At 49.0% G+C, this 137589-nt stretch overlaps 8 protein-coding genes and 2 non-coding genes across 16 annotated transcripts; 7 read left to right on the forward strand and 3 right to left on the reverse strand.

Moving 5' to 3' along the window:
• Positions 1-3133: 3133 nt before the first annotated feature.
• On the forward strand, positions 3134-11340 carry LRRC23 (leucine rich repeat containing 23). Its single transcript, XM_045466345.1, has 8 exons — positions 3134-5341; positions 5828-6003; positions 6089-6198; positions 6642-6895; positions 7559-7689; positions 8323-8459; positions 10086-10386; positions 10981-11340. The coding sequence occupies exons 2-7, from the start codon at positions 5878-5880 to the stop codon at positions 10357-10359; spliced, it is 1032 nt and encodes a 343-aa protein (XP_045322301.1). The 5' UTR covers positions 3134-5341; positions 5828-5877; the 3' UTR covers positions 10360-10386; positions 10981-11340.
• A 285-nt stretch (positions 11341-11625) lies between these two features.
• On the forward strand, positions 11626-19601 carry ENO2 (enolase 2). 3 transcript variants are annotated; one of them, XM_045466341.1, is made up of 12 exons: positions 11626-11770; positions 12953-13042; positions 13513-13608; positions 13753-13811; positions 14089-14158; positions 14641-14774; positions 15008-15230; positions 16255-16452; positions 17308-17509; positions 18046-18154; positions 18315-18373; positions 18662-19601. In XM_045466341.1, the coding sequence occupies exons 2-12, from the start codon at positions 12958-12960 to the stop codon at positions 18729-18731; spliced, it is 1305 nt and encodes a 434-aa protein (XP_045322297.1). In that variant the 5' UTR covers positions 11626-11770; positions 12953-12957; the 3' UTR covers positions 18732-19601. The 3 variants fall into 3 exon arrangements, with proteins under 3 accessions (XP_045322297.1, XP_045322300.1, XP_045322298.1); XM_045466342.1 differs by lacking the exon at positions 11626-11770 and adding an exon at positions 11926-11944; XM_045466344.1 differs by lacking the exon at positions 12953-13042 and having other exon boundaries at positions 11663-11770.
• A 3587-nt stretch (positions 19602-23188) lies between these two features.
• Positions 23189-35564, forward strand: ATN1 (atrophin 1). Of its 3 annotated transcripts, none has more exons than XM_045466339.1 (10): positions 23189-23894; positions 28199-28393; positions 28601-28738; positions 28888-29001; positions 29717-31734; positions 31970-32192; positions 32598-33294; positions 34148-34291; positions 34618-34798; positions 34997-35564. In XM_045466339.1, exons 2-10 carry the CDS (start codon positions 28367-28369, stop codon positions 35028-35030), a joined length of 3576 nt encoding a protein of 1191 aa, XP_045322295.1. In that variant the 5' UTR covers positions 23189-23894; positions 28199-28366; the 3' UTR covers positions 35031-35564. The 3 variants fall into 3 exon arrangements, with proteins under 3 accessions (XP_045322295.1, XP_045322294.1, XP_045322296.1); XM_045466338.1 differs by having other exon boundaries at positions 23190-23894; positions 29714-31734; XM_045466340.1 differs by lacking the exon at positions 28888-29001 and having other exon boundaries at positions 23736-23894; positions 29714-31734.
• Positions 35565-35693: 129 nt separating this feature from the next.
• Positions 35694-38306, forward strand: CB4H12orf57 (chromosome B4 C12orf57 homolog). Its single transcript, XM_045466346.1, has 3 exons — positions 35694-36835; positions 37120-37296; positions 38075-38306. The coding sequence occupies exons 1-3, from the start codon at positions 36784-36786 to the stop codon at positions 38224-38226; spliced, it is 381 nt and encodes a 126-aa protein (XP_045322302.1). The 5' UTR covers positions 35694-36783; the 3' UTR covers positions 38227-38306.
• Positions 36437-36498, forward strand: LOC123592315. The gene has a single exon (XR_006709704.1). It is a non-coding gene; the product is annotated as a U7 small nuclear RNA (small nuclear RNA).
• Positions 38307-38750: 444 nt separating the features above from the next.
• Positions 38751-53695, forward strand: PTPN6 (protein tyrosine phosphatase non-receptor type 6). 2 transcript variants are annotated; one of them, XM_045466266.1, is made up of 16 exons: positions 38751-39005; positions 43674-43796; positions 44009-44203; positions 46796-46985; positions 47145-47261; positions 47348-47461; positions 47585-47681; positions 48072-48151; positions 48318-48467; positions 49837-49968; positions 50094-50248; positions 52287-52354; positions 52456-52607; positions 52706-52797; positions 53191-53311; positions 53502-53695. In XM_045466266.1, exons 1-15 carry the CDS (start codon positions 38992-38994, stop codon positions 53303-53305), a joined length of 1794 nt encoding a protein of 597 aa, XP_045322222.1. In that variant the 5' UTR covers positions 38751-38991; the 3' UTR covers positions 53306-53311; positions 53502-53695. The 2 variants fall into 2 exon arrangements, with proteins under 2 accessions (XP_045322222.1, XP_045322223.1); XM_045466267.1 differs by lacking the exon at positions 38751-39005 and adding an exon at positions 43427-43583.
• Positions 53696-58099: 4404 nt separating this feature from the next.
• PHB2 (prohibitin 2) lies at positions 58100-63087 on the reverse strand. The gene is made up of 10 exons (XM_045466270.1): positions 62797-63087; positions 62543-62627; positions 62153-62232; positions 60809-60993; positions 60249-60378; positions 60047-60150; positions 59549-59626; positions 59121-59197; positions 58655-58660; positions 58100-58466 (listed from the first exon to the last, which is right to left on the reverse strand). Exons 1-10 carry the CDS (start codon positions 62921-62923, stop codon positions 58439-58441), a joined length of 900 nt encoding a protein of 299 aa, XP_045322226.1. The 5' UTR covers positions 62924-63087; the 3' UTR covers positions 58100-58438.
• Positions 59717-59978, reverse strand: LOC123592345. Its single transcript, XR_006709733.1, has one exon. It is a non-coding gene; the product is annotated as a small nucleolar RNA U89 (small nucleolar RNA).
• A 184-nt stretch (positions 63088-63271) lies between the features above and the next one.
• EMG1 (EMG1 N1-specific pseudouridine methyltransferase) lies at positions 63272-69139 on the forward strand. 2 transcript variants are annotated; one of them, XM_045466271.1, is made up of 6 exons: positions 63273-63471; positions 67175-67276; positions 67386-67527; positions 67894-67952; positions 68040-68189; positions 68854-69139. In XM_045466271.1, exons 1-6 carry the CDS (start codon positions 63304-63306, stop codon positions 68965-68967), a joined length of 735 nt encoding a protein of 244 aa, XP_045322227.1. In that variant the 5' UTR covers positions 63273-63303; the 3' UTR covers positions 68968-69139. The 2 variants fall into 2 exon arrangements, with proteins under 2 accessions (XP_045322228.1, XP_045322227.1); XM_045466272.1 differs by lacking the exon at positions 68040-68189 and having other exon boundaries at positions 63272-63471.
• A 250-nt stretch (positions 69140-69389) lies between these two features.
• Positions 69390-109438, reverse strand: LPCAT3 (lysophosphatidylcholine acyltransferase 3). Its single transcript, XM_045466269.1, has 13 exons — positions 109043-109438; positions 75906-76013; positions 75265-75371; positions 74385-74478; positions 74174-74211; positions 73561-73739; positions 72610-72718; positions 71776-71862; positions 71510-71676; positions 70540-70687; positions 70306-70464; positions 70086-70214; positions 69390-69799 (listed from the first exon to the last, which is right to left on the reverse strand). Exons 1-12 carry the CDS (start codon positions 109191-109193, stop codon positions 70098-70100), a joined length of 1464 nt encoding a protein of 487 aa, XP_045322225.1. The 5' UTR covers positions 109194-109438; the 3' UTR covers positions 69390-69799; positions 70086-70097.
• Positions 109439-137589: the final 28151 nt, after the last annotated feature.

Raw genomic sequence — 137589 nt, forward strand, 5'->3', positions numbered from 1 at the left:
AGTTAAAAAATAAACAGTCTGAATAGACAGTTCTCCAAAGAAGATATACAGATGGCTAAAAAACACATTAAAAAAATGCTCAACATCTTTACCATCCGGGAAATGAAAATCAAAGCCACAATAAAATACTACTTCACATCTGCTAGGATGGCTATAATCAAAACCACAGATAATAACAAATGTTGGCCACAATGTGTCAAAATTAGAACTCTCATATGCTGCTGGCGGAAATGTAAAATAGTGCAGCCATTTTGGAAAACAGTTTGGCAGTTCCTTAAAAGCTTAGAGTTACCATAGGATCTGGCGATTCCACTCCTTACAGTTCCACTGGTTAGGAAAAAATTGCCAATAAACTAAGTTGAAATGTCTGAGGTCAGGTTGTATTTGTAATAGATTTTTTCAAATGAAAATTGTTTCCTTCTGGGAATTTGCATATAATGTTTTATTAGGGGGATTGTATTAGGCTCTTAGTAAATGTTTAGTACATAGCAAGCACTCGATATATGTAGCTGAATAAATGAATGACTAGGTTGATACTGTAAGTATTTTAGAATGAAATCTCCATGTGGCAAAGAATAATGTCCTCCTTTGGAATCCATTCACTGTAATATAGAATTCAGTATTTTGATATGAAAAGTATTACTTTTGTATTGATATTAATTAATTTTGTATTGATATTAAAAGAGAAATGAAAACATATGGCCACACAAAAATATGTACATGACTGTTCTTAGTAGCATTATTCGTAATAGCCAAAGAATGGAAACAACCCAAATATCCATCAAGTGATGAATGAAAAAATAAAATGTGGTATAAACCATACAATGGAATATTGCTCAAGTGTCAAAAGGGACAAAGTACTGATGCATGCTACAACATATGAACCTTGAAAACATGATGCTAAGGTGAAAGAAGGTAGTCACAAAGGCCCACGTGTTATAGGATTTCATTTATATAAAATGTGCAAAATAGGCAAATCTAGAGACAGAAAGTAAGTTAGTGTTTGCCAGCAGCAGAGGTGGATAGGGGGAGGGTAGGGACATGAGAGCTAAGGGGCACAGGGTTTCCTTCAGGGATAATGAAAATATTCTAAAAATGATTGTGGTAATGGTTGCACAACTCTGAATATACTAAAAGCCACTGAACTGTACATTTCAAATGGGTGAATTTTATGTTATGTGAATTATATATATGTATAAATGTTTTATTTATTTTTGAGAGAGACAGACAGAGTGCGAGCAGGGGAGGGGCAGAGAGAGAAGGAGACACAGAATCCAAAGCGGGCTCCAGGCTCTGAGCTGTCAGCACAGAGCCCTATACGGAGCTTCAACTCATGAACCCCAAGAACATGACCTAAGCCAAAGTCGGTCGCTCTACCAACTGAGCCAGCCAGGTGCCCCAAATTATGTATTAATAAAGCTGTTTAGGAGCACCTGGCTGGCTCAGTCAATAGAGCGTGCAACTCATGCAAACTCATGTTTGAGTCCCATGTTCAGTATAGAGATCACTTTTTAAAAAATCTTTAAAAAATGAAATAAAATAAAGCTGTTTAAAAACAGTTCTGTTAGAGGCGCCTGGGTGGCTCAGTCAATTAAGCATCCGATTTCGTCTCAGGTCACCATCTCTCTCAGTTTGTGAGTTTGAACCATTGCCCCCCGCCCCACCCCCCCAGCCCCTCGCCTGTGGCTCTGTGCTGACAGCTCAGAGAGCCTGGAGCTTGCTGTGGATTCTATGTCTCTCTCTCCCTCTGCCCCTCCTCTGCTTATGCTCTCTCTCTCTCTCAAGAACAAATAAACATTAAAAAAATTTTTGTTAAAGACTTGGCAGGAACAGGAAAAACAATTTGAAAAGCCTTTTTTTTTTTTTTTTTCCAACGTAAACTCTACACCCAGCATGGGGCTCAAACTCATGACCCCAAGATCAAGAGTTGCATGTTCTACCAACTGAGCCAGCCAGGCACCCCAATGTTGACATTTTTTTAAAGTTAAAATCCATCAGTGGGGGGGTACCTGCGTGGTTCAGTCAGTTGAGCCAGATAGTCAGTTGAGTCAGACTTTGGCTCAGGTCTGATCTCACTGTTTGTGGGTTCAAGCCCTGCATTGGGCTCTGTGCTGACAGCTCAGAGCCTGGAACCTGCTTTGGATGCTGTGTCTGCCTCTCTCTCTGACCCTCCCCAGCTTGCATTCTGTGTCTCTCTCTCAAAAATAAATAAACATTACAAAAATAATAATAAAAATAAAATCCATCAATAGGAAAGTTAAAAATTACCATATATCCATATAATGGAAGAGACTAGACAACTATAAAAAAGAAAGAGGTAGATGTATGTTTAGTGATAATTAAAGATGTCCAAGACATATTATTAAATGAAAATAATGCAGTTGATGAATAGTATGTATGAGTGATACCATTTTTTTTTTTTTAATTTTTTTTTTCAACGTTTATTTATTTTTGGGACAGAGAGAGACAGAGCATGAACGGGGGAGGGGCAGAGAGAGAGGGAGACACAGAATCGGAAACAGGCTCCAGGCTCTGAGCCATCAGCCCAGAGCCTGACGCGGGGCTCGAACTCACGGACCGCGAGATCGTGACCTGGCTGAAGTCGGACGCTTAACCGACTGCGCCACCCAGGCGCCCCACCATTTTTGTTTTTTAAAAGTCTGTATCTTTGGGGTGCCTGGATAGCTCAGTCAGTTAAGCATCCAACTTCGGCTCAGGTCACGATCTCACAGTCTGTGGGTTTGAGCCCCATGTCTGGCTCTGTGCTGACAGCTCAGATTTGGATTCTGTGTGTCCCTCTCTCTTTGCCCCTCCCTAGCTTGCACTCTGTCTCTTTCTCTCTCTCTCTCAAAAATAAATGAACATTAAGAAAATTTAACAAAAAATAAAAATCTATATCTTTTCTAATAAAGGAGAGTCATGCTGAGGGAGATCATGGACTTGTATGTTCCTCTTTATATGCTTCTCTATTATTTGCATTTTGTTTGTTTGTTTGTTTGTTTGTTTATTGAGAGAGAGTGTGAGTGGGGGAGGGACAGAGGGAGAGGAAGAGAGAGAATCTTAAGGAGACTCTCTGCCCAGTATGACCATGAGATCATGACCTGAGCCAAGATCAAGAGTCAGTCACTTACCCAACTGAGCTACTCGGGCACCTGTATTATTTGCATTTTAATGTTAGTTAAATATTACTTTTACAACTCAAGGAGATTCTATTCAGACCATTCTAGGGGGAAGGATGTCATCAAAGAGGACACAGAGTATCTAGCTTTCATTACACAGGTATTGGCTGGGCTCTTTCTCCTCCAGGCCTTACCAAAGGTGCTTCCTCTGTCTGGAATCACTGCCCTGAGTATATGATATTATGTATACACTTGTACAATAAAATTTTCCACTGGTGCTTAGTAAAAGCTCAGGTATCATTATAACATCTGTCTCATTATATGGAATTACTCATTTACTTAACCCTGTCAGTGGGTTGTAAGGTTCCAGATGACAGGGACTGTTTTACTGTCCATGAGGGCCTAGTACCTATAGCCTGGCACAGAGTAAGTGCTTAACAAAAATATGCTCAGCGATACCTCCCTAATCCTTCTGTCACGTCTTTTCTTCCCACCTAATATGTCTTCTTTCTTCAGGGCCAAGGAAAATCATATCCTTTCCCTTCAGCTACATCAAGCCACATGGACTTTTCCTTTCCCCACCCCAACAAGACACTACCGTTCAATTGCCTAGCATTTCCAACCTTCCTGAGTGTTTCCATATTTACTTTCTTATTCCTCATGACAACCCCAGGACTGAGGAAACAGGCAAGAGGTGGGGAGGGGGCACAGAATTGCTTACTGAGGGCCAACTAAGTGCAAGGCCATTTACCCACATCATCTCTTTTAAACTTCTAACAATCCTTTTGGAAGTGGACATTTTTATCTCCATTTCACAAATGTGAAAATTAAACCTCAGTAAAATTATATAACATGCTGAGGAACACACAGTTATTAAACGGTAGAGTGGGTTTTGAACCTGGTGTCTCTGACTTTAAAGCCCCTGCTATTTCCGTGACATCAAGTGAACAGATTTGTCTATTAACTATATTACCCAAGCTAGACAGAGTAGGAGGTAACATGTCCTGATTTCCAGCCCACTGCATCTTCCACAGATCACTTTGCATGTTATATAAAGTCTGTAGCACACAATTTAACAAATACATGATATCTTACCTTGTTGCCCAATTGTTTTTATTTATATTAGATTCCACAGATTGGTACTATCTCCTTTTCCCCTGGCAGGAATTGTGTCATAAATAGTAACCTCCTTGAGCCTTAGTTTCCTCTTCTTTCAAATATCTATCTCACAGGACTGGTGTGAAGATTAAGTTATCACTTGTGAAGGCATCTCACACAGCCCACAATCTCTCCAGAAATATTTCTTGAATCTCAACTTCTTTTTCATCTCCTTCAACAAGTCACACAGGCCTGAGTACCTGGGTACACTTGTATCAGGTCTTGTTATTTATATAACAGCATTCGATGAGGAGTAGTTCAGTGGGCACTTGTTGGATTTTCTCCCTTACTAGCCCCCAAAGGTTTGCATCAAACCAGTCCAAGATATGAGGAAAAGTGAAATGCTCCCAAACTGGGTTTAGCAATCTACAGTGTGTTAGCATAGATTACACTCATACTAGAACCCCGTCAGTTAGTATAGCTAAGCCTATTTTACAGATGAGAAAATAGTCTTAGGTAAATTGCTAGAAAACTGCAGATCTGCCAAGACTCCTCAACACAGGCCTTAAGATACATTGGGCCTGGGCTCCTTCCACTCCACCAAGCCACCTTCCAAAGGTCAACTAAGTGCAAGGCTGGGGTGGGGGTAGAAACCAGACCACCACGTACTTTGGTATTTCTTGCTCCTCCTTCCCCTTTAGCTCCCGAGGATGTTTCATTGCAATTCACAGTACTTTTGCTTTGAGGATGTGCGGTCCCTTTAACGCCTTGAGTGACGTACGAGTAGCCCCGCCCATCTCCCCTCCCCACAGCTCTGTTCCAAGCCCCACCCACTGCTTTTGCCCTGCGCCAATTAACGCACTTCTGCGGGTGGGGAAGCTGGCCCCTCCTTACCTGGCAACTGGTCCACTTGCTCCCTGGCAGATTTTCCGTTCAGTTCGTCGTGCTCCCCTCACGGCCCTCTAAGCAGTTGCCCCGCGGAAGTAGCCAAGTGTTCCGCCCCCTGGTTGCCATAACAGCAGTACGCGACGCCTCCTTGCGCCTTTCTCGTCTTTCAAAGCAGTCCTTCCTGGTCGGGGCCAAGACCCTCTCCGGAACCTCATCTTTAGTCGAGCAGAACCAGGGTCTGCGCCCTTTGCGAGCGAAGGATTGGGTGGGAGGGTTGGAGACGGCGTCAGTCTGGTGCCCCAGAGAGGACAGAGAAATGGGGCTAGACGGGGTGGGAAAATTCAAAGAAATGAGTGGATCAGGTGTTAGGGATGGAAGGGAAGGGAGGGGTGTAGGAGGCTGGTAGGAGAACGTGGCTTAAGGGGGAGATGGGAAGAACTGGGTAGAGGACAGTCAGGGAGAAGGGAGGCGGAGCTACTAGGAGACAGTTGGGGCCACTGTGAAGGGTAGGAAAAGCCTGGGAAGGCATCCTGAAGGGAGACAGGTCCTTGGTGGGAAGTCGGAAGCGGAGGTTGGGAGTCCAAATGAGACGCTCACAGGGATGAGGAAGGAAGCACGGTTGGGAGGAGGTCAGAGGTCAAGGGTGATGGGGAAGGGGTACCTTGTCAATGGAGGCGAGGGAGCTGAGGGCTGGTCAAAGCTGAGGAGACTTTCTTTCTCAGGAGGAGCACTGAGCTTGATTTGACTCCGGAGCCTTCAGCCAGGAAGAAAGATGTCAGATGAAGACGATCTGGAAGACTTCGATGCAGACCAGGATGATCTGGAAAAGGAAGAGGATGAGAGGGAGACAGAGGAGTGGGAGGACTACAGGAAGGAGGGAGAAGACCTCTCTGAGGAAGTGCGAGCATGGGAGCAGAGGGGTCCTAGGGCAAAGGGATCCAGTTGGGCTGGAAAGGGATGCCTGACTCCACTTCTTCTTGCAGTGGTTGCCCACCCCCCTCACGGAAGACATGATGAAGGAAGGGCTTTCTTTGCTCTGCAAGACGGGCAGTGGACTGGCTCATGCTTATGTCAAGCTGGAGGTTAAAGAGAGGTGCCTTTTGGGGGACCAGAAGAGGCCTTGAGGTTGTAGGGCCCAATTTCCTTTCTCACCCTCTTTCTTGGGTGCCTCAGCTGGGAATTTGGATCTCTCTTACCTTGGCCAGTGGAAGGGAAGGGTAGAATTTACTTTTCTGGAGCCCTGTGACTCCATCAGAGCTGGCCTGGGGAATTGGAGGCTGTGAGGGTGTGTCAGGGGATTCCTCCTGGACTCCTTCACTTGTCCTTCACAGTGTTGGTTCTTGACTCTCCACCAAAAAAAGGTCCCTGCTCACTGTTAAGAACCCACCTACCTTCTGTCCCGCTTCCTTACCACTCCCATCTGTCACTCAATCTTCTCTCCATTAATAGGCCATCTCCCTATTGCCCCCTGCTTTAGCACCTCTGTCAGTCCTTGCTGGATTCTTAACCCTAACTCTGGCCTTTGCCATCTCCTAGGGATCTGACAGATATCTACTTGTTGCGTTCCTACATCCATCTGCGCTATGTGGATGTTTCTGAGAACCACCTGACAGATTTGTCCCCGCTCAATTTCCTTACACACCTGCTCTGGCTCAAGGCTGATGGCAACCATCTGTGGAGTGCCCAGCTGAATGAACTGCCCTACCTGCAGGTTGCCAGTTTTGCCTATAACCAGATCACTAACACAGAGGGCATCTCTCACCCTCGTCTGGGCAGCCTGGATCTCAAAGGTGGGTCCTTAGGTTGGGCTACACGAGATTCTTTCTTTCCTCGCGTGTGGCCAACAGAAATGGGCAGCGAGGTCTTTGGTTGTGCCACAGAGCACTTTTCACTCATTCATTTATTCATTCCGACCTCCACTATGATTTGTTGTGACATTTCTATGTGCTGGAGATGTAGCTGTAAACAAAACAAAATCCTTACTTGCATGTAGCTTCCATTCTGGTCAGGGGAGACAGACAACTATCAATGAACATAGTACATAAGCAAATTTATATAGTACGTTAAGAGGCAATATGTGCTGTTGAAAAGTAAATTAGGGTAAAGGGAATGAATAGAGGCACAAGTGCAACTTCAAACAGGTTGGTAAGGACAAGTGTCATTGAGAAGCTTGATATTGAGCAAATATTTGAAGGAGGAGAAGGAGTTAGCCATGGGGATTGCTGGGGATTCTTCAGTCACTCCTCAAAGGCTTGGGTGAACATGTCCATTTGGCCCTTGTACTACCATACCACTTGCCCCAGGGCCCCAGGGGTGTTAACTCTGGAGCTGTCCCTCCTCATATCCACCAGACATGAGACAGAGAGGAGGATGCAGAGGCTCCCAACATTCAGGGTCTCCTGCTGAATATCTGGAGTGGCCCTCTGAGCTCCTAATACCCTCCTGCTCCTTAGGTAACCGCATCCGCATGGTGACAGGTCTGGACCCCCAAAAGCTGATCAGCCTGCACACCTTGGAGCTTCGGGGGAACCAGATAGAAACCACCCTGGGAATCAACCTTCCTAAACTGAAGAACCTCTTCTTGGTAGCTCACTGGGTTAGAGGGTGGTTGGTGCAGGAAGGTGGGCACTGTTCTGGGGGCCAGGATGCCTGGTGTCTAGGAGGCTCAGCTACTAGCTTCATCATCATCGTGATAATTTGGTATCATTTCTTGAGCCCTTAGTTGGTGCCAGATGCTATGGGGACGCCAAGTTAAAGCAGACAAGGTACTTATCACCTAGCAGGGCTGATAATACATAATGCATAGGAATAAAGACAATTTGCTTCGATACAGGCAGTAGCATAATTTGCTCTAACTGAGGCACAGATACCAGGCTAAGGCAGCCACTTAAATGTCATGTTTTTGACTCTTGAGCTTCTTCATTCTAGGATAGTGCATTTCTCCTCAGTGGAGCCGTGGGGACTCTTGGGCCTGGGGGTGGGTTGAAGCATCTCTCCTTAATCAAGAGGTGGCTTTGGTGGGATGAGCAGTAGGGGGTTACTGCTGACCTTTCTCTGGACTGGAAGCATCTCCTAGTCTTCTTTACTCTCTACACAACCTCTACCCACCTCCACTCCCCTCCTGCACTCCTTTGTCTCCACTCTTAGGTTGCCTCTGACTGCTCTTCCCTGTCCCTGCTACTTTCTCCCAATCTATGCACTGTATCCTGGGGTCTAGGCTCAGAACATGCTGAAGAAGGTGGAGGGCTTGGAGAACCTAAGCAATCTCACTACCTTGCATCTTCGAGACAACCAGATTGAGACTCTGAGTGGCTTCTCCAAGGAAATGACATCGTTACAGTATCTCAACCTGAGGTATGTACCCCCTCCAGGCCCCACCTTGCCCCTACCCTGGACCAGGAGCAGCTTTTGACCCCATATTCCTCCCTGGCCCCAAAGTCCCAATCCTAGTCCACTCCCAGATTCTCACCTCAACCTTCATCCTGATCTTTACCCCTCCTTTCCTTACTGTCTTCTGCATTCAGTCCTAATTGCAACACTGAGACCTTTATAGCCTGAGACTCCCGAATCTTTATTCACTCCATCCACAGTTCTTGAGAACATGCTATATGCCAGGGCTTTGTGCTGTGTTTTGGCAACATTTAAAGGAATCAGAGACGGTCCCTGTCCTCAAGGGACTCAGAGTCTGGCTCCAATTCTCTTTTCTCGGTCCTATTCCATGTAAATTTCTGCTGCCCTTCTCCCATCTCCGGGACCCTTATTCCCCATCCCATTTCCTGCCTCTCTTCTCCTGAGCCCCACCTGTAAGGGATGGCTCCCTTACCGATATAAAACACAAGATGTGCTCAGATTTGAGGAGAGAAGAGTATTTGAAAGAAATTCTCTAGATAGAAAGGCACTAGGGATCAGGGGGTGATTTTCTTTCAGCAACCCTTGTCTGATGGAGGATTTCATGTGTGTTTCTTTAAGCAAGATGTAAGAACACTGCCTCCTTAGTCAACATGGCCAAATTCTTAAAGCTGGCAAAGGAAAGAGAATCTCCAAGTAAAGAGATGTGATTGCACCTTGAAGCTCCAATTCCTGCCATGGCTTTTGGAGCAATCTCTTGCTAATTAGTTCTGCCATATTGGTCAGGCAGGGCTGGGGCGGCGGGGTGGCGGGGGTGGGCAGTGGGCTCCTTTCCTTTAATGGTCTAGCCTGAGATAATGGACCCTCCTCAATGGCTGTTAATTGGGGTTGTTTGGAAGTTCAGTGTAGTGGGGAAGAGGTAGCTCAATGACTGGGCAATGGAATGCACAGGACAGCCCAGCACGAAGTGCAGTGGGAGTAGGGCTCCCAGTGAGAAACACCCTGTGAGGTGTAGTCACCTCCGTTGAGGTTAAGGCTGAAACAACAATTAAACCTGATTTCCTAGAGGCATGAGACAAGAATATGAAAATAAACATATTTTATGTTTAATGAGGCGCATTAGGAGATGAAGCTTGTTCTTCAGGCCAGGAGGCCCCAGACCGTCTCTAGCTCTAGGCTCCTTTCTGAACGCAGCACCCACATTGCACCACTCACCTCCGTGAACTTAAAGCCCAGCTCCTTGTCCACTGGCCTGCCTCCTACTTTCTAACCTTTGACTACGTAGGATTGATAACAGAAGAAGTTTGGCTTTGCAAGGGAGATGTCCCCCCTCCCCTCCTAACTACAAGACAGGGCTGGGACCTAGCTTTGCTGCTCCAAAAGGACAAATACGACTGGCACATTACAGAACAGACCATGGTGCTCCCAGGTTCCTGGAAGGGCAGAGGCAGGACTGGAGCAGATTGGACAGACAGCCCCTCTGCTGCACAGCTCGCAATGCTGAGCACGCCAGTCCGCAGAGGCAGGTTCTAGGGAACCCGGTGGGAGATTCCCTCAGAGGCCCCATTCCTGGGAGCTGGCCCCCAAAGCCCATTCTGCCCCAAGGTGAATCCCTCCTGACCACTCCGGCAGGGGCAACATGGTGACCCACCTGGGAGAGCTGGCCAAGCTTCGGGACCTGCCCAAGCTGCGAGCCTTGGTGCTGTTGGACAACCCGTGTACAGATGAGAGTGACTATCGCCAGGAGGCCCTGGTGCAGATAGCACACCTCGAACGCCTGGATAAAGATTTCTACGAGGAGGAGGAGCGGGCTGAGGCTGATGAGATCCGTCAGAGGATGAAGGAGACCCAGGAGCAGGAGGCTGAGCCTGAGCACAGCTTCGAACTGGAGCAGTCTTCCATGTAGCAGCAGCTCTTTTAACCTCCAAGAATAGTAAGGAAGCAGACAGAGAGGCAGGAAGAGGAGACCAGGGGTCTGGCAGCCAGGGGAAGAGAAGCTGCTACGGGAGGAGGTGGCTGAGGCAGGGACATGGCAGGAGAACCCTTGGAAAGACCAGAGTTAGGAGTCAAGGGGTGTCTCAGAGTGAGTAGAGAGGACCAGGAGGGCTTGGGAGGAGCTGAGGAAAGGCTTAGGAGAATACATTAGGGGAGGAAAAGTAACCAAAGAGAATCTGGGAGGCTGGCAGAGATGCTGGTGGGGGGCTGGTGGCCACGTGCGACACACAGTGGAGATCAGCTGGAAAGGATAGGTCTGGGGTGTGGTGAGGGGTAGGGGGAAGGGGTGGAGGTGGTGGTTGAGGATGGAAGCTGGGGGGAGGCAGGGGAGGAAGATCTTGCACTAAAAATCTGAAGCTAAAAATAACAGGAAACAGGGGTTCTGGGAAGAAAGGAGGGAAAATGAGGCAGAAAGAGACTGGGGAGGTGAGCCCAGGGAGGTGTGGCCCCTGGGCACCGGTGATGGGGTCACAGGCAGCACGGGGAATGCAGTAAAAGGCCCAGAGGCTTTACTTCTGTCCTCTTCCTCCAGGAGATCAAAGACACTGGCCCTAAGACCGGAGAAGACTCCCAGTTAGGGGGGCTGCCACGTTCACCCCCCTCATCCTGAGACAGAGCATGCCCTCTCTTGCCTCACACCTGGGCATTCATCACAGCTTGCTGTCCAGGCTCTGGGTGGGCACCTGGGCAGCGTCCGGGTGGGCCTGAGCCCTGCCTGGAACGTGTGTGTGTGAGTGTGTGTGTGTTTGGGTGTGGCAGCCCTCGGGCAGGTATGGGGAAATCAGGCCTGGATGGCCCCAGGGGATGCTCCTAGAGTTGGCTGCAGAGGAGCTGCGGAGGCGGCTGGGTGTGTTACAACAGTTCGGTTTTCAAATAAAGAGACATTTTGATACTCTTGTGTCTGACTGGGGTTGTGAGACACCAAGTCTGTCATGGGCTTCACTGGTGTGAGGCTGTGCCTGTTACCTTCGAGGGGGGCAGAGCGTGGGTGTGAGCACGCGTGGGTGCTGGGGGCCAGGTCCTGGGTCGCCCCTAGCCCCTCCCCCATAGCTCTCCCCCGCTCCCTCCCCCACCCCGCCCCCCACAGGCCCCCCACCCGCACTCCTACGTGCGCCTCCGCCGGAGGCTCCTGACTCATCGGGGGCTCCGGGTCACATGCGCCCGCCCGGCCCTATCGGCGCCTCCCCCCGCCCGCCCCCCGCCCGCCGCCCGGGAGCCGCAGCCGCCGCCGCCGCTGCCACCACTCCCGCTCTCTCCGCGCCGCCGCCGCCGCCGCCGCCGCCGCCACCGCCATCGCCACAGGCTGAGTCTGCAGCCCCGAGGTGAAGCCCCAGCGGGCCCCTGCACCCCTCCGGCCCCCTCCCCTCGCCGCCGCGCCCCCCGCCCTTTCCCCTGGCCTGCGCGCATCCCTCGCCCCGTGGCGCTGCGCACCTGCTCAGTCATCTGCACCTCCCCAGGCACCCTCCCTCCCAGGCCTTCTAGGACCGCTCCTCTCGGTTAGTGGCGGTCGCCCCCTCCTCATCTGGGCGTCAGGTCTCTCCGCACCTGTTTCTAACTGCGCCTTTCTCCACCCTTGCCTGCCCCTCTCCCTCGGCCCCTCTCCGCCTCCGGTTCTGTCGCTGTTAAGTTCGGGGTCTCCCTGGGCTGTGCATTTTTATCCTGGCACGTCCCTTGGCTTTGCATCTGGAGAAACGTCTTCTCTTCCCGTTCTTCAGCATCCCTAGACTTCTGAACTCCCCTCTCTCTCCCCCTCCTCCCCCATACTGCCCCTCTCCTTTTACATTGCTTCTCGCCGCTGGATGGGGGAGGGATGGGAGGAGGGGAGAATTTGTCTAGGGGCTGGCGTGGCTGGCGTGGGGTGGGGGGGAAGGATGTGCCCAGCGTTGCCTCTCCCCCCAGATCTCTTTTCCCTCCCCGCCCCCGCTGCAACCCCCAGGGTCTGAGGGCTTCTCCAGGACCCTCTCCCCAGACTTCTCTACTGTCCATCTCTTGGGAAGAGGAGGGACGTATGTTTAGGAGAGAGACTGGGATCTTGGAGTGGGGTTGGGGGTGTTAGGTTGCGGGGGAGGAGGGTTCTGGAGGAGAGGCCCCAGACAGCCCATCCTCTTTTGTCAACAAGGAGAAATGCAAGTCTGGCAGCCATTACACTCTGAGATCTGGGGGAACCCCACCACGAATCCGCTGCTGGAGCTACTGAGGGGGGCGAGGGAACCTCTGCTAGTGCCCCTCCCTCCTCACTGCGGTGTCCTCCCTTCTCACCCGTTTGATCCTACCCCGCCCCCCACTGCAGTGACCTCCCCTTCCTCACTGCATTGACCTTCTCTCCCCGTGGGGTGGGGGGGATCCCTTCTAAAGCCGGGACTGCAGCCAGCTCCTCCCCACCCCCCACCCACTGCAGTAACCTCTTTCCCATGGCTCCCAGTCTCTGGCCCCTCCCACTGATCAGGCTCCACCTCTCTAAACCTCTTATCTTTCTCCTTCTTTCCTTCCACCCAATAACTCAGCCATCATGTCGATAGAGAAGATCTGGGCGCGGGAGATCCTGGACTCCCGTGGGAATCCCACGGTGGAGGTGGATCTCTACACCGCCAAAGGTAGTGGGCAGGGCATGGGCCTTCCCACAGCCCTCAGGCTGGGTTTCCCCTGGCTAGGGAGGGGAAGCTGCCTTGATTCCCAGTGGGGATGGGATGCTGGGCCAGGTTCACCAGCCTGGACTGTGGGGGTTGGATACTTCTTGTCCAGCGGAGCCCAGATAGGCTCATCTCTGTGTTCTATTTTATGTATGGGATATATCCTGCCTGCGCAGGCCTGTGTGTGTACCTGTGTGCGTGTGTGCATATGTGTGCTGCCTGCATAGCTTCATATCTGTGGGTTCCTACTTGTACTTGTGGGACCTCAACTGGGCAGATGAGGCCCCTGCTTATGCTTGTGTGTGTGTGTGTGTGTGTGTGTGTGTGTGTGTATGTTAGCAGTGTGGGGATAGGTTAGAGCTAGAAAGCTGAAGGAATCCCTGGTCCCTGTAGTGTCCTTCTCTGTCCCTCCTTATTTCGTGTCCCTCTCTCAGGTCTCTTCCGGGCTGCAGTGCCCAGTGGAGCCTCCACTGGTATCTATGAGGCCCTGGAGCTGCGGGATGGGGACAAACAGCGTTACTTGGGCAAAGGTGAGGCCTTTTCTCTTTTCCAGACTCTCCCATCCCTCAGCTTTATACTCCTACCTCACACCAGTCCACAGCCCCCTTCTTGCCTGCGCCCCACTTCTGGCCCTTCCCAGCCTGACCCAGTCTGGCCTCTCTGCCTCTCCCCAGGTGTCCTGAAGGCAGTGGACCACATCAACACCACCATTGCTCCAGCCCTCATCAGCTCAGTGAGGCCTGCTCTTTGCTGGGGGCGGTGGTGGGCAGGACCAGGGTCCTGGAAGCAATCCTGGATGAGGGGAGGAGGGAGAGAAGGGAGATTCCTCTTGGGAATCATACTTCTCGAGGAGAGTGTGGGGAGACTCCTTCCCCACCCCTGCTCCCAATCCAGACAGGCTGCTTTCACAGAAACCTGGTTGGCTGCTGGCCAGCTGTGAGCCTATGTGGGAATGGGGTGGGGCCCTCTGCCTCCATCCTGGCCTGGGGTGATGGTGGCTCTGTCTACAGGGTCTGTCGGTGGTGGAGCAGGAGAAGCTTGACAACCTGATGTTGGAGCTGGATGGGACCGAGAACAAATGTAAGCCAGGGCTGGGAGAAAGTGAGGAGGTGTGAGCAGGGCGGGTGTGTGGAGCAGACAGGGCACTGAAGGGGCCAGTGCTGTGGGGACTTCCTTCGGAAGGCTGTCCGGACTAGCCCACCTTCCATTCTCCTCTCAAAGCCAGAGCAAGAGAAGAAGAATTTAACCACAGTAGGAGGGAGTGACATTAGACAGAACTTTGCAGCGTGAAGGGGGGGAGCAGGCAAGGGACAGTCTGGCCTCAAGATGTTTAGAAATAGGTGGAGCTGTCTGCCCTTTCCCATTACATCGAGTGTGTGTGTGTGTGTATGTGTGTGTGTGTGTGTCCTGCTATTTTCAGGAGAGGACTGATGAGGTGTCGCAGGAGTGGAGAGGGGAGAAGGGATCTCTTTTACTGGCTCCTTTTGGGGTATATAAGTGGAGTCAAGGGCTCGGAAATTTAGGGGACATTTTGCTCAGTGCCTTCCTCTGTAATCTCCCAGCCAAGTTTGGGGCCAATGCCATCCTGGGTGTGTCCCTGGCTGTGTGTAAGGCAGGGGCGGCCGAGCGGGAATTGCCCCTATACCGCCACATTGCTCAGCTGGCCGGGAACTCAGACCTCATCCTGCCTGTGCCGGTGAGCACTGCGCCACGCCTGTGCCTGTCCCAGGGGTGGGTGGGGGAAGAGCATGAAACCTTGTGAAGAATGATGGGGGTGGGGGGGGGAGTGCATTGAGGCACCTAAAGAGAAAGGAGGGAGACTTGAGACTTTGAGTCTGGGAAGCTGGAGCAGGTGTGGGATCTTGGGTTAACAACCCAGGGGCAGAGGAGGGAAGTGCTCTGTGACTTTTCTGTCCTGTGGCCCCCCAGGCCTTCAACGTGATCAATGGTGGCTCTCATGCTGGGAATAAGCTGGCCATGCAGGAGTTTATGATCCTTCCGGTGGGCGCTGAGAGTTTTCGCGATGCCATGCGACTTGGGGCGGAGGTCTACCACACACTCAAGGGGGTCATCAAGGACAAATATGGCAAGGATGCCACCAATGTGGGAGATGAAGGTGGCTTTGCCCCCAACATCCTGGAGAACAGTGAAGGTGAGGCCAGGAGCCCTACTCCCTGCTTTAAGTCTTGCTCTGTCCTTGGACATCAGGAAGGGCCACACAGCTCCCCAGATCCTGAGGAGTGTGGGTGGGAGGCCCTTGAGCCAGCTCAAAGAGGAACCCATACCGGGAGTGGGTCCCAGAGGGCCTGCCACATTTACAGGCAGGCCTAAGAGGACAGTCTTCACCTGTCCAGCCAGATCTGTTAGCAACTGTAAGTTCTTACTGGAGCCCCTGGGAATGCTGGGAGGTGGTCTAAGTGACTTGGAGGATCCATCCTGGACTTGAACTTTGTAGGATTCTCAGTTTGATGAGATATACTGTACTGTAGGGATTCAATTCTGAGTCTATCCCATTTCTACCCCCAACCTCTCAGGTCTCTAAGATCCCTAATTTTTCTCTGCTGTGGGAGGAGCTATATAGTGAATAGAAACAATAACAGGAAGGGGCGCCTGGGTGGCCAGTTGAGTGTCTGACTCTTGATTTCAGCTCGGGTTATGATCTCAGAGCTGTGGGATTGAGCCCTGCTTTGGGCTCTGTGCTGAGTGTGGAGCCTGCTTAAGATTTGCTCTCTCTTTCTCTCTGCCCTCCCCACTCTCAACTTAAAAAAAAAAAAAAAACAATAACAGGAAGTGGCTAAGAGTTCAGGTTCTGGGGTCAAATTGCCTGGATTTGAACCTTGACTTAAGAGTTACTGGCTAGTGATCTTTCTTACTCAACTCTGTGCTTGTCTTTCTTGCCTGTAAAATGGGAACAACAACAGTATCTCCCTCTTAGCACCATTGTACTTAGGTGACATAGCCCATAATAAATGATAGCTATTGACAAAAAAACCTGTTACGAACAGAATTCCATTCCTCTGTCCTCTTAGAAGAGGTCTGCTCTTCCCAGACCTGGGATGACCCTAACAACAATTGTAGCCAGGCTTCTTCCCAGCACCAGTCCTATGCCTCGGCTCTGAATTTCTTTCTTTTTCACATTCCTCTTTGCCCACCCTTCTTGCTGGTGATCCCACCAGCCTTGGAGTTGGTGAAGGAAGCCATCGACAAGGCTGGCTACACAGAAAAGATTGTCATTGGCATGGACGTCGCTGCCTCGGAGTTTCATCGCGATGGCAAATATGACTTGGACTTTAAGTCTCCTGCTGATCCCTCCCGATACATCACTGGGGACCAGCTGGGGGCCCTCTACCAGGATTTTGTCAGGGACTATCCTGGTGAGAACAAGGGCTATGGGAGGGAGGGCAGCGCAAGGGTCAAGGGGCAGGCGGGGATGTGTGGGGCAGCCTGGGAACTTGTGGGGCACTGACTTAGGTGCCAGGTGGAGGTGTCCTAAGCAGAGCCAGAGAACCAGGACAGGGGCCAAAGAGCCTTCTGCAGGGGCTGGCTTTGTACGTAATGTAAATGTGCAGGTACCTATGGTGAATCTGTTTCATCTGCTTCCGGTCCTAATTAAAGTCGTGTGTCCCGCAGCGGCTGGGATCACGGGGAGGGCTTCGGAAGGAACCAGTCATGGTGAGAGGGTGACTGGGCCCAGCAGGGAGCTTGTACCTATCAGTGTTTTTGACTGATGAAGTTGTGGATGCTGAGTGGAGCTGGAAGCGCTGTGGGGGTAGGATGGGAAGGCTGAGGAGGAGCTGAACTACTCTCTCCAAACCCACTAAAGGCTGTGACCCCTGCAGGGAGGAGGCTGGTTTCTGTTTCCCTGAGACAGAGCAAGACATAAATGCAAAATGAGGGATTTAGAATAGCACAGAGGGAAAGCTTCCTGGTAATGAAGGTGGGAAAATGCAAAGGCGGTTACGAGAAAGATCCCAAACGCTTGTTTTTTGGAAGGTGTTCGGAAGGTGTCGGGCGTGATCGCATAGTGGTTAGTGCTCCTCGTTGTGTGGAAGGTTTTCAGAAAGAATCTAGGTAAGTGTCAGGGCAGGCTTATTTCGGAGGCAGGGAAGCAAGGATGAGCAGGCTAAATTAGCCAGGGGATGTATCCATTTCAGGGAATCACAGGGTGGGTGTTCCTGCCTGATGCAAGCCCCAGGGAGGGTCAGCGGCCCCTCCTGCTCTCCCTGCAGTGGTCTCCATCGAGGACCCCTTTGACCAGGACGATTGGGCCGCCTGGTCAAAGTTCACAGCCAATGTAGGGATCCAGATCGTGGGCGATGACCTGACAGTGACCAACCCAAAGCGTATCGAGCGGGCAGTGGAGGAAAAGGCCTGCAACTGTCTGCTGCTCAAGGTCAACCAGATCGGCTCAGTCACGGAGGCCATCCAAGCGTGAGTGTCCCCTGGCTGTCCCCTACCCAGCCCCTGTTTCTACAGGATGCCTCTGGCAAGTGCTCCCAGCCTCGTCCTGGCATAGATGCTGAAGAGAGCAGGGAACCTGCAGTCACCTTCCCAGCTCTTTGGGCTCTGCCCCCTCCACCCCATGCCCTGTGCCCCTCCCAGAGAGCTTCCTGCCAGGTGTTTTTTGTTGTTTTTTTTTTAGTTTATTTATTTATTTTTGAGTGAACAGAGACAGCGTGAGTCATGGGGGAGGGGGGTGGGAGCGCGGGGAGGGGTGCAGAGACAGAGAGAGAGAGAGAGGGAGAGAGAATCCCAAGGAGTGCCCTGCCAGCACAGTGCCCCATGTGGGGCTCGATTTCTCGAAACTGTGAGATCATGACTTGAGCTGAAACCAAGAGTCAGACGCTTAACTGACTGAGCCACCCAGGCGCCCCTGGCCAGGTGTTTCTCCACATGACCAATGTTGGGGCTGGGAAGAGAGTGCCCAGTGTGAGGGGCTGGAGGTCAGTGCTGATGTATGGCTGCAGGTGCAAGCTGGCTCAGGAGAATGGCTGGGGTGTCATGGTGAGTCATCGCTCAGGAGAGACTGAGGACACGTTCATCGCGGATCTGGTGGTGGGGCTGTGCACAGGCCAGGTGAGTGCAAGGGCGATCTTTGTGAAATTGGTGGGTTCTGTCGGGTCGGTCTCTCTTTCCAGGTGTTTGCGAGTGTCGGGAGAATGTCAAGGGAGTGTAAGTTTCCTTTCAGGAAGTGAAGGGGCAGCCACTGAGCTGCATATGTTTGGGGATGTTTCAGATCAAGACTGGCGCCCCATGCCGTTCTGAGCGTCTGGCTAAGTACAACCAGCTCATGAGGTGAGGAAACCTGGGGGATGGGAGCCCGGGGCCCAGAGGGTTAAAAGCTCCAATACCCAGGACCTGGAGAACAGTAGATATCCAGAAAATACTTGTTTTCGAATGATGGGTTTACCCATGGCCTGATTGATGGCTCCCACAGGTCATGTGGAGAAGCCAGGGGATGCCCCTGCTTGGGCCGGACATAGGGACAGGTGGTATGACAGGCTTGGAGAGGATAGGGGCCTCCTGGAAAGAGAAGTGGAATCCTCCTGCGTCCTTATTTCTTTTCTGGCTCATCCCTTCCAGAATTGAAGAAGAGCTGGGGGACGAAGCTCGCTTTGCTGGACATAATTTCCGCAATCCCAGCGTGCTGTGATCCCTCTACTTGCCTGGAGACCTGGAACCCCTCTCCCATCCTCCTGGATCCTCTCTCTTCCTGTCTTGCTCTGTGATATTTCACCCCGGACACCCCGGCTGACCTGTTGCTCTGTTCCTTGGCTTGTCCAGCCCCTGCTCTGTGCTCTCCCCACTCTGGGCTCTACACTCTCCACTTCTCTTTCCTTTCTATTCTCTCTCCTCAAAAACTGGCCACGGGACTGAGGATGATAAGGGAGTCCCCATGGAAGAACAGTCAGGGTCTGTGTACAGGTGCATCAGGGCTGGCTGGGGACGTGTTGAGAGAGGGGCCGTGTGTCACTGTGCTTTCTGCCGCTTCCACACGTTTGTCCATGTGGCATCTGAGCCAGGGAGTGTGCAGTGCCGAGGGGGAGGGGAGCGCTGGCCGCGTGATCATGCCTGGCCGAAGACTTCAGTGAATTATTTATTTGTTTATTTATTGTTCACTCGTCTTGTTCATTAATTCAGCGTTTCTCCACAACTCCAGGGCCAAACCCTGGCCTGACCAGAGGAGATCGCGTGTGTGTGCGTGGGTACTTCATGTGGCCGTAGATTCCGAGATGGCCTGGGGTGGGAGGTCTTGCTGAAAATGGAGCGGGAAGGGTAACAGAAAAGGGACCTGTCATCAGTTCCTTCGTGTCTCCCAGCCCTTAACCTAAGCCGGCTCAGTCCAGAGGTGGGGCTGTGTGCCCGGGGACTCTTCCCCCATAGCTCTCCCCCAGCCCCGGCTTCCCTGTTCTTCCTCCAGCTGCACCCGAGCAATGTCTCACTCCCCTGTGCCACGCTCCACAGTTGCCACCACCTCTGTGGCGTTGAAATGAGCACCACCATTAAAGTCTGAATCACAGTGCATTGTTGTGTCTGAAGAGTCTTTCGTCCGTATGAGGGGAGAGAAGACGGAGCACCCAGAAGTTGGTGAAACTGGATAGCAGAGCTGGGGAGGACACAGAAAGATGAAGAAACCCAACCAGTATGGCTAAGACAATGGCCCTGCCTACCCCTCCCCGGCTGGGTGGGGACCACCTTGGCCCTGCCTTCTCATCAGCAAGCCTGGCCCCAGGACCCAGGTCAATGAAGGGTTCTTAACCTGGAGTCCAAGAATCCCTAGAAGTGTCAAAAATTGTGTGGGTGTGCATTTTTGGGAAAAGGGGTCCAAAGCATTCTGGATTCCTATAGGGCCTTGACCAAAGAAGGGATAAAGCTATGGACTGGAGCAGTTCCCCCACTGGGCCTCTCCCCAACACATTCCTGGCCACTGTGGGCCACAGCAGCGCTGTGTGGGCATCACCCCCTGCAAGATGGGGAACTGGGGAGGGAAGGATGGTACCAGAGGATCTGGAGGTGGGCCTGAGAAAGTGTTCCTGGAAACCTGAGAGTCGGGACCGCAAGGGCTGGTTTGGCCCCAGTGTGTGGCTGGAGACCCACTATAAACCTTCAGCTCCAGTGGAGCACTGACTTTGAGATGGGGACCCAGGAACCACCTAGGGGGAGAAACCCTCTCATAGGGCTGGGACACAGAGCAGAGCCCAGCAGGTAGGTGTTCCACACGGGGTGCTGTGGCCACTAGAGGGAGGCAAGGTTCTGTGGGACACCAGGCTCCCCCTGAGCTAGGGGTGGGATGGGAGGAATTTCAAGGCTGTCCCCTCTATGGGCCTCCTACTCTGTTTCTACTCTGAGTTCTGGTCCTGGGCGCCCTGCCATCCTGCCCAACTCCAGAACTAGAAGAGGATTTTAGTCCTGTATGGGCAGGACCCATTTCACTGCTCTTCTTCCTGTGTCCCTGACATACTCAGCCATTTTCAGTTCTTGCCCCTGCTCCTCCAAGCCTCTTAGTAGGGGCATCTCATCTTTCCCTTCTCTCCTGTCTCCTGGCGCCCTTTCTGTTCCCCTTGGGGCACACTGTACTTTGTTCTGTGCCTCTCAGTTTTCTCTGGGGTTCCCAGGATCTATCTTCTCCAACTCCTGGGCTGACCAAGACCATTTTGGTTGGAACCACATTTCCTAACCTCTGTCCTTTCCTCCCTCCTTGCTAGGTGGGCTTCTCTGGCAGCCATCCCCCCCCCCCCCCCCCAAAGGTTCTGGGTTGGATTGGGTTACAGCTGGCTCTGTCTGGGCCTCCCAGGCCCCTCTCTCCACTTTCCCTTTGTGCTGTTGCCTGGAGACCAGTGGGTTGTGGGGGGCTGGGGTGAGGGGTGGTGGTGGTGGTGTGGTGGTGTGTGTGTGTGTGTGTGTGTGTGTGTGTGATGCACCCCAAAGCTGAACGGTGAGCCTGGTCTTAAGATAGGGGAGGAATTGGAGGGGGTAGGCCCTGGCTTCTCTGACTCTACCTGTCTTCTGTTCCTACGTAGGCCTACATTTTTCTTTTAGGCTCAGGTATGTCACCATCTTAGCCCAGCCCTTAGTGGTTAAAAAACTAGAGAGAGCAGCTCCGCCTAGAAGGGAGCTGGGAAGGGCCTGGGCCTGGGCCCAGTGGGAGACTTGAACTGAGAAGTGCAGAAAGAGAGGAAATGCAATGGGGAGCGAGTAGGAGGAGCCTTGGAACAAAGTTGGGGGGTGGGGAGAAGGAGCAGGGGCCATTCTAGGGCTTAGAGGAAGGGAGGGCAGGGATCACCAGGGAGAGGGGGACAGGGAGCTGGCCTGGTCTGTGGAAGGCCCTGAGGAATACAGAAGGTGAGCGTGCAGTAGAAAAGTGAGTGGCAAACCAAAAAGCTAAAGAGTGGTGATTCATCCCCAGGCCAAGGAAGCCTTGCCCAGGTTCCCTAGTGCTTTAGAATCTGTTTAAAGCTTCGGGTATTCCCAGAATTTGGCCGAGCCTGGCCCAAGGAAATATGAGGCTAATTCCACTGAGTTGCTACAGAGCCAGCCTCCATCCTTCCCAGAAGGCTAGTGGGATCCTGCCATGCAGGGCCTATCTTTGGCCTCTAGCTGGCTTGGCCCCACACATACCCTACTCCCACCCCAAATCTGGAGAGCTATTAAGGGCTCCCAATCCAGGCTCCAGCTCCAGCTCTTCCAGTTTCCCAGGCTGCCTCCCTCCCATTCTCTGGCCTTCCCAATCTCTGCTGCCAAAAATCACCCAGTGTCTTGGTGTCCTTTGTCCTGGGAGATGTTGCTGCTTGGTATGGGGCCAGGGAGACAGCCTAGAAGACATTGGTGGTGGACGGGCGGAAGTGTTGGCTTTAGGCTGGAGACTGGAAATGGCTGCCTGGAGAGCTGGGAGGGTTGAAGGAAGACCCTGTGGTCTGCGGGTGGGGTGGGGATTGTCTCCATAGTAGAATGATTAGGATTGGGGAACCAAGGCCCCTAGGGATTTCGCTCCACGGTGAGCCTAATCCCCACCTGACCCCTTCCCTGTGGCCAAGAGTACTGTCTGTGATGACTTCAGACAGGTTTGGGGAGGAAAATGGAGACACCACCAGACAGAAGGGCCTGAAGAGGATGGTGTCCCATTCCCATAAATTAATCCCTTACCTACACTGGGGCTTGCTTCCCCCATTTCTATCATTTCTTTCTACTGCTTTCCCTTTCCATCTCCACTCGTCTTCCTCACCTCTGGCCTTCCCTCCTCCATACTGCCACCAAAGGCCTTGTTTATCTTACATTTCCTTCTAATCTTCTTTACCCATTCCCCCCCCCCCCCCCATTCTATCCACCTTTGTCTTGCCAACAGAAACCCTCCTCAGCTCTCTTGGAAACCCCCCACCCCCAGAATCCAGCCATCCCTGTGTCTTACCCCCTCCTTTGCCACCCAGTACCCTAGTCCCTCTAGAATATGCATCCGGCCCCACCTCTTTCAAACCTTCCTAAGGTTCTTCACCTTTCCACTTCTCTCCATGCTGACATCTCTGAACTCGACTCTCTCCAGCTTTCCATCATCACCCCTAAATTCTTACATTTATTATATTCCTAATACGAACCACCTCCAAATTACTCTCATCCAGAAAACCCATATTCCTATATATCAATGTCTCCATCTTTTCAATTTCTTCCCCTCCCCATGACCCCAAACTTCCATCCCATTCTCCCTCATAATCACCCCCCCCCCCACCTCTCCAGCTACATGTCTGCCAGAGACGCTGTCACCCCAAGATTTAGTCATCCCTCCTTGTCACATACCTCACTGCCCTCGGAGCCCCCATGTAGCTCCATTTTCCCAGCATAACCCCATTAGACCAATCTCTGCCACACACCCACAACCTCCCACTTCCCCTCTGCCACAGACCCCTTGGTCCCCAAACTTCTCCAGTCTCCCCTTATCGGCCCTGACAACCAACAGCCCCTCCCACCTAGTCGTCTGGTTCCCCACAATCAGCCTCGGCGAACCCCTCCCCGCGCCCCAGCCCCCTGGGCCGGCCTCGGCCAACTCGCACAGCGCCTCCCCCTCTCCGGATCCCCCTCTCTCCCCCCTCGCAGCTTGCCTCGCGCTCCCTCCCTCGCGTCTCCCTCCTGGCCCCTCTCTCCTCCGTTCCTCCGCGCTCCCTCCTTCTCCCTCTTCCTCCCTTCTCCCATCCCCCTCTCCCAAGCTCCCTCCCTTCGCCGTCCGCTTTCCTGTGCGAGTCGCCGGACGCGCCGCCCAGCCCGCCCGCAGCCCCGCGTCGGGCCGGGGCCTCGGGCCGGGACCCATTTAGGGGGGACCGCTGGCCTCGAGGAGGGGCTAGGAGGGGGCGAGGGGGACAAACGCCTGGGAAGGGGCGGGGGCCGCGGGCGGAGGCCGCCTAGGGGGCCGGGGATCGCGCGAGTGCGGGCTGCGCGGGGCGGGCGCGGGAGGCGGGCGGGAGGCGGCGGGTCAGAGCAGCTCGGAGCGCCGGCCGGGCCGCGGGGGCGAGCGGCGCGGCGGGGGCGGGCGGCGCGGCCCGGGCATTCCGGGCGGCCGGGGGGAGGTGGCGGGCCTGGGGAGGGGCTGAACGAGAGCGGGGATCGGGGTCTGCTCCGGGGGGCAGGCGGGCGATCGGGGCCAGGTGGGTGAAAAGGGGGGATGGGGGCCGCCCTCCGGGGGGGTCGGGGCCGGCGCCGCCGCCGTCGCGGCGGCGACTGAAGCCGGGAAGAGGAGAGGGGGGCGGGGGAGCGGCCGCCGCCGCCCCCCGGAGGCGCCGGAGCCCCGGATCCCGTTCGGAGCCAGCCAGCCGTCCCGAGCTACGACCAGGTAAGATCTGCTGCCACCCGGGCCTCGGGCCCGCCCGGGTTTTGGCCCGCGGCTCCCCACCCCCACCCCTCCCAGTTTCCCCCTCCCGCCGCCGCCGCCGCCGCCGCCGCCGCCGCCTCCATTTGTTATTTTCCCGATCCGGTACCCCCACTGCGGGCCCTGCCCGGCCTGAGGCCGGGGGACTCAGGGGGTGGGGCCGGCCCCCAAGGAGGGATGGGGGCCAGGGCACCCGGAGAATCGGGTGGATGGAGGGAGGTGGGAGGGTCTCAGGAGGAGGGCTGATGGGGCAGCGAGGGTAGCCAGGACCCCGGGACCAAAAGAGGAGCACCGAGGTGGAGGGTGGCTAGAGGAAAAAGGGGGATGCCGGCGAGGGGGCTTCGGGCGAAGGCAAAAAGGGACTGGAGATATGGCAGCGAGGTGGGGCATTAGGGCTCCAGGAAAAGGCCCAAAACCCGGGTTTCAGAACTCAGGGTTGGGGGTGCTAGGTGTAGAAGGGAAGTAGGAAATGGGGAAGGGGTGTGGTAGGTGGAAAGAGAAGGGTCGTAGCTGATGAAGGAGAATGGAACCTGGGGAAACGGAGGCTCTGAAGGGACCAAGGAGAGGTCCACGTTTGAGAAGCAGAACCTGAGGTGTTACAGGGTTCAAGTGGGAAGTGGATGCCTTTGTGACTCTATTTTCTTTCCCGTACTTTAGGTCACCTCTGACCTTGTTTTTCCAGACCCCAGCATGGTTCCTTCTTGGAGAGGGACACACTGGGGCCCAGTGCTCTGGTCCCCCTAAAACTATGAGGAGGAAGATGGGAACACCGAAGGGAGAGTTAGGGAGAAAGGGTTTCTGAGAGGGTGGAAAAGGAGAGAATTGGATGGTCTTATACGCACTCCAGGCAAGTTGTGACCTCCACCCTCAAGTCCCCAGAGCACCCACGGCCCCTCTAGCTGGGGTTTCTGAAGGGGGAGGTGTCTTCATTTTTGTTTTGAGCTCAAAGATTTCTCTTTGTGCATGGGCTTATTTCTACTGGGGTAGGTACTCTTCTTAAGCTCCCTTCCCTGAGGGTGCTCCTGGAGGGTAGGAGTTGCTTTGGCAACTGGAGGGGGAGTGGCTGGCAGATGGACTCCTGGGATAGACTCTTGAGGGGCAGGTTCTACCATTTTGTTGCCATAGCAACGATCCAGTGGGATGTCCTATAGGTGGGGGTTCAGAATCTTGATTGGACCTCAGCCTTTGGCTATGTCCTTGGTACTCTTGGCTGGGTTCTGGAAGGTGTTTCTGGTGCTGCTGGTGAATAGGAGGTTCCCAAGAGGGTCCTCAGCCTTCCGGCAAGCAGTTTGTTGGAACAGGTAGACATGTTTTTTGCCGGTCATAGACGTCGCTCCAAGTTCCTCCCCTTAGGCATGGTGGGAAGCTGGAAAAGCTTCTGTTCAAGTTACACCAGGTTTTGGTAGTTCTTTCTTGCTTCTGCCTCCCTTATTATTAGGGACTTCTAGTATATAGTATGTAGTTGTTTGCTTCTTTGCACTGATATTCTTCTGTTTTCTTAAACTTGAGTTTCCCTTCCCAAGTCTCCCTTTTTCTCTTTCCCAGACTATCACGACAGTGACCCCTTCCATCCACTAACCTTTGACCTTCTGCTTCTCTGACCTTGTGGGAGTGGCTGGGCTCTCCAAGCTCATCTCATTTGAGGGTGGCCCAGGCGAGAGGGCTGTGCAACAGCCTGGTGCAGTGGAAATACTCTGAACAGGAGCCAACATACCTGGGTCGGGTACTGGTTGTACCTCTAACTGTGGCCTTGGGCCAGTCACTTCTCTGAGCCTTGGCTTCATTGTAAGATGAAGGGGTTATAGATAAGATGATCTCTGGGGCCCCTCTGACCTCCCCCGGTTCTAAGAAGGCTTAGACTAATGCATGCAGACTTATCTGCTGGTCTGGGCCGCATTGTTATCTAGGAGTCACTTTGGACTGGTTTGTTAGTCTGGCAGGTCTGGAATGATGATGGGGGCTGGGCCAGTGATCCTGAAATTCACCCTGCAAGCCTTTCCCAGAAAGCCTTATGCCTCGATTGTGTATTCCCTCTGACATCCTTCTCGTATTTCTCCCTTATTCTCCTATTCTTAGAGACTCTTTCCCTATTTCTCACTTTTGCATCTCCCCAATCTGGTCTTTATCCTTCTTCTTTTGCAGTAAGGCCATGAAAGGGAATGTGTGTAGTGTGTTGCAGAAACACAGTAGGTGCTTTATAAATATTAGTTACAGTGACTGGCTACTAGGGCTAGATGGAGTATAGTTCACCTTGTTGATGCCGAAGCATGCTCCGAGTTCAGAAGCATATATATGGCCCAACCCTAATTCCTCTCCCCTTGCCACTCCTTTCCCCCGAGATTACCTATGCTTTTATGACTGCTTTTCTCCTTCAAAGCTACTCACTGCTAATTTTATCAGATTTCAGCTGTTTAAAACAGTTGCAGTAGGGGGAGGGGCACACCGATTGCTGTGTTTTTCAGTTACATTTGTGCATTTCTCTGACCTTTTGGATCCCCTAGCTGTAATGGACTTGGTGAATGGGTTCTGGGATGGAAAGGAGAGATGGGCACCCTCCTCTAGAGGGGCTGGCAAAGACACACCAGCCACACATAGTAATCCTGGCTGTGCTTTTGTTAAGATTGTTTTCCTCTTTTGTTACAGCGGGTTTTGTTCTTTGGATTTTTGGAGGTTGACAATATTTAAAACTGATCTCCACAACTAAAAATGCGGTAGTAGTTGTAGTTGAAGAAAAGTGGCTGGTTTACTGGACAGAGCATTAGTTCTAAGTTCAGAAGACCTGAAGCTCTGTCCCAGCTCTTTTATGATTCTAAGTAAATTATTATTAAGTTTCCTGGAAAGGTTAGGTTCAACCCCCCTCTGCCCCCTACCCTCCCTTGCCGGTCTCAGTAGTTAGGGTTCAGTGGAAGTGAATAGTTAGGGTTCAGTGGAGGTGAAGGAGAAGTAATTACTCTGTATTCCTGGGGAAAAATATGCAGTATACTGTGATAATACCATTTACCTAGCCAGGCCTTGTAACTCAGAATAGCTGGGTAAGTTTACCCTATTCCCACCAAAGTCGGGCAACATTTTATTCGAAAAGACCTACTGAAGTTAGTCAATAGGCCAGGAACAAGAACGGAGCAGAGCACGCATATATACGTGACATCAGTGGGAGATACAGAAAGGAAGAAAACAGTGAGAAGATACCATTTTTGCTCTCAAAAGATCTTATGGTCCAGTAATATGGAGACCTGACCCTTAGCAAGAAATACCAAGTACAAAGGAAAATATCTGACTATAGATATAGGTACAGAGACAGATAGGCTGTGAGGAAGTATGTGTCCCTGTCTAAACCAAGTGGGAATACAGGTTTACCAGTCTGTAAATTTGTATTAAGTGCTCACAGATTTTCACTGCTTTGGTTGGTAAAATGAAAGTCCTGACTTTCTAGCCTTGGGGAGCCCAGGCACTAGAAGTGGGTGGGGGAAGGTCTCCATGAGACTCTCAGAAATAAGTTCTGCACTTTGGGGGTACCTAGGTTTGGGCTTGGGATTGGTAGGACTGTGTGCATTTGTGTTATAGAATGGGGCATTCTTCTCCCACCTACTCTGATGTGAAAAGATTCTTTTCATATCTCTGGGACTGATCTAGGCCTTCTGAGAACTCACCCCACCAACTTCTGACGAGAGTATAGCAAAGTCTAAAAGAAATAGCATGGGCTTTGAAGTCAGGGAGATGTAGGCCTGATTCCGGTGCTGTCACTGGTTTCTGTGTATTCATCACACGAAGTTGGGCAAGTCACAGTCTCAATCTTTGAGCCTCAGTTTCCTCCTCTGTATAATGGAAATAAGAATACCTACTTTGCAGGGTTAGGTTGTAAATATTAAATGAAACTGCATGTAAGGGCATGACATAAAGACAGCACTCAATAAATTCATACCTCAGCTACATTTCTTTATGCTCCCTGGGAAGGCTCTGTGGAACTCGTGTACCCACAGATACTTTCCAGGTATCAGGAAGGGTAGAATAATGTGAGTGCATGGGTAGGGTACATCTGAGTTTTCTGCCTTCTCCAGAGTTGAAAGAGATGATGTGAGCAGAGGCTCTTTCATGTGTAGATAGCTGAGGTAGCCCGTGGGGCGAGCCAGCAGTGTCTTATGGGGGTTGTACCTCTTAGCCCAAAGGCCTAGGGTTGGGCCACTTACTCAAGCCCCTTGATAAGCACAACAGTATCGCCTTCAGACTCTGTTCCCCAATTTGGAGACTCTGATGGTTTTTTCTAACAGGCTTCACTGAAAACAAATCCTGCAAGTTCCAGGGGCCTACACTGGAAACTTGGGAGATCCTGCTTCCCGCTTCCCAGGCCACAGCTGTGGGGAACTTGGGGTGAAGCAGAGAAGTTTCTGTATTCAGCTGCCCAGGCAGAGGAGAATGGGGTCTCCACAGCCTGAAGAATGAAGACACGACAGAATAAAGACTCAGTGAGTAATAGCTAAAATAAGAGCCACAAAGGGGCAGATGAGGGGCAGAGAAACTGGGGTGGGGTGGGGAGCGGTGAGGGCCTGGAGAGAAAGAATAGAAATAAGGCACGCCATGAAGTTAGGTGCTAGGTAAAAACAAAACAAAACAAACAAAAAAAAACAACAAACCAAAAACCTACATTGTCTGCTTCCTTCCTTTTCCCTCAGATGTCAATGAGGAGTGGACGGAAGAAAGAGGCCCCTGGGCCCCGGGAAGAGCTGAGATCGAGGGGCCGGGCCTCCCCTGGAGGGGTCAGCACGTCCAGCAGTGATGGCAAAGCCGAAAAGTCTAGGCAGACAGCCAAGGTATTCTGTCCTCAGGTCCTCCCACAGGATGCCCAGGCACTGGGGCTGATGGTGTATGTGTGTGTGTTGTGGGGGAACTTCCTGTCTGGCAGAAAGTAACTGTGGAGGCTCGGGAGGTAGGAGAAAGGAATTTTCTTTCTCTCTAACAGAAGGCCCGCGTAGAGGAAGCCTCCACCCCAAAGGTCAGCAAGCAGGGCCGGAGTGAGGAGATCTCAGAAAGTGAAAGTGAGGAGACTAATGCACCAAAAAAGACCAAAACCGAGGTGGGTGACCCTTGCAGCCATCCTCACCCATTTTCTGACCACGCTTTCCCAAAAACTTCCCTTCACGATTGCTACTTTAATCTCGCCTGGGACATGAGAGAAAAGTCATATCCTAGGGCTTATTAAAGGAGTCCTGTCTATAGTGTGTCAGATGGGTTTTTAGGGCTTTAGCCAGACCACTAGATGACCAGGCAGGACCAAAGGGCCTGGAAGAGTGTGAGGGATTCTAGCCTCTCCTTTTCCAGGTCCTGATTTTCATGAGGGGGCTGGAGAGGAGGTTAAAGGTGAGAGGTCTCAGTGGAAGGAATAAATCATAAGGAAAATGCATAAGGAGTGGTCTTCTTAAAAAGCACTGGTTTCTGGCATGTGTAGTTAAGGGGGTGAAGGAGATGAGAGGAGGGCGGATATGAGCTGGTGGAAGACAAGGATTTGGGTGTAGCTGTGGACAGCGAGATGGTGCTTGAGATGGACACTTGAGGAAAGAATGGAGTTTTACAAGGAGGGGAACAAGAGTGGCTGCTAGGGTGCAGCTGAGAATGTGGGGAGAGTGGAGGAATCCCCACGTGGCAGGGAGGGGGGCTGGAGCCAGAGTTCATCACGTCGTACAGTGGTTGCTGGGAGGGGGATGTGGTTTTGTGCAAGGGAGGCCCCAAATCTCGGGGAAGCGAGGGAAAAGAAAAGGGAAAAAAAAATGGTCCTCCTTTTTCTACAGCAGGAGCTCCCTCGGCCACAGTCTCCCTCCGATCTGGATAGTTTAGATGGGCGAAGCCTCAATGATGATGGCAGCAGTGACCCTAGGGATATTGACCAGGATAACCGAAGCACGTCCCCCAGCATCTACAGCCCTGGAAGCGTGGAGAATGACTCCGACTCATCTTCTGGCCTGTCCCAGGGCCCAGCCCGCCCCTACCACCCCCCTCCACTCTTTCCTCCCTCTCCTCCACCACCAGACAGCACCCCCCGACAGCCAGAGCCTGGCTTCGAAACCCATCCTTCTGTGACACCCGCTGGATATCATGCTCCCATGGAGCCCCCTCCATCTCGAATGTTCCAGGCTCCTCCTGGGGCCCCTCCCCCTCACCCACAGCTCTACCCCGGGGGCACTGGCGGAGTTTTGTCTGGACCCCCAATGGGTCCCAAGGGAGGAGGGGCTGCCTCTTCAGTGGGGGCTCCTAGTGGGGGTAAACAGCACCCTCCACCCACCACCCCCATTTCAATATCAAGCTCTGGGGCTGGTGGTGCTCCCCCAACAAAGCCACCTAACACTCCAGTGGGTGGTGGAAACCTACCCTCTGCTCCACCACCAGCCACCTTCCCCCATGTGACACCAAACCTGCCTCCCCCACCTGCTCTGAGACCCCTTAACAATGCATCAGCCTCTCCTCCTGGCCTGGGGGCCCAGCCACTACCTGGGCATCTGCCCTCTCCCCATGCCATGGGGCAGGGTATGGGTGGACTTCCTCCTGGCCCAGAGAAGGGCCCCACTCTTGCTCCCTCACCCCATCCTCTGCCCCCTGCTTCCTCCTCTTCTGCCCCAGCCCCGCCAATGAGGTATCCATACTCGTCTGCAGGTAGCAGCTCTGCAGCAGCCTCCTCTTCCAGTTCTTCCTCTTCCTCTGCCTCCCAGTACCCAGCTTCCCAGGCATTGCCCAGTTATCCCCACTCCTTCCCTCCCCCAACAAGCCTGTCTGTCTCCAATCAGCCACCCAAATACACTCAGCCTTCCCTTCCATCCCAGGCTGTATGGAGCCAGGGTCCCCCCCCACCTCCTCCCTATGGCCGTCTCTTAGCCAACAGCAATGCCCACCCAGGCCCCTTCCCTCCTTCCACTGGAGGCCAGTCCACAGGCCACCCACCAGCCCCAACACATCACCATCACCACCAGCAGCAGCAGCAACAACAGCAGCAACAGCAGCAGCAACAGCAGCAACAGCAGCAACAGCAACATCATGGGAGCTCTGGGCCCCCTCCACCTGGAGCATATCCCCACTCCCTGGAGAGCAGTAGCTCCCACCATTCCCACCCTTATGCCATGTCGCCCTCCCTGGGGTCTCTGAGGCCCTACCCACCAGGGCCAGCACACCTGCCCCCACCTCACAGCCAGGTGTCCTACAGCCAAGCGGGCCCCAATGGCCCCCCACCCTCTTCCTCCTCTTCCAACTCCTCTTCTTCCTCTCAAGGATCCTACCCATGTTCACACCCCTCCCCTTCCCAGGGCCCCCAAGGAGCGCCCTATCCCTTCCCACCGGTGCCTCCGGTCACCACCTCTTCGGCTACGCTTTCCACGGTCATTGCCACAGTGGCTTCCTCGCCAGCGGGCTACAAAACAGCTTCCCCACCTGGGCCCCCGCCGTATGGAAAGAGAGCCCCGTCCCCAGGGGCCTACAAGACAGCCACCCCACCGGGATACAAGCCGGGGTCGCCTCCCTCCTTCCGAACAGGGACCCCACCCGGCTACCGAGGCGCCTCGCCGCCCGCGGGCCCAGGGACCTTCAAGCCAGGCTCGCCCACTGTGGGGCCAGGGCCTCTGCCACCTGCCGGGCCCTCAGGCCTGTCCTCCCTGCCACCACCACCTGCGGCCCCTGCCTCGGGGCCGCCCCTGAACGCCACGCAGATCAAGCAAGAGCCGGCTGAAGAGTATGAGACCCCCGAGAGCCCGGCACCCCCGGCCCGCAGCCCTTCTCCCCCTCCCAAGGTGGTAGACGTGCCCAGCCATGCCAGCCAGTCAGCCAGGTGAGCCGCCAGGGCGGGGTGCGGTTGGGCCTGGAACGGGGAACGACGAAGGGGCAATGGAGAGACCGGCAGAGGCGACAAGAGGGGAACCTTGGCGTTCGTGTGGTGCCTTTTAGAGTACTCGGGGGCCTCGCCTCCCTCACCCCCTGCGCGGGCTGGTTTGGGGGCAGGGTCACCGCGGGGTCGCTCGGGCAGCTCGCAGGGGCTAAGCGCGCGCTGCCCTCGCCCCCGCCAGGTTCAACAAACACCTGGACCGCGGCTTTAACTCGTGCGCGCGCAGCGACCTGTACTTCGTGCCGCTGGAGGGCTCCAAGCTGGCCAAGAAGCGGGCCGACCTGGTTGAGAAGGTGCGGCGCGAGGCCGAGCAGCGCGCGCGCGAAGAAAAGGAGCGCGAGCGCGAGCGGGAACGCGAGAAGGAGCGGGAACGCGAGAAGGAGCGCGAGCTGGAACGCAGCGTGGTGCGTCACCACATGCGCCGTCCGCATTCTGGCCTTCCTCTGCGCCGCGCGGGGCGGGGGGGGGGGGGTGCGTGGAGGGCAAGGGGGGGGCCGGGGAAGTCATTGCGCCCCCTGTCGGACAGGAGGAAGCACGGCAGCCCAGGAAATAGAGACCCAGGGATTCCAGCGGGAGGAATCCTTCCTTGCATCCTCCCTTGGGTGGGGGAGGCAAATTCAGATCAGAGTACCTGTGGATGGTAGGGAGAGCCAATATCCAGGAGAAGGTTTAGGGAAATTCCTACTAGGCTGAGTTCCAGTAAGGTGACGCATCTTGGCCTTCAGCTACCGAGACAATTGAGCAGCTCCGGATCAGCCACATTTTACCAGACCTGCCCTTTTGACTCTGCTTCTCCCTGTATCCCACAGAAGTTGGCTCAGGAGGGCCGGGCTCCAGTGGAGTGCCCATCTCTCGGCCCAGTGCCCCATCGCCCTCCATTTGAGCCGGGCAGTGCTGTGGCTACAGTGCCCCCCTACCTGGGTCCTGACACTCCAGCCCTGCGCACGCTCAGTGAATACGCCCGGCCCCACGTCATGTCTCCAGGCAATCGCAACCATCCATTCTACGTGCCCTTAGGGGCAGTGGACCCGGGGCTCCTGGGTTACAATGTCCCGGCCTTGTACAGCAGTGACCCAGCAGCCCGGGAGAGGGAGCGGGAAGCCCGTGAACGAGACCTCCGTGACCGCCTCAAGCCTGGCTTTGAGGTGAAGCCCAGTGAGCTGGAACCCCTACATGGGGTCCCTGGGCCGGGCCTGGATCCCTTCCCCCGACATGGGGGCCTGGCTCTGCAGCCTGGCCCACCCGGCCTGCACCCTTTCCCCTTTCATCCGAGCCTGGGGCCCCTGGAGAGAGAACGTCTAGCGCTGGCAGCTGGTCCAGCCCTGCGGCCTGACATGTCCTACGCCGAGCGTCTGGCAGCTGAGAGGCAGCATGCAGAAAGGGTGGCAGCCCTGGGCAATGACCCGCTGGCCCGGCTGCAGATGCTCAATGTGACCCCCCATCACCACCAGCACTCCCACATCCACTCCCACCTGCACCTCCACCAGCAGGACGCCATCCATGCAGGTGAGACTCCTACTTCTTTGTCTTCGTTGCGTTCTTGTCCCCTGGCAAGTAATTGGGTCTTCTGTTCCTCAGGCCAAGACTTTTCTCCTCTAGTCTGGCATGAGCCTCTCTCCCGGGATTGCTCCCCTGATCTTGGCCTCCTTGTCATCCCCCATGTCTTCATGCCCCAGAGACTGTAATAACCCACACCCTGCCCCTCTTCACAGTCTAGCATCCCACCCACGATAGAGGAAACCTTTGAGGGAACGCCACCTTTCTACCCTCAGAACAGCCCCCCACCCCATACCTGGGTCCTTGCTCCTTTGAATTCAACTCTGTTATCATTTCTTGCCATCTTCTCTCCTCCCAGGTGGAGGTCTTTCATGTTTTTCCCCATCTCCAGGCCTCCTACCTTCCAGAAACAGCTCTATAGCTTTGACTGGGGTTATCATAGGTGCTAATGAGCTTTATTTACTATCCTTTCGCTGTATTTCCTTTTGTCCAGTACTTTGCCAGATTTAGCCTCACAGTCATAGTCCTTCCTGGCTCCCTTGTGCTTTCTCTCTCTTAGCCGCCTCTCTCTTCCTGTCTTACTTCCCAAACTTCTATCCCTTCCTATCTCCTCTAAGCAGTCCATGTCTCTCCTTTTCCTCAGACCCCTCTGACAACTGCTGTCTCCTATTCTCTGCCATCCACATGTCCCTGTCCTGACCACCCACCAGGCCCTTAGTTCTTCCATTGTGTCTCTTTGTTCCTCACTAGGTCTCCCTGTGTTGATTGTCCATCTCTTCCCAGGCTTGGATCCCTTCACCCAAATGCATGGTTTTCCCCAAACCTGCCTTCTGGTGACACCTTCCTCTTCTCTACCCTCTAGCCTCTGCCTCGGTGCACCCTCTCATTGACCCCCTGGCCTCAGGGTCTCACCTTACCCGGATCCCCTACCCAGCTGGGACCCTCCCCAACCCCCTTCTTCCTCACCCTCTGCACGAGAACGAAGTTCTTCGTCACCAGCTCTTTGGTAAGGATGGAGGTTGGGGGTGGGGAAGGTCGAATGAGAGAAGGGCAGAAAGGAGGAATCTGGGTGGTAGGATTAGCCTGTTTGGGCTTGGGGAGGGATGAGGAGGTAACCAGAGGAGCTGAGAACAGGAGAAGGAGGGCTGAGGTTCTGCCCGAGAGAGGCACAGGTTTTAGTGCCAGGCGGAAGTTTGGATCTTCTCCAGGACTGGCTTTTGCCCGTTTTAGCCTCAGTTTCCTCTGTCTGTAAGGTGGCCAGCTCTGTCCTGGCCCAGAGTAAGTACTCAGGACTCCAGCAGTCATGGGCCCCCCCGCCCTTCCTGCCCACAGCTGCTCCGTACCGGGACCTGCCAGCCTCCCTCTCTGCCCCGATGTCTGCAGCTCACCAGCTGCAGGCCATGCACGCGCAGTCGGCCGAGCTGCAGCGCCTGGCGCTGGAGCAGCAGCAGTGGCTGCACGCCCATCACCCGCTGCACAGTGTGCCGCTACCTGCCCAGGAGGACTACTACAGGTACCCTGGGACACCCCTGGGCCAGGGGTGAGGGGGTGTGACCTTAGCCAGCCCAGGATGGGGTGTGGGCAGCGCACTGCTGGCCTTTGGCCTCGGGGGGCGGGAGCCCCTCCTCCACAGTCCTCCTCTGTGAGAGGGGCCAGGTCGGGGTTGACCTTGGTGTCTCATGCCTCTGCTCTGCATCCCCTCTCCACCCAGTCACCTGAAGAAGGAAAGCGACAAGCCACTGTAGAACCTGCAATCAAGAGAGCACCCATGGCCCCTGCATTTGGACCTCGGAGGCCTCCCTCCCAGCCTGCCACCCACGGCTGAGGAGGGGTGCTGCTCATTTGCAGGGTTTCAGCAGCTGGGCAGAGGGAGGGAGGAAGGGACAGATGGAAGGCCAAGGCTCCTGTGGTATGCAGAGGTGGGGAGGTGGCCAGGGGTGGGGGTGGGGGGTGGGGGCAGAAAGCGCACAGTATCTTGGACCAGGTCCCTCTTTCTTGTCCCCCTGCTTTCTTCCTCCCCCATGCCCAACCCCCGGTGGCCACTGCCCCTCCCCCACCCCGTTGGTGTGATTATTTCATCTGTTAGATGTGGCTGTTTTGCGTAGCATCGTGTGCTGCCCCCGCCCCTCCCCAGTCCCCGTGCGCGCGTCCCTTCTGCGATGTATGCCCCTTGCCCTTCCCCGACATTAATAATTTATATATATAAATATCTATATGACGCTCTTTAAAAAACATCCCAACCAAAACCAAACAAAAACATCCTCACGACTCCCCAGGAAGATGGCTGTGACTGGTTCTTTGCGGGCTGTGGGGGCGGATTGGGGCGGTGGTGATGGGGGACTACACAGTAGTGCCTGGAGAGAAGGATGTGGAACCGGACACAAGTGGGTGTAGCGACCCCTGCAGAGTTGGAGAGGAGATCTCGGAAGAGCCAGGGGCCCTGGAGCCCTGGCTCCGCTGGAGGGGTACTATGGAGCTAGCCAGTCCCCTCTTGAGTCGCAAGGCTGGGAAGTCCAGATGCTGGAGGCCAAGGACAGGCCCGCCTCTGACAGGGTCAGGCCTAGGAAGCCACTCAGACTTTGGAGGCGTTTCTGCCACTGGCCCCACAGCTAGGAGCCACCGGAGTCCAGAATCCTTTCCGTCGAATAGATTGGGAAACGGTTATGAAGCGGAGGTGCAGGGGCGGAGTTCCACTAGGTTAAGGCGATTCGAAGTCTGGATTCTTAAGTACTCCTTGGTTTGAGGAGGAAGTGGGTGACCATTTCAAACGTGTGGAAGAGAAGAGAAATTGGAGGGCGTTACTTTGGAGCGCACACCCCTGCACAAGGCCATTTTAGGCAAGCACGGGGGCCGCCTCAGCGCTCAGCGTTTATTGCAGCGAATCACATCGTTCTCAAAAACTGCAGGGGGTGTGACCAGCTCTCCCAGCCAATCAGCTTTGGGCTCATTTGCATAGGTCCGAATCAAATGTTCACAAACTCTAGAAATGGATGATATAAACAAGTTTCTTTTTCCCCTATCTTTCCTTCTGAAAGTTATAGTGTCCCTCGTTGATTATACAACAATCAGAATTAGAAAACTCGACACTGAGCTCACCCTCACCAATAGTGGCGTTCATGGATATCCCATGTTCTCTCCAGGCCACTTCCTGTAGTGTTACAGCTCTTTTAGAATTTGTCTAGCAGGTTTTCCGGTTTTTACCGGAAGACCCCCTCCACAATACGTTTTCAACAATAGAGCTATCTCGGTTTTAGAAGTGGTTTTCGCTTTTAGATTTTTTTTTTTCTTTTTCATCCCCCAATGGCATCGAGTCCAGTTGGGTCATCTCTCGTTTTAAGGCATTTTGGCGTTTAGTATTGCGCTGCACCGCGAGGCTTCCGGCTGCCGCTGATGCTGCTTCCCTTCCACCCCCGTCAGTTTCGAGAGTCGCTCTAGCAGGCTGATCGTTTTTCCCGTGCATTTCCTTGGTTCGGCTGCACGTGCAGCTTTTGTTACCCTATGGCGTCCGCCTCGGCCCAACCTGCGGCCCTGAGTGCCGAGCAAGCCAAGGGTGAGAAGCATTCTAGCCACCGGGTGGGCTTCCTGTTGGAGAAGGGCGTGGGCGGAGGGTACGGAGCGAGAGGTGTAGTTGCGCCGCCGGGAAATGGGGGCACAGGATACCATCTTTCTCTCGCCCCCAAAAGGGGTCCTTGCCCCTAGAGCGAGGGAATCTAGGCCGAGTTTATCGGGTTACTGTGGCTTCGGCCCACTAATTCCCTGCCCTCTTCCCTGCGCTTTCGGTTGGGCCCGCCGGCCATGCTCTGACGCCTACCCGGGGATGCATCTGCCGCACAGTGGTCCTGGCCGAGGTCATCCAGGCGTTCTCGGCCCCGGAGAACGCCGTGCGCATGGACGAGGCTCGGGACAACGCGTGCAACGACATGGGCAAAATGCTGCAATTCGTGCTGCCCGTGGCCACGCAGATTCAGCAGGAGGTTATCAAGGCCTATGGCTTCAGCTGCGACGGGGAAGGTGGGTAGGATGAGGGTCGGGGTGAGTGGGTCCGGGAGAGGGCGCTCGATCCATCGGGTCCCTGAGCCGTCTTCCCTCATCTTGCCACACGGAGGCAGCCACAATCTGACGAACAGTATTGGCGGGCAGAGCCAAGGGTCTCTTGTGAACTTGTGCCAGGCGAAGCCTTAAATGCTGTTTGCAGTTACCCGTAATTATACTGTTACCCCATTTTAAGATGAGGAAACAGACTCTAGCAGCAAACTAAGTGCCTGAGGTCACAGCAGAGCTGGACTGGAACCCCCTTCCGATAGCTCTAGTTGGATGTCTGCGTGACGGTGCACTTCTGCAGCCACTCCAACGTGTTTTAGCTAGTCTCTTTTGGAGGGTTGGCTGGCTAATTTCCTTGATGAGATCATGGTGTTCCCCAAAGGTGCTTATTGATTCAGCCCAGTTGGCCCATGGCCCTCCTGTGTCCAGGTTATAGACTTGAGATCTTGTGGATGTTCATGCTTCAGGTTCTTGTGACTAAATTGCTAAAATGTTTCACCTGATCATGAGACACACACTGCTTTGGGATATTTCATTCAGTGCATCCCATCCAGTTGTGATGGGTATAGACCTGGAAATGGTTCACCCAAACGACACAGGGCAGAGGACTGCTTGTGTCTTATTTTGTAGACAGCTCCCTGACTAGAGGGGGAGCAACCGGTGACTCAGGCTCAAGCTGCCCCCTCCTGATGTCTGGGGCACACTTGTCCCCTGGGGGTGTGGGTTGACGCTCCACTTCCCCTTGCAGGTGTCCTTAAGTTTGCCCGCTTGGTCAAGTCTTATGAAGCCCAGGATCCCGAGATTGCCAGCTTGTCGGGCAAGCTGAAGGCGTTGTTCCTGCCACCCATGACATTGCCGCCCCACGGGCCTGCTCCCGGTGGCAGCGTGGCTGCCTCCTGAGGGTCGGCCCTCCCCTGGGACACTGCCCAGGAAGGGAAGACCTTGATGTTCCAGAGGATAATAAACATGCCTGTGACTTAGCCTCAGTGTCAGTCTTTTGTGACCCTGACAACCTCCACCGCTTGGCCCCAGGTTCCCTCTGCCATTCCAGGCTGCTTCAACTCCCTGTCCAGATCCTTCCTAGGTTCCTGCTGGGCCCAACTCTGCCTGCTCCAGGGCACGGTGGGAGGAAGGACTTGCCCCTTAACACCCTGGATGGGTGGGTGGTCAGGCCTGCACAGGTGGCACCTCTTCTTCCTGGGTTTTTCCTGAGGCCCCCTGGCTTGTGTGTGTGCTGGGAGGCTCCCCTATTGGTTGGTGTTCCCTTGGCCAGGGTTACTTCCTGGTCTTTGCCTCCACCCGCCCTCCCTCCAGCTGCTCTGTCAGCTTGAGCTCCAGGTGGAGCTCCAAGTGGCTCCTCCCCTCCCAAAGGAAGGAGGCCAGGACGCCGGCCCTGGACTACCCAGCGGGGCTGGAGGTAGAGTCCGGCCTCTGTGGGCAGTCTGAGGCCAGCCCCGCCCACCTGTCCCTTTTTCAGGGATCACTAGTCAGGGGGCTCGTCGTCGTCGCTGTGGTGCCATTGGCCTGGAGGGCTGCATCAAGGAGGAAGTAGCTGAGTTCCCAGTGTTCTTCCTCACCTGTTTGGGCTACTGTGCACAGCTGCGCCCAGGCTCGGCCCCACCCCTTGTGGCCCTCTGCCTGTGACTCCCCCATCCCTCTGGGGAGATGCTGTCCGGTGGGTAAGTCCCCGGCTCCACCTGGCTGCCACGGCCTCCTCTTAGTTTGGGAGAGAGGGGCAGGGAGGGTTCTTGCTCATTCCTGGCAGGTGTGCGACCATAAGGCGATCTACTTCCTGTCCCTCCCTCAAGATTTGAGGAACTCTAGGCTCATTCATGCCCCTCTGCCCCCTCCTCCTTTTCTCTGTCTAGCTCGTTTCCCCCGACCAGATGTGTATTTATTCTCTCCATTGCATGTTTCCCTTCACTCTCTGGCCTCCTGCTTCTGCTGTCTGCTTACCAGAAACCCTGGGTCGCCCACATCATCTGAAACATAACGTGTCTGGGAGGCAGACCTGAGAAAGTTCCCCCTTCTTCCCATGTAACTTCCCAATGTCTGGTGTTCATTCTACTTTCCTTCGGTGCCCCTCTGCGTCCCCCTCCCATGCATCATTCATTCAACAGATGCATGCGGGGCACCTGTGCCAGGTACCTTTTACGGTGCTGGCAATAATGGAGTGAAGAAGATGGGGTCCTTGCCCTCACGGAGCTTCATTCCAGTGGGAGGCAGCAGACTACACAAAGAACCCAGTAAATAGGACAGTTTTAGATTCTCAGGAGTGTTCTGCAGAAACGTGAAAACAGCTTCATGTGCTAGCAAGTGACCGGGGGTGCCAGTGGCATCACTAACTGGAGGGATCCAGGAGGGCTTTCCTGAAGAGGTGACATGTGCCCTGAGAGCTGGATGTGAGGAAGAGCCAGTCATGTGGTGACCAAGAGTCCAGCACCCCTGAGCAGAGGCCCTCCTGTGGGGACAAAGGAAACAGGAAACAGGGTGCCCCAAGCAGAGTAAAGCAGTGGGAGGGAGGCGTGGACCCACAACTTCACGTGCGGTCAGGATGGTGTGTCCGTGTGTGGGTATTTGCACCGGGCCGGGTATGTGTGTAGATGGCCGAGGATGGCGAGGTGCGTGCGTGGGACTGTTTGTGTTTGTATATGTGTGTCCTGTGTGGGTGACAAGCCGGGTGTGTGTGTGTAAAAACAGGAGCTGAACTTGGGATCAGGCATGTACGTGGCTGTCGATGAGCTTGTTTACTCGACACAAACTGCATGAGGTGGCATGCTAGCCTTTGAACATTCGAAGGTTGGCAAGATTGGCTGTGGACCCCACTGTGGCAGGGCCGACTCTGCAGACGCTCTTGCTGCCCCTGGCTCCGGGAAGGAGTTCATGGTCTTTTGACGGGGCTCAAAGTCCAGGACTCAAGGGATGGTCGGTATTAGGTCATACGATAAACAGACCAAGCTTCCCAGGTACCAGAAAGAAGGGGGAGGCGGGGAGAGCCCCTTTTGGGGGGGGGGGAGAATCGATGTTTGATATTTCAAAAAGTGATAAAGTAGTCATCGTAGGAAAAATACTTCAGTTCAGCTTTAACACTTTGTTACTACTTTTCCTTAGTGTTTATTGAGGTCTAGCATACAGAATGCACATGAATGTTAAGCGTACGGCCTGATGAATGTCACATTTACATACACCTGTGTATATACCACCCAGATTAAGACGTAGAGCATTCCCAGCACCCCACTTGTTCCCCAGAAATTGCTGCCTCCCAGTCAATTTATTCATTTTTATAAAGGTAATACATACCCACATGCTACAACATTCAAAACGGTATAAGGGAAAGAAGACATCCAGATGGCCAACAGACACATGAAAAGATGCTCAACATCACTGATCGTCAGGGAAATGCAAATCAAAACCACAATGAGATACCACGTTACACTTGTCAGAATGGCCAGAGTCAGAAAGACCAGAGATAACAAGTGTCGATGAGGATGTGGAGAAAAGGGAGCCCTCGCGCACTGTTAGTGGGAATGAAAATTGGCGCAATCGCTGTGGAAATCGGTATGGAGTTTGCTCAAATAATTAGAAGTAGAAACACCATTTGATCTAATGACCCCACTTCTGAGCCTTTACCCAAAGAAAATGAAAACGCTAACTCGAAAAGATATCTGCACCCCTATATTCATTGCGGCATTGTTTACAGTAGCCAAAGAATGGAAGCAGCCCAAATGTTCATAGACAGATGAATGGATAAAGAAGATGTGGTATATATGTACAATGGAATGTTACTCTGCCATAAAAAAAAATTTGCCATTTGTGACAACATGGATGGATCTAGAGGGTATTGTACTCAGTGAAAGAAGAGAAAGACAAAGACTACGATTTCACTTATATGTGAAACCTACAAAACAAAACAGGGGTGCCTCCTGTCACAATTGGAAGAACATGTGACTCTGATCTCAGGGTCGTGAGTGTGAGCCCCACACTGGGTGTAGACATTACTTTAAAAAAAATCTTAAGGGGGGGCGCCTGGGTGGCTCAGTCAGTTGAGCATCTGACTTCGGCTCAGGTCATGATCTCACAGCTCGTGAGTTCGAGCCCCACGTCAGGCTCTGTGCTGACAGCTCGGAGCCTGGAGCCCGCTTCGGATTCTGTGCCTCCCTCTCTCTCTGCCCCAACCCACTCGCATTCTGTCTCTGTTTCTCTCAAAAATAAATAAACATTTAAAAACATTTTTAAAAAATCTTAAAAAAAAAAAAAAACAACCAACAACAAACACCCAACTAGCAGAAACAGACCTATGAACACAGAGAGTAAAATGATGGTTGCCAGAGGGGAGGCGGGTGGGAGGGGGCAAAATGGATGAAGTAGAGTGGGAGGTGGAGGCTTCTAGTTACGGATAGAATAAATCATGGGGATGAAAGGTACAGCACAGGGAATACAGTCAGTTGTGTTGTAATAGTGTTGTGTGGTGACAGATGGCGGCTATGCTTGTGAGCGGAGCATAATATATAGAGATGTCGAATCACTATGTTTTACACCAGAAACTAATGGAATGTTGTGTGTCAATTACCCTTCTGCTAAAAAAACAGGTACAAGGGAGAGGTGAATGTCCCTCCCAGCCCTCTCCTCCGGCCACCTAGTTTCTTTCCCTAGGGGAAGCCACCAGTACGAGAGCTTTCTGCGTGCCCTTTGTTAGATTGCTTCCCTCGTTTTGGTTTGGCGTGTTGCGTTTGTCTGTGGGATTACACACAGGGAGCATCGTGAACCTCTAGTGTATAGGGCTTCTTGAGGTCATCCAGCCGAGAATATCAGTCAATGGCAGGGACCTCAGTCCCCAGGAGACAGGCCCCTGGTCAGAGTCCTGAGCTCTGGCTAATTCAGAGCCGCCCCCTTGACAAGAACCTATGGCCCAGGTATAGGGTGGAAGGACCCCCAGGGGGCGTGGAAGCTCTACCCCCACCTGCTTTCCCAGCTCTGCTTCCCCTTGCATTCTGTTCCTTGTCTCCACTGGCTGGTTAGGGCACAGAGGGACAAAGACTAGGGCAAGAAGTAGAAAAGGTGTATGTTTGACAGCTGCTCTTTTGTCCATCCCAGTGCCCCAGTGGTACCTCTTCAGATGTGCAGGTCAGAGGAGGCGAGGGCACCTCTCCCTTTGTAAGCATCTGCTTGGCCGTGGCTGTTAGGAAGTGTCCCCTTCCCTGCAACCCCCAGTGGACAGGAGGTCCCGACCTCTGTTCTTTGAAGCCCTAAGGCCTGGCATACAGGAGCTGAAATCACTGACCTTGGAACCCCTGTGGGGTTCATCCCGGCACCGCCACTTAACTGACTGCCTAACCTCAGGCAAGTTCCCTACCTTCCCTGAGCCTCAGGTTCCTTGTCTGTAAAATGGGGATAAAGATAGCGCCTGCTTCATTAGGGCTCTGATGAGGGATAAATCAGATAAGGCACATAAATGACATGAGAGCACAGTGCCTGGCATACAGGGAGACTCCGTGAAATGAGAGTTGTGGCTGTCACTGTTATTTTTTTTAGTGTTTATTTATGTATTTATTTATTTGAGAGAGAGAGAGAGAGAGAGAGCACACAGGCAAGTGAGTCGGGGTGGGGGGCAGAGAGAGAGGGAGACTGAGAATCCCAGGCGGGCTGCACGCTGTCAGTGCAGAGCCCGATGTGGGGCTCCAACTCCGAGAACCGTGAGATCATGACCTGAGCCGAAAGCAAGAGTTGGACGCTTAACCAGCTGAATCACCCAGGCACCCCTCAGTGTCACCATTATTATTAGCTTGGACCAGGGAAGGCTGTGCGACACGGCTGGTGGAGGAGGAAGGGTTGGCATGTGACTGCGAGCGGGCTCACGTTTACGAAGCCCGGTCTTCGCCTGTAGGCTGCAAGGCACATTGGCGTCCTTCTTTCTTGTGTCGTCACCCTTGCGGAGTGCCATGCTCCTGGAGCCTTTGATGGCAGACGACGTGTGGGAAGTGGGCCCCCTCCCCACCCCCACTGCCACCCTGCTCTGCTTCTCTTCTGCGCTCTGCTCCAAAACGAGAAGTACAGTGAGTTCCCCCAAGGGGTCGGCCGCGCCCCTTCCTGTCCCCGCCCTGCTGGCTGTCCCAGGCCAGTGGAGTGGCAGCCCCAGAACCAGGACCGCCAGGGCTGTGAGGCGGCCTGGGCGCTGGGAGTTGGCGGCCTGCCTGGGCTCACCAGCACATCTCATTCCCTGCACCCCCTTCCTCTCAGGGAGCCCCCAGGATGGTGAGGTAAGGTCCCGGGAACCACGGTAGACAGGAGGCGAGGGTGCCCTGCGGCCGGAGGGACCTCTCCTCACTCACTGCCTTCCGGGCCTGCAGGTGGTTTCACCGAGACCTCAGTGGGCTGGATGCAGAGACGCTGCTCAAGGGCCGCGGGGTCCATGGGAGCTTTTTGGCTCGGCCCAGTCGCAAGAACCAGGGCGACTTCTCCCTCTCCGTCAGGTAGGTGGCTCTCAATTCCAGCCAGGGCCCGCATTTTGCAACTCCGTTCTCGGTTCCAACCTCCCAGCCCCCAGCACCAGCATGTCCCCCGTCCCCCCTCCGTGTCTACCCCGTCCCTGTGTGTGCCCCGTGCTCAGGACCCCAGCCCATCCCCCTCTCTGTCCCTACCTCTCCTCTTACACCCACTGGCCTCACCGTCCGGTGCCCCGCAGGGTCGGGGATCAGGTGACTCACATTCGGATCCAGAACTCGGGAGATTTCTATGACCTGTATGGAGGGGAGAAGTTTGCGACACTGACGGAGCTGGTGGAGTACTACACACAGCAGCAGGGTGTCCTGCAGGACCGGGATGGCACCATCATCCACCTCAAGTACCCGCTGAACTGCTCCGACCCCACCAGCGAGAGGTGAGGGGCTTCATACCCTGACCCACCCCCGCGTGGAGGTGGGCTGCCTTCCCCCCCTCACCCCATCCCTGATTTTCCCATCCTTCCTGGGGCTCCGTGGGCCTCTTTCTTCCATGTGATCCTGGGCCTGTGTCTCGGGGCACTAACCCCTCATACCCTTTCCCTCAACCCCTGAGAAAGCAGGGAACATCATCTTGCCCTTTTCCGGGGTCCCTGTCAGCTGGCCTCCCAGGCCTGCTCGTGATGCAGAGGCCTGGTGGCCGCCTTTCACAGTAGGCCAGCTCTGTTGTTAGAAAGCTCTTCCGTCTATGGAACCGAATCGGCCTTCGTTTAGCCACTCTCTCCCCCAGCACAGGTTGGTAACACAGAGAGACGAATGTTGAGGAGGGACAGAGGAGATTTGTATTTACGACGACATTTAATGCCTTATCTCAGCAACACAGTGATGACGGGTCTGCTTTTGGGGGCTTGGTAGAGCTTGACCAGAACACAGACCAGTTGAAAACTGTCCGATATGGTTGTGTGTGCAAGGGGCCTAGTACCTGGACACAGGACACTCAAGGCATTTCTCCCCTCTCCCTTTGGCTTCAAAGATGTGGTCCCCACGACTGGGCAGGCTGCTCCCTATGTGGTCTCCCTAAAGCATGGTGGGGGGTGGGGTGGAGGACCAGAACATTCGGCATTACACCATGGCTCACTTTAGTGGCTGTATCTCAATGACAGCTCCATTAAGGTGAAGGGCAGCCCAATAACTCTAAGGTATTTTTTGTTTTTGTTTTTGTTGTTGTTTTTTTACACTCCTGGGGCCAAGCCAACTTGCCCTTGTCCTGTATTTGGGTGTTGATTGTTGAAATGATTGTGAATCTTGATTCTGTCCGTTTTCGGTCTTTCTGAGATGCGTGCCTCCCAACTCACATCAGTATTTTTGTTCAAGTCACTGATTCAGAGTTAGAACTGGGTGAGGCTGAGGTGAAGGCCCCGGGGCCCACCGCTGGGCACCACTCACCAGCCAACATGAAGCCACTCATCCATTTGCCTTGAAGCCACGTCTTCTAGGTGCGAAGCCCAAGCATGGATGACTTTGCTCATGGTGGCCCTCCTTGGTCCTTATTGGGTATCTGCTCCCTCTCGTTCTTTTCCTATGCCCCGCCTGCAACGTTAAGGGGCCTTTGCCACCTAGACCCTCTTGAACTCAGCGCGGTACCTCTCTTTCTCCTTGCCCAAAGCCGGCATCTTCCCTGCAGGAGGATGGGTTGCTGGAGGCCCTGGAGAAGCAGTAGGTTGTGGACGGAGCTAGAAGAGGGAAGGAGCAGCTAAGCAGACCCCCTGGAGAGGAGGCTGGGGCCTGGCTTCAAATGGCTTGGGAGAAGGGGGAGAAGGGCAGAGCTGGGGGCTGGGGGGCAGGGAAGGATGGAGGGAATCCAGGCCAGGGAAACTGACTCCAAGAGGCCCTTTCGGTGACCCACGCCAGGACGCCAGCATGCCTGGCTCACGCCTGACCCTGGGATTGCGTGGGGGAGGCTCCTTCTCCAAACCTCCCTTTGTGTTCCCAGCCCTGGCCCGCTGCCTCTCCTCCTCCCCTCCTCGGAGGAAATTTGCATTTGTCCCGCCAATGGCTAGCTCTCTGCCTATGGTCAGCCTGACATTTGCATGGAAACTTCCTCATCCTGGGCCAGGGGGACGAGGGTCAGCCCCCTCCCCATTGCCTGGGGGGGCCCTGGTCTATCCCTGATTGGTGGGACAGGGTGGCCTGGGGTGCTGCTTGGGGACAGGGAGGGAGCAAGGTGGGGCAAGACAGACTGGTCCCCCCCTCCTCCCCCCATCCCTGCGGTTGGAAAATGCCCCCTCCCCTGGTCCCTGGGCTGAGGAAACCTCACACCCTCACTTCTCACTCTCTCCCCAGAAGGAGTTTTGTGTTTTTTCCATCACGTGGTTTCCTGTGGGGCTGGGCATTGTGGGGCTACAGTTTCCTCCTGGGAAGGGGGTGTGCTTTGGGGAAAGGTCCTAGTTCCGCTTTCTGCCCTTCTGAGCCCCTCTGAGCCCCAGCCTCCCCTTCAGTGATGTCACCCTGGACACCTCAGAGCCCCCCACACCCCTGTTTCCCCAGCAGGGTTGTCTGTCTTCCCTGCCACCCAGGGGGGAGTTGTCCCCATCACGACTCCCTTGTGACTTCCGTCTCTCCCAATCTCCACTGCTCTCTGCGCAGAGTTTGGCCTCTGTGCTTCTCTTGGTCCCCCTCCTCTTTCCCTAGCTCAGCCCTGGCTTTCATGGAGACCCTTCCTCGGTTTCTCCCCTACAGTTGTTCTGGATGTGGCTTGCCTCTGCCTCTGTCTCATGCTCTCAGAGGCGGGCCTGGCTACCACCCAAGGGCCTTGGGCCCAGCTTCAGGCTCCTTATCTGTAAAATGGGATCGTACCTACCTCTCAACATTTTTGTGAGAGCAGTGGACCCAACTATGGTGGTGGATTTGAAAGCATGTAGCACAGCGCCTGGCACATCATAGTCACTCTTTTTCCCTTTCTCTGTGAATGTCTCTGCTCAGTGCCTGCCCCTTGGCCTAGGGGTCACCTTCCCTGATGTTGCCTTCGATAGGTGGTACCACGGTCACATGTCTGGGGGGCAGGCAGAGACACTGCTGCAGGCCAAGGGTGAGCCCTGGACGTTTCTCGTGCGTGAGAGTCTCAGCCAGCCTGGAGATTTTGTGCTGTCCGTGCTCAGCGACCAGCCCAAGGCTGGCCCAGGCTCCCCACTCAGAGTCACTCATATCAAGGTCATGTGTGAGGTAAGGCAGCCGGGCAGCGGGGAAGGCATCCTGCCGGGGCTCCTGTCTATGCTCAAAGCCCCGGCAGTGGGGAGGATCAGCTTAGGCTTTGGTCCAAGGCTGGGGGTGTAGGGAGGGAGACTCAGGTCATGCAGAATGGCCTGACTTGGCATCCCTCAGGGTGGACGCTACACGGTGGGTGGCTCAGAGACCTTTGACAGCCTCACAGACCTGGTGGAGCATTTCAAGAAGACGGGGATTGAGGAGGCCTCGGGGGCCTTCGTCTACCTGCGGCAGGTGAGAGGGGCGGGCCTGGCAATCCCTCCGACCCAGGAGCTCTGTGCTCTCAAGTGGGCGCTGACTTCTCACCTGTCCCCGCCCAGCCGTACTATGCCACTCGGGTGAACGCAGCTGACATTGAGAATCGGGTGTTGGAACTCAACAAGAAGCAGGAGTCGGAGGACACAGCCAAAGCCGGCTTTTGGGAGGAGTTTGAGGTGCGTGGGGTCTCAGGCCCGTCCCCTCTCTCCCCACCCCATACACTGGTCTGCCCCGTCTTATCTCTGTGCGCGGATGGCCCTCCGGGGGCGGGCACTCAGTTTCCCCCTCTCGCCCTTCAGAGTCTGCAGAAGCAGGAGGTAAAGAACTTGCACCAGCGGCTGGAAGGCCAGAGGCCAGAGAACAAGAGCAAGAACCGTTACAAGAACATTCTTCCGTGTGAGCACCCTGCCCCCAGGCTGCCTTCATCTCTCCCACTTCCGGGCAGCGTCCATTCACCCAGGAGACTCCCCTTCCCCCAGCCAACCTCCCTCCATCTCATAAGGTCCCTCCTCCCCGCCCCAGGAGGGTCCACCTCCTCACCCACACAACAGGGCCTCCTTCCTGCAGAGGGAGCCTCCCCACACTAGACGTCCACCGCCCTCCTTCCTGAGACCTCCAACCCCGCTCCCCATGTGGATCCTCCGCCCCCACCTGCCCACAGTGCTCGGAGAGCCTCCTGGTCTCTAAGATAAGAATGGCCTGTGAGCTTAGGAAGGGTCTGACCCAGGGGCTGGTGAATACCTGGCTGACCCAGGCCCATCTTGTTTCCTCCCTGCCCACCCCCAGTCGACCACACCCGAGTGATCCTGCAGGGACGTGACAGCAACATCCCTGGGTCCGACTATATCAATGCCAACTACGTCAAGGTCAGTGGCGCCCGCTGGTCACATGGGAGGAGAGGCTGGGCCCTGGGGATTCCCCATCTCACGGGGGTACTGGAGCCAGAGACGCGTAGCAAAGTTAGGTGGTGAGGAGGGTGGTTGGTGCAGGGGCTCACAGTCCTGGGATGCATCTCTCTACCCTTGCTTCCAGAACCAGCTGCTAAGCCCCGATGAGAACGCTAAGACCTACATCGCCAGCCAGGGCTGCCTGGAGGCCACAGTCAACGACTTCTGGCAGATGGCATGGCAGGAGAACACCCGCGTCATTGTCATGACCACCCGAGAGGTGGAGAAAGGCCGGGTAGGGCCAAGTCCCGTGCTGTCCCCTCATCCCCACCCCTTCCCCTCTCCCCTCCCCCGCTCCAGTGCTTTGTCATCCATCGCCATTAAACCAAAGAAATGCCAGACGCCAGGGCAGAAAGTCCCCTCAGAGGGCAAAGTCCAACCCTTGTTGGGAAACTGAGGCACAGAGACACTCTTGGATAAGCACTGTCTCCCAGATCCCTGCTTCCAACCTGGGGCGCTCCTGACCACCAGACCCCAGTTTTAAGTGGGCTTTCTTCCTTTAAAAAAAAAAAAATTTTTTTTTAAATGTTTGTTTATTTTTGAGAGAGAGAGAGAGAGAGAGAGAGAGAGATAGAGTGCGAGTTGGCAAAGAGAGAGGGAGACACAGAATCTGAAGCAGGCTCCAGGCTCCAGCACAGGGCCTAACATGGGGATCGAACTCATGAACTGCAAGATCGTGACCTGGGCCGAAGTCAGACACTTAACCGATGGAGCCACCCAGGCACCTCTTAAAGTGTCCGGAAGCAAACCTGCCTCCTGCCCCTCCCCCACCTGTCCCCATCCAAGCCACAGCCCTCCTGTCCTCCCTTGCCTCGTAAATCTCTCTGGAGCCTGCCCCTCACCCTTACCCCGCCACCCAGCCGGTATCCCTGCCTGTGGGCCGTGCCCTTCTACGGCACCTCTGCACTGGGGTCAAAGGGGTCCCGCCCAAAGCATACACTCCATCAAGCTGCTCCCTCTCTTGAACACCTTTCAGTGGCTCCCAGTTGTCTTCAGGTCACACTCTGAGACCTGGCCGTCAAGGCGGGGTGACTTCGCTACAACACTCCCTGCCTCAGGTTTCCACGCCTTGGCATCAGCTCACTTTCTGCTAGGAAATGACTTCCTCTCTCTCTGCACTCTCTCTGCCGGACAGACTCCCTGTTTTTGAAGACCTAGCTCAAATGCTTCCTCCTCCGTGAAGCCACCTGTGATTTCCTCTGTAACCTGGAGGGAGGATTAGTCTCTCCCTCTACCCTGATCCCGAATGGCTCTGTTAACCCCGTTCGCCTCTCTGTGACCTCCTAGAGGCACAGGGGCAGAGACCCTGTCTTCGCTGTGTCTGCGACTCCAGCCTGGTCTCCGCAACTTCACGTACAACGTGCGCACCTGCAGATGTTTCCCGAATGAATTGCAAGGTTGAGTGGCTGGTCAGGTCTCACCGCCTCTTGGTGGCTGAGCCAAGACTGGATCCTGTCTCTGACTCTCGGCCAGTTCATCCATTTGTCCAACAAATGTTGTTGACTGGGCCAGCGCCAGGGACCCAGGACCTTGCAAAGGGCCTGGAACAGGTCCCCGTGTGTCGCTTCTGTGCCTCACTCCTCACCCCCACCCTCCCTTTTCAGAACAAATGTGTGCCATATTGGCCAGAGGTGGGCACTCAGCGCGCTTATGGACCGTACACAGTAACCAATTGCGGGGAGCACGACACGGCTGAGTACAAACTCCGTACCTTGCAGGTCTCCCCGCTGGACAATGTGAGTGTCCCCTCCATCCTCGTCTCACTCCCGGGGCCCCTCCTGGGAGCTACTCTCATGTCTGGTTGGGTGGGACGGGGTGGTGTGTGGGAACAGAGGGCACTGGCCCTATGCACTCTGCCCAGGGGGACCTGGTTCGGGAGATCTGGCACTATCAGTACCTGAGCTGGCCTGACCATGGCGTCCCCAGCGAGCCTGGGGGTGTCCTCAGCTTCCTGGATCAGATCAACCAGCGGCAGGAGAGTCTGCCTCATGCGGGACCCATCATTGTGCACTGCAGGTGAGAACAACGATGAAGTTAGTAGTCGTGATGGCCAGTAAATCCTGCTAAGTGTCGCGTGCCGCTCATCGTAAACACTGCTTTCCGAGCTAATGCATTTCACGCGTCCGTCCCCCTGATCCCAGCCTCATGCGGGCTCCTCGACGGCCCCAGACCCCTGTGGGAAACTTAAGCTTGAACCCACCCCATTGATTGATCCTATGCCTGGGGGTGGCTTCTTCAGAGACTTCGAGACTTCCCTGGATGTACCGTCTCATCCAGCCCTGCCACATACAGATGAGAAAACAGGCCCAGCAGCTTGCCAGCTGGTCTGCGAGACAGCCTGCATGGACACTCACAATAGACCTCGGTCCTGGTCATGTTGTTTCCTCACACGGGCTTACTCAGCGTATATATTTTCTCGGCCCCAAGCGTCTCCCATCTGGGGGCAGTGTGGCTCCCTACGTTTTCTCATTTTCCCCTCTGTAGCCCCCGGGGCGCTTAGCCTTCTCTGCTTCTCCCTTCCCAGCTAGTGACCCCAGCTTGGCCTCCAGGGTTTCGTGGCGACAGGTGGTATCTCTTCCAGAGGGGCCCATGCATCACTAGCTCCACTGGAGAACCTCATGACTAGGAGACCCTGTTCCTGCTAAACGGGGAGGTGGGGGGTCAGCAAGGAGGAGGTGGGGCGGGGGGGCCCATCAGGCCTGAAGGGCAGAGTCCTGTAGATGGGCCTACCCAGCCCGCCTGGCCTGGGTGCATGGGAGGCAGTGGGTGCAGGTTCCTGGACAGAGACCGTAGTTTTAAATTTCAGTTCTGCTACTCACCGGCTGTGTGATCGTGGACAAATTGCTTGGTTACTCTGACCCGCAGATTCGTCTTCTGTAAATTCAGGATCTCCTATGGTTGCTCTGAGGGTTAAATGAGACCCCGTCACTGTGTGTCGGGAATACAGTGAATCCCTGAAGAAATGGGAGCTGTGAATGGTTTAATAACTCACAGCAGGAAGAGAATGGGGAAACGGGAGCCTGCTTTTTCTGCTTCCCTGCCCACTCCCTCCAAGTGACCCCAGGCTGCGAGGGCCTCACACTTCTTCCTTCTTCCCACCAGCAACTGCTTGTCCTGGGGCAGGGCTGGGTGGGCTGAAACTGGGGGTACCCCCCACGTGCCATCTAAGGGACTCTGCTCTGCCTCCAGGGGCAGGCCCATCGCCCACAACGACCCTCCTGCTAACCCCCTTCCACTTCTTGAAATCCCCACGGCCTTTATTTAGATGCTACAGGAAGGAAGTGGGTAAGGGGGGGGGGGTTATTTTTGACAATCTGGGTTTGAAATTAGACAGTGCAACTCAGGTCACCAGCCTGATGGGCCCAGCAAAGGGGGTGGGACTGCAGTCTCCGAGGGGTCCTGAGGTTCCCCGGGGCTGTTTGCCCAAGGGTGGTGGCACAGGGTGGGGAAGGGGACAGCCCTTACTGCGTGGCTCCCCCACCTCTCCACAGCTCCTGACCCCACTGCCCTTTGTGCCCTGCTGTCTCTAGGGCTGCCCTTTCCCTGCCGTCAGGGTCTGAAAAAAAAAAAGAAAAAAAGGGAAACGAAGCCCTGCTTTAAAAAGCTCTAAATATAACTTTAGAAGGGCAGGGGCGGGGTGCAGGGAAGGCCTCATTCAGGCCAAGGGTGTGGGAGAGGGCCAGGGGAGGCCCGGAGTGCCTGTGGGGCAGGCAGGACCTTGATGGGGCTGGGGCTCCTAGATCCTCCAGAGTAGGGAGCAGCCCGCAGCAGGAATGAGGCGTCAAAGCAGGAAGTGGTGGCGCAGGGAGTTGGGATGCAGCCGGCTGGCCTGGGAGCACTTGAGAGCCGGCCCGCCTACAAATCCCTGGGCTGAAGTGATGTGCGTGGGTGCGGAACCAGGGAAGCTTCCGCCTCCGGCCTGCCGGCCCTGTGACCCCGGGTGTGTTACCTCATCTGTCTGGAGCCTCAGTTTTTTCATGTTACCACGCTGGAGCTGAATGCCGGGGCTCCCCCTTCCCGGTGAGCCTCTGACGGCGCCCCCTTCCCTCCCCAGCGCAGGCATTGGCCGCACGGGCACCATCATCGTCATCGACATGCTCATGGAAAGCATCTCCACCAAGGGTGAGCGGGACCCGTGGGAGACGCAGGTGGGTGGCCGGGTGAGCAGCCCCTCGGTCACCCCCTCCGCCTGAGCCTGAGGTCCAACTGCCATGCCTGCCCAGGGTTGGACTGTGACATCGACATCCAGAAGACCATCCAGATGGTGCGGGCGCAGCGCTCCGGCATGGTGCAGACCGAGGCGCAGTACAAGTTCATCTATGTGGCCATCGCCCAGTTCATTGAAACCACCAAGAAGAAGCTGGAGGTCATTCAGGTGTGTGTAGAGAGGGGCCTGGCGGAGCTGTGGGGGGGCGTGGGCATCACCTGGTCCCTGCTGGGACCACCGCCCTCCCACCACACCTCTGCCCACAGTCCCAGAAGGGCCGGGAGTCAGAGTACGGGAACATCACCTACCCCTTAGCCATGAAGAACACCCATGCCAAGGCATCCCGCACCTCTTCCAAGTGAGTGACCCCCGCCTGCCACCTCCCAGCATCTACTCCCCCCCCCTCCTCCTCGGCCCGACCCTCCCTTTCCAGAGATGACAAGTGCTGCTGTCAGGGAGACCTGGGCTCAAGCTCAAGCTTGACTCTTACTACCTGTGTTCACAAGTATTTCCTGGGTCGGGCCTATGTCTATGTCGGGCCTGCGCTGGGTACCAATAGCATTCCTGGTGTAGAAGATGGAGCCTTTGCCCACAAGGAGCTTCTAGTCTAGTGAGAGGACAGTGACCAGGTCTCCTCTCTCCTGGCCTCAGTCTGTTCACCTGTGAAATGGGGTGGGCCAGACGGGGCCGCTGGAGCTGGGTAACCCTGCACGGTCTCCTGACCTGTGCCAACTGCCCACCCCACCTGCAGACACAAGGAGGATGTATATGAGAACTTGCACAGTAAGAACAAGAAGGAGGACAAGGTGAAGAAGCAGCGGTCGGCGGACAAGGAGAAGAGCAAGGGTTCCCTCAAGAGGAAATGAGGCGGGGTATGGCCCCTCTGCTTAGGGCTCCTCCTTGCCCTGCCCCCCAGTGTCGCTGGGTCCAGTGCTTTCCCCTGGATGGATGCGGTAGCTGCGGCCTTCCCCTGCCCTTCCCGGCCATTCCAGACCTTCTTGTTCCCCTTCCCCGCTTCGGTTCCAGCCACCCCCTTACTCCGTTCCTCCCTTCTCTTTGCAGCCTCAGCCCTGATCCCTGCAGAGGCCTCCGGTGGGCCAACCCACGGCCGGAACTGAGGAGCCCGCCCCCATTCTATTGTAATTTAAGTGGCTGTGTCCCTACTTCCCTCTTCCTGACTCTGTATATAGCCCCGCGAGACTCCAGGCAGCATCAGGCCCTATACTCTTGTAAATAAAGCCCCTAGGATCACTGTGTGTGGGTCTCTAACTGTGACTGCCTGGGCCTGGGGAGCTCAGAAGGGGACTGGGGGAGGAGGAGTGAGCAGGGAGCCGTGTGTGTGTGTGTGTGTGTGTGTGTGTGTGTGTGTTTGTGTGTGTGTGTGTGTACAAAAGCACAAAAGCTTGACTTTCACCTTTGACCTGACCTGGTTCTGGACTCTGCTTAACACACTAGGAGTGTGACCGTGGGCCAGATTCCTCAGTCTCTTCTTTAAAGTGGAGAATGATGAAAGGTTACAGCACAGGGAATATAATCAATGGTGCTGTAATGGCACCTTGCATGGTGACAGATGGCGGCTGCACTTGCGGTGAGAGCGTAGCATAACGTATAGACTTGTGGAATCGGTAATTGGTACACCCGAAGGCAATGGAACATTGTGTGTCGACTGTACCTCGGTTAAAAGAAAAAAAAAAAACCTATATATAAAATAAAATGGAGGATGATCCTGAGGGTGGTTGTGAAGATCATTGAGGTGAGGGATCAAGGTCGTAACTGGCAACAATAATTCATTACACGTTTGCCACGTTTGCCACGTGTCAGGCACTGTTTACAAGACTACACACTCATTCCTGTTTCACCGTGGGTGGCTGTGTTATTCCTGTTTCACCGTGGGAAAAACTGAGGCACGGGTAGGTCACATGACTTGCTCGCAGACACACAGCTACCGAGCAGTGAGGCTGAGATTTGAACTCGGGCCGTCTGTCTGCGGAGCACACACTCCTGGAGAGGCAGCCTTGGTCGCCCTGAAGTGACACAACCGCACTCCTCTAGCGCTGACTTCTAGATCTGAGAGCTGAGACCAGTACAAGCCAGGAAGCAGGGGCCTGGTGCCACCCACTGCCCCACCCCTCTCTGGGCTCCGGTGAGCCGTGCTCCTCCCTTGACGGGAGCCCCTACTGGCCTGGTGCTCCTGGGCAGTTTTATTTTTGTCCCCTCGGCCTTGCCCTGTGTCCAGGGTGGACTACCAAGGATCCCTTCTTTGTGTTAAGGCTTTATCTTGATTTGAATTAAGGCCCCTCTCCTGGCGAGTTAAGCCTGTGAGGGTCCCACCCAGGAAGGCCCAGCTCCCTGCTGCAGGAGAGGCCGAGGGGTGGGCTGGCCCCTACTGTCATTCATTAGCATGTGCTTTACTTGAGTGTCCACTGTGTCACAGGCACTGGAGCAGTGCTGAGGGCATGATGTGAACAAGACAATTCCTGTTGGGGAGCTAGGAGACAAGCCCACAAACAGGAAATAAGTACGGACAGGTGTCAAGGATGCAAACAAAGGAGACTGAGAGGAAGCTGGGAGACCAAGGAGAGCTTGGATTGGGCCACACAATAGCTCCTGGAGCCATGGCCCTCCAGGGGGTGGGGGTGGGGTGGAGCGTCACCTGCCGCCTTGGGGGGGGGGCGGGGAGGACTCTTCTCTCCCGGCAACGCCTAGAGCTGCACAAAAGAAAGGCAGGTCCCACCCCTCTAACCACCCTAGGGCCAACTGCTCCGTAGGCTGGAACTTGCATCCAGGGCATTGAGGTGGGTCCAGGAGCAGTTCTGCCCCCGGGGTGCTCGGTCCGTTTCCCACAGAGCAGCAGGGGCGGTTCTCCCCACGGGATGGCTAGGAGGGCTGAAGGACAGCAGCTCAGTACTTTCACCAGCAGGGTAGGGTCAGTACTGCTGCTCCTGGCCAGCTCTGGCCTTCTGGCAGGGGTGGGCTCCCCAACTTTAGGGCTGAGGACAGGGAGACACCCTGCTGGGGGGCTGAAGACACCCGTCAACAGGCAGGGATGCCCGGCAGGCGGAGGGCACAACCCAATCCCTGCTGAGCTGACCCCTCTCTGACCTCAGGGCTGTCTGGCCTCGGAGGAAGGGGCTAGCGAGGGCAGGGGTAGCTGTGGGGAGCCCAGAGACATCCCCTCTCTTTCCCCCCCTGGAGACCAGGCTCCCTAGGGGAGGCTGGGGGGCACAGGAGGCGGGTAGGAGAGAAGGGATCTCTAGGAAAGGGTGGGAGGCCTAGCGGGGTGGCCAGGCCTCAGAGGAGGTGCCCGCGTCTGGCCCTGGGAGGGAAGGGGTTAAGGCGGTGGGGGGGCAGCCTATGGCAGGAGGACACACCTGTGCGCAGGGGCGGCGGGCGGGGCCCAGGTGAGGAGCCTGCGCCGCCAGGCCCTGGAGAAGGAAGGAGGAAGAGTGGAGGCCCGGCGGGCGGGCTCTAGGCCGTTGAATCCTGGGCCTTGACTCCCCTCCTCTCCCCGGCACTCACTCTGTGGGGGTCAGGCGGCCCCGGTGACAGGTAAAGGCCACTGGGAGAGGGATTCTGGGGCTGGGCCAGGAACCACCGAGTGGGGATGGAGACCGATGAAGCGGTGTGTGTGAGGGGATCAGGGACAAGCTGTGGGGGCGGCTGGGGAAGGGGCTCAGATGTGAAGAACTGATGGGCAGGGGCCTGCGGAAGACCTACCTGAGTCCCAGTGGATCAGCAACTTAGGGTGGGGCTGGTGGCGGGCTCCAGGGCTCACCCGGAAGTGTCCCCAGGGACTCGGGTGGTGGGGGATGGGAGCCAGGGTTCTGCAGCCTCTCCACAGGGAGCCTGGGCGGAGGACTGCCCGACCTGGAGGTGGGCAGGCTGGGCAGGGGCCCCCGTCTTACCCAGCAGTGTTTGGGTGCTGGTTGGGAGTCTCTAATACTGCCGGGTAATGATGGAGGCCCCCGTTCCCGTGTCAGCGACATCTACCGCCTCAGGCCCCCCAGCCCCCCGCTGGCTGCAACCCCCTCTCCCGAATCTCCCCACACACCGTGGAACCCCCTTCGTCTTGAGTGAAGTGTGTTGCCAAAGAGGTGGCTCTCCGTTGGCTGGCTGCCCACTGAAGGGACACAATGGCCCGAGCCCCTCCCCCAACCCAGTGTGATTTGTCATCTGGTGGATCCAGAACCCACAGCCGACCTTGAGCTTGGGATCCGCTCACATACCCTCAAGAGACCTCACCTGGACTGCGGCCAGGGTCCCTGTAGCGACTGGTCAGCTCTAGCCTGGAGCTGCATGTCAGCCGGCTCTGGGTCCATCTTCCAGTACAGTGTTGGATGGTCTAATTGTGAAGCTCCTAACACTGTCTGGTAAAGATGGCCCCGGCCGGTTCCCTCGGCAGTGACCTTCAGGGAGCCCTGAAGACCATGGACGCCTCCTAAGGAACAACCTCTGACCTTTACCCCTCTGGATGGGGGGTATAAATCATTAGAAAAAGTGAACAATGGGGAGGAGACAAAATGGCTGCCTCTAGAGTCCCAGCAGGATTTGGAAGCATACCAGGTACCTCCATTCTCTTCTCCCCTTGGGAAGATGAAAGAAATAAAGTGTGGATAGGAACTCGTGGCCGACTGATTCAGGTCACTTGACCCGTCTTTTGTCTAATTGTTGATTTCATCTTAGGCTCCTAGCTCCCGAGGAGTGGGGCTGACATATCTGGTTCATCTCCTTGTCCCTTTTATGACACTTACCTGCAGAGCAGGGGAAAATAAATCTACTTTTCTTCAACAATCGGGAGAAGCAGAAGATGAACCCGGTCCCTAACCCTGTAAGACTCATCTCCTCCCCAACCACTGCACTCTGTAATTTCTGTACATACCTTGCCCCCACCCCCCACCCCTGTGCTGATGACTCCAGATGTTCCTGGTCTCCCCCCAAAAGACAAGGGATGGGAACCAGGGGCCGATGCGGCATTCAGGCACAGGCAGTGGCTTCATTTCTCTAATGCGAGTGGCCAAGGCTGTCTTGGGGAGGGGAGGCAGCCCGTGTGGGGACTGAAAATAGGCACTCGCTCTGTTGGGGGCCCAGGGCTGCTGGCATGAAGATCCGACCTCCACAGGTAAAGCCCTGCTCCACAAACAGCTTCGCACAGCTGATGACTGAGAAATTTGAGTATGGGTAGCCCACGGCAAGAACACGATCCACTGGGCTTTTGAACGCATAAAGGACCTCAACAGGCACAAATGGTTTCCCCCACAGCTACATGGAGCCTTGTTGCCAAGGAAGCAGCTTGTGTTGGGGTCATCAGATTATTTTGGTCTAGCTCAGCAAAGCCACAGCTGCTCCAGCCTTAAAAAAAGGAAATGTTGGTGAATAGATTTTGGCGATGTGGTAGAAGTGGAGGGTGGAGCGAGAAGTGCAGCTGGGCCTCAGGGTCTGAGGACCTGCTGCTCCCAGCTTAGGCCGTTTTGGATTTGACTCAGCTGGGCTTCCACGGGGAAGCAGCAGGTCCCAGGCTCTTCTTAAGGCCTCCCTAACTGCCCCGGCCAGAATCTCGGCGCCCCCTGCTGGCAGACGCAGAGAAAGACCCAGGGAGCATGACACTGACATGCGCATGCGTGACCCTCCTAACCCAACTCAGACACACGATGCAAAGACTGAAGCTTAACTAATAAAAATTTATTGAGAATTCCTGGGATGGTGGTTATTGCCTCCCAGCCTGGAGGGAGGAACCAACACTGTAGGAAATCACGCAGAAATCACGCTGTCCCAGCACCTCTGGCCAACACAGGGAGGAACAAAGTCATTCCCCCCTCCCAAAATTGGTCAGGCTTTGTTCATCCAAGAAGGGCTGGGAGGCCAGATGCAGAAGGGACCATCACATGATAGTGAGGGGTGGGATGGGGGGGGGTGTATGTGCTGGACCCCGAGCTGGCTCCTCAAAAACCAGGGGAGAAACAGACCCACTTCTCTGGTGGCAGAGTTCATGGTCACCAGGCTCACTTCTTAGCCTTGATGAGGCTGTCACTGTGGAAACCAGACAGACGGAAGACATTAGGGAACATAAATGTGAGAGGGAGAGCACCTCAGACCACTCCCTCCTTCCTGGGTGAGGGTGTGCGTGCGATGAGGGGAGAAAGGTGAGGCCACAGGGGAGGAGGCAGGTACTGGGAGAGGCAAGACCCTATAGAAACAAGGATGAGTCAACAACTTACCTGCCCCTGCGGATACCAGGTCACCAGATGAACGGGAAACACAGAAAGAGAAGAGAAATGCATGTGTGATCCAACAGTTTCAGGCCCCACCAGTTCTAAGCCCACCTCTGCTCCCAAGAAAAAAAGAAAAACATCTGGAAGCCAGGAAGGTCACGCTGAGAAGGGAGACTGATTCCCTTGACCACTACCACTCCTCCCATGCCCTAGAGCAGCTATGGATTTTAGGGCTTTCCGAGTAAGAGAACAGAGTATCATTTTTCACTACTCTTCAGTTAGACCAAACCTCACAACTAGAGTGCTTTTTACAAGATAAATCCTATTTGACCTCATAAGACCAATCTTACGAGAGTCAAGCTCGGGACTGTCAACCACCCACTTTTCTAACTGTTCACAGAAATGGTGTCTTTCAAGCCACCAGACTCAGGTCCCATGCTCTCTGTGACGCCCCCTTGTGTAGGTGTCTCACCGGGTAAAACTTTCATCCTGTAGATTCAGGACAAGGTTGTCAGCAGTGAGATAGATACGGTTCTGTGATGTGGCAATCTATAGGGTGGGAAATAAACAGATGTTTGAATTCACGCCTGGACTTTTACCTTGCAAGTCAACAACCACTGATTGAATACGTGTGGGTTAGGAACTCGGTGACAAGTTAAGGCATGGTTTCTGCCCTCAAAGATCCAGAGCAGTGAGCAACAGCGGTGTATTAACACCACAACAGAGGCAGAAACAAAAGGTCATGCCTTTTGTTTTCATGGAGAAAAGAGTGTTGGAGAAGCCAGGTTGAGTAGAAACCCCAGTAAGCAATATTTGAATCCCTTTACGTCAATGTGCTTTCACTTAAAACAATTCCAGACTCATGGCAGCCTTTGGGGGACACTGGGCTCTTGTGCTCACCGTCTTGGAGATGTTCTGGGCTGCCCGGATCTTGCGCAGTTTGATGTAGCCAGGGTTTTTGCTCAGGGCTTCTCCAAGGTGAGCAGGTTGGGGTTAAGGGTTCACACAAGGTCCAGTTTTGGTCTCAACCCGCGGCCCCATCCTTCCTACTCCAGCCCTTCTCTGGACTGTCAGATCCAAGGTTGCGCTCAGATAGTTTGTGCCTAGTCCCACTTTGGTCCCCATCTGTGGGCCCCCCTGCAGGCAGCTGCCAGGAACTGGAGGCAGCAGCAGAAACGGAGGCAAGGCCAGCAGTGCTATTGATCTGCCTTACAGTGAGGAACCAGGCCTCAGGCACCTCGCTAAGATTTCAGACCCCATTCAAAACCTCCATCCCCAGGGAGCCAAGGACAGAGCACAGAGTCGCATTCGCCTTAGTCTCATCAGCCGGCCCATGAGGGAGAAGGGGAAGCAAGGTGCTCCAGGGGCTGGGCAGAGACTTCTCTAGCAGAAGGATATCATCCTGGCGGCCTCGGCCTCACCCTCGGCCTGCACAATCTTCTGCCGCTGTTCCTGCTTTGCTTTTTCCACCAAAAACTGGGCTCGCTGGGCTTCCTGCTGAGCTGTGGTGGGAGAGAGCCAGGAGGTCACAGATATGAGGTGTCAGGAACCCCAGCCTACCTCCTGCCTTCTCAGAAACCCTATTCCTCTCGTAACTCACCCACTTGCTTGGCTTCCACAGCGGCCGTGTACTCTCGGCTAAAGCTCAGCTCTGTGATGGCCACATCATCCAGGATAAGGCTGAAGTCCTTGGCCCTCTCTGTCAGCTCCCGCCGGATCAACAAGGATACCTGGGGGTCAGGGAGGGGCGGGCGGATTGAAGGGACTGGAGAACTGGAAGGGAAGGGCATTGCTCTGATTGTCTGAATACCAGATCTCCTGAAAACGGCAGAAAACCACTAAGCCTTTCTTAGTTCCTCACTAGAACATCTGAGTTGGAAAGGACTTGGTCCAGTCTTCTTAGGTCACAGGGACTCCTCATCTTCCACTCTCCCCAACATAATCTACACTTCTAGACTTTGCCACTGTTTCCTCCCCTGGTTCCTGATGCTGACTGCTACTGAGTGCTGATCTTGACTCTCCTGGTTTCTCAGCGGACATTAGTACAGCTTTAAGTTGAAAAGGGAGCCAGGGTCATGACCCTTTTCTAATAAGCTGCCTTTCCTAATATCCACTGCTCGAGGCCTAGGAGGGAAGGTGTGAGATGGTGACAGGTCAGACCTGGGCCCGCTGGGTGATCAGCTGTGAAGCATTGAACTTGGCCACCACACTCTTGAGCACCTCATTGACAATGGACGGCAGCACTCGCTCCTCGTAGTCTAGCCCCAGGCGCTGGTACATGCTGGGAAGCTCCATGGCATTGGGTCGAGACAGCACTCGCAGGGAGATATTCACCATCTGCAGGTCTGAGAGTGAGGTCAGCAGTGGGTGGTCCAGGCCATGGGGGCCTCCTCTGGTCTCTTAGCCAAGAACCCTTCCCCAAGCATTTCCTCCTCCACACACCTCCCTCTACACCTAACGCAGTGCTGTGCGGTTTGGAACTCCCCTGGGGAATGGAGGGTGATCAGGCTGACAGGCCAAATGTATCCTTTCCCGTTGTAAAGTCTTCTCTACTCACAAGCTCTCCACCAGTAAAGCTGACTTCTCATTTTGCTTCTGTACTGTGTTCAACTTCTATTGTAGGCTCTCTCATGCTGCATCAGAATCATTTGCATTCTTGGGGTGCCTGGGTGGCTCAGTCGGTTAAGCGTCTGACTCTTGGTTTCGGCTCAGGTCATGATCTCACTGTTCGTGGGGTTGAGCCCTGCGTTTGGCTCTGTGCTTTCACTGCAGAGCCCACTTGGGATTCTCTCTGTCCCTTCTCTTCTCTCTCTTTCAAAAAAAATCACGTTCTTTAAAAAATCATGTGTTCTTTACTAGACTATGGACTTGAGGACAAGGGTTGTGTTTTATGAGTCCTTTATTCGCAGGGCCTACCATTCAGAGAGCGTTAAGCCACTTTCGCTAAAAACAGTGTATTACAGGTGAGCTACTTCAATCAGTGCGCATGCCTGTGTGTGTGTGTGTGTGTGTGTGTGTGTGTGCGCGCGCGCGCACGCGTCCACGCACATGAGAAAGGGCTCTGGGTGATCTCAAAGACACAGCTTCTATGTACGGTCTAAAAGGGAACAGGTTCACCCGTGAAAAGTGGGCCAAGTTTCCCCACGACAGGGGAAACTACTGGATAGACTTGGATAGAAACTACTGGAGAGTCAAGCAGTTAAAACAAAACAAGGTCTTAGAATAAGGCTTTGATCTACACAGTGACCAAGACAAAGAACAAACAATGCCCTCACTGAACTTACAGTAGTGGGGAGGACAGCTGATAGATATGGGCAAACACACAGGGTGTCCAAATCGTACTGCTTTAACCTCAGAAGCAGGTCCTTTTATTATAGCTGTTTTGCAGAAGAGGAAACCAAGACCCAAGGGATGTGACACTATCCTCCTCCCCTAGGATCTGCCAGGCTTCCTTGCTTACTTTATGGAGCCATCTGGCAGGGACTCCCAGGTGCCCAGACCTACCTTTGGAGCCTGTGGGGGAGGAAATTTTTCGGGGTCTGGCCCGAATGTCATAGATGATGGGGTACTGGAACCAGGGGATCCTGCAGGGGAGGAACAGGGATAGATATCAGGGGACTGCAGTTTCACTAGTTTCTCCAGGTGTTCCCTCACCACGCGTTTTTTGGCCTGCTCCACCTCTTAATGACCATGGGCAATGAGAAATTCTCTCCTCCCTCTGGAGAACAGTTTATGTGCCGCCCGAGTTTTGGGCAGCACCCACTGCTCCAGCAGAAGGAGGGAGGGGGCAGTAAAAGAGCAGCTCTGAATCCTTCAAAAGCCCTACTACAACCATTGGTGGGTTGGCGTTCAAGGGTGAAGGGGTCAGGGTCAGTCCGCTCTGCCCGCCATTACCTGAAGTGAAGGCCCTCGGCCAGAATGGTGTCCTGCTGCACGCCACCGATCCGATTAAAGAAAATGGCTCTGTGCCCGCCTTCCACTGTGGGGAGAGGGGTGGGGGTCAGGCCAAAACGCTGCTGAGAGTACGTTACTAACCTCTCGGGGAGGCGGGCGGGGTGAGGGTCTGGGTGAGGGCGGGGACCCAGAGGGACAGGGCAGAGGTCTAGCGGGGGTGGAGGGAGTCCGGAGAGCGGGCAGAGGTTGCTCACCGGTGAACACAGATTCGCGGACGCCGTAGGCCACGGCGCCGGCCCCCAGCAGCAGCTTCAGCGCCGTGCCCATGCCCCGTGGCCCGGAGGGCAGCCGCCCCGCTAAGTCCTTCAAGTTCTGGGCCATGTCCGATCCTATGGCCGGCGGCACCAGAGGTCAGAAGCAGGTGCCGGCCCGCCTCTACCCCGCTCCAGCTTAGAGATCGCACCCCTTCACACGAGGGTCCGGGGCCCTCGGCGCTTGCGGGAGAAAGGGCACCGGAAGTGCGCTCCCTTCTAAACCCTCCCCAGGGCCGAGGACCCGAACTTCGCGCACAGGAATTACGCATCCGGAACTTCCAGCCCCTTTCTGGAACCCTGCCCTTCCAGAGAGGCTTCGGTAGCGCCAGACTGCAAGCCATCGCCATTTCCAAGTGCCCACTTTCAAAATGGCAGCCGGAAGGATGTTTGAGATTGGGCAAGCGCGAAGTTTAAGGACGTTATCGCAATTTCCGGTCCGGTTGCAAGATGGCTGCGCCCAGTGGCGGATTCCAACCTCGTGAGCGGCGCGTCGGAGAGCAGGAAGAGGGCTGGGATGCGGCGGCTCCCAAGCGGCCCCGACTCGGGGCGGGAAACAAGATCGGAGGGCGAAGGCTCATTGTGGTGCTGGAAGGGGCCAGTCTGGAGACAGTCAAGGTAGTTTGGGACAAGGAAGTGGAGAATTAGCAGATCGATAGGATGGGACCCCGGGGCGGGGGGGAGGTGAGGGTGAGAGGCTCAAAGTGGATGGAGAGGCAGAGAGAGTGAAACATGCTTTTGGAGGAAGAATAGCCTAGTTGACTGTCTTTTGGTTAAACACCTGGGTTGGCGTTACTCGTTTTCTTCTGCTCTTCGTGAATCTCATTGCAGCTGTCACATCCTGACTTCAATTGATTTACCGGCATTCTGTGGTAAAAGGTTATCTAAAGGGAGGGAGGGTAGGGAAGGATAGACATGTCCATTGCGTCATCCCTAGGTGTCTTTTGTCACCTTCCTTTATAGTACTATCCACTTTGAAACGCTGGATCAATTATCATTTAATACTTTTACATCCTTATTTTTACCTGTCATTCAGCCCTTTTCCCGAATATTCCAGCAGTTGTGTATCTTAAAACTGCAGTGTTCTCACTCTGACTTTCTTGTTTCTCTTACCTTTAGAGCTAAACTTGTCGAATGAGGAGGCCCAGAAGAAATAGCACTGGTTTCTAAGTCAGACCTGGGTTTTAAACTTGTTTTTCATACTTAAAGTGTGTGATCTTGAGAAAACAACTTTGTCCTTAGTTTGTAAAGTGGAGGTTAATACTTTGAAAGTGCTTTAAAAGTAATATTTTGATAGTAATGTGATTCTTTTATATTTTTACTTCCTCAATCTTTGTGTTACTTTATTAAGCTTGCAGTCTAGAAAGTCTTTTTTTTTTTTTCCATTTTTCTTAGGTAATTGATATTTCCAACTTAATTACAGGATCTTATATTTATGTCTCAGTTAATTGCTTGCCGTCTTTCCAGCCTATTAATTCTGAATCTCCCTTAACCACTTGTTTCTTCATATGTCCCATGGGGATGATAGTATGGACCTTATTGGGTTTGAGGGGATGAAGGGAGGTAATATCAGCAAAGGGTTTAGAATGATGCCTGTCACTTGGAATAAATTTTTGCCATTGTTATTGATTCCAGGTTCCTCATTAAGAAGTTGAAAAGGTCATGGCCAAATTAAAATTCTTAGAGCATGCTGGTGGAATGTAGGTCAGATTGTCATTAATGGTACTCCAGGGATGATTGAATTCATAGCTGGTTGAAATTTTATGTACTATTATCTTTTGCCTTCCTGGTGCTGGTCCTTCTTGTTCTGCTAGCCTCGTGGAGCCTGCTCTCTCCTATTTATTCCTTAGACTCCAGACTTGTTGGCCTTTGTTAAGGTCTCTGAAAGCACTAAGTTCTCTGATATTTTAAGGCCGTTGCACATAATGTTCTCTAACGGAAGCTTCCTTTACTTAGCTCTTTATTAATTCCTGTTTGACAGTTCATGCAACAATTACTGAATATGATGCTGTTCATTTTTCAATTATTAGTTAAAATGTTATTTCTTCATAGGAGTGACTCCCTTCTTGGTATAAATCAGGCCCTCCTGTTAATAATCCTTTAACGAACCATTTATTTTTCTTTCATAATGTTGATCACAATTTGGTTGTGGTTTCATGCGTTGGTTTACTGTTTGTCTCTTCCACTAGAAGGCTTCCATGAGGGCAGGGAATAAAAGGTTCTAAAAATTCTTATAGCTCTGATACCTGTTACAGAAAATGAATACACATAGTACTCATTCTCTGATTATTCTAATTAGTTGTTTTTAAGCTTATTAACCACAACCCGCAATAAAAAAGTCACACTGTGAGCCAGTACACACACACACACACACACACACACACACACACACACACACAAACACATGCAACTATCTGATACCAAAAGCTTCATAAACTACTACTTACCATGACTACATGTAAAGTACTCTTTTCTATTTTATTAAAATAATAAAACTCCATGGGGCGCCTGGGTGGCGCAGTCGGTTAAGCGTCTGACTTCAGCCAGGTCACGATCTCGAGGTCCGTGAGTTCGAGCCCCGCGTCAGGCTCTGGGCTGATGGCTCAGAGCCTGGAGCCTGTTTCCGATTCCGTGTCTCCCTCTCTCTCTGCCCCTCCCCCATTCATGCTCTGTCTCTCTCTGTCCCCAAAATAAATAAACGTTGAAAAAAAAAATTAAAAAAAAAAAATAAAACTCCTGGTTATAACTTACTAATGGGTAGAAACTGGATTGTTCTATTCAAGAGGTTCTTTTTTTCAATAACTAAGAGTGTCCCACAGAGTTGGTTCTTTCCCTATGCTTACTTACTCTCTGACATTTTTGTTGTTTCAGTTAATCAGTTTCAAAATCTACATGCCTCTTCCCCCAAGCTTTGTGGAGTTATATTTCCTTTTTTTTTTTTTTTTTTTTTTTAAGTGTTTATTCCTGACAGAGAGAGTGTGAACAGGGGAGTGGCAGAGAGAGGGAGACACAGAATCTGAAGCAGGCTCCAGGCCCTGAGCTGTCAGCACAGAGCCGGAAGTGGGGCTCGAACTCACAAACTGTGAGATCATGACCTGAGCTGAAGTCGGACGGCTTAACCGACTGAGCCACCCAGGCGCTCCTGGAGTTATGTATCTTAAGTTGTTGCCAGACATACGAATGTTCTATTGATACATAAAAACACAGCCTCTCAAATCCTGTATTTGTATATTTAGTGGTGTGGTTTTAGACTTTTTACTGACCACTTTATTGCTCCTTAGGACCCCAAATTGCAATCTGCAATTCTTTCTTTTAGCTGCTATAGATTTTAGCCAGATCTTTAGTATCACACATGTAGTTAGTGTCTCTTCTAGTATACACTGAGTTACCAGAATAATATTCCTCATTCATTCAGTGCCCTGTAATATTCCACAATTATTTCTGGCTTTGTGCTCGATACTTGAGGAACCTTGCAGTTTACAAAGCAGTCATACTTAATCACTGTTCTTCAGTGTTTCAGTTCTACTTTTTCCGCATGCGTTTTCCTTCTTCACATTTCTGCTTTTCCTTTATTCCAGCTGTACCTTTGCTCAGACCAGTCTTAACACTGGCACCAACCCTCTTCCGTTTTACTTTTGAAAGTATTCCTTGCTGAAGTCGCCTCCCGCATCATTAGAATTTTCACACTTTTTTCTCCATCCTCGCCAACACTTATTTCTTGTCTTTTTTTGATACTAGCCATTCTGGCTGGTGAGGTGATACCTCGTTGTGCTTTTGATTTGCATTTCCCTGATAAGTGAGGTTGAGCATCTTTTCATTTGTCTGTTGGTCATCTGGGTGTCTTCCTTAGAAAAATGTCTGTTCAGGTCCTCTGCCCATTTTTTAATCAGATTGTTTTTTTTGGTATTGCAGAAGTTCTCTGTATTGGTTAATTTGGATACTAACCCCTTACCAGATATATCATTTGCAAATACCTTCTTTCCCATTCAGTAGGTTGCCTTTTTGTTTTGTGGATGGGTTTCCTTTGCTGTGCGGGAGTTTAGATCACGTGAAATCACAGGCTGTGTCCTTTTGTCATCCAAGATCATTTACAGGGGTAGGGGAGAAAGGGTCAGTGGCCACACAGTAAACCCCTGAAAGGCTTGCTGGGCCCCACCCCCCATTTCTGATTCAGAAGATCTGGAGTAGACTGAGAATTTGACTAACAAGTTTCTAGATGATGATTATGATGCTGCTGCTGCTTTGGGGACCACACTTTGAGAACCACTAGTCTAGGTAAAAGAAGCTTATGTTGCTGTCTGTCATGTTCCCTGTTCTTTAGGTAGGGAAGACCTATGAGTTACTCAACTGTGACAAGCACAAGTCTGTGCTGTTGAAGAATGGACGGGACCCTGGGGAAGTGAGACCAGACATAGCTCACCAGGTAACTCCAGGGACAGAGCTCACGACCCCAAGCCTTTGTACAGAAGATCGGGCAGCTGCGTGCTGCTTCTCTTCGCTTGAAACTATGCCTTGGTTTCTGCGTCCCCCAGAGTTTACTGATGCTGATGGACAGTCCCCTGAACCGAGCTGGCTTGCTGCAGGTTTATATCCACACACAGAAGAACGTGCTGATTGAAGTGAACCCCCAGACTCGAATTCCCAGAACCTTTGACCGCTTTTGTGGCCTCATGGGTGAGATCTCTAGGAGTTAAGGTTCAGAACGAACTTGGCAGTAGTGAAAAAGGGAGGAAGAGGAAAGAGATAAATGAAATGTGAGCTTTGTAAATAGGAGGAGTGGGGTGTATGTTTGATACCAGAACAAGGACTCCTCTTCCCAGGGGCTGGGGTAAAACCTGCATGGGTTCCTGGCCGAGTGAACTCATTGCCATCCAACTAGTCGTATGCTTGACAACTGCTCGTTCGTAGCCTCTTAGGACCATAGTGTGGATGTAAAGGACACACGGAGCCCACTTTACCTGTGGGTTTTTCTGGTTAGATTTCTGGGCAGAAGAAATGGGGTCACCACCTAGCTCTGAACTCTTTTGTCCCCACCCTCAGTTCAGCTTTTACACAAACTCAGTGTTCGAGCAGCTGATGGCCCCCAGAAGCTCTTGAAGGTGAGATACCGGCACCTACTGGTTGGAGGCGGGGTTCTGAGATTGTTTCTGGGGCTGATTTTTCTTTTTTTCCCTTGTTCTCTTTAGGTAATTAAGAATCCAGTGTCAGATCACTTCCCAGTTGGATGTATGAAGATTGGCACATCTTTTTCCATTCCAGTTGTCAGTGATGTACGAGACTTGGTGCCTAGCAGTGACCCTATTGTTTTTGTGGTGGGGGCCTTTGCCCATGGCCAGGTAAGGCCTGGGCTCAACTCTTGGGTTCTTCATAGAGCTGAGGCTTAGTATAGAATTCTGAGAACAGCTGGCATTTTGATGACCTTGGGAGATAGAGGGCGAGAACAAAGCCGGAAGACAAACAGGGCCTCCACGACCTGCACGCCCCCGCCCCCCCAGCTGTATCTTTTGGGGACTGCTGGTATATTTGTGACAGTGAGAGTCAAGGCCTTCTTCATCCTTTGTACAACTTGAACAGCACTGGAGGGGCGCCTCAGTGGCTCCGTCAGTTAAGCGTCTGACTTCAGCTCGGGTCATGATCTTATGATTTATGGTTCAAGCCCTATGTTGGGCTCCATGCTATCAGTGCAGAGCCTGCTTGGGATTCTCTCTCTCCCCCTCCCACCCTTCCCCCACACGCACTGTCACTCACTCTCTCTCTCTCTCAAAAACAAGTAAATCTTTAAAAAAATAGCACCATAAAGATCAGCTGGCTCAGTCGGTAGAGCTTGCCGCTCTTGATCTCAGGGTTGTGAGTTCGAGCCCCATGCTAGGTGTAGACATTACTTAAAAATAAAATCTAGAAAGAAACCCAGCACTGTGAAATACTAGCTCAGCCCTGTTTTCCCTTCCCCAAAGACGGGCTGAACTTGTTACAGAGTGACAGAACTGCTTCTCTCCTTAGGTCAATGTGGAGTATACGGAGAAGATGGTGTCTATCAGCAACTACCCCCTGTCTGCAGCCCTCACCTGTGCAAAACTGACCACAGCCTTTGAAGAAGTATGGGGGGTCATCTGACAATAGCACCTTGTTCTGAAACAGAGACTGTTGCCATTATATCCCTTGGCCTTGCTTTCCGCCCGTTGCTCAGAGAGAGGACCTTCCTGCACCGGGACTGTGGGGGGTTTGGGGAAGCCGAGGCTGTACATTTGCTATTTGTTTAGCCTATAAATACTGTTTATCCTATAAATATCTGGTAGTTCTTTGGGGATTCCTAAAATTAGCAGTATCTTAATGGTGGAAAAAAATCTTAATGGTTTTTCTCCTCAGACTCCAGGAAAAGATGTGAGGTCACAGCGTTTGCAAGTTTGGTCCCAGGCTTTGCGGTTAGGCGTTGACTCCCACCTTCTGGGCGGTAAAGGAGAGAGCCCTGCTGAATTTTCAGCTATGTGGCAAGCACGGAGAACGGTCTGTAAGGAAGCAGCCAGGAATGCCAGCAGTGAAAAACTGAACAAAGAGAAGTGATTTTATCTGGTACAGTTCCAAGGTAGAAAAAGTGGAGCAGGTGGGGCCTTGTACCCCACCCCGCCCCCCCATGGGGGGGGTGGTGGTAGCGGCACATATACAATCATAGTAAATTGGCAGGAGAAAAACACAACAGATTCCTGGCTAGAGGGGGAGAGATAAGGCAACGTGCATGGGGGAGCCCAGAGGGGAGACACGGGCCCTCTACTCCTCCCACGAGAGTTTCCCCTTTGGCCCCAGATGAAGACTTGGCTGGCAGCAGAGGCACGGCTAGGAGTATCATGTCTTCCCACTCCCTGGTTTCCATGTTCTCTGTGCTCTGAGGCGAAGGAGGGCTGTGGAAAGGGAGACAAGTGGTTTCTGCACCAGCCCGGCGCTAGGCCACCTGCAAGAGAAGAGATTTGATTGGCAGGCTGGTCGGAGTTATTCCTTCCAGTCTCTGGTCTACAGAGACCAGACTCTGGGGGCCCAAGTTTGCCGTGGTCGTATAGTACTCTGTGTCGTGGGGGCCCAAGTTAGAGTGGTCAGTGCCCCACACTTGTTTTCCCGGGAGCCAGGCTACCTTCAGAGTCACTCCAGGTTTCAGTACTGTCTCCCTGCCATCTGCCCCCAATCTATTGCTCTCGTCTATAACTTGCTGGTTCAGCTTAGCTACAGGGATGGTCACTTACCAGGGAAATCGATTATTTCGCTTTCTTTAACTTTTCTTTCCTTGGCACCATTACTTTGTGAACATAAGGCAATATGAAGAGTAGGCTCAAGAAGAAGACGTGGCCAAGAAAATAGATGGATTTATACACCTGTGGGGAAATACCGGCCACTGAGCGAGAGACAGAGCAAGGACCGTCCTCACGGCCTGCGGTTTCAGTGATTTCCGCCCCCTCCGCTTACCTTAAACCACTTGTCCCACGTGAAGAGGCAGAAGGCAGTCATTGAGTAACCCATGAAGAGCCAGTGGATGGTCTGCTGCACCAAGTAGTAGAAGGGTTGTAGGATGGTAATGGAAGCCAGGTTGCTCAGGGTTGGGCTCTCCTGAATTAGCCTGGCAGCCTGGGGAGCGAGGGGAGAGGTCATGAGTGTCTCGCTCGTCGTCGTCCCTGTTCACCCGGCACCCCTCAGGCCTACCTTTCTCTCCACGATGACAATGAGGAATTCCATCTGGAAGCAGACCAGGTATCCCGAGTGGAGGCCGTGCCAGAGGGCCAAGAAGAGCAGCGACAGTCCCTGGGACAGTTCTTTATTTCCAAGGAACTTGAGCCGTTTGAAGACGTAACTAGAGAAAAGGGTGGGTGGGGATGGGCCTCAGAGCAGTGCCTGCTGCCACGCTGGTGGCTCCTGCTCCGGGTGGTCTGGGGTGAGGGAGGCGGTGCCATCAGACTAGCTTTAGAGATGAAAGGCAGGGGCACCTGAGTGGCTCAGTCGGTTAAGTGACCGACTCTTGGTTTTGGCTCAGGTTGTGATCTCACGGTTTCGTGGGTTCAAGCCCTGCATTGGGCTCTGCACGGCCAGTGCAGAGCCTGCTTGGGATTCTCTCTCTGCACCACCCCCGCCCCCCCGTCGGTCTCTGCCCCTCCCCCACTCTCACTGTCTGTCTCAAAATCAATGAATACACTTTTAAAAAATTAAAAAAAAAAAAAATGAAAGGCAGCGGAGTCGATGACTCTGTTCAGAGACAGCAAACAGACCTCACGCTTAGCTGGGTGAGCTTGGGCGAGCCACTTTGTACAAGATGACTGCTGAGCGCCCAGTGCCTAAGCTGCAGTGCTGAACAGGGCAGACCGGTTCTTGTGCCGCTCAACACTTGTGCGTTGGTGGGGACAAATAAAGACATTTGTAAACGGCAAAGGGGAACATGAAACCAGGGCGGAACTGGGATTAAAATTCAAGGCACCTCTCGGTCTTGCTTGTGCCTTGCGAATGTGACAGGAGTGGTTTTTGGGGGGCCGGGAGTGGAGACGGAAGTATGTGGTGGGTGGGTGCGAGAACGACGAGGTTCTACCCCAGAGTGGGAAAAGATGGATCGCGCATCCGTGCGCTCAAATCTGGGAAAGTGGTGGAAGAAGCTAGGGTCCGGACCCCCGTTCCAGCCGCTTACCGGGCCACCCAGGCATTGGTGTTGATGTTGAAAGAGGCGATGGTGCCGGTGAATCGGGGGGTCGTTTCAAAGAGCCACACCTTCATGTTGGCACAGGCGTCCCACTTCGCCTTTCTGTGTTCGTCAAAGTCATTGAAGCCCAGCCCTGTCAAAATGCACACTCCTTCCTGAGGGAGGGAGCATTCCGTTAGCATTCCTGCTCCTCTCCTCCTCACCGCGCCCCACAGCTTGTTGGAATATGACCCCGGTTCATCTTTCCTACTTACTGTGACCAGCCAACAGGTGACGTACTTGTACAGCACGAACTTGCCCCAGAGCAGCATGTACATGCAGCGGAACCAGAAATCGTGGTTCTTGAGGAAGGAACACACAGGCATTAGGGATACTCCCCCGGGCAAGGCCAAATGCCCTTCATGTTCTTCCCTTCCAAACTTGAGGCTGACTACTTCATGTCCACCTGACGGTCCGCTTCGCTGCCCTTCTAGTAGGCTAAGAGGAATACGCAGGGAGCCCAGTGAACATCCATTCACCTTTTTCTTTGAAGAGTCCCAGAAACAGCATTGTCCCTAAACTCCTCTAACGCACTGAGCATTCGGGACACGGAGCACCGAGGGACTTTTATATATCCATGGTCAATGTTAGTTTAAGGAGATAAACCTACCCAGAGTGCGTAGGGAGCTGCTGCAAGCCTTTCAGCTGGGCAGGAGCAAAAGCCAGCACTTCCCCCTCCCTTGGTTTTTGAATTCCCTAGAAGCCCCCAATCTATCAAGAGAAGAAAACAGGCTGGAGAGGACCAAAAGCTGCTCTGCTCCAAGGAGTCACTTGGCTGTAATAAATCAGGCTAAGAGCTGCTCCCGAGGGAGGTAAGGGGTGCTAACAGTGCACCTGGCACAGCCCTGTGCCCGCGGAGGTCGTTCAGTGCTGGCTGATGAACATGTCGCGGCCCGGCTGGCATTGACACCAACTCTCACAGATCTAGAGCGAAACCAACATGCATTTGTAGATGGTGTTACCCGCTTCTTGGCTATCTACAGGGATCCTTGCCTGTCCATTTCTACCTCTGATGCAGTCACACTGCTGCTCCATTAGTAAGCACTCACTTCATAGTCTTCAGTGAGGAGATAGTCTTCTGTGATGTGGGGGCTAAGCAGAGTGTAGCCCACTAGGTAGACAAGGCCCAGACTCAGGCGCTTGAGAGCAGGTATGGTGCTGGAAAGGAACAAGCAAGGTCACAACGGACAGAGGCTATTCCCTTCGCCCTCTGACCTTAAATTACGGAGAGAGGGGTTTCAGAGTGTGGCTATCCGCCCGGAGGAGGACGAGTGGCTCTCCGTCCAGAGCCTTTATTCAGTCTCAGGGAAAGACAGCTCTCTGTGGTTGGCTTTGGGCAATGGTGAACGCGAGACCCTGCGAGTCACAGGGGCGGGCAGGGTGGGCAGGGGAGCGGTGTGGACGAGTCTGTGGTGCTTCCCCCTCAGGGCTCCTACAGATCTCACGGCCTCACCAACCGCCTCCATCCACACTGGGACTGAAAATCCAGTGCGGAGGACTGGAGGATGACCAATTCTCAGTCTGCTCCTTCCTACCCTGGTTGAATCGAGGCCCAAACACAGGCTAGACACGTTCTCAGGAAAAGGATTTTTCTGGTAACTTTTCAACTTTCTACTGTGATATATATATACACACACACATACACACACACATTTTTATATATTTAACAATCTTTTCTTTTAAACCGAGAAAACGGGTTTTAAAGGCAGGGATGTGACTGTTCAGGCAAAATCCTGTGGCATAAAAGCGGATTTTTACGTTTGTACTACAGGGTCGGAATGGCTGGCTGGAAGTAGCCTACGCTGAAATGGGCCCGCCACCCGCGCTGAGCAGGTACGGAGCGCCCGTTACGACAGTCCGGGGCCTGTGCGGCACAGGCCTGTGAGCCGGGGCCGTGCTGGAGAACGCAGCCAGGGATGGACTGCAGGAAGTCACCTAGAAGTGGCTTTGTATTGGGTGAGATCACCTACACAGAGGTCTTGACCAAGAGGGGCAATTACCTGTTTGGTATCTTCCCTGGTATGTCAGTCAGCTGTCCCTGCACCAGCTTCATGTAGTGGTTCATTGAGAACTGGGGCCCTACCAAGAAGGCCCCATAGAAGTAGGAGAAACCAGCAACTTCCAGCAGGGAAGGGACACCCCGTATGGCATATTTCTGTTGCTCAGAGGACAAGGAATTCTATGCCGAGAAGAGAATGAATGGTTCAGGATAGCCTTGAATCTCCCCCCAAGAGCCAGTCTGCGTGTTCCCCACCCTGGGACCCCACTGAACTGGGGTTCTTCAAACAGCCGTCTCTTTGAGGGCGTGACATGGAGAAGAGTAATTGCCTCACGTGGAAATGAGTATGTGCAGGGGTAACTTAGCAACAAGTGGCTGCTGCTTTTCCAAACGCCATGCTGGCACTGATCTCTGGACTTTGTGCGAGAGCTGGATCCGGGCAAATTAGATTTGCTGATCCGTGCTCAGTGCTATCTGAAACAGAACTCACACAGGCCGGGGATGAGGTAGAGGCTCTGCCCCTGGCATCTGGGTCCAGTCTTTTGATTACAACAGCCTTTCTCCTTCCCTCTGGTTCAATTCCTTAACCTCTCTGCAGAGGAATGGGAACTTACCTGATCCTTCCCTCCGTCAAAGTAGTCAACAGCCAGACCTGAGCAGAGAGAGAAGGTGTGGGTAGAGCAGGGGGAGAGGCCACTGAGGAGGTGGCCTGTGGACTGAGTGTAGCCAGGAGCGGACCGGGGAACACAGAGTAAGTTTACGGTCAGACGGTCAGACGGGGAAGAGCCTAGGGGTAAAAGGGGAAGGCAATGAGCCAGCACTCACCAATCAGTTTCAAGGTCAGGACACAATGTGGCATTGTCCACTTGATATCATAGTTGCCAGTGGCTGTGTAATAATATCCGGCAAGAAGGTAGGCCTAGGGAGGGGGAAGAATTTATTCCATCACCAGCTAGGATTTCTTTATTTTCTCCCTGCTCTAAAATCCACTGTATTCTTTCATTTTCCCCTTCTCTTGGTCTCCTCCTTAAAGGCTTTTGTTTTGAAGTTTGATCTTTTAAATTAAAAAAAAATTGTTTATTCATTTTTGAGAAAGAGAGAACGTGAGCGGGGAAGGGGCAGAGAGAGGTGGGAGGGACAGAGGATCCAAATCAGGCCCTGCTGACAGCAGACAGCCTGACGCGGGGCTCAAACTCATGAACCGTTGAGATCACGACCTGAGCTGAAGTCAGACGCTTAACCAACTGAGCCACCCAGGGGCCCTAAAGGCTTTAAGTTCCTATACATGGAAGAAACTGAACCCATGGAGGGGAATGCTCAAGGCTTCTCAGCAGAATGAGGGCTCAACTGAGAATTTGGAGCTTAGAGTCCATAGCTCAGTCTCAGCTGGTTTTCTGCCTGGCCTTTATGCGACACCCCTCCTGGACAGCTAGCTGGGTAGTCCTGGTCAAAACCAAAGAACAAGAATGGCGCAGTCCTGTGCAAGGGCTCAGCTGTTCAGGTCGTCGTCACTGCAACCTGCAGATGGGGCGCCTGGCGCCTGCGAAGAGTGACCTACCTGAAGCCATGCTGCGGAGAGATGTCGGGAGAAAGGACTAGAAATCGGGTCTCCTAGTTCACTTTTTCTGCGCCACAGTCCCCGACCTCCCCCCTCCCCCGAACGGCTGTTGGCTGTGGTCTGAGCTGCCGAGGGAGAGGCGTTTACCATCTGGAAGCAAAATGTAGTGAGGACGGCAGTGACGGTGCGGCCCATCAGTCGAAGGATGAGGAACTGAAGTCCAACACACAGCAGGGAGTGGTAGAGCTGATTTCCTGGAGGCGGAGAGGACAGCAAATTTTAGCCTGTGGTGGTTTTGTTTTTTGGGTTTTGTTTTTGTTTTTTCGCATTCTCACCTGGGCTGAGACTTCTAAACACAAAGAGAATATTTAAAGAAAAAAACCTTTGGTATTAGGATTTTTTTCTTTTCAAAGAGACTCAGATCTTGGCGGGAGGGAAGGAAATGAACTGTATACATATAAGGGATTGTCAGGGCGTTGCTGCATTTCTGAGTGTTTGAGCTAAAGGGATGCTCCTGAAGAAGGCTGCTTGCATCTTTCATCCAGTTACAGCCCCAGCAGAGGAAATGATGGGGGGCTGGCAAAGGTAACCAAGCACTCTCAAAATGTTATCTGGGAAAGGGATGCACGGAAAAGGAAAATTAAGCTCTGGTCCTGTGCATACAAACCCTCTTTGCAAGCAGAGCGTTATTAACTTCCCTAGCCATCACACTCTCTCCAGATACTCTGTTTAAGCCTGTTCCTTCCCAGGTTCCCTCCAATCGCTGTGCTACTGCCAAGTTCACTCACCAAAGTTAAAATAAGCAATTGAGAGGCCTGTAAAGGCGTGGAAGAGATGGATGAGGTAGCTGTCCTTGAAGTAAAGGTAACGCCGATAAAATACAGCCATGGGGTAACCTAGAGGGGAGAAAAATCAGTCAGAGGGTCACGCATGCCTGATGCCCTCCCGGTTTTGGAAGTTTCTCTGGCATGAAATGCAGCCCAGAGTGGAAAATACGTCCCTTATGTGGATGACAGCAGAGAACAGTATCCAAGAATCAAAATTTGCTTTGTAAATACAAACTTAAAACTGAAGATATGGGGGCACCTGGGTGGCCCCGTCGGTTAAGTGTCCAATTTCTGTTCAGGTCATGATCTCGCAGTTCATGGCTCCGAGCTCTGTGCTGACAGCTCAGAGCCTGAAGCCTGCTTCAGATTCTGAGTCTCCCTCTCTCTCTGCCCCTCCCCTGCTCGTACTCTCTCTCTCTCTCTCTCAAAAATAAATAAAACACACACAAAAAATTTTAAACTAAAGATATGAATTTTATACTGAGGCAATACAAAACTGGATCCTAAGACTAGGTTTCCTTTATAGCCTATTAAATATTGCTAGGAATTTTCTCTTGCGTTTTTCTAAATGACACAAGGAATTGAGGGTGCCTAACGATGCCCTGAGATGCTAGTTTACACCTTTATGCTCGATTATGATTTCATCGCCTGTGCTGTTAGCAGAGTAATGTCAGCTTATTAACATTATTAAGAGGACAAATATAAATTAAAACCAGGCTACAAAATGGGATTACTGACGGCACATACAGTTGTAGACTCCTCACATACTGAGGTCTGGGCATCAACTGTGTTATAAATCCATGTAAATATCCTGGGGAAATGTCATCTAAAGCTGTGATTCCGAGTATAGTCCCAGGGCCATGACGACGGAACTACAAGGGGTCTCTGCTGGGTCATAAACTGATTAGGCATGGCGAAAGGCAGCTTACAGAATTAAAAAGGGTCAATAACATTTGGTATTTCTGAACTACAATCAGTACGTTCCATGGCTTTACTACACATTCAGTGTTCTGTCAAGGAGCGTTCTACTTTTTTTTTTTTTTTTTTAATGTTTATTTGTTTTTGAGAGAGAGAGAGTGTGAGCAAGGGAGGAGCAGAGAGAGAGGGAGACACACAATCTAAAGCAGGCTCCAGGCTCTGAGCTGTCAGCACAGAGCCCGACGTGGGGCTTGAACCCATGAACCGTGAGATCATGACCTGAGCTGAAGTCGGACGCTTCACCGACTGAGCCACCCAGGCGCCCCGGTCAGGAAGCGTTCTATCAAGAAGTGTGGCTAACGTGCCCAGAAATACTCCTCCTGCAGCAGAGCACGTGCAGAGAACTGGAATCCTCACGTCTTTCTGGAAGGACACTTCACATATCCTATCATTGCATAATTAGTGTTCCTGAGCTGCTCATGATTTATAGTTGCTGCACCTCTTGCTGTCAAATTATAGGTTGCAGTTAGTTTTTCGTGGGCAGTATGCTGGTATGCGTGGTTAAACTCTGAGATGCTTAGGAACGTGTTGGACACAAAGAAAGTGCTCGATTATTTATTAAGTGAATAGAAAAATGGATAATCATGTTTTATATTGGCCTATGTCCTTCTAGTCCTTTTCCCCATTTTTTTCTTTTAATTTACCAACACAGTTCGGGTATTTGTGTATCCTGGTTTTTTCACGGAACAGTGTGTCAACTATTTGATCTTCTTGGTGCTAGGACTTGCTGATGTTCTTTGATTGCTGTTTTCATCATGGGCTAGGCTCTTTAACAAATTTACAGCTGCTTGCAAGTAGTTAATCCTGCAGATGGTCTATGGATCACGGGCTCATTCATTTGACAGATGTTTGTTAAATGCCTACTCTATACCAGGTATTCTGATTATAGAGCATATAATGAGGAAGGAGGTGGCATGTAATGGTTTATTCTCTTTCTTTCTTTTTTAAAGTTTATTTATTCTGAGAGAGAGCAAGCAGGGGGAGGGGCAGAGAGAGAGGGAGAGAGAATCCCAAGCAGGCTCCTCACTGTCAGTGCAGAGCCCGATGCGGGGCTCAATCTCACGAACCCGTGAGATCATGACATGAGCTGACTGAGCCACCCAGGCGCCCCTGTAATGGTTTATTTTCCTGCTAGCAGAAGATGAAGTGATATAGGATTACTAGGCTCAAGGGAGAGGGAGACATCTATAAACCCTTTCATAGTCAGATGAATGAGCAAAGAAACAGGATTGAGTCTCATTACATATCACATGGGCAGGGACAGAACACCAGGTTACAGCAAGTTTTGCTAAGAAGCAGAGCCAGGTACTAGAAAGTATATAGAATAGGGTCCAACTGCCTTAAATTTTTTGCTTTTCACTTTTTAAAAATATTTATTTTTGAGAAAGAGAGAGAGAGAGAGGCAGAGAGAGAGAGGGAGAGAGAGACACAGAATCTGAAGCAGGGTCCAGGCTCTGAGCTGGACACAGAGAGCCCGACGTGGGGCTTGAACCCAGGAACCACGAGATCATGACTTGAGCAGATGTTGGACGCCCAACCTACTGAGCCACCCAGGCACCCCTCATTTTTTTTTTTTTTTTAAGTTTATTTAGAGAGGGAAAGTGCGTGTGAATGAGAGGGGGAGGAGCAGAGAGAGGGAGAGAGAGAATCCCAAGCAGGCTCCATGCTCAGCGTGAAGCCCGATGCGGGCTCGATCCCACAAACTGTGAGATCATGACGTGAGGAGAAATCAAGAGTCGGAGGCTTAACTGAGCCACCCAGGCGCCCCTGCTTTTCATTTTTAATGTTTTAGAAACAGGAGTACAAATGAATAGAAGCGATAAATAGGGTAGATCTTAATTATCTAGAGTACTGGTAAATGAGTTCATCTATAGATAGCGGAAGAGCTTATCTCTTTAGGCACTAAGACCTTTAACCAACTGGAAGCACTAAAACCATTTAGAATGCTTGAAATTAAAAAAACAAAACAAAACACGACACACACTACTCTGCTTCCTTAACCTGAATATACTTAACATTTTCTTGGTGATCTGGGCCATAATTATTCTGCAGTACAGTCATGATGGCTTTGTGACCTGTCGAGGAGTGTGAAACCGTTTGCCCGGACCCTGTAGGCCCTCCACTGTTCGGCATTCTGAGTTCTTGTATCTGTTTCTTATGGCCTTCATGGCCCCTCCCTTGCTATTCAGGGATCAGGAGTCACTTCTTGAGCTTCATAGAGTTCCTTTCCCAATTTCTACTTTACTGCAGGCCTTAGAAACCGTAACTTTGTGTAAAGGTGTTAAAGGTGTAAAAAAAAGATGTGACAGCCAGAGTCTTGGGTGCTTTCCTTACAGGAGACTTAGTGCACAGGCCTGGTGACATCTGTTCTGGCCGCTCCAGGCCCCTTCCTCCTGTTTTCAGGTATATTTGGGGGGCGGGGTGGGGGTTGTTGAGTTCCCTACACGCAAGAAGATGGAGCAACTGGCAGAAAAATTAAAGAAGGCAGCAGGCCAGGTTACCACAGACACGGAGGTCCTAACAGAGAAGAGCAAAGCCCGGAATGAAGCCTCAGAGAGAAGAAGGAGCTGTGTGTCAGCCGAGTTGCTGGGACAACCCAGAGCTGATTTTGAGCGTAAACATCAAACCTGGCTCTTGGCTGCCACTCAGCTCAGCGGGCTTTGGGGCCTGGCTGCCCAGTCACCCCTTGAGGGATGTGCTGTTTGGCGCAGGATGTTGTCCCTCAAGCTATTTCTGAGTCTTAACGCTTTTTGATGGGAGTCGACGCTTACTGTAATGGCTGCAGTCACCGGAAGAATCTTTAAAAACCAACGAGAGCACCTCCTCACTCACCGCCCACCCACGAGTCTGATTCGGCAGGTCTGAGTGACCGTGATGTGCGGCAAGGGTTAACAAGCACCACCTCACGAAAATCCGAAAGCAAGCCGGCAGCACTTACTAGGTCCTGAGAATAACATTCTAAGCCTGATGGCCGGGGGTTCTGGTCTTTCCCATAGTAGCACCAAACATACAGAGAGGTTTGTTTTATAAACAAGTTTGCAGCTTCACGCAAGTAGTTAATTTCCTAGATATCCTGTGGATCGCTGGCTGCCTCGTTCCTTTGACAAATGTTTATATAAATGCCTACTAAAGCCAGGTATTCTGTTTATGAAGCATAGGAGAACTTGTTTGGCTATACTGTAACTGTTTCTCCTTTTTGATTACGTTTTAAAGGTGGGGAGGGCTTCAGAAACTCATTAGCAGATGAAGGATGATGATCTAACACATATTAAACCTTGAGGATCCCCTATCGGAATGGGAATGTTCCAACAGCAAAAACTAGGGCATTCAAAATGCTCTGAACCTCAAAGTACACTAAGTGGGTCCTCTTCAGAGGTTCAGCAGTCATGGAGCGTTTCCAGCTGTACTCTCCAGTCACTGGATCAGTCAGGTCCAAGTGCCACTTGAGTCAGAAACTAGGATCCGTCACAACCTAGACTGTCATGGAACTCCTTATTCTCCGTACGGTAGTTGTGAAATTACCTGTTAATCCTACAGGTTTGGAGGCTTCATTTGAAGAAGTAGAAATGAGTTGTTTAGGGGCACCTGGGAGGCTCAATCAGTTAAGCGTCCGACTTCAGCTCAGGTCATAATCTCACGGTTCATGGGTTTGAGCCCCGCATCGGGCTCTGTGCTGACAGCTCAGAGCCTGGAGCCTGTTTCGGATTCTGTGTCTCCCTCTCTCTCTGCCCCTCCCCAACTTGCACTCTGTCTCTCTCTCTTTCTGTCTCAAAAATAAATAAACATTAAAAAAAAAAAAAAGAAATGAGCTGTTTGTATTCAAGTCTGATTAATTTCTTTGACTTTCAACCTGTATAGCTATTTCTGGACTCTGGAGGAATATGGTATGACCCCATTTGATCAGTCAGTGGTTCATATTACCCCGGTGAAAGGAATATAGAGCATTTTTGGCAAGTGTGAGACAGAAGACAGAGTTAGACAGAACTGCTATGTGTTGGCTTAGTCAGTTACTTACACCAGTTTTGTCAAAGAAGAAAACTACCTCAAGCACCATACAAAGAGTTGGTATAATGTCCATAGCATACTGTAGTGGTGTTCAAACTTTCTGCTCTCTTTAGACTCTTAAATTACGGAGGACCTCAAAAACATTTGTTAATATGGATACTATCTATCAATATCTACTGTATTAGAAAATAAGAGGTGCCCAGGTGGCTCAGTGGGTTGAGTGTTCGACTCTTGATTTAGGCTCAGGTCATGATCTTGTGGTTTTTGAGTTTGAGCCCCACATGGGGCTCTGTGCTGACAGCGCGGAACCTGCTTGGGATTCTCTCTAAATAAGTAAGTAAATGAATAAATAAATAAAAGAAAATTTTAAAGTATTTAACTACTAATTCATTAAAAAATAGTAAACCAATTACATAATATATAACATACTTTTAATGAAAAAAACTATATTTTTCCAAAACAAACAAAACCATTTAATGAGGACAGTGGCATTGTTTTACATTTTTACAAATTTCTAGCCTTTGTCTGGCTAGATGGAAGGTAGCAGGATTCTCAAATCTGTTTCTGCATTTAGTCTGTTAATATGTTGTTTTGGTTAAAGCATATGAAGAAAATCTGGCTTCACGCAGATATACAGTTGGAAAGAGAATCTTAATAGCCTTTTCAGATCATTCTGAGTATTATTCTTTGATACCATACCAAAACTGGACAAGTAACTAATTTCCTAAGGGTAAGTGGCAGTGTGGGATCTGCAACCATATCAGTGAACTTTTCATTGAGGGCTTAAACTCACAAACCTGAGATCAAGACCTAAGCTGAGGTTGAGAGTCGGATGCTTAACTGACTGAGCCACCCGGGTGCCCCCCAGCTAAAATCATATTTCTTTTTTTTTTTTTTAATTTTTAACGTTTATTTATTTTTGAGACAGAGAGAGACAGAGCATGAACGGGGGAGGGGCAGAGAGAGAGGGAGACACAGAATTGGAAGCAGCTCCAGGCTCCGAGCCATCAGCCCAGAGCCCGATGCGGGGCTCGAACTCACGGACCGCGAGATCGTGACCTGAGTTGAAGTCGGATGCTCAACCGACTGAGCCACCCAGGTGCCCCTAAAATCATATTTCTTAATATCACCACTGATTTCCAGCAGAAAAGCCTTTGTGTATTGGGAAGTTGTCAAGCTCATGGTAACGGATGCAAGTTTTCCCACATTCTAATATTCACTTGAAAGCTTGAATTTTAGTACTGACTACAAATACTGTCAGTTGTTTTCCCTGAAGTGACAGGCTCGCTGTGCACATTTTCGAGAAACTATGTGCCAAATGCCCACGTCTCAGCAACCACAGTCTGTCAGTCATTCTTTCAAGTAAAAATGGTGTTCAATGAAAAAAGGAGCTGCCACTTCAACACGCAGCTCAAGCACCGCACAAGACCTTGGCCTCCACATGCCATTGCACTTCAGGATGAAGAAATGCTTTGTTTGTATTTCCCAGTTCCTCAAATATAACATTAAGAGGACGTGTACTCAAGGCTTGAGATGTAATAAAATTAATACTGATGCTTCATCGAGGATATTCTTTTTTTTTAATTTTGTTTTTAACATTTATTTATTATTGAGAGACAGAGAGACACAGCATGAGCAGGGAAGGGGTAGAGAGAGGGGGAGACACAGAATCCGAAGCAGGCTCCAGGCTTTGAGCTGTCAGCACACAGCCCGACGCGGGGCTCGAACCCACAAACTGCGAGATCGTGACCTGAGCCCAAGTCGGATGCTTAACTGACTGAGCCACCCAGGCACCCCTCATCAAGGACATTCTTAAGTGAACCTGGCCTTTTTCTTTTTTTTGGACTGAGAGTACGCTGCAGTGAAGAATACAGTGACTGAGGGTACAGCTGTGCCCTTGCCCTGACTGGCACTAAGGCACCTGCAGTCTACCCACCGTTTGTACCATCAGAGCAAATGTCAACGCAGTAAAAATGGCCAATAACATCTTAGTATTATAGTGAAGACAATTTTAAGGTTCTCAGTGACCCCTCGGGGCTCATGGACTACACTTGGGGAACTGATGAACTGCTGATATATGGAATGATGTTTTGGCTTAATCTTCCTTCTTATAATACCCACATCTGTACCTTTTCTTCCTCCCTGCTTTACTCACCTGCCCTCCTGTATTTTTTTTTTTTTTTTCTATTGAGGTATGATTCACATACCAAAAAATTTTGCTGTTTCAAAGTGTGGAATTCAATGGTTTTTAGGATATTCACAAGGTTGTGCAAACATCCCACTATCTACTTCCAGAATTCTTCCATCTCCCCAAAGGAAACCACATATCTGTTACCAGTCATTCTCCATTCACTCCTGTTCCCAGACCCTGGCAACCACCAGAGGTTACTTTCTGTCTACAAGGCTTTCATATAAATGGAGTCATATAATATGACTTTTATGTCTGGCTTTTTTCACTTCACATAATATTTTCCGGGTTCATTTATGTTATAGCACATATCAGTACTTCATTTTTAAAAACATTTTTTTCGGGGCACCTGGGTGGCTCAGTCGGTTGAGCGTCCGACTTCAGCTCAGGTCATGATCTTGTGGTTTGTGGGTTCGAGCCCCGTGTCGGACTCTGTGCTGACAGCTCAGAGCCTGAGCCTGCTTTGGATTCTGTGTCTCCCTTTCTCTCTGCCCCCCTGCCCCCCCTCCCACCCCAAACTCTGTCTCTCTCTCCTTCAAAAAAATAAACATTAAAAAAAATTTTTTTAACATTTTTTAATTGGAGTATAGTTGACATACTATGTGATTACCAGTTTCAGGTGTACAATATAGCGCGTTAATACAATGTAGCGTGTTAAGCTACGCGCACGGTGCATTATTCTTTCTTTATGGCTGAATAATATCCCGTTTATGGATACACCATTTTGTTTATTCATTCACCAGCTGGTGGACATTCAGGTTGTGTCCACTTCTGGGTACTATGAATGAGGCTGCTATGGAACATTTGCGTGCAAGTTTATGTGTGAACACATATTTTTCCGTTCTCTTAGGTATATACCTAAAAGCGGGTCTCTTGGTCCTCTTACCGTCTAACCCTGCACTTCTCAGTTGGTGGTGCAGACCAGTTTTTAAAATCTCCCATTTTTTGTGGACCAATACTTCTGTTAAAAAAATTTTTTTTTTAATGTTTATTTTTGAGAGAGACAAGAGAGCGTGAGCAGAGGAGGGGCAGAGGCAGAGGGAGACACAGAATCCAAAGCAGGCTCCAGGCTCCAAGCTTTCAGTACAGAGCCCAGTGCGGACCCTGAACCCACGAACTGCGAGATCATGAACTGAGCTGAAGTCAGATGCTTAACCAACTGAGCCACTCAGGCGCCCCCTGTTGTGGACCAATACTTTTGTAAAATACAGAGTCATGGGCTTGGATGATGTGAGGCTGTCAAACTGTTACAAAAGTTCCTAAATGTTAAAAAAAAAAAAAAGTTCCTAAACGTTGACTCTCACTTTCTTGGCTTGCTTTGACAGGTGGCCGGTTACAATCTGAATAGATCGCACCGACCTATCTTTCTTTTTCTCGTTCACTGAAGGCTTTTTCCTGGCTCCTAAATATGGCTGATCTCCAGGATTCAGTATTGACTCTCTTACCATGCTCGCTACGCTGCCTCTCTGGAAATGGCATCTACTCTCACCATTAATAGGATCTTCACGCCAAAGACAAACACATCTTTAATCCTAACGTCTCAAGTTTCAGTTCCACATTTCCTACTTCCTGGCCGGACATCTGAAATTCTGTATTAACTAAAACACGGCTTACCCTCTACTGAGCCCTCTCTTGGCTTCTGTTTTTATTTATGGTGCCATCATTCTCCAGGTCACCCAACCACGCTCAAAAGCTTGAGTCTGGCTTTGCCCCCTCCCTGTCCTTAGTTCCCTCCTTTCCATAGGATCTCAGCACTATTACCACCTTGTCTTCTGTGCTCCACTGGCAGGTCAGACCCTTAAGCACTCATCCTTAAGCTCCTGCACCCTGAAACTCATGCTCCCAGCAGCCCTATACCAGAGTACTCTTCCTTCAATTCCTGCTCAGAAAACACCAATGACTCCCAAATGACTCCCGATGACTACTCAACAGAGTGCCAGTCCCTAAGCCTAAGATTCAAGGTCCCTCTTCTAAACTACATTTCTAATTAAAACTTCCATTTCTCTGCTTCAGCTAAAACTGATCTGCCAGATTTTGCCCAAACATATCTTAGGTCTTTTGACTCTAGACCTTGGGTCATGCCAGTCCCTTTGCATGGAACGCCTTCTCCAACCACCCCTCTACCACTCATTCTAGAAAACCCAGTTCTTTCCTTTTGTAAGGCTACCTCAGACCACAGTGAACTCATGGCCCTGTATATTACGGACTTGTGCCTTAAACCCATGGTACTTAGAAATAAGACTCTCATTTGGTAAGTCATTATATACTATAATGTGCCATTCTTTACATTTTTGTTGTGTATTAAGGTCTTTTGCTTGATTGGTCAACAGTAATGGATGTTTAACAGCTGTTTGACCTTGAGCATCAGTTTCCTCCTCTGTAAAATGGGGGAATAGCACCTGCCTCAGTGAGTTGTTGTAAGGACAACACATACAAAGTACTAAGCACAGTGCCTAATATATTGTAAGTGGGCACAAAATTATACAAATACACATTCACATAAAGTTAGAGGGAGGTAAACACGGCAGCCTTTGTTTTCCAAACATCTCCTTTCACCTTCCTGCTAACGGTCTTTTTTCCCTTTGTAGCCTCAGACCCTTAATCCTCTTCTTAGCTCATATTTCTCTTGTTAAAAAAAAAAAAAAAAAAAAAAAAAAAAAGTTAGAGAGAGGAAAAGCAGGCGTTATCTGAGAAAATTCTGGGGCAAATGGATATCAGAGCTTCTGAATCTAATCTTCATTCCATGTGACAACCAAATGACTAAGGGGTTTCCTTCCCATCTGCATTTCAAAAGAAGACTCATAGCATATTTATTTTATAAGGGTACTGACTTCGGCTTGCCAACAGCACTTTTCCCAAAATACAATGTACTACTGAATTAAGGCGCTGTATGGTTGGAAGAACACCAACTTTGGAGTTAAGACAGACCTCAGTTGTTACTTACTAGCTGTTGCCTCAGGCTTGTTGATGGTTAACCTTTTTGTCCTCCGTTTCTGTTAACCTGTGTCATCAGTAAAATGAGTATCTAGCTTAGGGTTTGTATATTAAGCCTGGTACACATCAGATGCTCAGTAAACGGAATTGGGCCACCTCTGCTTGAACAGTGAAGTGCCCAGGGATCTCATCTCGTCACCTGGCTGTGAATACCACCCATTTGCTGAGTTCTCCCCAATTTTCATCTCCAGAACAGACCGCTCCCTTGGACCCCACACTGCTATGGACTACTCAACACTTTGAGTAGGGGCACGCCTAACAGACACCTCAAATTTAACAGGTTCCGAAATGGCACTGCCGACCTACCCTCCTCCCTAAACCTGCTCCTCCCCTAGCCTGCCCCACTTCAGCAAACAGCAACTCACCCCTCCCTCCCTTAGGACTGGAACCCTGCAACCCTGCCATCATTCTTGACCTCCCCAGCCACGTTCCACCCTCAACCCAGCCAGTCAACAAATCCTGTCTGTTCTACCTTGAAAATAAGCCCAGAATCTGACCACCTCTTCCCCTGGTCCAAGCCAACACCGTCTCTGGCCTGTATTATTATATAGTTGCCACCTAACTTCCTGGCTTCTGCTCTTGCCTTTGTTCAGTCTAGCCTAACACAGCACCCATGGATATTCTTTTTTTTTTTTTTTTTTTCAGTTTATTTTGACAGAGAGAGAGAGCAAAAGAGAGAGACAGAGATATTGAGGGGGGAGAGGGGCAGAGAGAGAGAGAGAGAGAGAGAGAGAGAGAGAATTCCAAAATTCCAAGCAGGCTCCGCACTGTCAGTGCAGAGCCTGACATGGGGCTCGAACCCACAACTGAGTCAAAACCAAGAGCCAGTAGCTTAACCAACTGAGCCATTCAAGCGCCCCACCCACAGGGATTCTATTCTATCAGATCAGCTCATTCCTCAGCTCAAACCCTCAGAAGGCCTCCAATCTCACTCAGCAAAGCCAACAAGACCTGTTCGCTCTCCCCAGCTTTCTCTGACCCATCTCTGCCTCTGCCATGCTTCTTCCCCGGCCACAAGGCTCTCCCGTCCAGGCAGTCGGGCAGGTCCAGCCCCAGAGCCCTCACCATTAGTAGGTTCCTTGCCTGAAATGCTCTGTGTACAGATAAGCTCCAGTCCCTCAGGTCTTGACCAAAATGTCACCTTATCAGTGAGGCCTTCCCTGACCTTCCCATCTAAAATTGCACACACTCCCTCCTCCTCCCCACCAGCACTCACCACCAACACACACTTCTTGTTCTTCTCTGCTTTACTTTTCTATTTCCCCCTCAGCACTTATTAATTAATTAATTATTTACATAGTATATATTTTGTTTATTTATCATCCTTTGAAAGTAGGGATTTTTGTCTGTTTTGTCCCCAGTGCCTAGTACAAATCCTGGTACAAAAAAGGTCTCAAAAATATTTGTTGAATGGATGACAAAACGAGAGGATGAGAGAATATTCTCTAGGTAGTCAGTGAAGTATTTATTAAGCATTCACTATGCGTGGTCAGCGTTGCATTAGGCAAAAAGGGGAATGTTGGTAGAAACCAAAGAGGTGTTTTTTAACCCCCAGGGAGCTTTGCAGATAAGAGAGAAGTATCAAACACTGATGTTCTTGAAGTACTAACTGCATGGAATAGCCAATGCTGTAGGAGTCAGAAAGGACAGAGAACAGTAGTGACCAGAGAAGTCAGGATGGATAGAGAAGATAAGGAAAGGGCGCTCCTGGGAGGAGAGTAATGTAGTAAAGACGCAGAGGTAGGAAAGAGCCCTTCAGAGTCACTTCAAGAGGGGTTAACTACAAGGGGGGCAAAACAGCATAACAAAATGGCCAGGAAGGTTTGGAAAATGGGCAGTCTGAAATGGACATAACAGGAAAAAAGCAACAGGACTGTCTGGATGTAGGGGGGATGACAGAAAAGGAGAAATTAAAGATGAGTAAGCCACTGTGATGGTCTTCAAGATTTTTGCTGGAATAAGCCCCTAAAAGACTTATGAAAAACTCTATAATCCCCTGTCACATTTTTAAGTTGTCATCTATTAGTTATAAGCTTAAACAATAGCAAGTGATGTGTTTTTTAAATGTATATTGAAGCTGTGCTTTAAGTACGTGTGGAAAATGTCTGCTGATGGCAGGCTAATCAGCTTGGTCAGACTTCCTTTCTGTTAAAAGAGGCCTAGGCTCATTTTTAAGTTCTAGTAAACATGTTAATACTTCTCTCATAACGACCATCTTATTTCTGAATTCTGGTTTTAAGATGGATAGATAAAAGGGGTGCCTGGGTGACTCAGTTGGTTAAGCATCTGACTCCTGATTTCGGCTCAGGTCATGATCTTATAGTTTGCGCGTTGGAGGCTGAGCTGGGCTCTGGGCTGACAGCGTGGAGCCTGCTTGGGATTCTTTGTCTCTCTCTCTCTCTCTCTCTCTCTCTCTACCCCTCCCTGGCTCTCTCTCTTTCTCTCTCAAAAATAAATAGGAGTGCCTGGGTGGCTCAGTTGGTTAAGCACTGGACTTCGGCTCAGGTCATGATCTCACGGTTTGTGGGTTCTAGCCCCACGTGGGGCTCTGTGCTGACAGCTTGGAGACTGGAGCCTGCTTTAGATTTTGTGTCTCCCTCTCTCTCTACCCCTCCCCTGCTCACGATCAGTCTCTCTCTCTCAAAAATAAATAAACATTAAAAAAATTTTAAAAAGCCGGATAGATAAGGTTGTCATGAGTTTGTCACCTGGATAAAATAAGAGCTGCTCAACTATATGCTAATTATATTTTAAAAAATAATTACAAAAAAAAAAAAAAAAAAGGGACTGCTCCTCTTTGTTTTACTTTTGTGGCATCCTGGGGCAACCCACCATACCTTTTTTTCACTTGTCTAAGGCTGCTAACAGGTGACTTTAAGGGAGCTGGGAAAGGAGAACCTTCAGAGCAGACAGTCTTCAGCTTATTAGTTTTAGACAAGAGTACATATGGAAGCTGAAAACCTGGAAATTAATTCCCTAATCCATGCCCATGTATCCCCTGGAAAGTCCTTGTGTACCCCTTGGGTACACGTACCCCAACATGAAGACGGATAATACGAGAAGTTTTGCAGAAAGAATTCCAAGTAATTTAACTGCTAAGTAGCTTCATTATATAAAAACAAATCATACAAAACAGAATGCGCCGTTGCCTTGTATTTTACAAATACAACATGAGACTCGAATGACATTTCTATTTTGTTGTTAAGTAGACTTCCTGTGCAGCAAGGAGCCCAGCGTGGGGCTTGAACTCACAACCGTGAGATCAAGACCTGAGCTGAGGTCAAGAGTCAGACGCTCAACCAACTGAGCCCAGGCGCCCTGACATTTCTGTCTTTTAACAGCTGCTTTACGCTAAGACCCCCGGGCCCGAGAGCACACACTTATTTAGTCTTCCACCATCGTCTTCAGGGAACTGACCGTGAGAAAACTTAAGAAGAGCTGCTTGAAATCCATGCTTTTATCCTTTTCTCCAGATTCAGAGAAAAGATGTACCTTCCTCCTCTTTAAACATCTCCTCCTTCCCTTCGGGCCCAGTCCTTGGAATTCTAGCCATCTCAGTCTCACCAGAGAACTTTATGGTCTTTCTTGCTAGCTTCCTTATTCTTTCTTCCTCAATGATAACAATTATTATTATCATTAATGCCAGAGAATACCAACAAAACGCTTACCGAGTACTTACTACATGGCATGTGCGGAGTTAAGCACTTTACACACATTATGCCACTTAATCCTCCTAATTAAATGAAGGAAGAAATAATATTATTGTCTTCACTTTCTGAATAAGCAAACAAATAAAAACAGTTAGCTATACTGTGCTGATTGCCGAGTAATCCATGCAGCTGGCTATTAACCAATGGGTCTCACCTCTAAGTCCGTGACTTAAGCCCCTAGCGCATGATCTCCTCTAACTTCAAACTTCCCTTCTAGCCCTTCCCACTACCCCTGTCCCTTCACTGCTGCTTCTAGCTACTGTTCAATCCCACTTACTCCTTTTGTAGTCAATTTCCTACAATCATAGTCTAATTCATCTATTTCTTGTCTACCCGTTTCTTAGCTTTCAGCAGTGCTCTTAGGAACTGTTCACTGACAAGATTATGGAGGCCTTTGGAATTTCTAGTTAGAGATGGCTGGAAAAAGCCCCAGTTTCACTCTTATCTTGCCTGGATGTTATAATTTTTCTAGTCTATGGAAGGTTACCACAGATAATGTCTATCTTGCTTTGGGCAATACTGCAGGGCCATGTTGGAAGGATCTATCAAACAGCTATCTGTTCTTTTAACCAAATTTCAGTTAAATTTTTCCAAGGATTACAGACTAGAATATAAAATAGGACTGCTTTTGAACGTGGCTTATTTGTTGTTTATTTATTTATTTAAATTTTTAATGTTTATTTTTAGAGAGAGAGAGAGAGAGAGAGACAGAGCGTGGGCAGGGAAAGAGAGAGGAAGACGCAGAAACTGAAGCAGGCTCCAGGCTCCGAGCTGTCAGCACAGAGCCCACGTGGGGCTCGAACTCATGAACAGCGAGATCATGACCTGAGCCGAAGTCGGACGCTCAACCAACTGAGCCACCCAGGTGACCCTGTTGTTTATTTTTACCAAATACTTTCACGTGATAATTTTATCGTCACTATTCCTACTTTGAAGATCTGCCATTCACTTCTTTTTTCCATCAAAGTGGAAGTTCCTGTGCCCAACCACTATACAGAGAAAAGGAAGACAAACAAACGGAAAGGACAGGAAAGCTTTGCCCGACACTGCCTATTCAAGCAATTGGTAACGGGTTAGGCACGTATGCTCGGTTACTGATCACTGTGTCAGCTGGAAGAGCACCTGTAGATTACGGACGTTTAGGTGAGGACGAAGCTCTCACCTTTGGAATCTGTTCAGAAGTGGTCCTTTGTTTCTCTTCACCAGATTAGGCCTGCGGATAGTAAGGGCAAGGTGCCAACACATCTTCCACACTCTGACAATCCTGTACAGCTTGGGCTGAGTTATGTGCTGAATGGTTATTCATAATATATTCAGATTCTTAGAACCTGAAGAAATCTTAGAAATCACTGACTCCAAGGCCTTCATTAGATAAGACACTAATGCCCAAATGGGATCACAAGCATGCCCAAGGTTAACAGAGCACAGCTCAAATTAGAATCCACGTCACTTGACTTCCATTCGGATATTCTTGCCACATGCCTTGGCACTTGGCAGTGACCTGCTAGCGACTCACTAATAAATACCTAGCTGTGTGCTTTTAAAGCTACAGCTGTATTATTCTTTGCTCAACAATAATCTACATTCAAGCATCTGGCTGCAGACACATGCACACTCATGTTTATGTTTGCTTTATCTCCTATCTATAAACAATTAACATCTACATTTTTTTTTTTAACTTTTTTTTTCAACGTTTATTTATTTTTGGGACAGAGAGAGACAGAGCATGAACGGGGGAGGGGCAGAGAGAGAGGGAGACACAGAATCGGAAACAGGCTCCAGGCTCTGAGCTGTCAGCACAGAGCCCGACGCGGGGCTCGAACTCACGGACCGCGAGATCGTGACCTGGCTGAAGTCGGACGCTTAACCGACTGCGCCACCCAGGCGCCCCAACATCTACATTTTAATGCCAAGTCTAGGTGCTCTCCTGTGCTCTCTTTGTTAATCCAATTCTTGGGGACTCCCCGTCCCTGCCTTCCCTCACACAGCTCAGTAAGAATATAGCAGTTACCTTCTCAAAGCGTCCTCCAGCTGAGTATCTCGAACATTCTGACAAATGTGATACAAGATTCAAGAAAACTGGGACAAGTGATCAAAATGTCCTGGGGATCAATGAATAGAGGGGACATTTCAAAGGTAAACTAGTGGATGGCTGTTACTTGTGGGAAAGAAAAAGAGTTTACTATGAAGGTTAAGAAATACTCGGCTTTGCGCTGGTGGTACAGAGCCTGCTGGGAATTCTCTCTCCATTGCCCTGTGCTCTTCCCCTGCACGTGCACTCTCTCTCTCTCTCTCTCTCTCTCAAAAAAATATATACGTATTAGTTTTTTAGTCACTTAACCCAACCCAACAACCTAAACCCGAGCTGCCCCAAAGTCCCACCAAGAGTAATTCTTTAACTGCTCCATTTAAACCAAGTGCTCTTAATAATAAGCAAGGCCATGTTAAGCTTAGTGCTGGTGGCTGATAGACCCACACGTTGGCTAAACTGGTAAAATCTGCTACAAAGGCTGAAAAGTTAAGACCCAACAGGGGACTGACTTTGATGTCACCATTTTTTGTTATGCCACAAGGAGTTGGACACGAATAGATTCTCACTAGCTTCTTAGTCCAGGAGTTAGCTGTCCATCAAGGCAAGCCCTCCGCAGTATTTCAAGTCTGATTAGATGGCAGAAGGGATGTGAAGATCGTTATCCATATGTTTGAATGTCCGGTTACAGTATTTTTCTATACTACAATGGTTTGTTCAAATGGTCACATAGTTACTTTGTTACTGTAGATAAATATTTTTCTCCCCTCCGACTTATTCTACAAAAATGTACAGACTGAAAGAATGTTAAAGCTAAAAGAGGCTGTTGACTGGCCTTTCTCCATTTTAGTGGAACAGGGACAACAGCTGTTCAGACTGACTTTGAGGCACGTCAAGACACCAAAATGCCTTTCTTAGCAAAGACAGTGTATCCCATTTTAATTTTCTGTAAATTAATAAACGACATGGTGGCAATTTGCAGCCAATTATTTGATCAGCTAGAATATCCCTGGACTCAGGAATCAAGAGTAATCTAGTTCAGAAAATCAGCTCTGCAGTTTGGGTAAATTACTTAGATTATTTGCATCTCAATTTCTTCATCTGTGAAATAGGGAAATTGGCAGCCATATCTGCAGGTTGTTGTATAGATTAAAAGAGAAAATATCCATAGAAGCATCATACATGGATTTCTTTGGGGCCACTTAAAAATTCTACACGTCAGTGCACCTGGGTGGCTCAGTCGGTTGAGCGTAGGACTTCGGCTCAGGTCAATATCTCACGGTTCATGGGTTTGAGCTCTGTGTCAGGCTCTGTGCTGACAGCTCAGATCCTGGAGCCTGCTTCAGATTCTGTTTCTCCCCTCTCTCTGCCCTTCCCCTGCTCACGCTCTGTTTGTCTCTCTCAAAACTAAACATTAAAAAAAATTTAAAAATTTACATACGGGCAAATATTTTATATAAGCATAATCTATACCTAACCTTAAACTTGGAGTATTCTTTCAACTGGTTTGGCCTTTGCCCACCTCACTATGATTTAACTAAATTAAGGCTATAGCAAGTTGCAAAAATAAAGGTCTGTAAATTGTACCCGGTACTCCCAGAAGAAGACCATTGGCCATGAAGCGAATAAAGCTTTAGTTTCAAGGCTCGTCCTTGGCATAGGCCCCATTTAAGGCTCTGGGCAGTGGTGGGGGGTGGGGGTGGCAGCTAACAGCATGTTCACATGGTCATATGTTTTTGTGAAACTTGTTAGCTATTTTTGTAGCCTTTTTCTTAAAAAAGGTTCCCAAGATTATATAAGCTTCAGGTCCCCCAAATCTTGGATTATAAAAAAAAAAAAAAATCAACCACCACAACAAAATTAGGCATATGCCAGAAAATTCTTCTACTCCCAGAATCCCGTGGGTACAGGGCTTCATCCAAGATCTTCCAAATGACAAGCATATTCCCCAAATAAGTTCTGGTGGGGGGTTGTGGTGGGGGACGCTTGGCAGCAGTGTTGGTGGCTGTAGGATCCCGGCTGTCAGTGGCGGCACAGGTCTGAGGAGGGGTGAGGCTGAGAAGGCTGTGACAGGATTGTGACTGGTAGGCAGGGAGAGCCAGCTGGGACGTGGGATGCAAGGGTGGTATGTGGGAAGCAAATTTTGAAGAGGAGAAGGGGCACAAAGACTGTCGGTGTGGACTTCAAGATACATGGTCACCCCTAGCCAGCGTGCGGAGTAAGGGAGCAGAGCAAGGGAGCAACACGTTGCCTACAAGGGCTCTTCTTTGTTCATTAACAGTTTTACGTACAGTGGCTGAAACGCTGGGTACATCAAGAGACCACAGGAGGCAAGGGGATGCAGCCAGGGTTAGAGAGGGGAGGAGAGGGGAACGGTGGAGAGAGGAGTGGTGGGGAGGGGAGGGGAGGGGAGGAAAGGGAAAGGAAGGGAGCGGAGCGAAGCGAAGGGAAGCGAAGGGAAGCGAAGCGAGTGGGGCCACGGGGTGTGTGTGTGTGTGTGGGGGGGGGTGAGGTATCCTGTATTTCATTATACTATGGCTATGCATTTCAGATGGCAGAGGCATCTGTGTAGGTCCAGGAGAGGAAAGGACTGTAGGAATCATCTAGCATAGATGTTTATCACCTGGGAAAACAGGCCCATCACAGGCACGGTGAGAAGCAGCGGGCTGGCCAGACCCCCACGGCGCAGCCCCCTTCCCTGCTCTCTGACCGGTCCCCCCTCCTCTTGCCTCTTATTTTCCTTTCCTGCCCTTTCTGTTATTGCTTCCTCCTCTTCCTTCCCTTGTACAGACCTGAAGTGTTCCTCCCCCCCCCCCCATTTTTAATGCTTTCTGGATTTTGTGCGTTATGGTTCTCTCTCAAAAACGTCTAACTGGTGTGTAGTAACGTGAGGCCCTCCCCACCCCCACCCGCGCCCTTTGAATTTATGGCACTGGTTTTCAGTGGAGAAACGGGTCCTTCGCTCCTATGGTGACTTGATCTTGCCTAAGGTTGCCTGAGGGTTGCCCCGTCACAAGGCCCAAGTGGCTAATTAGCTGTTCTTTCTCCACCCCTCCCACCTACTGGTCATGATAATTTCTCTCTAGAGTTTAGAGTTGTCAAATCTGATCTTTGTAAATACAAACAAGGTAGGTGAGACTTTTTCTCTGCAGGTATTTCAGCAAATGAAACAATAAACCCTTTCTTACACCTAAGATTCTAACAGAAGGAAAGATAACAGCATTACGCCCTGTAATTGTCCTCATGAATCTGAATAGCTGTTAATTGCTGGGTTCTGCTCTACCTGTGATCATACACAGTCCCTCTTTAGCCTTTTTTTTCAAGTGTAGAATTCACTGAACTTTGCTATATTCTCATTGTTGTCCAAGCATCCCCAGGGTCTAATGCTGGAACATTTCCATCACCCTGACAAGAAACCCCACCTCTCTGAGCACTCAGTCCCAATTCACCCCCCCTCCCCATCTCATCTCCTGGCAACCACCAAACTACTTTCTGTCTTTATGAATTTGCTTATTCTGGACATTAAAAAAAAAAGTTTATTTATTTTGAGAGAGAGGGAGGGAGACAGAGAGGCAGACAGAGAGGGAGACAGAATCCCAAGCAGGCTCCACTCTGTCAGAGCAGAACCCAATGCGGGGCTCAAACTCAATAACCATGTTATGACCTGAGCTGAAATCAAGAGTTGGACGCTGAACTGACTAAGCCACCTAGGTGCCCGACTTATTCTGGACATTGTATTAAAAAAATTTTTTTTAAGTGTATTTATTTACTTTGAGAGAGAGAGAGAGAGAGAGAGAGAGAGAGATATGAGGGAAAGAATCCCAAGCAGGCTTTGCACGGTCAGCTCAGAGCCTGACGCAGGGCTAGAACCCACAAACGGCCAGATGGTGATCTGAGCGGAAATTAAGAGTCAGCCGGTTAACCGACTGAGCCACCCAGGCATCCCTATTCTGAACATTTTATTCCAACGGAATCATACAAAATGTGGCCACTTCTTGGCACATTAACATAATGAAAACATTAGCATAATGTTTTCAAGGTTCATCCACATTGTAGCAGGTGGCAGCACTTCCCTTTTTATGGCTGAATAGTATTCCACCATAGGAATATAACATTTTGTTTATTCATTCATCAGTTGGTGGACAAATAAGTTGTTTCCACTTTGGGGCCTCATAATAGTGCTATGAACATAGGACGGACGCAAATGTTGTACAAGTTTTTGTGTGAACGCGTGCTTTCGATTCTCTTGAGTATAGAAACGAGGGGTGGAATCGCTAGGTCATACTGTAACTTTAACTTTGAGAAACTGCCGAACTGTTTTCCATAGTGGCTGCACTGTTTTACATTCCTTTCAGCGATGCACGAGGGTTCCAATTTCTCCACATCCTCACCGACACTTTCTTATTCCTGTTTTGTTTTGTTTTTGGACTACAGTCATACTAGAGGGTGTGAAGTGGTACGTAATGTCATTTAATTTGCATTTCCCTAATGACTAATGAGTTGAGCATTTTTCTATGTACTTATTGGGCAACTGTATGTCTTCCTTAGGCAAATGTCTATTCATATCCTTTGCCCATTTTTTAATTGAGTTATTTGTCTTTTTCTTATTGAGTTACAAGAATTCTTGATATATTCTGGACACTAGATCCTTACCATATGTATGATTTACAAATATTTTCATAATCTATGGGTTATCTTTTCATTTTCTTGGCAGTATCCTTGGATGTACAAAAGTTGGAAATGACTGATTTCTTTCTACATTCAATACTCAATTCTATATTCAATATTACTTGAATATTTGGGAAGATTTTTAAAAGCTAAAAATTATATATTTTAGAATTAAAAAATACTTTAGAATATAAACCAAGAGGGTAAGACTTGAAGAAATTTGGAGCTTCTGGTGATATGATGATCTGGGTCCCCATAATTATGTTGGGTTCTTAGTGTAAATAATATAATTGTATGGCACCTAGTTCCTAGTTTTGCTTTTGTTGACTACTCTTTCAGAAGACTCAATGAAGAATTAAAGAGTGCAGTCAGATTATCCTTTGGCTAAAGAATGAGGATTTCTAGTAGCACTAATGGTTTGATATTTTTAGCCAGAGCCCCACTTTATTTGTACGCTAACTATAATCAATCTTTCTCCCTTTCGTCAGAGGTATATGTCATAAGAAACTTAAAGGGGCACCGTTCCCGTTGGCCTCTGCTTGCTGGCTTACAAACAGAAGTTTTGTATTTATGGACAGTGATCCAGAGTGGTGTCCAAGTACATCTGAGTTTAGAGTTGCTATCCCAGCAGAAATCGGAAACCTCAGGAACTATAAGGCATTTACCATGTCTACATGGAAGCCACTTCTCATCACAGCATTTACAAATATACAGTGATCAGAATGTTAGCTTCCTGGGATCCCATATCTGCCTCAGATCTGTATACGATATATATACGTGAATCCTCTATTTTTTTTTTTTTTTTTTTTTTTTTTTTTTTAGTAAACTGCCTGCAAAATTACTACCTCACCACTTATATTTTATGCAGCAGAATGACCATGTATGCCTTTCTTATGAAAATGCCATAGCAACATGAATATTTGGTACTGAAAAGCATCCTTAATTGACAAGAGCTTTTTATTTTTAATTTAAACACAGCCCATGCTTGGAGTGGGGCATTTAAATAGTCTACTTGGTGACTTCATGTGAGTCAAAAACAAAACCTGGGTCTGCTCATTTTTGGCCTGATCTTCTACCCACTTTCTGACAAATGTCCCTACAGCTAGAATGCAGTGGCATTTCTATCAGAAGCCTCTATTACTAACAATTTTGGTACATATGGTTCTTAGAATACTTGGTGCAAGGTGTCCAGAATTTAATGAATCTCACTTTATCTTCAAAGCCAGTGCTTGAGTAGAGAGGAACTTGGATTTAAAAACCAGTCCATTTTAAGCCCAAAGGCAATTCTTATCCAGAAATTACTTATCCTTATTTTTAGTGTCTTACACACCCCCTACTCTTCTCATTTTGAAAACGGGGTAGAAATAAAGCTGCATACAACATCATCTTTTGGGCTGCACAAATCACAGATAGGCTTTGAAGGCCTCTAGGGAGCTATTACTGCTTCACCAAGAGAACTCTAGGTGGGCCCTAAATCTCTTGGCCCTGGACTTCAGCCAATTGCTGAAAAAATGTCAACACAAACACACACCTCTACCTTAAAAAACTCTGTGCTTGGGAAGGACAGCTTTCCCTGGCAGCCGCAACTGGGGCACCTCGTTTTTGTTAGAGCTACAAGTCAGTTTATCAACTGTGTTAAGAAATGTGAGGCAATCGATTAGGAGAATGCTATACTGCTGGAGGTGGCTGATGCAAGACAGAAGAGGAAAGATGGAACTATTAGTCTAACAACCTTACGCAAAAAAACCCTCCTCTACATTTAACCTTCTCATCAAAAGTGTGAAACAGATGGTGGAGATAATGATGTTAGCTAGACAATGAAGATGATGATGATCTAACAGTATCATTGTTATAATAACATTAACAGCGTAATTTGGTAATAATAATAGTATTTGAGGAATAACAAGTGATGCTAGCAAATAGGGAAAACTAAGCAATAAGAATCTGAGAAATTTGTTTATTACAAAGATCACGGGATACGACACCATTTCAAAAAGCTGAAGATACTATGGGGACACCAAGTATTACAAAACAGCTACCAGAAGAAATAAACCAGTGATCCTCAAACCTCAGGGTAGTTACTATAACCTAGAAGACATGTTAAAACACAGATCATCAGGACCCGTCTTTAGTAGGTCTGGGGCAGACCTAAGAATGTGCATTTCTAGGGGCGCCTGGGTGGCCCAGTTGGTTGAGTGTCCGACTTCGGCTCAGGTCAGGATCTCACGGTTTGTGAGTTCAAGCCCCTCGTCGGGCTCTGTGCTGACAGCTTGGACCCTGGAGCCTGCTTCGGATTCTGTGTCTCCCTCTCTTTCTGCCCCTCCCCCATTTGTGCTCTGTCTCCTTTTCTCTCTCAAAAATAAATAAACATTAAAAAAAAAAAGAAAAAAAGAATTTGCATTTCTAACAAGTTCCTAGGATGCAAGCCAGGAGATGCTAGGAGGTGCTCATGACTCTGGTCCCAAGACCATAGAGTCTACTTGGAAAGGAAGGAGATGAATATTTGTTGAGGGAAGGAAGAGAGCAATTATTTAAAACTACCTTGGGTTAGGCTTGGTCAGATGCTTACATATATATATTTTTAAGTTTATTTTGAGAGAGTGCATGCATGAGCAGGGGAGGGGCAGAGAGAGAGGGAGAGACAATCCCAAGCAGGCTCCGTGCTATCAGTGCAGAGCCCAATGTGGGGCTGGATCTCAGGAACCGTGAGGTCATAACCTGAGCCGAAATCAAGAGTTGGACACTTAAACCGACTGAGCCACCCAGGTGCCCCCAATGTTTATACATTTTGTCTCATTCAGTCCTCACACCCCAATGAGCTTCCCAAACTTTTCCAGAGCAGAGAAGAATGAATGTGTCCACACAAAGGGTATGCCTAAGCAGTTCTCTAGAAATAAAACATTTCTTTGATGACTACGCTATTTTAAAAATTCATGTAAATTTCACATTCTGTTTTGAAATATTGTTGCTTGTTAGGAATTAAATCCAATTTAAATATCAGATAAACTGCTTAATCCTTAACCTCAATTCTTTGGTAATATTGGCCTTCAGGAACATGAGGAAATGGGTGGTTGAAATTTAATAATTAGTCTATTGTAACACAGCTGGTACATATTTAATGCAGAATTTGTACTTAGGCCTGCAGGTGTTTAAAGACAATACACCTCCTACTACCTTACTCCACCATTTCACCCCTTACCTACCTGAGAGGTCTATCAGGTTCTTCTCCACTATTCCTTTACGGATTCTCTATTGTTCCAATCAAACCAGCCCACTTACTGTTCCTCAGGTTTTTCCACTTTTCCTGGTCTCCACATATATGTTCATTATTCTTTGCAGCTGGAAAGCTTCCTCTCTCATCTCTCCCTTACTAGAATCTTCCATAACCTTTAAGGTTCAGCTGAAATGCCATTTTTTTGAAAACCAATCCCATTTTTAAAAGGCTGCTGCACTGAACACATCTGGTGAGTTCTGATGGCTCCCCAGACGGATTTAATAATGTCAGTGGGTATATAATTATTTTTGTTAAATTAGCTTGTGCATATAATCTCATGGGCCCAAATTTACACATGCCTCTGCAAATAAATGATTCTTTAATTTTTTGTTTAATGTTTGTTTATTTTTGAGAGTGAGAGACAGAGTGTGAGAGGGGGAGGGGCAGAGAGAAAGGGAGACAGAATCCAAAGCAGGCTCGGGGCTCTGAGCTGTCAGCATAGAGCCAGACACGGGGCTCGAACTCATGGACTGTGGATCATGACATGAGCCCAAGTTGGACACTTAACTGACCTAGCCACCCAGGCACCCCGTGATTCTTTAAAAAAAAAAAAAAAAAAAAAAGATTTGCAAATATTTTTTTATGGAGTCATTCTTTTTCTTGAGTTTTGTATTTCTTTTAATGTTTATTTATTTTTGAGAAAGAGAGAGAGAGAGAGAGAGAGAGATCAAGTGCACAAGTGGGGGAAGGGCAGAGAAAGAGGGAAACACAGAATCTGAAGCAGGCTCCAGGCTGTGAGCTGTCAGCGAAGAGCCTGACACAGGGCTTGAACCTGCGAACTGTGAGATCACGACCTGAGCGAAAGTCGGATGCTTAACCAAATGAGACACCCAGGTGCCCGCAAATATTTTTTTTAAAGATTATTTATTTTGACAGAGAGGGAGAGAGAGAGAGAGTACGTGCTCACTAGCAGGGAAGGGATAGAGGGAGAGAGGGAGAGAGTGAGAGAGAGAGAGAGAGAGAGAGAGAGAGAGACAGTATCCCAAGCAGGCTCTGTTCCATCAGTGCGGATCAAATGATCTCGGCTCAGGTCATGATTTCATGTTTCTTGTGTTTGAGCCCCGCATGGGGCTCCACACTAACAGTGCAGAACCTACTTGGGATTCTGCCTCTCCCTCTCTCTCTGCCCCTCCCCAGCTAGCGCATACATGCATATGCATTCTCTCTCTCTCTCTCTCTCAAAATAAATAAACTTAAAAAAAAAAGTACTACTGGCACTCAAGAAAAGTTTTGTGCAATGTAAGATATTGGAGTGCAGATAAAAAGGAATTGGAAAAATATATTTAAAAGAAATCTCCAAACAGGAAGAGTTAGATTATGATAAAATCTGTGGCTATGAATCAGAATAAAGATTAAAGTCTAAAAATGTAGAATATATCTACACTTCTAGAATTGGAAGAAGGCTTGAAAGTCACCTAAGACAACCCTCTTATTTTTCAGTAGTAGAATTTCTGGACCCTGCTTTGTATTATGGTCAAAAGTTCCATCTGTGTAGTTAATGCTGTTTAATTTCCATCTGGCTTGGCCTTGGTCTCTTCACATTGTAATTTCAGTGCTACCTGAAGAAGGCTATTTGCTGAATAGCCTGAATAACAGATTTAGTTCTGAACGACCAGACCTGACTTTGATCCAAAGGGAACTGAATTAAAAACAAAAACAAAAACCAAAAAAACCCCCAAAAAACAAAGGGAACTGAATTGTAGGACCTACGTTGATTTTAAAAGTTGTTAACCTTAGTGATGCTAACCTGAACCTCTGAGGAAGGAATCCTTACTCTTTAAGTGCAATTTCTGATCAGTCTAATAGCCAAGCCACAGTCATGGCCAAGACTAGAGAATACTCATACTTAAGCAGGTGGCCATCTGCTCCATTTGGCCAGCTCCAGCTTTAGACCCTGCGAGGTATTTCATATGCTGATTACATATTGGTTTAAGCACATAAACTAAAAGGATACCCACAGCATTGATCTTTTCCACCCCCACAGTTTGCAATCCCAGGGTGGTAAAGACAGGGACTTTAGAGTTGGGTAGAAACAGGTATGAGCTTAGGCAAGTTACTTAACCTTTGAAGGCCTCAGTTTCCACAAGGGCAATGATCACAGCACTACAATTATCACATGAGTAATTGGCAGGTGTAGGTGGGGTATTGTTCAGCACTTCAGACAATGTCTGGTACGTACCAAATCCTTAATAAATGCCAGCAACTGTTATTATTGACACGGGGTGGCAAGGTTAACATACTCAGTCAACAACAATTGGGTTCTCTTCTCTCTTGTATAAGCTTTTCCACTGCATTTCATTCCCTCCCTGATTCAATTAAGATATCAATATTGACTCCTAAAACTATATTTAGTCCCACTTCTCTCCTGAACTTAAGATTGGGTTTCACAGGGGCGCCTGGGTGGCGCAGTCGGTTAAGCGTCCGACTTCAGCCAGGTCACGATCTCGCGGTCCGTGAGTTCGAGCCCTGCGTCGGGCTCTGGGCTGATGGCTCAGAGCCTGGAGCCTGTTTCCGATTCTGTGTCTCCCTCTCTCTCTGCCCCTCCCCCGTTCATGCTCTGTCTCTCTCTGTCCCCAAAAAAATAAATAAACGTTGAAAAAAAAAAAAAAAAAGATTGGGTTTCACAAACCTTAAGACACCTGGAGTTGCCCTTGGAGCCTAAAGCAAATCCAAAACTAGACCACTGCTGGCACTGAACAGTATCTGACACTCCTTTCGACTTCTCTACATTTGTGAGATACTGTTATCTTTCCAGCCACCCAGGCAGAAAGACTGTTTTTTTTTTAAAGATTTTATTTATTATTTATTTATATTTTTTACTTATTATTAAACACAATTTGTTTTAATGTTTATTTATTTTTTAGACAGAGAGAGAGAGAGAGGGAGAGGGAGAGAGGGAGGGAGGCCATGAGTGGGGTAAGGGCAGAGAGAGAGGGAGACACAGAGTCCGAAGCAGGCTCCAGGCTCTGAGCTGTCAGCACAGAGCCCGATGTGGCTCAAACTCACGAACTGTGAGATCATGACCCGAGCCAAAATCAGATGCCTAACTGACTGAACCACCTAGGCGCCCCCAAATTTTATTTTCTTAAGTAATCTCTACATGCAGTCTGGGGCTCAAACTTACAACCCTGAGATCGAGAGTCACATGCTCTACCAACTAAGCCAGCCAGGTGCCCTAGACTGTGTTGTTGTTGTTGTTGTTTTTCTTTAAATGTTTGTTTTTGAGAGAGAGAGTGTGTGCAGGGCAGAAGCAGAGACAGGAGACAAAGGATCTGAAGCAGGCTCCACCCTGACAGTAGAGAGCCTGACGCGGGGCTCCAACCCCACGAACTGTGAGATCATGACCTGAGCAGAAGTCAGATTGCTTAACTGACCGAGCCACCCAGGTGCCCCATCTGGACTGAGTTTTTTACGAACGACTTCTTTATCCTCCATTTAATCAGTTGCCAAGTCATTCATTCATGTATTCATGTGTGAATGTATGAAATATTTCTTGGGCCTTTTCCATAAGCCAGGTACTTAAGCTCCGGGAATACTGTCGTGAACAAAACTTACGTGGTTTCTGCTCTTCTCTGCAAATATATAATTACAAATTGGAATATACACTTGGGAGGAAATTTTAGTCAATATGAGAGAGCACAGGAGGGGACATCATATAAAATGAGAGTCAGGTAAAAGGCAACCAACAGAATGGGAAAAGATATTTGCAAATGACATATCAGACAAAGGGCTAGTATCCAAAATCTATAAAGAGCTCACCGAACTCCACACCCGAAAAACAAATAACCCAGTGAAGAAATGGGCAGAAAGCATGAATAGACACTTCTCTAAAGAAAACATCCGGATGGCCAACAGGCACACGAAAAGATGCTCAATGTCACTCCTTATTAGGGAAATACAAATCAAAACCACACTCAGATATCACCTCACATCAGTCAGAGTGGCCAAAATGAACAAATCAGGAGACTATAGATGCTGGAGAGGATGTGGAGAAACGGGAACCCTCTTGCACTGTTGGTGGGAATGCAAATTGGTGCCGCCACTCTGGAAAACAGTGTGGAGGTTCCTCAGAAAATTAAAAATAGACCTACCCTATGACCCAACAATAGCACTGCTAGGAATTTACCCAAGGGATACAGGAGTACTGATGCATAGGGGCACTTGTACCCCAATGTTTAGAGCAGCACTCTCAACAATAGCCAAATTATGGAAAGAGCCTAAATGTTCATCAACTGATGAATGGATAAAGAAATTGTGGTTTATATACACAATGGAGTACTACGTGGCAATGAGAAAGAATGAAATATGGCCCTTTGTAGCAACGTGGATGGAACTGGAGAGTGTGATGCTAAGTGAAATAAGCCATACAGAGAAAGACAGAGACCATATGTGTTCCCTCTTATGTGGATCCTGAGAAACTTAACAGAAACCCATGGGGGAGGGGAAGGGAAAAAAAAAAAAAAAGAGGTTAGAGTGGGAGAGAGCCAAAGCATAAGAGACTCCTAAAAACTGAGAACAAACTGAGGGTTGATGGGGGGTGAGAGGGAGGGGAAAGTGGGTGATGAGCATTGAGCAGGGCACCTTTTGGGATGAGCACTGGGTGTTGTATGGAAACCTATTTGACAATAAATTTCATATATTGGGAAAAAAAAAATGAGAGGAAAGAACTCTCAGAAAAAGTGACAATTTGAACTGAGACCTGAAAGATGAAAGATGTCTGTTAGGTGAATGAATGAAGAAAATTCTAGGCACCTGCATTAGCAGCTACATAGGCTCCAAGGTAGGAAAGGGCTTAATGCCTTGAGGCTGAAAAGTTGTGAGGGGCATGTGGATGGCTCAGGTGGTTGAGTGTCTGACTCTTGGTTTCAGCTCAGGTCAGGGTCAGGGTCTTAGGTTGTGGGCCCTGTGTCGGGTTCCATGCTCAGCGTGGACCCTCTCAGTCTGGCCCCCAACCCCTCTCTCTCAAAAAAAAAAAAAAAAAAAAAAGTTATAAAAAAATAGTTGTGAACTTGCTTGAGATGAGGCTGGAACAGCAGGCAGGGGCTTACTAGCCACGTATGGAAGCCTGCGAACAGTTCTGAGCAGGAAAGGCACAGCATCAAGACCTCTTTGCTTTGGGAGGGATAAGGACAGAATTAGAGACCAGTCAGGAGGCTACTTGTGTAGTTCTGGTGACAGTCAGCAGCTGTGGTGATGGAGAAAAGTAGATGTATTTGAGACATAATGTGGAGGTGGTATTGATCGGACTTGGGGACTGAGATGTGGGGACAGAGTTAAAGTGGCAGGGCTGATTCTTAGATTTTTGACATGAGCAGCTGTGTAGATGAACGTGCATACAGAATCTACCTTTTATTTATTTATTTATTTTTTCAGAATCTACCTTTTAAAAGATTCTGTGTTCCAGGGGGTGCCTGGATGGCTTAGTCAGCTGAGTGTCTGACTCGATTTAGGCTCAGGTCATGATCCCGGGGTCATGGGATGGAGCTCTGTGCTGAGTGTGGAGCCTGCTTAAGATTCTCGCTCTGCCTCTCTCCTCTGCTCCTGCTTTCTCTCTCTCTAAAATAAAAATTAAAAGAAAAAGAAAAGATTCTGTGTTCCTAAAATATTTCACATGAGAACCCTATGTTTCCCTCTTGGTGCAACCACCTTGCCTCCAAGCCAATATAACCATCTAGATCATTGTTCTTTCTCATTGGTTTCTCAACTTCTTGTCTGTGTCTACTTGAAATCACCCTATGCTGTATTATCTTCCTAATACAGCTCTGGTCACATTATATCCCTTTCAAATACCTCCAGGGATTCCCTACTCTTGGCTTTCCCCTTACCTGTCCCCCTTACCTTGGCTTTCAAGGCTCTACGACCTAACTTTCCAGTCTCATTTCCACCACTTCTCTATTTAACTCCTGCTTTAGTCCAAGTGGACTACTTCCTGTTCCTTGACCGTGTCACCACGCATTCCTACCTCAATACCTTTGCTCACTCTATTCCTTGTGTCTTACCATCTCTGTCTGCTGGAACCTTATTCAGCTTTCAAAGTTCATTAAAGGGCCAATCTTTCAATCTCATAACCTTTGTAATTGTCTCATGGCACTTAGACTTCTGCCTTTTATTGTGGTTATTAGAGTACTTATCTCAAGCCCATTCCCTACCCACTAACCGTAAGCCATACTTTTGAGTGCCTGGCTCTATCACTCATACTGCACCAATGCCCTTGTCCTTGCAGGCTCAAGCATGGGGTTTAACTCACAGTAGGCATATTTTGTTGAATTTATTTGGAACAATTCATGTTATTAAGTATCTAAGGAGTGATGAGACCCCAGCTGTTGAAGGGGAGATGTTTTCTGGCAGTATTTGCCAACACCATAGCAAAATTCATCTTCCACCAAATTCCTTGCAATCACACAAAGGACAAACATAGATAGACACATCCCTTTAATGGAGTCTTCTGGCTGTTCAGGATACTCCAATGCATTAATCCTCATAAGCTTATCCTTTCCCTGAAGTACTGAATATTAAAAATTACAGCTTCTAACTCAAGATTTTTCAACCTACTTGTAACCCATTAGTAGGTCATGAAATCAATTTAGTGGGTCATAAACACTACTAAAAAACAAAACAGAAAAACACACCGCATATGTAAGGATAAGTAATGTTTTCTGAAACGTGCTTCAAATACATATATAAGTGCACATGTGTACTGGGTCAGGATATGAAACATATTTCTCACCATGGGTCTGAGCCACAAAGGTTTGAAAGCTACTGCTTTAATGATCTATGGCCCACCCCAAGAGCAGTACACAGAACCTAAGTAGGAAAAAATAAGATGTTAAGAAAGAGTGATGAGACTATCCAATTAAAAGTTATTCACACTTTAAAACGTGAATGCTTGATATACCTGACTCTTCCCTTGGGGTATCTGCATTTAAGTGCTTTTAACCTAAATTAATCTTGAAGTAGTAGAAAGGGAGTCAGAAATCATTTTGGACTACAGGCCTTCTTGGTACCTCTAACAAGGATTTCCTTCAGTATCCCAGTTCCCCCAGACAGCGGAGTTCCGGAACCAGGAACTCCATTACTGAAAGGCTACTCGTTTCTAGGTTACAATACACAGACATGAGAATACCTTTGTAAGGAAAACATTTACAACCAGAATGCACTCTTTCTTCCAGGCATGTGTCAAGCTTATCAACTTGTGTTTGCCTGTATATATTTAATCCACACCTAGAAAACACAATCCTATATATCCATGTGGAAGAGCTATGGCTGATAGGAAGCAACATGAGGCCCCAAGTCAATCTAAACATGAGAAACCCAGAGTTACTGAAGGCAACAGCACATGTGAGATAGGAAGGGAGGAGCTGGGAAATGGTAGACTGGCAAGGGGCCTCAGGAGTTTGGCAGACGTATTCACCAAGTGTTTATCACTTGATAACACATGGTAAAGAGGAGAGAAGGACATGGAGAAAAAAACAATGTCCCAGTCAGTTGTATGCCCCAGGACAGTACAGAGCAGTGGCCCACCAGGAGCACACAGGCAGTATTCAATTATGTCTGCAAAAAAAGGGACCAAGTCCAAGTCCTAATTCCAGCCATAGCTCCATTTAACAGGTTGCCCCCTAATAATTTGTTGCTACCTGTGTTACGTTCTCAATTTATAGTTGAGAAATCAACAGTGAGCTTCCAAACTAATGAATGTAAACACTCCTAATTGCCAATTACAACCACAACAAATAACTAGGTCAGAGACAAGGCTGAAGGAGTAGAAGTTCAAAGCTGGTGTGGTGCAAAGAACTCTAGATTGGAATGTTGACAACTCTGGGTTAGATCTAAGAGACACGGGAGGTCCTTTTCACCTCTAAAATTTAACAATTCCACAAGGGAGGGAAAAGGTGACCTTCAGTTGGAAGAAAGGAAGATCACCTTGGTTTTATATGCAAAAGGCAAGTAACAATTATATTAGTTGCCAAGGTTGTTTAAATATAAATTGATGCCTCTCACATTATCTAGATCTAGTTAACACCCTTAGGTAATATTATACGTCCATGTCTCTGCTGACTACTGGATACATTACAAACTTCTTTCTGGCATTTAAGGCACATCTGCTCAACTTTTATCTCAAACTTCTTACGATTCTGATCTCTAATCTGCTCTTGTCCCAGAGCTGTTTGCTTAGTTCTTCCCCACCCCTACTATACCAGCTAAAGTCCCATAACCTTCACAAAACCTTCCAACTACTCAAGATTTATGCATCAGATCTTGACCTCTGCACTATTACAGGGCTTTACAACAGTCCTACTAGGTACACCTTATTCTCATTTCATAGGTAAGAAAATCGAGGCCCAGAGAAGTTAAGTGACTTGCCCAGGGCCCCACAGTTTGCAAGGAGCAGCAGGGCTGGGTCTGACTTGCTTGCCTTTCAAGTCCACACTTTTTTTTTTTTTTAATCATTGTGCCATGCTGTTTCCATGTATTAAAAACCATGGAAGAAAGATGCGGTAAAAAAAAAGCCTATAAACCAGTTATAATATAGCTTGTTGTGACATAGTCAGACACATCACATCCTTTGAACCATATAGGTCATAAACGCTTGGAGTAGCATAGTTTTTAAGGGGGTTGTCAGTCCTGTTTCCCAAACCCAGTATTAAAATAATATTCCAGGGTAAATGGCAGGTGAGTGGTTAAGGGTGGGGGAGAAGCAATATGGTATAAGAAGAAAATATTAGAAACAAGACAGAAAAGAGAAGTATAATGGAAGCTGGCAATGCAGAAAAAGGCTCCGAATATGGAAGTATAGAATATGGGGCTTAAGGGCCCACAAAGCTAATACCTAAGTTAGGGGGCCTTTGCCTACCACAAGAAGCGCGCATGTGTGAGAGTTGATATTAATAACAGACAGCAGTACACATGGACAGAGAGTAGAACTCAAGAGAGAGACAAATAAGGATAGGTCGTGGGGACACGGGGTAGATTAGATCATGGCATGAGGAGACGATGGTGGCTTCAAATGAGGGGCCAGAAGGGTAGAGCAGGGGTCGAAGAGAAAGGTGAAGAGGTTCAAAGGGCACGGCACCCCCAGACTCGAAAAGACTTGTCTTCCTCTAGACAGCTGGTTGGCGTGATTGAGGATTCACATCCGGACCCCACAAAGCCCTCCTGGGTGGCTCCGGAAAGTGGAGGTGGGGGGGGGGGGTGTCACGTCCCTATTCCCTGGGGACTCCGCGAGGGGGCGGAGCGAGGCAGGAGGGTCCTTACCCATAAAGATGGAGATGATGAGCCGCAGCGCCTGTTCCGACGCGCCCAGGGACGTCGCCAACTTGTTAAGGCTCAGCTCCTCGAAACCCCACCGCAGCACCCTCGCCAGCTCCGCCACCGTCCCCACGTCCCCCTCAGCTACAGACGCCATCTTAGCTCCGGGCGTCCCCCAGGGACCCCCCAGCTCCGCGCGCCCCGAATGTGGGCACAAGGCTGTAGCTTCACCCCCAATTCCGGCCCGGAGCCCGCCCACGGCGTGCGCATTGGCTGCAGGCCCGCCCAGTGGCTCCAGGCTCCCCTGGCTATTGGTCCGTCCGGGCAGGGGGCGGGGCCTAACGCAGCAAGGTAAGCAGAGGGCGGGTCTGAACGTTTGTAAAGCAAAGGTGACTCCCGCCGAGAATGAACGCGGGGCAGGCCGAGGGGCGGGGCTTGGGATCGGGAACTTGAGTTGCGATTGGAAAAGTCTAAAGCCGGCGGCGAGGTGATTGTACAACTCGGTTCTAACTGCTTGGGGGAGGAGTCGGTGAGGGCGAGTGTCCGGCCGGCTCGTGCGCTGCCTTCCCATTGGCTGAGCTGGGAGCAGGCGAGAGTCGGGGCGGGGGGGTCCGTCACCCGACCGCGAGGTTACTCTCGGTCGCCGGCGCGCCGGGGTTACTGGGGCATGTAACGGGGAGGGCGGGAATTCCTGGAGCAGTTTCGCGAGCGCCTCCTAACGGTACCTCTGGGCGGTTCTCAAACCGTTGGGCACGCCGCCTTCCCTTCGCAAGGGTGTCGGGAGAGCCCAGCGCCCCACAACAGTTTGCTCCTTTTAGTTCATGCATCCGTTTTCACGTAATCTCCCGGATTGAAACCTCACCTTCCCCCGAGAGGCGATGAAATTAAAACATGCCGATTTGGTCCGTATTATTTTCATTTAAAACGGACTAATTTGTCGTTATTGGACTCATATAGGTTCATGGTAAAGGTTCAAACAGTTTAGAAACAAAACAGAAAAGTTCTTTCTTCTCACCTTGTTTCCCATTCTTACTTCCTACAGGTAACCACCGTTCAGATTACGCTAACAAAGGTGTGTTGAGCATTTAGCATGTGCCTGGGACTGTCCTGGGCTCTGGGGAATACAATGATGAGCCCAAAGTTAGTGTTAATGCATGTGTAATTGCAAGCAAAAGTAAATGCTCTGAAGGAAAGGAGCAAGGTTCTTATGTAACAAAAGAACACTAAGAGTTTCTTATAACTGGAATTTGTGGAACCTTCTAGTACAATTATAGCTTATACTTCTATAGCACTTTGCGCTTTCTAAAGCACTTATATCCATATTATTTCACTTAATTTGGCTGTGAAACAGGATGTTTATTATTATCATGTTGTCTTACAGGACAGAGGCTTGGAGAAATTAAGGAACTTGCTAAGTTCCTTTAACAGTAAGTGGCAGAGACAGAATTTAAACAAGTCTGTTAAATTTCACTTCCCTCCCCCCTTTTTTAGGAAAAGTTGTTTAAAAGATGAATTATTCAAAAAATATATGAAATATTCAGAACAGTTGAGAGTAAGAGAACTTCCTCCCAGATTCAGAAACAAACATCTTATACACAGTTGAAGAGCCTGGTATATCCCTTCCCATGGCATCTCTCTCCTTCCCTTCTGAGAGGTCACCACTTTGCGGACTTTGCTTTTATCAATCCCATGCCTATTATATACTGTGTACATCTAGAAAGAACATATTGTTTGCCTACTTTTAAACTTTATATTGATGGCATTACAGTGAATGGATCATTTTGAAGGTTGTTTTTACAACCTTCACATCTTTTTGCAACCTTAACATCTTTATTGAGATGTATTCATGTTTTTACATGTAGCATGAATCCATTCATTTTATGGTGATGTAATATTCCATTGTATGATTATACTACCGTTCATTTTTCATGGTCATGTTGAAGAATACTTGGATCATTTCCTATTTATTTATGTCTTATTTTATGACAAACATTGCTGCAGTGGGCATTCTCCTTTAGGCAACAGTGAGAGTTTCCCTAGAGCCATGACTCCAAACTTTTTCTTTTTTAATTAACTGAGATCTCCTGTAAGAGACCTCAATAATAAAATCTTAAAAAACAATTGCTGATCAGGATCCACTAACTTGATATCAATTCCTACCGGTAGTTCGTGGTCCTCAGTTCAGAAAAGATTTCTCTAGGGTTTGTAATCAGGAGGGAAATTATGGGTTATGCACACTTTTAACTTTATTAGATTTTGCTGAATTGAAGTGTTTGGCTAGATGTTATTTAAGATCCTTGGGGTGCCTGGGTGGCTCAGTCGCTCCAGGGAGCCACCTGAGTCAGTCGGTGGCTCAGTCTGACTCTTGATTTCCGCTTAGGTCATGATCTCACAGTTTGTGGGATCGAGCCCCAAGTGGGGCTCAGCGCAGAGCAGGAGTGTGGAGCCTTCTTGGGATTCTCTCTCCCTCTATCTCTGCCCCTTCCCTGCTCTTTCTCTCTCAAAACAAATAAATAAACTTAAAAAAAAAGATCTTTAACATATCTGATTTGTTGAATAAGCAAGATATATTTGGTTAAGCATCTTGTTTAAAAATGTAAAAAATTGGTTTTTCTTTGTGTTATACAATTAGATAGCATGTTTCCCCTTCTTGAGCTTCTGGTGTTCTAAGAGAAGGCTGGGCATGGCACCGAGGCTGTGTCTCTGTTGACATAAGTGCCTATTTTCCTTTCTCCTCAAGGGTTTGACCAGCTACATTCTCGTCATTCTTCTTATTGTTCCAGTGCAACACCTCTTTCTCCAATTATAGTATCTGGTGCTTGGAAGAAGAGGTTAAGATTATGTGGCCTTTCACTTTGCGATTAAACACACTCATTGAGGGCTTACTAAGTCAGGTTCTGTGCTGGACCCTCAATGCAAAGACGAAGAAGAGACAGTCCCTGCCCTCAAGAAGCTCTGTTTCTAGTGGGAAGAGGGACGTGAAGGGATAATTATAAAGCGAAGTGGAAGTGTTCATATGGAAATAAACAAAACGTGTTAGTGAAATCGCTCTTCTCTTATTGCTGCTTTTCCTGTCCTTCTTTTCTGTAACAATCTCAGTATCTATTTCTATTTCTTCCTCCCTTCCTTCCTCCTTTCCTTCTTTCCTTCCTTCCCACCGGCTCTTTGATCTCTGTCTATTATCATCAGCAGAGCTTTCCTTGGCTTTCTCTGAAGTTACAGCCCTCTTTTTCCTTTCCCTCCCTACCATAATTTTGTGAATACAATCTCACTTTCCCTTGATGGTAGAGATGGTTGGTGCTCATTCAATATCCATCCATGTGCCTATGACTTCTTAACTCCCTGGTAGTCAGGTCGGGACCATGTGACTAGTTATGGCCATTGGATTACAAGCAGAAATGAAGTGCCATTTCCTGGCCAAAGGGATAAAAAGCCAGAGTGACTCCCAAACGTCTCTCTTCCCTTGCTGTGGTAAGCTTGTGGAGGCCACACGTTCTGTATAGTGTAGCTATATGTAGGGGAAAGAGCTCTAGACTTGGCTTGAGCAGGAAATAAAAACTTTGTGGTGTTAAACCACAAGATTTAAAGTTACTGCTGCAACTTATCCTGACTAATAATACACTAACCCATCACTCTTTATCCCCATTAGAATTTGGTATTCATTTTCACCATTTATGAAACTAATCACCCACTAGCCAGCAACTATAGTTACATTTACTTTCCCTTTTCTGTCTCATATTTTTCATTTCCAAGAAGTCTTACTTTATGCTGGAATACTTTTTTTTTTTCCTCCATAGCATTCTTTTTCTTTTTCTTTTTTAAAAGGTTTTATTTTTAAGTAAACTCTACACTCAACATGGGGCTGAAACTTACAACTCTGAGATCAAGAGTTGCATGTTCTACTAATTAAGCCAGCCAGGCACATTCTTGTTTTATGTACACAATCTGCTATTTTAGCCTGGAGAACATTAAATAGGAATTTGGGATGGGGAAAGTTTTCTTCTTTTATTTATTTATATTTGTCACTGTCCTTTTATTCTCCGCATTTTTCCTTTTTCCTCTGTGTTTCTGTTTCTTTTTGTTTCTTTGGTCTCTTTTAGGATGACTTTCTTTCATATATGAACAAGAAATTACAAAGTTGATTGGATCTAGGGATGATTGGATATATATTGGGTAGGGCTTGCTGACTGGTGAGTTTCACTGAAAGTGATTGGTCTGGGAGCTCTCTTTTCTGTTCAGAAACTCCCAAATGTCAGTATGTGGAAGGTTTATCCTTTAGAATTCTTCAGTTTCTTCAGAGAGGAAACTGCCTATCTCCTGCCAGGAGTTTTTAGCTCCAAATCTCTCCCTTGTTCTTTTCTATGCCTACTGTCCCAGAGTCCGGAGTTTCTCACATCCATTTTCTCAGAATATAGCATCAATTACCTGCCTGGTGCTGGTGGAGTTGGGTATTAAATTAGCTGTGATTGGGTGTGGGAAGGCTTGAGTCTAGGCTTTCAGACCTCTGATTTTGGTTCCTCGCCAACTAGCCCCCTCCACTGTATCATCTACCCTCCCCCCATTTTCTTTCCATTATCCAGAAACATGTTTAAATGTTTCATCTGCTGGCATCTCTTCTTCTATTTGTAACTGGGGTGCAGGGGGGCAAGAGGACCTGGTTCTGGGGGTCCTAAACAGACCAGGTTTAGCCATTTGGCGCTGACAAAACCCAAGGCACAGAGAAGTGTGGTAGTGAAATAAAAAAGGAATTTATTTCAGTGAGGCCAACACTAGGAAGGCACAGGTTAAAGTCTGTGTCCCCAAGGTGCTGAAAATACTTCCAGATTTATATAAGGCAAATGTGGGACAAAGGTCGTTAGTAAAGCTCAGGTCAATCTTTATCGTCGGGCTGGGTCTTGCTGGCTCAGGGTGGTCTGTGAGGGGGTAGTTTTTGTTTCCATCAAGTGGTGTTTTGTTCACAGAGTCTTTTGCCTGAGTTAAGAGATAAGCTAGAAAGAACTCAGAAAGTTTGAGATCAAAATGAAAGTAGTTGAAGTTCTCTTTTGCCTTCACTTTGTCCTTCTAGATTTATATCTTTTCCATTCTACCCTTCATGCTTATTTTAGTGGGATCTTAGGTAAGTCAGTCTCCCTCTTTTTTTTTTTTTTTTTAATGTTTATTTATTTACTGAGAGAGAGAGAGAGAGAGAAAGAGAGAGAAATTCCAAGTAGGCTCTCTACTGTCAGTGCAGAGCCTGAGACGGGGCTGCGTCCCATGAACCACGAGATCATGACCTGAGCCCAAATCAGGAATTGAACACTTAACTGACTGAGCCACCCAGGGGCCCCAGTAGTCTCCCTCTTTGATTTAAAAATATTTTTCTAGGGACGCCTGGGTGGCTCAGTTAGTTAAGCATCTGACTCTTGATTTTGGCTCGGGTCATGATCTCAAGATCTTGAGTTCCAGCCCTGTGTCTGGCTCTGTGCTGATAGTGCAGAACCTGCTTGGGATCCTTTCTCTTTTTCTCTCTGCCCCTCCCCTGCACACTTTCTCTCTCAAAAACAAATAAACCTAAAATAATTCTTCTAAAAAATTAAAAATATTTATCTAAATGGTTTACTTTAAAAAATGCTTATGGATAATCAATTTTTGTGATAGTTTTGTATCTTTAAGGAACATGCTTGGGCTTCTGTATTAGTCTGGGTTCTGCAGAGAAAACCAGTAGGACTGATCTATCTATCTTATCTATCTATCTATCTATCTATCTATCTATCTATCTATGGAATTGGCTTACGCGAATATGGAGGCTAAGAAGTCCCAATATCTGTAGTCAGCAGACTATAGACCCAAGAGAGCCAATGGTCTGATTCTGAAGGCTTGAGAACCAGGAGAGCCAATGATATAAACTACAGTTTGAGTCTGGGTCTGAAGGCGGGGAAGACTGATGTTCTAGCTTGAAGATAGACAGAACAAATTTTTCCTTACTCAGCCTTTTGTTCATTTCAGGCTTTCAAAGGAGTAGGTGAGGCCCACCCCCTTTGGGGAGGGCAATCTGTTTTACTCAGTCTACCTATTGAATTGTTGATCTTATCTGGAAACACTCTTAGGGACCCAGGATAATGTTTAACTGAATATCTGGGCACCTCAAGGCCAAGTCAAGTTGACATAAAATTAACCATCACGGAGGGGCTCCTGGCTGACTCAGTTGGTAGAGTGTGTGACTCTTCATCTTAGGGCCCCAAATTCAAGCCCCATGTTGGGTGTGGAGACTAGTTAAAAAAATAAAAATTTTAAAATAATTTTAAAAGAAGATAAAACAAAGGTGAATAAGGTCTTCATGGTCTAAAAGACACCATGACTAATTAAGAGCTAATGAGTCCTCTGAGGATAACCATCACGGGGTGCCTGGGTGGCTCAGTTGGTTAAGCCTCCGACTTTTGGTTTCAGCTCAGGTCATGATCTCACAGTTCATGACTTTGAGCCCTGCATCAGGCTCTGCGCTGACAGCGAGGAGCCTGTTTAGGATTTTCTGTCTCCCCCCTTCTCTGACCGTCTCCTGCTTACTTTCTATCTCTCTCAAAAAATAAATAAACTTCAAAAAAATTAGCCATCACAAGTCCATCCTTCATCAACTTGGCATTCACATGCATCTCCTTAAACCATACTTATTCTCCAAATAAAGACAACAGCAAGGTCATATTTCCGTCTAACTCAGTACAAGAATCCTGTGTACAACTGAAAACACACCAACCTCTTCACCAGAAGATGAAGTAAAATCATTGAGATGTTTACTCTTCTCCTTGATATCTCATAACTTAAATACTATAATGTAAAATTAAAAAAAACTTAAATACTACGGTATAATAGAGGGAAGAAAACAAAGATTTGATATGTGTATATAACAAAATGAGAAATACTCATGACAATTACGGTCTTCATCTCTAACTGGTCACATGGTCATAGCTGGTATTTGTAACTACCTTCTTCTATTATCTATTCTGTATTCTCTTTGCCTTTAGCAAAGACCTCATTTGGTTGTAGTTCTTTAGCTGGTGGTATGACTCAAACCTTCATTCCTGAAGGAGCTGGGCCATGACTATAGAGTAAGGCAAAAGGGCCCACAGAGATCACCAAGCTGAATGCAGATAAGCTCATTAATTGACCCACCTCAAGATGGCCGCAAGCCCTAACTAACCTACGGGCTACTTAAACCAGGAGCAGTTACCAAAAAAAGGGAAAATCCCATAGTTCCCATACCTTCTCACTCTGTCTTCTAACTGTGGCTCCCCATCACAGCCTTGTCGCACACAGTCTCTTCTCTGCTGTCCTACCCAACACTCCCTTATGGGTGTATTCAATTAACTTCTATCCCTTTTGTTATGTCTGGATGAATTATTTCACCACATATGCTGCTGGCCCCCACCCAATCAGAGTGCCCCACATATGGTGGCCCCCATCTGATCAGGATACCCCCCAGTTAGTAATCTTACCTGGATTTGGTTGTGTTTTCCATTGATCTTAATCACAGGGCATGGTAATACTAAAAGAAGCCCTGAGGGCTCTCCTGTATTCCAGACATACTCTTCCTTGCCTCCATTGTGGAGTATCAGTCCAATTTCCCCTTGATGGTCAAGATCAGTCAGCCCAGCTAGCTCAGTAAATTCCTTATTTTTTGATTTAGAGGCATTAGGAGTCCCAAGTGACTGGGTGGCTGTCTTAACTTCTAGTTCAGTGGGATCATTGTTGTGTCTCCAGGTGGAAGCATGTCTCCCTCTGGAACTAAGATCTCCAGGCCAGCAGAGTAAAAGGATGCAGGAATAGGAAACAAAAATTTTGCTAGTGTGTTAGTAGTGAGTTGATGCAACTCCCGTTTCCACTCCCTTGATTCTTGGACCTGTGAATCTTGGCATGGGAGAAATAGCACTGTATATCAGAAATTGATTCAAAGCACATACTGTAAGGGTTAAATTGTAGTGTAGGGCTAACCTGTAGCCTTAAGAAATAACAGCTTTGTTTTAACACTGTAGATTAAGAGATAACAGCCTTGTCCTATCAATCAAGGGAACAAAAGTTCAAGGAAAATCAACTGGATTAGTGTTTGATTGGATTGGGGCAAGGGCATGTCTGAACTGTTTCCACCCCCATCTGGGAACTATTCCTTTGTTCTGTTCCCAGGTGATGATAAGACTGTTGGGACCAGCACTCTGGTCAAGAGTGTCAGTCCCCATTGGTTGGCCTTGCCTCTCATTGCAATAAATTTTGTTGTGACTGTCACTGGTGCCTGTAGCATTCTGTTTTAGGAGTCATGTGGACGCAACAATACAACCTTTTGCCCCAACCCTGCAAGGTACTGTCACTTAGCTGATGCTGTAGTGAAGTCTTTGAAAGGCCATCCCATCATTCTATCAAGCCAGCTACTTCGGGGTGGTGGAGAACATGGGAAGACCAGTGAATTCCATGAGCATGGGCCCATTGTTATAGTTCTTTAGCTATGAAGTGAGTTCCTTGATGAAAAGCAATGCTATCCATTCATGATGACGAATAAGGCATTCTGTAAGTTCATGGATGGTAGTTTTGGCAGAAGCATTGTGTGTAGGAAAGGCAAATCCATATCCAGGGTTTCTCTTTGTAGTAAGAAGAAAATGCTGGCCCTTCCATGATAGAATGTAATTGCTTGCCATCACCCCTGGGAAGGTTGATCACCCCTGGGAAGCTGCCATGTTGGGGACTTAGTGTTGGTTTTTGCTGTTGGCAGTTTGGGCATTCAGGAGTGGATATAACCAGGTCAGCCTTGGGGAGTGGAGGCTCATTTTGCTGTACTCATGCATAACCGCCATCTTTGCCACTATGACTATTTTGTTCATAAGCCCATTGAATAATGATGGGTGGCTGGGGAAAGAGACTGGTGGTATCCACAGAATGGGTTATTCTTTACTTTTGATCCTTAAAATCAGCCTTTTACTGAGGTTACCCTTTGGTGAGCATTCACATTGGACACAAATTTCTTCATATTTTTGCCCATTCATAGAGGTCTATCTACATACCTCTTCCCAGAATTTCCTTGTCACCAATTTTCCAATGCGTTCCTTATAGGTATCTGACTATCCAACTAAACCAGTGGCCACGGCCACAGTGGTTTGTATTGCACATCTAGCTATTTCTCCTTCCAAGCTAAGTAAACAACCAGGTGCACTGCTCTATGTTTTGCCCTCTGGGAGGATTTCCTTTCACCATTATTCTTCAGGTATGTCCCAGAAAGGGGCTTGTAGGGCTGTAGCTATTCACATTTCAATATAGTGTCTGCATATTGTGTAGGACCATCTGGAAACCAGGCCCAGGTCTTCTCTTTGTCTTTGAATTGATCATAGAGAATTCCCCATGAGGCCATAGGTACAGGCTAAGAGAGATAAGGCAGTGTAGCAAGAATGACGACCATGGGCATTTGGGCCACTTCATGTAACTTGCCAATGTCTTCAGGGCCTGTGTGGGCCCATTCGCGTATATACTGTTTCCATTTGGTGATGGAGTACTGCGGTGCATGCCCAACTTTATGATTTGGTGGGTCACATGACACCTGGTCCATGATGGGCAGCTTAGATGGTATGGTAACTTGGTGGCCCATGTTAAGTGTTTAGTCTCTGCTGAGGCCCGGGAGCAAGCCAAGAGCTGTTTCTCAAAAGAAAGTAGTTATCCACAGAGAATGTCAGGGCTTTGCTCCAAAATCCTAAGGGCTTACACTATCATCCTCCTATGGGCACCTGTTAAAGGCTTCAAACAGCATCACTAAAGTGCCACTGACACTTTAAACATCATTGGGTCTGCTGGGTCATCTGCCCAAAGCAGAGCAGCTCACTTAGCAGTCTAGAGGACCAGGTGCGGAGTCTTCTGTTACCCTGGTTCCTACTCAAAGCTAGCCGCTTTTAGAGCCGCTTGGTAAATGGACTAGAGAAACAAACCCAAATGAGGTATATGTTGCCTCCAAAATCCAAAAAGGCCCACTAGGCATTCTGCCTCTTTTTTGATTGTAGGAGAAGCCAGCCATAACTTATCCTTTCCCTTTGAAGGGATGTCTCAAAATGTCCCACATCATTGGACCTCTAGAAATTTCACTGAGGTAAAAGGCTCCTGAATTTTTGTTGCATTTATTTCTTACTCTTTGACATACAAATGTCTTAGCAGTAAGTCTAGAGTAGTGGCTGCTTCTTGCTCCTTAAGTCTAATCAGCATAATTCCCTCAATGTAATGGACAAGTGTGATATGTTATGGAAGGGAAAGGCAATCAGGATCCCTGAGCACTAAATTATGACATAATGCTAGAGAGTTGATATGCCTCTGAGAGGTAAGACAGTGAAGGTTGTATTGTTGGCCTTGCCAGATAAAAGCAAACTGCTTCTGGTTGTCTTTCCTAACTGGTATTAAACAAAGAAGTATGTGCCAGGGGCGCCTAGGTGGCGCAGTCGGTTAAGCGTCCGACTTCAGCCAGGTCACGATCTCGCGGTCCGGGAGTTCGAGCCCCGCGTCGGGCTCTGGGCTGATGGCTCAGAGCCTGGAGCCTGTTTCTGATTCTGTGTCTCCCTCTCTCTCTGCCCCTCCCCCGTTCATGCTCTGTCTCTCTCTGTCCCAAAAATAAATAAACGTTGAAAAACAAACAAAAAAAAAATTAAAAAAAAAAAAAAAAAAAAAAGAAGTATGTGCCAGATAAATAGCTGCATGCCAGGTACCATGATGTGAGATAATAGGAAAGATGTGTATTGGTCTCTGCAGTTCCTGGCACAGAGCAACTAAAAGCCTTGTAATTTCCTGAGCGAGAAGATCCTTGACCTCTCTTCCTGACATAGGAGCTTGGAACTTCCTGGGTGACAGGAATGTCTTTTGTTCTAATGAGGCCACTCTGGATGGGCTCCTGGAAGACTCCTGGATGAGGAGGGCTAGTCACAGGAAGACCAAGTCATCATTGGAAGCTTGGAATTTTCAGCCCTGCCTTCCCATCTCTTGAGAAGGGAGAAGGGCTGAAATTAGAGTTAATAATCAATCATACGTACATGATGAAGCCTCCATAAAAATCCCAGTAGTATGGGATTCTAAGAGCTTTCAAGTTGGTGAACACGTGGAGGCTCTGGGAGAGGTGTGCACCCCTTTCCCACAGGCATCTCTTGCATCTGGCTGTGCCTGATTATTTCCTTTCACAATAAACCATTGACCCAGTAAGAGAAAAAAACAAAAAACAAAAAACAAAAAAAACCAAAAAAACACCTCTTGAACAATGAGATTTGATGAGCTTCTGAATTGGTGAACATATCCACATTTGGGGAGGGTAGGGCACCCCAATTTCATGGGGACAGAGGCTCCTGCACTCAGGACTCTTCCACACCTCATTCTTTCTTTTTTTAAAGTTTATTTATTTTGAGAGAGAGAAAGTGGGAAAGGCAGAGAGAGAGAGGGAGAGAGAGAATCCCAAGAAGGCTCCAAGCTGTCAGCACAGAGCCCAATGCAAGGTTTGATCCCATAAACCATGAGATCATGACCTGAGCCAAAATCAAGAACAGGACACTCAACCAACTGAGCCACCCAGCGCTCCCAGACCTCAGTCTAGGTACCTTTTCATCTGGCTGTTCATCTGTATTCTTCATAATATCCTTCATAATAAGTTGGTGTTGAAAAGAAAACCATGGGCCCAACGTGGCATCACTTAGGTTAAGGCCCCACGTCAGTAAAAACCAACACTTAATACCTAACCTAACTGCAATTTCCAAACTTCCCTCTCCCCACCCCCCAGCCCCTCATAATGTAACCTTTAGTTAGTCAACATGGAATTTATTGGTAAATACTAGGAAATTTACTGATAAACCACTTTCTTTCTCCTTAGGAGGACAACCTCACCTAACCAATGCTTTCCTGGCTAATAAATTCCCTTCTTCTTTTTATTTATTTATTTATTTATTTATTTTCTCTCTCTTTTTTTTTTTTTTTTAACGTTTATTTATTTTTGAGACAGAGAGAGACAGAGCATGAACGGGGGAGGGTCAGAGAGAGGGAGACACAGAATCTGAAACAGGCTCCAGGCTCTGAGCTGTCAGCACAGAGCCCGACGCGGGGCTCGAACTCACGGACCTCGAGATCATGACCTGAGCCGAAGTCGGCCGCTTAACCGACTGAGCCACCCAGGCGCCCTCTTCTCCTTCTTTTTAATGCCCTCTCTCTGCCTGTAAAACTTTTCTTGAGGTCAGTGGAGCTCCCCTCTACTTGCTGGATGGGGTGCTACGCAATTCATGATTGTTCGATAAAGCCAATTAGGTCTTCAGATTTGCTTGTTTTTTAACTTGTTCTTTTATATGTCTTTTTTTTTTTTTTTTTTTTGCTAAAGTTTATCCATTTATTTTGAAAGAGAGAGAGAGAGTGTGTTCGAGCAATTAGGGGAGCAGCAGAGAGAGAGGGAGAGAATCCCAAGCAGGCTAGCAGCGCAGAGCCTGACGCAGGGCTCAAACCCTCGAACCATGAAATCATGACCTGAGCCAAAATCAAGAGTTAGACGCTTAACTGACTGAGCCACCCAGGTGCCCCTAACTTTTGTTTTTTAACACTGATCTTCAGAAGTAAATATTTCTCTGAGTTCTGTGAGACACTCTAGAAAATAAATCAAATCCAAGAAGGGATGTGGTAACCTCTGACTTAAAAAAAAATTTTTTTTTTAGTTTATTTTTTGAGAGAGAGAGACAGCGAGCAGGGGAGGGGCAGAGAGAGAGGGAGACACAGAATCCGAAGCAGGCTCCATGCTGTCAGCGCAGGTCTTGAAGTGGGGCTTGAACTCATGAACTGTGAGATCATGACCTGAGCCTAAATTGGTCGGATGCTTAATGGACTGAGCCATCCAGGCGCCTGGGAACCTCTGATTTATAGCCAGTCAGTCAGAAGTGCAGGTAACAACCTGCACTTGCAATTAGTGGGGGCAGTCCTGTGGGACTGAGCCTTCACCTGTAGGATCTGACAGTATCTCCAGATAGATGGTATTAGAATTGAGTTAACTTTTGCAGGATGCCTAGTCAGTGTCTGTGGAGAATTGGAGAATGGCCTGGTGGTATTGGTAAAACACACACTGAAGGCATGGAGAAGGACCAAAGAGAGAATCCTGGAGAACATAAAAATGTACAGGGAAGACAGAGGAGCTTGAGAAGGAGCCCAAGCAAGAGCACAAGCGGTAAGCAGGAAATCAAGAAAGGGTAAGACCAATAAAGTCAAGAGAAGACAGAGTTTAAGGGTAAGGGAGTTTCAATAAGAGATGGTTGAGTAAAGTATGTTTATTCACTTCCTAAAACACCAAAATTAACGATAAAATGAGTATTAGAAAAGAACATCCCATCCGCAATAAAATTAGAATGTGGCTACAGCCCAAATCATTGACTAAAAGGAATATCTGTCAGGTATAATGAAACCTTGAATCAAAACAAGAGAGGACACCTGAAGCAGATACTTCCCCAGATATCCAGGGAGTCATACATTTCTCCAAAAGTAAGTGAGAAGTGGGGCACCTGGTTGGCTCAGTGGGTTAAGTGACCAAGTTCAGATCAGGTCATGATGTCATGGTTTGTGCGCTGGAGTCCTGCATTGTCGGCTCTGTGCTGTTAAGAGAGCACAGATCCTCGGTCTCCCTCTCTCTCTGCCCCCTCCTGCTTGTGTTTGCTTGTGCGCGCGCTCTCTCTCAAAAATAAACTTAAAAAAAAAAAAAAAAAGAATAAAACCCTTTCCAAAAGAAAAAATAAGTGAGAAGTACCTAAGAGACCAACTCAAGCATCCTTTGTTGGGGCAACGAAGATTAGGAGCACAGGTATGTCATGGTTGACTCTTCTACAAAGTCCCAGCATGCCCCACATCTGGGGAGCCAATGCAGGTGCCATCTTTATTTGGTACTCTGTTTCCCAGACTCTCACTGGGAAAAATTGCCTGGAGGCAAGGCAGAGATAGGAAGCAGGGCCTGCCTCAGCCAATTTTATTAGCTGTTGATTTTAGACAGTTGAACAGAGATAACTAAATAGCAAATATCTAAATAAAATATAGTTGTAAACTCAGAAAGCCACATGGAGGACTAGATGACGTACTTTTCCAGAAGTGAGGTGGAGGGGGGGTGGGATGCAAAAAAAGAGGAAGAGGAAAAAAAAAAAGGGAAGAGAGAGATGATAAGAAGTGTGTTAGTGCAGATGATACATCAATTTGGTTAGAAAATATCCTGATGCAACATGATTGCATTGAAACTGCCAACTCCCTTGAAGAATTTCCTTACTCCTTCCCCAATATTACTTGAGAGCCAAGATGAGAAATACACAAGCAAACCTGAAATGATACCTATGAACAAAGACAATGAAAAGGGAAAAATGACTCTGGTAGAAAAGAGACCACTGACAGCCCATGGTGTGATCTGACAATGGAGATACACAAAGTGTCTCCATTGGATACGTTTAACCACATATAAGAGGCAAGGAGGGGTGTGTGTGACTATGTATGTGATGCTTTCTAACATTTTTGGAAAACTAAGGAACACGATGAGGTTGGCTGGCTGCTCCCAACATTACTGGCCAAAGTGGTGAAAGAAAAAGATGAGCTCAGGGTGTAAGCACCATGTAATGACCACCCTGCCTGGAGACCCTCCCTTGTGCCCGGCAGGCTTGGGGCTAAGGTTGCTGAAAATCAACTGCAGAATCGTATCCTGTTGAATTGCAAAGCAAGCTGAACTCTCAGACTCTCAGGGTGTCTGCTGTTAAAGTGGCAGCATTGATTGGGAAAGAATAGGACCCCGTAAACTGGAATAGGGATGTGTAGAAAGACCCTGATGAAGCTAAGGACATTGCAGTTCTAAATCCTGATGAATCTTTGTCAGAGGAAAAGCCTTCTCAGCCCCCAGTGGAAGCAGCTTCTTCACCTCCAAGCCCTCACCTCTGCTTGCGGGGATTATCTCTGCGTGGCCTGAAGAAACTGCAATGGCTTTTCCTCAGGCAGTTGCTACAGAAAGACAATGTTGCTTCTCTTCAGGATCCACACCCACCATACCTCTTTGCTTCAAGACACGTGACCAGATGTAAGTCCTGGCAAGCCCCTAAAGGTGAAGTATAAAGTATGACCCAACAATAAGTGCATTTACACTCTAAAAGAACTACCTGAGTTTTCTAATTTATACAGACAGACATCTAGGAAACTTGTGCGGGAATCGATATTGAGGGTGCAGGATAATGGTGGAAGGAACATAAAGTTAGATCAGGCCAAATTTAATACAGGCCCATTAAGCAGATATTCTGTATTTAATGGTGCAGCTCAGGGAGTTAGCAAGGGCTCTAACAGTTTGTTTTATTGGCTGAAACAGGGACCAGACGGTGGCCCACAGTGAGTGAATTAGAAATGCCAGGCCTGCCTTGGTTTAATGTAGAGGAAGGGAGTCAAAGGCTTAGGGAGATTGGGATGTTGGAGTGGATTTGCCATTGAAAACCTACCTACTCACCACACTGGGAGGGTCCGGAAGACATATCTTTCACCACTTATAAAGAGAAATACGTTTGTGAGTGGAGGCCCAGCATCCTTGAAGAGTTCTGTGATGGCTGTTCTTTGTAGGCCAGATCTCACAGTGGGAACTGCAGTCACTGAATTGAGAAACCTGAATACAATGGGAGTAATTGAATCTTGGGTTGGCGGGGCCAAGTGGTGGCCATCAGCTACCAAAGGCAAAGTGGGCATGGTTACTATAATGGACAGCAGAGTCAAAGCAACAGTTATAAATATGTGACTTGCATAAGACTATGGCATTGGTTAGTTGATCAGGGTGTTCCTATAAATGAAATAGATAGGAAGCCAACTGAAGTCTTACTTCATCTGTATAAGCAGAAAAGGTTTAGGTCAAGTGAACAAAAGTCTAATCTGAATCATAAGAATAGAGCCACAGCCCCTCAATCATGTTTACAGACCCAGAAGCCTTGAACAAAGGAGAGGCCAAGTCCCTTGAGGAAGGACTCTGGTAAACTGTCAAAAATTTCTATTGTTGGGGCACCTGGGTGGCTTGGTGGGTTAAGTGTCTGCCTCTTGATTTCGCCTCAGGTCATGATCTCACGGGTTGTGGATTCGAAGCCCATGTCGGGCTCCGTGCTAAGAACTCAGAGCCTGCTTGGGATTCTGTCTCTCTCCCTCTCTCTCTCTGCCCCTCACCTGCTCATGCTGTATCTCTCTCTTCCTCAAAATAAAGAAATAACCTTAAAAAATGCATATTGTCGATTTTTCTCTCAGCCTTCCCCAAAGGAGCCTACAGCCTTAACCTCTACTAGAAAAGCAAAACCTAGTAAAACAAAAGCAACATCCCTTTCCTGGGGGGATTGCAGAGATGAGAGCCACCCATCATCAAAGACTTGAACGATGTAGGGGTGTTGATTTCCACCACACCTCTATCCAACTCACATATTTGGCCTGTGCAGAAGACTGAGGCATCTTGGAGAATGACAGTGGATCATCATAAGCATAACTGGGTTGTGACTCCACTTGCGTTATTAACATATCCCCTGTCTATTAGATGAATTCGGTTTTGTTCCTTCCAATGTAGGGGAAAACCCAGTTCTTCCCTGCTGTGTTTTTCTTTCTGGGGACTCTATTTTATTACTCACACAAAAACACTTACTTCAGGTCACCAGTCATGTGGAGGTTTCCCCTACACCTACAGTTTTCTGTGACACCAGCTATGTGTCTTACAATTCAGCTCAATTTTGACTATCTACCCAGAGATTGTTATTAAGCAATTCATGAACTGGGCAGCATCTCATCTAGCAAGTAGAGGAGAGCTCCACTGACCTCAACAAAAGAAAAGGTTTACAGGTAGAGAGAGGGCATTAAAAAACAAACAAACAAAAGAAAACGGGAATTTATTAGCAAGGAATACATGGGTTAGGCAAGGTTGCCCTCCTAAGAGGAGTGGAAGGGGTCTATCAGCAAATTGACCAGGAAATTGACCAGGAAATTCCATGTTGACTGGTTAAAGGTTACATTCCTCGGGGAAGTGGGGGGGGGGGGTGGTCAAAACTGCAGTTAGGTTAGGTATTAAGTGTTGGTTTTTACTGATGTGGGGCCTTAACCTAAGTGATGCCATGTTGGGCCCATGGTTTTCTTTTTAACACCAATTTATTATGAAGAATACAGATGAACAGCCAGATGAAAAGGTACCTGGAATGAGGTCTGGGGGCACCTGGGTGGCTCAGTTGGTTGAATGTCCCGTTCTTGATTTTGGCTCAGGTCATGATCTCATGGTTTGTGGGATCGAACCTTGCATTGGGCTCTGTGCTGACAGCTTGGAGCCTGCTTGGGATTCTCTCTCTCCCTCTCTCTCTGCCTTTCCCACTTTCTTGCTCTCTCTCAAAATAAATAAATAAACTTTAAAAAAAGAAAGAAAAAAAGAAAGAATGAGGTGTGGAAGAGTCCTGAGTGCAGGAGTCTCTGTCCCCATGAAATTGGGGTGCCCTACCCTCCCTAAATGTGGATATGTTCACCAACTCAGAAGCTCATCAAATCTCATTGTTCAAGAGGTTTTCTTTTTTTTTTTTTTTCTTATTGGATCACTGGTTTATTATAAAAGGAAACAACCAGGTACAGCCAGATGGAAGAGATGCAGAGGGCAAGGCATGTGGGAAGGGTCAAGGAGCTTCCATGCCTTTGAAGACACAGTCTTCCAGAACCTCCATGTATTCACTGTGAGAAGTGAGATGATGTATTTTCAGAAATACCAAATAAAAGCTATGGTGTCTAGTTAATATTAGGTTTACAACCTATTGGCAATATGTATGAACCCCTCTCCCCACAATGGAGTCCCAAACCCTTAGACACTTCACTTCCTGGCCTTCTTCCCTTCTCCATTTTGAGGGATTATTTTTGACGGGCTTTGCAATGAGCAGGCGCTGAAGAACTGAAGTTTCTGTGTCACTTCAAGGAATGTACATTTGTTCCAATGAGACCACTTTGTGCCTTACATGGGCATAGGCAATGTCCGGGTAAGGCCGTAACCTCTGTAGTACTCAGCCAATGAGGAGCCAGGGGAGGGACTTGCATACTAGGAGATAAATTGTCTGCTGGAACTGCCCCAAGTGTGCCTGTCCATCTGACACCCGCTCTTGCAAGAATGTTGATTAAAGCTGACTCAGCTCACTGTGCTCAGAGTCTCCATGTCCGTCCTTTGATTGGGTTAGTGGGCTTATTTCTCACATTTACCAACCTGGAAATTCCCGTTCAATAGTTTTTATAACTTTAATCTCCAGTCCTGTCTTCCTTTCCCAGAGGTCGGTGGAAGGGGCTAAAAGGTCTAGCCCTCTAAATCACTTGGTCTTTCTGGTGGTCAGCCCTAACCTGAGGCTGTCTAGGGTCCCATCCTAAGTCACTTCATTATTAGCATACTGTCAAAAGTGGCTCTTTATGAGAGACAAAAGGCACTTCTATCACTCAGGAAATTCTAAAGGTTTTAAGAGCTTTGTACCTGGAACTGGGGACAAAGGCCAAATATATATATATATATATATATATATATATATATATATATATTTTTTTTTTTTTTTTTTTTTTTAAAGTTTATTTATTTTTGGGACAGAGAGAGACAGAGCATGAACGGGGGAGGGGCAGAGAGAGAGGGAGACACAGAATCGGAAACAGGCTCCAGGCTCTGAGCCATCAGCCCAGAGCCCGACGCGGGGCTCGAACTCACGGACCGCGAGATCATGACCTGGCTGAAGTCGGACGCTTAACCGACTGCGCCACCCAGGCGCCCCCCAAATATATTTTTTATACCACATCCCTCAACCCCTATTTTATATCAGACCCCAACCCCTCTACTTCAGATGGTATAGAGGTCAGGCAGATAATGTGAAAAAGTGAAGTAGGTCATATATATATATATATATATATATATATATATATATAGAATATATATATAGAATATAATATATATACATACATTTATATGTATATATAAATAATATATATACATATATTTATATATATACATATATATATTTATAATGGTGTCTTCATAGTAATCTGGTAGGTATCTTCTTTATTTCCATGAAGAAATAGATCCCCTCCCATTTTTTTCTTAGTATTTTGAACTTGTTTTGTTTTTGGTTTCCCACTTGTGATAAAAATGCAGGGCTATAAATAAACACAGTTCCCTTAACTCTTTAAGAAAAGTACAGTGACAAATGTCAATCGACTCTTGACCTCAGAGTCAGGGACAATAGGAAATTTTGAGACTATGAAAAGCTACAGTGGATGCCTTATGTGGAACTTCAGGCTAGATATTCTGTTTTCTCCAAAAGAGGCTGGAAATAAAGGTTTTGTGTGTGTGTGTGTGTGTGTGTGTGTATAAAACCTTCTGTTTTTCAATGTTAACTGATGAGGGGAACATAAGGCAAGCTGAGGACAAAGCATAAGCTCTCATATCCTTGCTGGAGATATGTGTGACATTCCTCAGGCACTTCTATCTGCCCAAGAACAAAGGAAAGGACAGAAAACAAATGGTTAAACTGATAGTCTCCATCAGTTTATAAATATCTTAATAATATTACAAGAAAAGGGCAATCTTATCAATAGCCTAATCTCCAGTAACTCCCTACTGTCTTAAGGATAATGCTTTGCTAGAGGAAAAAACAACCTTAGCTTGACAATAGCTAGGCCTCCAGTAATCTGTGAGTCTTCTTTAGCATATGGAAATCCCTTTAAGAAACTTCCCCTTGACTTTGTCTCTCCCCCAACTCCATAGTGTATAACCAGTCACTCTTCACAACCCCAGTGCAGCTCTTTCTGCCTACGGATCCTGTCCCTTGGCTCTAATAAAATCACCTTTTTGCACCAAAGATGTCTTCAAGAATTCTTTCTTGGCCATCAGCTCTGAATCCCACCATCACTCCAAACCTCCATCATTGACCATTAATTAAAAAATCTTAGGGGCGCCTGGGTGGCGCAGTCGGTTAAGCGTCCGACTTCAGCCAGGTCACCATCTTGCGGTCTGTGAGTTCGAGCCCCGCGTCAGGCTCTGGACTGATGGCTCAGAGCCTGGAGCCTGTTTCCGATTCTGTGTCTCCCTCTCTCTCTGCCCCTCCCCCGTTCATGCTCTGTCTCTCTCTGTCCCAAAAATAAATAAACGTTGAAAAAAAAAATTTAAAAAAAAAATCTTAAAAAATGCTGTGCAGGTCAATAGAATACAAGGCAAGCCAAACACATTTGCTGACCTGCTTTGGTTATAGTCCATTAGTTCATAGCCTCTGCTTTGACATATTTTCTCCCAGTGGCCTCATCCTTTCTGATGGCTTCACCTACGTGGTGATGCCAGCCTAACTTGGCATTCATGCATACCTGTTTCTCTCTGGTGAATGGGTGAGGTGGCTGTAACAGTAGGGCTATTTTCACAAGGAGCCTTCTGGGAGAGAACTCACCCAAAGGGAAGAAGGAACCTGCTGAAGTCCGTAACAAATTCTCAGGGCCAGAGCTATATGACTGACTACTACTAGACTGACTTCTGTGAGGACAAGGACTGTGTCCGTTTTGTTAACACTGTATATCCAGAGCTTAGCAGAGCCTGGCACATGGTAGGTACTCAATAAGTATTTGCTGACTCACGGACAGATGGACTGAATTCTTCTTATTGCTCAGTGCACGTCACTCAAACGGGTCTTCACCTCAGCCTAAATCAATTCGTATCTGAGTCCAGGAGGCTGTGTTGAAAAACTGCAGGAATAGTGTCACAGAAAACTCTGTAAGACGTTGGTACCGCTACACATTGCCTTGGTACTTCTTAGAAAGAATAACCAAAAAGAGAAAAGCGAATGTTATTCTCTCTTTATATTACTTTGGTCAGATGGCAAAAGTAAGACAATGTAGTAGTGAGTTTGATATTTTTGATTCAAGAGAAAACAACCCATGGATGGGGGGAGTATGGCACTCTCTCGAGGGATGTTTGGGTAACAGCAAGTTTTACAGAGCATCAGCAGAGGTAGCTACCTGTGATTGACACGGAGATCAGCGTTTTCCATAAGGCCAGCAGGTCCTATTTGCTAGGATAAGGTAAGCTAACGCTGACTGGGAAGATGGCAACTGGTGTTAGGTTTCTTTGACAGTGGAGCTTGTCTTTGAGGGCAGGCTGACTTAGGTTTAGTTTTGTGACCTGGGCCAAACCACTGGGGCAACTTCCATTTTGTGGGTCCCGATAGTATGAATTAACTTTTTCACTTTCCTCACTTTACATTACTGTGCAGATTTAGGCTTTAATAGTCTTCTGTATCATAGCAGGAGGTTCCTTCCAGGAGATGTTACAGTTCCTATAGTATATGGTGAAGAAGTTGCCAGGTGATAGCAGACAAGAGTGTTTATGAACATGGGGCTGGAGATCCAGTATAAGTAGGTAGAAGGAAGAGCCAGAGAAATGTTACGGGGACCCCATTTATATCCGCGACTAGGGGAAATAGGTGTTATATTTGGAGGTAGTGGCAGAGACTGCTAGCTGCTCACCAAATCCCCATCTCTTCATCCTTCTGGGCACACGACCCACAGTTACGTTTAACTTCTTGGTTGAGTTCTAGCCAGTGGAATATGACAAGAAGTTATGTGTACCACACTCAGTCCTGGTTCATAGAAATCTCCCACTGTGTGATGCCCCATGTTTTTCTTGCAATGGCCCTAGAAAGAATGTACTGAAGATAGCAGGGCCTTTGCTGTCTTGCTGATCTAGGACCATTTTGGACTGTGTATGTGAGTAGACAGGAAATTTCCATTATGTTTGAACAAAAAAAATTTTTTTAGATTTATTTGTTATTGCATTAGCCTACTTATTTTTTAATTTTTTTCTATTTTTTCAATATATGAAATTTATTGTCAAATTGGTTTCCATACAACACCCAGTGCTCATCCCAAAAGGTGCCCTCCTCAATACCCATCACCCACCCTCCCCTCCCTCCCACCCCCCATCAACCCTCAGTTTGTTCTCAGTTTTTAAGAGTCTCTTATTCATTAGCCTACTTATTTAATATAGGGGCTAATCTAATAATTTTATATGTCCTGCAACATAAATACCTGTATATATTTGCAACATGGGTGTTTGGAATGATAATGGAAGATCAGATATCCTTGCAGATTTTGAGAATACTAGTTAGCTATAAAGAAGCTGAAGCTGAAGAGATGCCCTGGGCTGATCCAGGGAGCCTGGCAACGGTTTGAAAAGGAGAGAAAATATGGATGCAGTTTATACCGCTTCCTAGGAATGATAGCAGGAAATGGGGCTTCCTATAAAGTGATCATAAGGGTGCCTGGGTGGCTCAATTGGTTAAGTGCCAACTCTTGACTTCAGCTCGTGATGCTGATTTGACAGCTGCAACCTCAGTGGGTTCAGCCAGAACATGTACGAGTAGGTCATGATCTCATAGTTTGTGCGTTCAAACCCCACATTGGGCTCTGTGCAGCGCCTGTTTGGGTTTCTCTCTCTCTCTGCCTCTCCCCCACTTGCGTGTGCACGCACACACACTCTCTCTCAAAAATAAATAAACTTAAAAAAAAAAAAAACCAAAGTGATCATAAAGTGCTCTAACTCAGACAATGAATTTCAAAAAAGAACAAAGATCTTCCTAGAAAAAGACTTGCAAAGAGTGTTAGATGGAGCAAAGTGGGACTTGTGAAATCCAGACCAGGGTCCCACACCTGAGTGTTTTATCAGGAAGACAGGCTGCATATTGAGTTGCTGGCTGGTGGAGAAGGCTGCTCAGCTTCCTGTGAAAATAACGAGGTCATGGGCATTCTCTGAGGACGTATGGCCCTGACTCAGCAATGTTGGAACTCAGGAGTTATTTTCTTCCCTAACTCAAATCTGGGATAGAAACCCTTTTCATGCCCTCTTGTAATATCCCATTTCTACTGCTGTTCCAATGATCTATTGCAGAATAATGAAATCACTCCAAAACACAGTGACTTAAAACAAAAATACTCTTTTTTTTCTTTATTATCACTCATTGTCCTGGGTGTTAACTGGGCTCAACTAAGCAGTTTGCGCCAGGGTGTCTCATGTAGTCACAGTCAGATGGCGCTGGAGTCGTCTTGAAACTTTGTCACTTACATGACTGGTGTTGAGGTGATGCTGATTTGACAGCTGCAACCTCAGTGGGTTCAGCCAGAACATGGACGAGTAGGCTCCATGTGGCCTGGGCTTCCCTACCTCATGTCCTCTGGGTTCCAAGAGTGAGTGTGTCATGAGGACCAGGTGGATGCAAGATGACCTTTCTAACCTAGGCAGCCTACGGAATGGGAGGAGATATTTGCAAATGACATATCTGATAAAGAGTTAGTATCAAAAATCTATAAAGAACATATCAAACTCAACACCCAAAAAAGAAACAACCCAGTTAAGGGGCACCTTGGTGGCTCAGTTGGTTGGGCGTCCAACTTTGGCTCAGGTCATGATCTCGCTGTCTGTGAGTTTGAGCCCTGCATCAGGCTTTGTGCTGACAGCTCAGAGCCTGGAGCCTGCTTCGGATTCTGTGTCTCCCTCTCTCTTCCTGCCCCTCCCTCGCTTATACTCTCTCTCTCTCTTTCTCTCTCTCTCAGAAATAAACATTAAAAAAAAAAAAAAAAAGAAACAACCCAGTTAAGAAATGGGCAGAAGACATGAATAGACACTTTTCCAGAGAAGACATCCTGATAGCTAACAGACACATGAAAAGATGCTCAACATCACTCATCATCAGGGAAATACAAATCAAAATCGTGATGAGATACCATCTCACACCTGTCAGAATGGCTAAAAAAAAACAACAACAAACAAACAACACAAGAGACAACAGGTTTTGGTGAGGATGCAGAGAAAGGAGAACTCTCTTGCATTGTTGTTGGGAATGCAAACTGGTGCAGCCACTCTGGAGAACAGTATAGAGGTTTCTCAAAAAACTAAAAATAGAACTACCCTATGATCCAGCAATTGCCCTATTTGGTATTTACCCAAAGGATGCAAAAATACAGATTTGAAGAAGTACATGCACCCCAGTGTTTATAGCAGCATTATCACCGGTAGCCAAACTATAGAGACAACCCAAATGTCCATCAACTGGAATGGATAAAGAATGGATAAAAAGGATATATATACTCAGGAACATTACTTAGTCATCAAAAAGAAGGAAATCTTGCCATTTGCAATGACATGGATAGAGCTAGAATGCATTATGCTAAGTGAAATACGTAAATCAGAGAAAGATAGATGCTATGTGAATTCACTCAGATGTGGAATTTAAGAAACAGATGAACCTATGGGAAGGGGAGGAAAAAAGAGAAGAGAGGGAAACAAACCACAAGAGACTCTTAATGACAGAGAACAGTGTTGATGGAAGAAGGTAGAAGGGAAGGGCTAAATGCATGATGGGTATTAAGGAGGACACTTGTGATGAGCACTGGGTGTTATATGTGAGTGATGTATCACTCCTGAAACCAATATTGCACTGTATGTTAACTACAATTAAAAAGAAAGAAAGAAAGAAAGAAAGAAAGAAAGAAAGAAAGAAAGGAGGAAGGAAGGAAGGAAAAGAAAAAAAGAGAAAATATATTAGTGTTCAGTAATGACATGTAAATTTCAGGGTTTTTTTCCTCTTTATATATAAGAGAATAAAGTTCAATTATGTTTTAAGGAGCTGTTTGTTTTTCATTGGTTTAAATAATCTAAAGGAAAATAAATAACTTTGGAACTGAAAAACAAAAAAGAAGTCACGCAGGATCATTTCCACTGTCCTCTCTATATTGTTGGAGTAAGTCCTAAGCACTTAGCCACATTTAGGAGGAGGAAACAAAGGAATGTCAAAGAATTTGGGGCATGTTTAAAAACCACTACAACTGCTATCATAGGACTTTCACACATTTTTCTTGTCTTCCTCCCCTACTAGGAAGTGAGGTCCTTGAGGGCACTGGGGATTCTTGTTAGTGTTTGGATTCTCCAACACAGAGCAGACATTCAATGTCTGTTTGCTAGATGAATGAATGGATTAGCATAGCAATATTGGAGGTTTCAATAAGCTATCATTAGGGAAAAGATGTTCTGTTTGTGAGAAGTAAAATATTTGTTTGTTGGAACTAAAGGGTATTATGCTAAGCGAAATTAGTGAGAGAAAAGACAAACATCATATGACTTCACTCATATGAGGACTTTAAGACACAGAACAGATGAACATAAGGGAAGGGAAGCAAAAATAATATAAAAACAAGGAGGGGGACAAAACAGAAGAGACTCTTAAATATGGAGAACAAACAGAGGGTTACTGAAGGGGTTGTGGGAGAGGGGATGGGCTAAATGGGTAAGAGGCATTAAGGAATCTACTCCTGAAATCGTTGTTGCACTATATGCTAACTAATTTGGATGTAAATTAAAAAAAAAATTAAAATTAAAAAAATATTTGTTTTTGAAGAAGTAAAATATTTGGAGGAACTACCATCTGTAATTGAGTTCTTTAATTGAAAAAACATTTTTAAGAGAGAGAGAGCGCGCATGAATGGGGGAGAGGGGACGAGGTGGAGAGAGAGAGAGAATCTTAAGCAGGCTCCACACTCAGCACAGATCCCAACTCAGGGCTTGAACCCATGGCCCTGGGATCATGACCTGAGCTGAAATCAAAATTTGGACACTCAACTGACTGAGCCACCTAGTGCCCCAACTTTTTGTTTGTTTGTTTGTTTAAAAAATTTGTTTTTAACATTTATTCATCTTTGAGAGACAGAGAGAGATAGGGCAATGGCGGAGGAGAGGCAGAGAGAGAGGAAGACACGGAATCTGAAGCAGGCTGTGTCGGTTTGAGCCCGACACAGTGCTCAAACCCATGAACCATGAGATCATGACCATGAGTCCAACGCTTAATCGATCGAGCCACCCAGGCACCCTGTGCCCAACTTCTGTAGTTGAATTCTGAAGACATAGGGAAGCCATTAATGTTTTTAAAAAGTGTAGTTGGGGTTGTCATTAAGGAAGATAAATATTATAGTTTGTATAGGACAGATTTAGAGATGGTGAGAAAGAGGAAGGGGGGAAGTTTTAAGGCATCTATCCACAAGAGATGTCATGAGGCTCTGACTTGGAACAGAGGAGTGGATATGAAAGACAGTGAAAAGGTAGAAACAAGTCTCAGCAAAGACTGGGGGCAGAGGAGGGGAAGAATGAAAGATAATTAAACCTTTGAATTTGGATGGCAGGGAAAATGGTAGGGTCATTAACAAACAAAGGGAAGGCAGAGTAGGACCACAGTTGAAACGTTAGATGTTTGTGTCTTATCTGAAATCTCCACTCTTTTATGGAGACTTTCTGATTCCTCCTTAGCCAGATGTAGTATCTTTCTCCTTGTCACTTTGTTATATTCTGTCATGTTGCTTACTTTCCTCTCTCTTGTATGAGGATTCTGACCCTATCACTTTTGTGTCCCATGTAGAACTGATGAGAGAAAAACTCTTTAAAGTCCTGAGAGGTAAGGGAAGCCATTTTAGATTTCTTTCTATTTCAACATGACTGTACATAAACTTTGTTTCAAACAGAGGCGTGATTGATGGCCCATCAAATATGCGTTGTACATCTGCTTTATAAGTGAGTAGCTTATAGGAAAACATCTTGTCCTTAATGAAAGGGCGGGCCTACACCGGCCGACTCCTTCTTGTTCAGTGTCCTTCACCTTGACCACGCCTCCTCCCCTTGAGTAACCCCCCCCCCCCCCCCCCCCCCCCCCCCCCGCCCCTTACCTGCCTAACAGGACTCGGACCCTTCTCCAGCCAATCGGCTGAGGCCACAGCCATTACCTCACCAACTGCCCCTAGGCCCCAATAAAACCTTTGTGCTTTTGAAACTCTCTCTCTCTCCCCGGTATCTCACCGCTGCGTGGGTTCAGGTAGGGGATTGAGCCGGAGCTAGCTCGAATAAAGGCTCTTTTGCTTTTGCATCGGACTCGGCTCCCTGGTGGTCTTTGGGGATCACGAATTCTGGGCATAACATTTGGGGGCTCGGCCTGGGATCCCCAAGACCCCCGAGGGACCCCCGACCCGGAGAGCCTGACTGGCCATGGTTAGTGTCTGTTCGTTCCGTCTTTTCTGTGTGAGCTCATTTCTGAAATTCTGGTAGTGTCCGACGCGGTCTAAGTGGACGCACTGGAGGACCATGGGCCGGGAGTTTCAGAAGACGTTCCGATCCTCCCTTTTGGAGGGACGTGGAATCCCCTCATCAGTTTTGGAGGGACGTGGAATCCCCTCAAAGGTCTAAGCTAGCTTTCAGTTTTGCTTCCATGGAGTTTAGAGACTTTCTAGGGGCCCTCTGTTTGTCTGTTTTTGTGTTTCTCTGTTTTGTTCTGTGGACTTACTGGACGGACGTTATGGGACAGACTCAGACTACTCCTCTAAGTATTATGATTGATCACTTTAAGGATGTGTGGGGAAGAGCTAACAACCTCAGTGTGGAAGTCTGAAAGGGTCGGTGGCAGGTTTTTTATTCTAGCGAGTGGCCAGCTTTCAATGTCGGATGGCCACCAGAGGGACCTTCGACCTCCCTAACATCCACCGAGTCAGGAGTATCATCTCTCGGCCTAAGACGGGCCATCTTCATCTGCTCCCTTATATTATCACTTGGCAGGACCTTGTAGAAGACCCACCCTCTTGGCTTAAGCCCTTCCTAGCCCCGCTCCCTCCGGAGCCAAAACCCATTCTTGCAGGGGACAAAGAAGAAGAAAAGTCTTACCCAGCCTTCAGCACCCCTCTACCCTGTCCTACAGGGGGGGACTGAAGAAATATTTTTTCCTCCCCCGTATAACCCCCCTAGGATGCCGGAAGAATACCATCCTCCCCCTCCGGGGGAGGCAGCCGCTGTTCCAAGAGCGGGAGGCAGGAACGCTCCAGTGGGAAGCCTGCCCTTTACCAGACAAAGGGCTCAGAGGGAGCAATCCACCTCTGCCGCCGACTTCACTATTCCGCCCCTGCGAGCCACTGGACCCCCAGACGCGGAGGGGAATCAGCGCCATCACTATTGGTCTTTCGCCACTAGTGACCTCTACAATTGGAAAGCTCAGAATTCTGTTTTCCGAGAAACCGGCAGGGCTTATTGATTTATTAGACTCTGTTCTTTTTACCCATCAGCCCACGTGGGACGATTGCCAGCAGCTTTTGCAGGTCCTGTTCACGACTGAAGAAAAGAGAAAGAATCCTCAATGGGGCCCGAAAACTAGTTCCGGGCGCAGACGGGAATCCCACCACCAACCAGGCTCAGATGCCTCCTTCCCCTTAACTCGGCCCCAGTGGGATTTCAACACGGCAGAAGGTAAGGAGAGGCTCCGGGTCTACCGCCAGACTCTAATGAGGGGTCTCCGAATGGCTGCTAGAAAGCCAACCAATTTGGCCAGGGTAGGAAATGTACAACAGGGAAAAGATGAATCTCCGGCTGCCTTTTTAGAGCGGATCATGGAGGCATTCCGTACCTATACCCCCATGGATCCAGAGGCTCTGGAAAGCAAGGCAGCTGTTATCCTGGCCTTTGTAAACCAATTGGCCATAGACGTTAGGAGAAAATTACAGAAAATAGATAGACT

The sequence above is a fragment of the Leopardus geoffroyi genome, chromosome B4 (assembly GCF_018350155.1).
Source record: "Leopardus geoffroyi isolate Oge1 chromosome B4, O.geoffroyi_Oge1_pat1.0, whole genome shotgun sequence".
NCBI classification, from domain to species: domain Eukaryota; kingdom Metazoa; phylum Chordata; class Mammalia; order Carnivora; family Felidae; genus Leopardus; species Leopardus geoffroyi.

Excerpts from the sequence above, each read along its gene's own strand:
- LRRC23 (XM_045466345.1), top strand. The coding sequence starts at position 5,878 with ATGTCAGATGAAGACGATCTGGAAGACTTCGATGCAGACCAGGATGAT. Across the intron at positions 6,896-7,558 it reads GGGCAGCCTGGATCTCAAAG|GTAACCGCATCCGCATGGTG; the intron begins GTGGGTCCTTAG and ends CCTGCTCCTTAG. Across the intron at positions 7,690-8,322 it reads AACTGAAGAACCTCTTCTTG|GCTCAGAACATGCTGAAGAA; the intron begins GTAGCTCACTGG and ends CCTGGGGTCTAG.
- ENO2 (XM_045466341.1), top strand. The coding sequence starts at position 12,958 with ATGTCGATAGAGAAGATCTGGGCGCGGGAGATCCTGGACTCCCGTGGG. Across the intron at positions 15,231-16,254 it reads CATCCTGGAGAACAGTGAAG|CCTTGGAGTTGGTGAAGGAA; the intron begins GTGAGGCCAGGA and ends TGATCCCACCAG. Across the intron at positions 17,510-18,045 it reads GTCACGGAGGCCATCCAAGC|GTGCAAGCTGGCTCAGGAGA; the intron begins GTGAGTGTCCCC and ends GTATGGCTGCAG.
- ATN1 (XM_045466338.1), top strand. The coding sequence starts at position 28,367 with ATGAAGACACGACAGAATAAAGACTCA. Across the intron at positions 28,739-28,887 it reads AGTCTAGGCAGACAGCCAAG|AAGGCCCGCGTAGAGGAAGC; the intron begins GTATTCTGTCCT and ends TCTCTCTAACAG. Across the intron at positions 32,193-32,597 it reads GCGAGCTGGAACGCAGCGTG|AAGTTGGCTCAGGAGGGCCG; the intron begins GTGCGTCACCAC and ends TGTATCCCACAG.
- CB4H12orf57 (XM_045466346.1), top strand. The coding sequence starts at position 36,784 with ATGGCGTCCGCCTCGGCCCAACCTGCGGCCCTGAGTGCCGAGCAAGCC. Across the intron at positions 36,836-37,119 it reads GAGTGCCGAGCAAGCCAAGG|TGGTCCTGGCCGAGGTCATC; the intron begins GTGAGAAGCATT and ends TCTGCCGCACAG. Across the intron at positions 37,297-38,074 it reads CTTCAGCTGCGACGGGGAAG|GTGTCCTTAAGTTTGCCCGC; the intron begins GTGGGTAGGATG and ends TTCCCCTTGCAG.
- PTPN6 (XM_045466266.1), top strand. Across the intron at positions 43,797-44,008 it reads GACTTCTCCCTCTCCGTCAG|GGTCGGGGATCAGGTGACTC; the intron begins GTAGGTGGCTCT and ends GGTGCCCCGCAG. Across the intron at positions 52,355-52,455 it reads GGAAAGCATCTCCACCAAGG|GGTTGGACTGTGACATCGAC; the intron begins GTGAGCGGGACC and ends ATGCCTGCCCAG.
- PHB2 (XM_045466270.1), bottom strand. The coding sequence starts at position 62,923 with ATGGCCCAGAACTTGAAGGACTTAGCGGGGCGGCTGCCCTCCGGGCCA. Across the intron at positions 60,379-60,808 it reads TGATCACCCAGCGGGCCCAG|GTATCCTTGTTGATCCGGCG; the intron begins GTCTGACCTGTC and ends CCTGACCCCCAG. Across the intron at positions 60,151-60,248 it reads TGTGGAAGCCAAGCAAGTGG|CTCAGCAGGAAGCCCAGCGA; the intron begins GTGAGTTACGAG and ends CTCCCACCACAG.
- EMG1 (XM_045466271.1), top strand. The coding sequence starts at position 63,304 with ATGGCTGCGCCCAGTGGCGGATTCCAACCTCGTGAGCGGCGCGTCGGA. Across the intron at positions 63,472-67,174 it reads CCAGTCTGGAGACAGTCAAG|GTAGGGAAGACCTATGAGTT; the intron begins GTAGTTTGGGAC and ends CCTGTTCTTTAG. Across the intron at positions 67,953-68,039 it reads GCCCCCAGAAGCTCTTGAAG|GTAATTAAGAATCCAGTGTC; the intron begins GTGAGATACCGG and ends TGTTCTCTTTAG.
- LPCAT3 (XM_045466269.1), bottom strand. The coding sequence starts at position 109,193 with ATGGCGTCTGTAGCTGAGGGGGACGTGGGGACGGTGGCGGAGCTGGCG. Across the intron at positions 76,014-109,042 it reads CATCATCTCCATCTTTATGG|GTTACCCCATGGCTGTATTT; the intron begins GTAAGGACCCTC and ends TCTCCCCTCTAG. Across the intron at positions 70,688-71,509 it reads ACCAATGCCTGGGTGGCCCG|TTACGTCTTCAAACGGCTCA; the intron begins GTAAGCGGCTGG and ends CCTTTTCTCTAG.